Source organism: Sturnira hondurensis, unplaced genomic scaffold, assembly GCF_014824575.4.
Source record: "Sturnira hondurensis isolate 20B ecotype Veracruz unplaced genomic scaffold, ASM1482457v3 Scaffold0011253, whole genome shotgun sequence".
NCBI lineage: Eukaryota > Metazoa > Chordata > Mammalia > Chiroptera > Phyllostomidae > Sturnira > Sturnira hondurensis.
In genome coordinates, this window is record NW_028083884.1 from 3674133 (window position 1) to 3796028 (window position 121896).

General features: G+C 44.5%; 2 protein-coding genes and 1 non-coding gene across 3 annotated transcripts; 2 read left to right on the forward strand and 1 right to left on the reverse strand.

Moving 5' to 3' along the window:
- The first annotated feature begins 14718 nt into the window (after positions 1 to 14718).
- On the forward strand, positions 14719 to 14881 carry LOC118996323 (U1 spliceosomal RNA). Its single transcript, XR_005068466.1, has one exon. It is a non-coding gene; the product is annotated as a U1 spliceosomal RNA (small nuclear RNA).
- An 8550-nt stretch (positions 14882 to 23431) lies between these two features.
- Positions 23432 to 89247, forward strand: PDZD8 (PDZ domain containing 8). Its single transcript, XM_037059673.1, has 5 exons — positions 23432 to 25404; positions 44926 to 45051; positions 51610 to 51712; positions 80595 to 80757; positions 84204 to 89247. The coding sequence occupies exons 1-5, from the start codon at positions 24539 to 24541 to the stop codon at positions 86405 to 86407; spliced, it is 3462 nt and encodes a 1153-aa protein (XP_036915568.1). The 5' UTR covers positions 23432 to 24538; the 3' UTR covers positions 86408 to 89247.
- Positions 89248 to 91710: 2463 nt separating this feature from the next.
- Positions 91711 to 121380, reverse strand: SLC18A2 (solute carrier family 18 member A2). Its single transcript, XM_037059674.1, has 16 exons — positions 121298 to 121380; positions 120708 to 120841; positions 118661 to 119021; positions 109077 to 109135; positions 108720 to 108803; positions 108312 to 108404; positions 107448 to 107537; positions 107315 to 107358; positions 107185 to 107245; positions 104514 to 104609; positions 100880 to 100958; positions 100653 to 100704; positions 99951 to 100014; positions 97994 to 98113; positions 97719 to 97852; positions 91711 to 92073 (listed from the first exon to the last, which is right to left on the reverse strand). Exons 2-16 carry the CDS (start codon positions 120826 to 120828, stop codon positions 91972 to 91974), a joined length of 1560 nt encoding a protein of 519 aa, XP_036915569.1. The 5' UTR covers positions 120829 to 120841; positions 121298 to 121380; the 3' UTR covers positions 91711 to 91971.
- Between the last annotated feature and the right edge of the window lie 516 nt (positions 121381 to 121896).

Genomic DNA, 121896 nt, shown 5'->3' on the forward strand with positions numbered 1-121896 from the left:
GAAAGGGAGAATAGAAAGAACTTTTAAAGACCTCTCAAGCCTCCAGGTATTGCTGCTTCCCTCTCAGGATACCAAGAAGTCACTGGGGAGAGGTTTGGGGGGAGGGAAGGAAACAGCACCATGGTGACAAGTCCATGCGCATCAGACTAGAATTCCCAGGACTACAAGGTGCTGACGATCCTGGGAATCACGTACCCTCGTGTGGACTTCCTTAGAAAGAAGAAGAGAAGGTCCTTGAGGCCAGTGGTTTTCCAAGGCAATCTTACACACAAGTTTAGTTCATCAAACAGGTTATAAAGGAGCCAGGTTATCGGGAGGGAGGGGTGGAGGGGTACTGGAGCCTCAGCCATCCCCCCTGAGTGCCCCCACCCATCCACCCGTCCCATGTCACCCAGTCCATGAGGCCCTTCTTTTGATCTCTCTACTTAAAAAGGAGACACAGCTCGGAAGCCTTGGAATATTCAACTGGCCCACCCCGTGGAGAACAGAGAAGCTGATGGTGGAGAAGTGGGGAGGATGCTGTTTCTAAGTAATCGGGAAATATATTTTTGCTAAAAGTCTGTTTCCATTTAAATAGCTCTACCAGCTCTGTTTTAGAAACTAGCAATGAGGATGTTTTTTACCAAACAAACATGTCCTCTGGGAAGAGTATGCAATTTGATTTGCGACTCCATTTATGTCTTTGACTTATCTAGAGGCTATGTGGACCCTACAATTTATGAGATTGAGTAAAATTGTGATTGCTAGCAGTTGATTCAGGCTTACGATACATTATTCGTCCCTAGTGCTTGGCTTCCAAGTTTGGAAGTTGGGGAAGGGAATGCTTTTGAGATTTGTTTTTATCCAATTGTCTTCTGGAAGAACAGACTGCTATGGGCTGGGCCGGGGAGGGGGGGGGTGTTGGTTTGTTTTTCTGTTCTTTTTAATAAGTGTGGGTGTGTGTATTTTTAGAACTCGTTTGCAAATATGATCTAAAATTTTAAAAGTGTATCTTTTCTGCATTTTGATGATTTGTCTCAGCACCTCTCTGAGGTCTGGATGCTGGGGCATGGGAAGGTCTCAGCAGCCTTCAAACATGTCTGCTGTTTACTGGGTCCAGCCAGCCACAGGGGCTGTTTCCTTTCTTCTGGCTTTAAAGGCCAGCAGCCAGGGGCATCAGGAAGCCTTCAGAGACATATTGGTATGAATGAGTGTGTATGGGGCCAGAGGGCCTCCATGGGTCACTGTGAGTGCATTTGGGCACTGACGTGCACCGTGGGGGCCCAGCTAAGAGGAGTGGAAATGGTCTGTAGAGGTGCCAGGCTTTCCTGTTTCCCACAGGCTACATACAGCTCTGCTTGAACCCTCACTGGGGCCAAGGGCAGAGGCTAAGAAGTGAAAGGCTCTGAAGGAAGACTGCCTGCTCCACCAGCTACTAGCTGGGCAACCTTGGGCAAGATTTTGAGCCTCCTTGAGGCTTTGTGCCCACTTGGAAAACAAAGACAACCCTAGCAGCTTCTTACAAAGACATTTTACATAATCCCACTGGCACCATGACGATGCAAGAAAAAAATGCCCATAACTGTTAGAGATACTTACAAAGTATGTAGAGATGTAATAACCTGAGATGTGGGGCTTGCTTTAAAATAAGTAAGCAGAAATAAAGTGGGATGATTTCACTTACATCAGGTTCAAGAACAGGCAACACTAATCTATGGTGATAACACTGAGAATGAAAACTGAAATGAAATTTAAATGAAATGAATGAATGAAAAGAAATAAAAATGAGAAGTGGGAATTTTCTGGAGTACTAAATGTTCTATAACTTGATTTGAGTGATGAGTACACGGGCATAGATATTCAGCAAAACTCATTGGCCTAAGGATGGTTCAGAAAAATAATTAATGTGTGTGTGTGTGTGTGTGTGTGTGTAATGCATGATAAAGCAGATATGGTAAGTTGTTAGTATTTGATGAATCTCACTGAACAGTACATGGGGCTTTTTGTATTATTTTCACATCTTCTGCACATATGAAATTATTTCAAAATGAAAGTTAAAAAACTCATCAAACTTTATAAGATCTATGCATTTTACTGTATGGAAATTATATGCCAAAGTTAAAGTTAAAAGGGGCAAGTGTTTAGGAAGCATATGGAGCAAAGGAGTGATTGGTGTATAGAGGCTCCTAAACTATTCTTTCTACTTTTGTATATGTTTGTCAATTTTTATAATGCAAAACAAAGTTAAAAAATGTTAAAGCTACCAAAATATTTGTTAAGGTTCTGGCCTAGCACAGGGTGGCTTTCGGCCTCTGAGAATGGCCCCGTTAGGGCCAACCTGCACTTTCTCTTGGGCGACCAGGGAATTACACATACGTCAGACATCAGTGCTGGCACTGCCTGTGACCACACTTGACAAATCTGCACACCAAGCTGGTTTTCTTTGCCCTTCAACTACAAACATCCAGACAACGGCGGGGGCGTGGGGGGTGGGGAGACACTTGTCCTTCCTAAACACCCACTCAGGTGCCTGGATGTCTTCCACTGGCAGAACCTTCACTCAAAGCAGCTACAGCCACAGAAGGCCACCAGGTAAAGTCACAAAGACACAGACAGATATGTAAATACTGTGTGAGACAAGCAGGAAGCACTCTGGATCTAATTTCACTTTTGCAATGGAAACATTTGCCTTGGCGTAAACAAAGGGAAAAGGTGAGGGCTGATGACCTTTGAGGTGAATCAAATACATCTCCTAAGAAAATCTCCACTTTTATGAGGATGATGGCCACTCATTCCCAAGGGCTGAATGGGAGCCCTGACCCAGGAGGATGCAGGCCTGGGTGCTTTTCCCACCTGCATCTCTAATGATCCCAGTGACCTTGGGGAGTCACCCCCCCACCTCCATCCCCCACTCACCAACGAGAGTGTGAACCAAAGGAACCCTCCAGCTTTGTAATTCTTTAAAACAAATATTGAGCCTTAGGTGGGAAGGACTCCCGGTCAGGGATAGCCTTCCTGCTTCCTGAGCCCAGGCAGGAGGCAAGTGAGGACACAGGTGAAAGGCAGACAGCAGGAAAGATGCCTGGTGCGGCCAGATCGTCCAAATTTCCCAGGAAGGTGAAAAATCTTGATTTCTGTGTCTTATCTCCTGATTTCCAAATGATAGTAATTCATTCAAAAATTTTATAAATGCTATGTGAGTCTAACAAAAATACTTTTCTGTTCTTTTTGTTTTTAAAGACTATACTTTATGATTATGCTATTTATAAACAGAATTAAGTCCCTGAGCTGCCAGAATGTGCCTTTTGTGTGACGTATGGGCTCCTGACTGGGGGTAGATTGGAGGTCTCTGGTCTCTCAGCAACAGGGCTTTGTGACTCCCTAAGTCCCAGAGATCGCCAACTCAAGGCTGAAGGTAAATCTAATAACAAATATTTTTTCAAACATTTTTACCATAACTGATAGTAAAATAATCTGTTTTACAGTGGTGCACATACATTTGTGAAACTGAAAGAAAAGATTCACAAAATAAAACTTGCCCCTACTACAAGAGATGCCCTCTGATATTTTCTATTCTATTTTATCCTACTTTGTTTTTTGATGTTGATGGCAACCCATTGAACTGATTTCATAGGTTATGTTGGAGAAACGTTACTCTAGAGTTCACATTTCCTTAATTCTCATTTAATTCCCCCTCAAACCTTATGAGGTGGGAATTATTATCATTTCCATTTTTACAGACAAGAAAAATGAGTCTCAAGCTTCATACAAAAGATCTGATATTCTTTCTTTTACTCTTTTAATCAAGAAAAGCAAGAATGAGAGGAATTAGAGGACTCCAAAGGTCAAAGCCAGGGAGGAAAAGTCCCAGAGGCAAAGCAACCCGAGGACCTTGGGGAGAACAGACAAATGAAGCAGAGGGTCTGAGGCTGTGGGACAGGTACTAACTAGTCTCCCCTTGACCTCTCTCATGAAATTTGCAGTGAAATCTGCATGGCTCCCCATGCCATGGGTGTGTGGCTTCTTTAAGGAGAAGCCACATTTGTCATTCAGGTGACCCACTGCAGACTCAAAGGAAGTGATGAGGTTGCTAATGTCTAAGGTCACATTCATGAACTCGAAGTTCCAGCTCCAAACTGGTAGGAGTGGGTGACTGGCAGGCACAGGGGAGAATGAGCAGAATCCAAATCCAGATCTGTTTGACCATCAAGGCTGGCCTGCGAAACCTCATCACTCAACTCTACAACCTCCCAGTTCGTTATGCACGCACTGACAAAAACCCCACGTCTTCTCCATCAGCAATGATCACAGAGCACAGGGGACAGAAGGCTAGCCTAGCGATGCCAGTGGGGAAGGCTTAGTTAGATCGATGAACCAGCAGCTAAGCCTCATGGTACTCTTTCTAGTCAAGCTTTGCAGCTGTCCGGGGTGGGGCAGAGAGCCTGGCAACACCCTAACACAGCCCAGCACAATTCAGCGTGGCCCAGCATAGCCCAGTCTTCCCTTGTAGTACATCTGGCAGTATTCCAGGATGGTTGAATCTGTCTGCATCTCTCTGCCTTTTCTCCCTGTCTCTTCCACCTCCAGATTCCTAAAGAGAACCAATGGAGTTGAGTGTCTGTTTACAAAGCCCAGAGGCAACGATTCCAAGCATGTGCATTGGGCGGCTTTCTGCTTTCTCTAAAGTGTGCGGCACAAGGCACAGTTGCTAGGTAATGCTTAAAGCCAATGAGTCTTAGATTAGCATCGCCAAAGTCAATTAACAAGGCAATTTCTTCCCTTGGTTTGTATTTGTACATTATTAATGAATTACGAGGCCTCCTGCTGCAGTGAATTAGCCTAGGTAACTGGGGAGCAGAGTACAAACATTTTTTCCCCTTAATGGCCCCAAACGTTTATCTCATACAGAGAAAACGCTATAAAAGCGCAGGGAGGTTTCCTGGTTCCAGCAGCCAAGGAAGCAGCTCTGATAAATATTGATGTTTGTTTATCCAAAGGCCACAGACAGGCCGTGCTGGCAAGCTGCCTCCTCTGCCGCCCTGTGCAACCTTAACTAGCAGGACTCACTATGCAAGGAGGAGATAGATACAGGAGCCTCCATTGCCTTTGCCAAATGGCATTCAGCTTTTGTTTCCTGAACACACACAGTCACCCGCGCACTCAATAGGGGAACCAGTTGTCCTGACCTACAAGGGTCAGGGATAGGACCAAAACACCTATGTGCGTCTTTAATCAAAGGGCAGAAGTATATAGTCCTTCATACAAAGAGAATGGTAATAGGAAGATCTCTGCCTCACTGGAACGACCAGCGCAGCGATGTGTGCATACTGCTCCACCACGCTGCTTTGTTACAAGATCGATGCCATTCAGAATGAATTGTGCTACATACAAATGCCGGAGCATTAACTGGAGATATTTACAAGCACCCATTTGATAAGTCACAACTGAGCACTTTCTAGTGTACAAGGCAATGTGAACAATACCCTTCATTTATTCTCATTCATCCAGTTCTAAGCACCATGAATTCAGCCTCAAAATGTTTGGGACTAAAGCAGAGTATAAATTAATAAGGTCCATGTATTTGTTCCTTTAATAAATCTATAGTGAATGCTTATTATGTAAATGCCAGGTGCTAGGCACACAACAATAGCTGAAAAAGATACAGTCCCCTGAGTAGCCCAGCAACCAGCTGGGGAGGCGGAGAGGTTGGCAAAGCATTATAAAGCAGACCGTGAGAAAGAGGGGCACCGGCTCCTGGGACACGCAAGAAGGAGGGGGACACCAGGAACAGCCAAGAAATCATGGCCTCTACATTTCCACGTGGTGACTCATGCCCCTGGGGTGGTAAACTCACTCTCCCAGGTGGCCTTCACAGGAGGACTGGCAGACCTCAGGTGGGCAGCCCTCACAAGGGCATATCTCAGGTGGGAAAATCTCAGGGAGCCATCTCCCCATGCCCCAAGAACCCCATCTTCTCCCTTTAGAGACCCAAGGGAAGAAACCCAAATAGCTTATCTTCTTACAATTCATTTCCTTTCTGACAAGAGCTATTATCTTCTGTTGGCCTAGGATCCTATAGACTGAGAGCACCCTGAAACCCCCTGACGCTGACTCAGAGAGCCCTGAGGACTCTCAGCAAGGCCAGGGATTTCGGGAGCCTCTTACCACACCCCAGGGACAGTGACAGGGGGTCACGCAGCCTCCCCCATCTACAGAGGGCAGAAAAGCCCAGCACAACAGCCTGACATCTCATCCCCCCCCGAGTCTGAGGGCCTGCGTGTAAATGTGTCTCTAATTCACATTTTATGGGCTTCCACCTGGCCGGCACCATGAATGCCCACATGAAATATTTCCCTTGCCTCCCCACTCCTTCCAGCTTCGTATAATTAAACACCCACTCACCCTTCAGATCACAGGGGTGAGCCGCCTTCCCCAGAGGAGCCCGCCTAGACCCAGTGGGCTAACTGTTGACTCGCTCACTCTCCCTGTGCCAGGCACCTCTCCCCCTCACCCGTTGTTATAGTTGCACGTTCCACGCAGGACTCACAGCATCCAACTTAGTGCCCTCAGTTACCCAGCTCTAGCCCAATGCCCAGCATTTAGTGTGCACTCAACAAATTCTCCTAGATTGTAGAATAAAATTCAAGGAATGGACACTCCCCAGAACCCGTTTCTCTCGTTCTACCACAGCCTTGCCTGGCTCGGATTTGCTTTGCTCTGCTGATCAAAGGCATTACATTCAGAGTCCCCCCTCCCCCCTCCAAACATCTCTTGTGCCACGTGGCCTAAAGGAGCCTTTTAAACGCAGCATGAAAAAGAGTAAAAATAAACAGGTATTTTAAAAAAAACCTAAGATCTAAGTCCAAAAAAGCCAAATATTTTACCAAGAGTAGCACAGATTTGGTTGTTTCGTTAGACTATAATAGACAAAAATCAATAATGTTTTTGTTCCGGTAGATGAACTTCACATTTGGAACAGGAAGAGAACTTTTCTCCCTCAGTAACATGATGCGGTTACACCGGAGAGGTGTTCGAGGAGACAGAGGGTAGGAGGCCAAGGCCATTGCCTATCATAGGAAGGAAGTTGGGAAAGGTCAGACTCTCCCTGACTTGTCAAGTTGGTGGACAGAGGAACGCCGTGTGCCCTTCCAACGATCTTTGGTGTTCTGGTAGACCCCTTCGAGGATCTATGCCAGCAGCCTCCTCACCCCCAAACTGAGGCCACAGGCACAAGGTTCACCCCTGGGCAAGAGCTGAATCTGCCAAGGCCGAGGGGTTCTGTCCCTGCAATTTGGAGTCAGACCCCAGAGCCATTTGCTGGTCTGTCATGCACATGAAGTGCGATGCAAAGAGAGGCCGGGTCGGCCACGTGCATGACGAACCACAGAGGGCCAGTGTGCGGACAGGACAAGACGAATGACCGAAGGGGAGAGGTCCAATGTCCACGAATGGGAGAGCCACCTTATTCTCAACTCTCTAGGCCTCATCCTTGCTCCACGTGAGGCCAGCCCAAATTTGCTGTCTAGGGAATCCACGACATCGCCCCCTGTCCTTCTCAAGAATGCCCTTTCCACCTATCTTGTTGCCAAAGTCAATCTGAGTACATGTCTGTCCCTCATGTATCAGATTCCTCAGCCTGCTGTAACAAATTGCCACACACGGGTGGGGGGGAGGTGTTCAGAACACCGGAAACTTACCCTGTCACAGGTCCGTGAAGCAGCAGCCTGAAGCCACGGTGTCGCCGGTCCGCGCTTCCACAGATCTCTAGGGAAAACCCTCCTTCTCTTCTCACAGCTTCTGGCAGCTCCCAGCATTCCTTGGCCTGTGTCTGTTTTTCTTCTGTCTCTTCTAAGGATACTAGTTATTTGATTTAGAGCCCACTTGGTTAATTCGGGATAATGTGAGGTCAATGTCATTAACTGAATTATATCGGCAAAGACTTCTTTTCCAAATGGGGTCACTTTTATAGTGGGGGTTAGGATTTTGGGGGGCCACCATTCAATTCACCATACCTCGCAGTCCACTGAACTCTGAGACAAGTTGACTGAGTGTACCTGATTAGCCTTGCAGAGTATGGTGACCAGATGATACACAGCCTACAGCCCAAACTATTTATAGATTCCAAAGGGTGGGTGAATAAATAAAGCACGTTGCATTTGTAGGAAAAATGTTTCGCGGCATTTTGTTTCTTAATATTCTGGGATGGAGTCAAGCCTGGTCTTCCATACCTGAAGTAACGGTCTCCTCTAGTCTCCTTTGAATTTATATTCATGATAATACAGTTAAATGGCTAGTGTGGTGTATGGACCACTTGCTAGAGACCAGATGCTGGACGTGGTGCTTTAGCATACCACATTGTTTCTTTTGAGGCCAGGATTACGGTCTTCAGGACTCACACCCAAGTTGATTTGGTACCAACTTGGTGCTTTTCACCACTAGGATGACCTTTTTGATGATCTGGTATATTTGAGGGCTATGAATGTTAGAAGAAAGAAGAAGACCTACCATGAGTAGCACCTACTATGTGCCAAGCACTGCACTTGGTGCTTCACATTTGTTACCTCATTTAATCTCCCCATGACAGAGTAGGTGCACCCATTAGTGAAAAGTGATCACATTAGTCAGGGCTTCTCATGGGCATGACCTGCTCAGCTCAGTGGGACAAAGTCCCAGTTGTTCCTGCCATGAGGGCCAATGCGGGGCGGGGCCAGCCCCTGCAGATTTACTCATAGCGACTCAAGGAAACAGGGTGCAGGCAGACACTGGTGTATGACACAGTGGCCCTTGTAAACCGAGAATGAGAAAGCACTTCCTGATTAGGATACTCGTGCTTGAGAAGCTGCCAATGTTGCCTCCCAAATTATGGGCCTGGATGGGGACTGAATGGGGCGGCTTCCAAGGGGAGCCCCCAAAGCAAAGGCTTCTCTCAGCACATGTTCATTCTTAATGATTTTCTACCCCAGCCCTGGGAAAGCCTCACTCTGGTCTCATACCTTCCCTCTTCCTCCCAATTGTCAATGCTACCTTCTCCTCCTCTACCCTTGAGAGTTGAGGAGACACAGCCCACATAAAGATCACAACTGATCTTCCCCCTTTATTCCTCTTCACATGGCTCTGTTCACAGTCACGCAGGCCAGAGGCCAGGACATCATCCTTCACTCCCCTCTGTCCAAGTCCATCAGTCATCAGGTCCTGTCTACCAACCCACCCCCTGCATGGCTTCCTCTCTTCCCTAACCGTCGTTTCCCCAGATCACATCCCCAGTGTCTTTTTCCGGGACTCAATCAGGTCTCCCTGCCTCCAGCAGCTCTTGATTTGATCTTGTTCCTTTGCTTTCAACTCTGTGATGCCCACAAACCCTCTGTTAACCTACAGTAGTGGTTTTCAAAATGTATCTGGAGGACCCCCAGTTTAATGGGCCCTGCTGGGGTTTTAATGGGCCCAGTAAAAAATTCTGCTGACTTTTGAACTAATTGACAGACACAGGATTCCAATAGATGGAAATTAAAATACCCCCCTTATTACTGATAAGTGATATTGGAGGACAGGGCTTAGCTCTGGCCAAGTAGCAGGGCAACACTTCCCTGAACTAAACCACAGATGCCCCATGCTCTACAAATATTCCTTCTTTTTGAGAAGTAATTATTCTTTGAAAGGAGGGTTTTCAGGTATGAATAAAGGAGAGTGAATTTATGTGCAAACCCACAGGTTAGACCCTTGTGAAAGTTGTTAGGCAGCATTTCCCAAAGTGTGTGTTCCATGGAGCGCTAACCTGGAAAGAGATGTCCAGTGCCTTTAGAGAAAACTACGTATCACGTTCTCCCTTTAGAATCATAACACGCACGAGCACATTAGAAACTCTGTGGTCTGCAGTAAGGACTGACTTTGCTTATCAGAGTTAGCCCGCTGTTTCCCAAAGTTATTTGACTTTAAAAAAAAACCTTTGGGAATGGTGAATCCCTTCATATTTCCGTATGAAGGAAACTCCATCAGAGTAAGGTTGCTGGCCTCACTTTGGGACCACCCCACCACCACCACCAGTGGAGGAGGGGGAGAGCGTTCTGCTCAAGCCCTCCTTATGCCTCTCTTCAACTTGGGTTTTCCTAAGTGGACCTTTGTTGTCCATTTTTGTTGCTTCTGATAGATTGTAGCTCTAATGACTCTTCTGAAATTTTGCTGTTTTGATAGAAGAATAAGCAGTTAGGAATGCTTTAATAAAAAAATTTAGGACTCAAGTAGAGGGTAAGAGAATTATTGATTTCACAAACGAAGAGCAATTCATTCAAGCTTTACATATGACCTCTGAACTCTAAAACAAACAAAGGTAAAGCCATTTGTAGTGGCTTTGTGTTTAAAGGTAACATGAAGTCCTTTGAAGGATCCTTGCCATGGTTCAGACATTTGGAGCAGTGTTAAAGAGAAGATTCCTAACCTTCATTTACATTGGAAACATGTGTCCCTTTTGTTGATTAGAATGCATGAATGGAGTAGTGAATGTGGGGTAGAAAACTGTCTCTGGCCAAAGACAATTTGGCTCCTCTTGAAGAAAGGGATCCACCCCAACCCCACCCTCAGAGACCTTTGAAGTAACTGGGGAACATGGAAGAAGAAAGGTTTGCCTACCTAAGCAATGTTGTGGAAAGGACCGTACACTCATTGGTCTAGAGTCTTAATTACACTCTCTCTGACGGAGTGACTATAAAAAGTCATGGGCTCTAAACAGGGCAGGATCAATAGTCGTAGCCAGCTCTTGAATTGTCTTCAGTCCAAAGACATTTTGACCTGAGCCAGGAAGTAAGACAGTGAGGGTAAAAACATCTGAAACACATGAGCATCTTCTACCTGTTGATCCACAGGTGTCGGAAGGTGTAATAAACCCAAATATGGTTTGAAGAAAGTAGCCTTAGCAGAAATGAGAACAGAATTTGCTAGGGGTTGGATGAGCTCCTAGCCCAATTTATATCGAGTTCCAGAGAAAGAAAAGTTTGACAACCATTGGTTTATTTGACCAATGCATTCAAATCCTCAAATGAATTTGTTTCAAATGTATATGCATAAAGCCTGACAAGGTTCTTAATAAACCAAACCTTCCAATAAATTCAAGAATCATCAAAACTCCTCTTCAATTTATACAAAAATATGCCCACAGATGTGCTTTCCAGGGTTAATAGTTGCAAAATTTTAGTTACTCTTCTACCCATTGTTGACATATACCAAATATATCCAAGTCATTCATTCAACACACTTCAACACCCAATTCCTGGGCCTGGAGTGATAAGATGTAGTCTCTGCCTTCGAGAAGCACTGTGCAATTGGAGTAATAGGCAATTAGTAAACTTAAGTGCTTTGCAGAGTGATGGGGCTGAGGAGAGAAGCCTGTACCAAGAATAATGAGGTCCCAGGAAGGGGTGTCATAGTGCCTGGGAGAGAGGATAGAGCCTTTAAGAATAAAGGGGCACTCTGGCAGGATGGCGAGGGAACTTCATTTCAAAAGAATTCTTTATGCAAAGGCCCTGAGGTCTTGAACTGAGAGTTCAGCAATGAACTCTCACATTTATGGTCAACTGATATTTTGAAAAGGGTACAAGGCAATTCAATGAGGGAAAGAATAATCTTTCCAACAAATGATCTGGGACTACTGGATATCTACATGGAAACGAATGAAGTTGGACCCCTACCTCACACCATACACAAAATTAATTCAGGACCCATTAGGCCAAAATGTAAACATTTAAGCTATAAAGTTCCTAGAAAAAAACTAGGTAAATTTGACTTCATCAAAATCTTAACACTTTCTGCTTCAAAGGACATGATCAAGATAGTGAAAAGACAATTTACAGTGTGGGAGAAGATATTTGCAAATCATACATTTGAGAATAGACTTGTATCCAAAAAATATAAAGAACTCTCACAACCTAATAATAAAAGACAAGTAACCCAATTTAAAAATGGGCAAAGAATTTGAACAGCTATTTCAACAAAGATCATTAGACATTAGGGAAAGACACATCAAAACCACAGTGAGACACGACCCTGCACCCACCAGGATGGCTGACGTGAAGACGTCCAGTGACGGTGAACAAATGGCGAAACTGGAAGCCTCACACACTGACATTGGGAACGTGAAATGGTGCACCTGCTTTGAAAGACAGTCTAGCAGGCTCCTCAAAAGGTTAGATAGAGAGCTACCCCATGATCTGGCAATTGTGCTCACAGATAGGTCCCTGAGAGAGATAAAAACATATGTCCACACAAAAACCTGTACACAAATTTTCATAGCAACATTATTCATCATAGCCAAAAAGTGGAAAAATGTAAATGCCTAACAATGGATAAATGCATAAATACATTGTATATCCATACAATAGGATATTATTTGGACATAAAAAGAATGAAATGCTGATATATGCCATAACATGAATGACCCTTGAAAGCATTATGCAAGTACAAGAAGCCAGTAACAAAGAAAAAAGCGAGTGAAGTCAGTGACCCAAAAAATCACGTATTATATGATTCCTTTTACATGAAATACCTAAATTCAGTAGACGCCCAGAGACAGAGAGGGATTCACGGTTGCCGGGGTGAGGGTGGGAGGAAGCAGGGAGTGACTACTAACAGGTACAGGGTTTCCTTTTAGGGTGCCGAAAATGTTCTGAAATTAGATTGTGGTGGTGGCAACACAACTCTGAATATATTAAAAATCTAGCCAACTGCACGCTTTAAATGGGTGAATGTTATGGTATGTGAAAAATATCTCAATAAAGCTGTTAAAAATCTAATTAATCATAAAGATAATGCCAAAACATAAAGATGCTGTCAATATCTTAATGGCGTTTCATGTTCCCCCATCTTTTCCACAGCTGATCCTTGAACAAACAGGGCGTTAGAGAGGCCAATCCCCACATAGGCATCGAAAACTTAACTATGAATAGTCAGTCTACTGTCAACCAGAAGCCTTAATAGATAACATAACAATGAACATATTTTATTTGTTATATACATTACATACTGTATTCTTGCAACAAAATAAGCTGGAGAAGAGAAACGATTATTAAGGAAATCACAAAGAAGAGAAAACACATTTGCCGTGCTGTGCATACTTATGGAACAAAAATCCCCATATTAGTGGACCCATGCCATCCAAAACCCATGTTGTTCAAGGGTCAATGATACTGAAGGCCCAGGAGGCACTTTTCCAACTTGTAGAAACCCTGTCAAGTCTGTTGACCTTTGAAAGTCAAATGAAGCAAGTCAGCTTTTGGGAATGAGAGGAAAGACATGCTTCAAAATGCAGTGGTCAGATTTTCACCCAATAGGAAAGAGCAGCCAGTAAATGTTGCTTTACCACATCTTAGGACCTAACACATGTTTATTAACTATTTTCAGTGCTAATAAGACTCCTTTTCTTGGGGGGGGGGCTCGAAGGGTAAGTAGAAGAAAGACGCTCAGCCAGGGGCCCCACTGAAGTTCTGCTAATGTGGAGGTGCCGCGGTGGTCACCAGGTCAGGGTCTGGACGCAGACACACCTCGCTTGGAGTACCGTCCTGTCTCCGCCACTGAGGAGCTGAATCTCACACAAGCTGCTCAGCCCCTCTGTGCTCCCTTCTCCTCTTTGTAAAATGGGAATTCCATCCATACCGCCATCTTTATTTGAGGGCTTATCCCGTAGTAGGGTGCCCACTAACAGTGCCTGTATTTTAGAAGGGCTTTTAGTAGGCACTAACGAACAATATGTCTTGGTAATTTTTTCCTGATTAAAAAAAATCATGTTGGCATATTCTGCACATGTCTCATTGGTTCTGTTTTGATGTGTTTATTCTTCAGTTACTTGTCAAAGTACTTCCCTGAAACTCTGCTGTCAATCAAGAAAGAATCAAAACATGTACCTGCTAAGTATTTTCTTACTTAATTGTGGCTGCACTGTTGTTTAGCAAAAATGTGTAGAGTCGGGAGGAGTATGCTTAGCTGAAGGGCGCCCTTTCTTCTGATGTGTGGTGGGGCAGTTAGGAACAGTGAGGGCACAGGCGCTGCACGTATCCTTGGCTCAGAATTGCCTTCTAAGGCCCCATTCACCCCAGAAATTCTTTCAGGGTTAAGCAAATGCCCTAAATGGCTTATCAGTCCAGGATCCAGGCAATTCCTTTTCATACTGTTCTAACACCTGGGCAGAGAAGAGAGGTCCCTGCCCTAGAGGATCCCAATTTTCTCTCTCTCTCTCTCTCACACACACACACACACGTGCACACACACAGACACACACAAACCCATTAAAGAACTTGTGTATGCTTCCGTCACCTGGGACCTGGGGCTTAGAACTGGCACAGCACTACCCTAATCCTAAACTAAATATCCACTCTTGGGACCAACACAATCAGGCCCCAGGGAAAACTTTTCCACAGTTTGCCTTTCGGCCTCAAAACCAAGGCCAATACCACAAAGGTTTGTGAGTTGCTGCTGCTAACATCTCAGATGGATGTTGTTTCAGAGGACAGAGGGGACTGAAGTGATAGGAGCCTTTCACAGCAGAAAAGGCAAACTAACTCACTTGTCAATTCCTCAGACAGCATGAATTAAAGAGATTTTTTTGTCTGGTACAGTATCATTCCTGCCAATGCTGAGCATCTTTTTCTTCCTTTTATTTGTGTTCCACTTGTAGTTTCTAAAGTAATGATGAGTTAGCACAATCACAAAACAGTGCACATGGGCATTTGAGAAACACACTCTAATATCGAACAATTCATACTCACCTGGTTGGGGAGATACCATGATCACGAAGGTTGTTTTCCCAGGGGACGCTCACCCATCACATTCTGGGTGTGCTGACCGCTGGGTTTTCCCTGAATGTGGGAAGCTCAGCTGCATGATTTGTGCTGATGAGGGACTGCGTTCATGCTTTCCCCTAAAAAATATTGATATTACTCTTAAATATAAGTATTTGCAAGTCTAGGGATACCATGAGGGAAGCATGATACTGATTATTTATATTGGCAACTAAGTTAAAAGAATGAGTCTAGAATTGTCAATAGTTTTATTTGTTTATTTATTTACTTATTTTTATTCTCACCTGAGGACATGCTTATTGATGTCAGAGAGAGGGGAAGGGAGGGAGAGAGAGGAACAGAAACATTGATGTGAGGGAAACATTGATTGGTTGCCTCTTGTACACACCCTGACTGGTGGTGGAACCCACAACCCAGGCACGTGCCCTGGCCGGGAGTCGAACTTGTGACCCTTCAAAAGCTCTACAGGGAGATGCTCCAACCAACTGAGCCACACCGGCCAGGGCATAAATAATTTTATTTTTGTAAAAATATTTATTAAGAGTTAATTCCATTTTTAATATATCAAATAAAAACTTCAGATTTAAATAATTGTATTCATAGTTTTTATTATTATGAGATTTTATGCTTTAAAAATAAACTTTCTTCTAAAGTATTCAATTCTTAATTTTTATTTTTACTTTCATTTACATTTTGATGGAAATATATTCAAATTTGATACTCTTTGAAGATAATTACATGTTAATTTTAATCCTTCAGGTCTTTGTCAGTGGCACATAAATTATGTATACATTTTGATTATAATTATATAACCAGTGTTTTTTCTTGACATGAAAGCAAAGAAAATAAATTATAGAGAATATATAAATCATAAAATATGCCTCTATTTTACCACTCATTTAAATATTTCTGGGCCATCAGTAGCATGTGTGCAATAAAAATTAAATTCAGTTATTTCTGATATTTTGGCAACTTTCAGTCATCTAAAACTATAGTTTTCCAGTTTCTAAAATAACTTTGCCATTATGAAGCCATATTTGTCAATGTAGAAGAAAAATTCAATTCATATCTTGACTTATAATTTTTAAACATTTAGACTGTTTGATGCCACATATTTTAAGGATGGGCCAGATTGCATCAATAAGATAATCAGATGGTTCTTTTTCTAAAAATTAGCTATTAACTAATGGACACTAAGCATGCCAGACTTTAAATGAAGAGATGTCTAAATATTATCTCATTAAACCCTCTCAAAAACCCTGTCATGGGTAATTTTATTCCCCTCACTTTGCAGCGAGGAAACTGAACTTTGGTGTGTTTCAGTGACTTGCTGAAGGTCATATAACCTTGACCAGGAAATCCTGGAGCTGGGATCTGAGCCCAGAAGATCTGAGTGACTTTGGGAAAGGGCACTTTGAGAGAGCTGAACTTGATGGACAACCTCATGGAGAACTTGGGCACACGGAGGGCAGTGTGGAAGGGTCAGGATGGTGGGGAAAAGAACTACAAAAAAAAGTCCCCAGTTCCACAGTCAAGCCCAAGATCTGATGTCACCTCCAGGGAATGTCCCCAGGCACCAAAGGCTACCAAACGTCTGAATGGACAAGAAGGACTGCCAAGTCCTCATGTTCTACTGGTTACAGCAATGGGCAGATAAGAAAAATACCCCCCCTTTTTTTTTGTTCTTGAATGCTCAGTCAGATTCAGAGGACTGATTCCTTCATTCGTCCTTCCATCTTTCTCTCTCCTCTCCCATCCTCCCTCCCTTTCCCCCTTCTTTTCTTTTAAAAGTAAGTGTATGCTGTTACCACAATGCACTAAGCACTATCCTAGGCACTGAACCAAACAGGCAGTGCCTTGTACATATGGAAATCATTATCCAGTGGGGAGACAGACAGAAAATCACCACGAAACCCTGAAAAATCACAACTACCACACAAACAACACAAAGGAGAGAGAGCGTGCCTCAGGAGAGGACACCAGGGCAGTCTGGCCTGGGCTCAGGGTATCAGGGAAGCTCCCTAGGAAAGCGACATCTGATCAGTGATTGGGGTGGTGGCGGGGGTTAAGCATTCAAGGGTTTGGGAGAATGTGCCAGGCTGAGAGCCACGCGAGCAAAGGGAGCCTGTGGGGTGGAGCATGAAGAGGCCGACTGCAGGCCAGTGGGGCTGGATATATGCATGGAGGGCGAGGTTCCAGGCCTTCCAGACCAGGAAGTGGGTCCACTGCCTGTTTTCCTGAATCAAGTTTTATTGGAGCTTAGCCACACTCATTTGTGTACTTACTGCCTGCGGCTGCTTTTGGCTACCATGGCAGAGTTGAGTCATTAAGATAGAGACCTTATGACCCACAGAGCCTAAAATATTTACTCTTTGCCCTTGACAGAAAAAAAAAAATGGACAGACTCTTGATCCAGACCATGGAGGTGGGGCCTTGTAGGCCAGTTAAGGGCTGTGACCTTTAACCTCACATCTGTGGGAAGCCATTGAAGTGTTTTAAAAGGGAAAGGGGATAACAAATAATAGGATCTAATAATCTTCATGAGGATCACTCGAGAGCCAAATATATTCTTACATTTTGGGATGTCCCAAGCCAGGCTCTCCAAAGACCCCTTTGAGGAAGCTGCCATTAATCTCTGCAGCAATGGGGTCTAAGTCCTCTCTTGCCTGTGGCAGGGGTTCCTATCAGTTTCTCCCTACCTAAGCCCCTTGTGTTAGCCAGACTTTGGGAACAAGTGGCAGAAACACAATCTAAGCCTTCTATGCAGCGGGAAGGGAATGAATGCCATCGGCTCACAAAGCTGGGAAGGTCAGTGGGGAGGCTCGGAGAATGCAAGAACACCAGAACACAGAGTCTGCAGCGCTTGAATCGGGGACTCACCATCTAAAGGACTATCTCTTCATTCACTTTGCATCTTTGCATGACTCTATTTAGCTTCTTGTACAAACAAGCATTTCTTCCCCACTGGGCACCTCCGGAATCACATTCTCCCAAGGTTAGCCACCCCAGCAGGAGTGAGTCTACTTCCTATGGTCTGGATATTGTTCTTGGGTTTGGATTCTGATGGGCTCTGTTTGAGTCCCTTATCCACCTTCTCTAGAACAGTGTTGAGAGGGATTGGGTCCTGTAAATTGGCCCAACATGGATCATATGCCTTTCCTTGAGGCCGAGAGGGAGTGGGGGGGGGGTGGCTGCTGGAAATGAGGACCCTGAGAGCACAGCCTAGAAGGAGAAGTTTCCAAAGGAAAGGAATGCTACACAGACAAAAAAAAAAAAGTTTAAACAACACAATGGGCCTGCTTATAGCTGCCAAGCTGGTACCCACAAGCTCTGTAGGGAAGGCCACCTCTGCTCTTGTGACCAGAGCTGACCAAACCAGAGATCAGTCCTGGAACAGCCTGCAACACCTTCCGGCTGGACACAGGGAGGTGGATCAGCTTCGAAGTGACTCAGCACAACTGTCCAGTGGCCGCCCTCCTCTGAGTGGCTGCAAGCTTACAAATCAAACCTTCTCATTAGGAACCAGAAACGCCAGGTCAGCGAAACGGAGGGCTGTTTGCACTCGAACCGGTACTGCCAGCAATGCTCAGGACTGTGTCCAGGTTTCCGTGTGGCTCACTCTACGTCCCAGGGTATAAATAGCAACCCACACGGCAAAGCCTCCTCGGCTGAAGGAAGGCTGGGCCCGTCATTTCTCCTAAGAAATTTGCCCGTCTTGGCCAGTGAAATCCAATGCTCTGGAAATTTCATTCTCTGTCTTTTGAAAGAACTGTTTCCATCACTGAATTTCATGTAGAAAGAAATGAACTATTCTCCTGGCAAAGAATATGACAGTCAACGTAAAGATTCCCTCATTGGAAGGGAATTCAAACACTTCACCAGGTGGCCAAGATAGATTGAATCACATGAGTTTCCAGGGGAAGAAGCTGAAGGGAGAGCTAAGTACAATAGAAATAATAACTGTCTGGTCATTGGGCAAGAGTCCTGGGTTCAGGTCCTTGCTGGGGATTGTGGGCAAGTCACTTTTCCTCTCCTTCTTCCAGAAAATGAAGTTTCAAAATCATGCATTCATTCTACAGAGCCATGTGGCTGGAGCAAGAGGCCACTGTGGCTGAAGAGTGAATGACGTGGAGGGATTGGCCAAAGAACATATATGACTAGCCCGCGGACACAGACAATAAAGTGGCGAAGGCCAGGGAAAGGGAGGGGCTGGACGGAAGTGGGCAAAGTCGGGGGAAATGGGGTCCATCTGTAATAATGTCAGTGATAAGTAAGTACACACACATACATACATACGTAACATATTTTTGAAACAGTGTGAATGAGGTAGGTGGCAGGTGAGGGCCCAGGGGTCACAGGGGACAGGTCACTTGGCTTTTACCTTATTTGAGAGTGGGAATTGTATTCACTTCTTGTAGCTGCTACAACAAAGTACCACACACTGAGGGGCTTAAACAACAAGGATTTCACTGTGCGAAAGTTCTGGAAGTCAAAAGCCCAACCTCCAGCAGATTTCACTGAACTGAAATCAGGGTGTCATCAGGCCTGCCTTCCTTTCGGGGGGTGCTCTGGGGATCCACTTCTTTGCCTCTCACCTTCTGAGCTCCTAGTCCCCTTCCATCTTCAAAGCTGGCAATGCTGGGTTGAGTCTTTCTCACATTCTGATCTTCCCTTCCCTTCCCCTTTTAAGGACTCTTGTGATGACATTGGACACCACTGGTTAATCCAGGATAATCACCCTATTTTAAGGTCGGCTGATTAGCAACCTTTAATTAGCAACAATCCGCAACATTAATTCCCCTTTGTCAGGTAACATAACATAGTCACAGGGATTCGGGCATCTTTGGGGGAGGGAGGGCATTATTTTGCCCATCACAGGCCCCACCGGTGCTTTTGATCAGATGAATGCCTTGATGGAACTTGTGCTGACCGTGGTCACTTTGGCTTCTGTGTTTGAACAGACATCGGGGTGTTAGGGACAGTTAAGTGACTAGTCCAGCAATCCAGGCTCAAGATGCTGGTGCTGGAACCAGGAGAGTGCATGTGGAAGTGGTGAAATCCCAAGTGTGTTTTGAAGGTAGAGCCAATGGGCTGTGTTGACAGAGTGCGTTCAAGAGGGAGGCTGAAGTGTAAGCAAAGACCAGAGCACAAAGAGAGTGGTTTCCCGTGCTGATGAGTGTGGACTGTACCCTAAAATGGGAGACTTTGGGGTTAGACAGAGCTTACCCAAATCTCTGCTCCTCCACTTACTAACTTAGTGGCCTTTATCAGGTTTTTTAATCTATATTATGTGTGTTTCCTGACCTACAAAATGGAGATGATGCTACCTACCCCCAAAGGCAGTTGCGAGAATGAAAATACTTCTGAAGTGCTGATCACACTTCCCAGTGACTGTGCTCTTGATGTATGATAGCCATCGTTATTATTAATAGGGTTGTGGGGAGCCGCTGATGAATTTTTAGCCATGAAGTGACAAGATCAGATTTGTACTGGACAAATAGCACTCTAGCAACAGTGCTGCTTGGGTGGTGGAAGGAAAAGGGTTAAAGCCATGCTCTTGCTTAAAAACCTTTGGCAACTTCTCAAAAAGTATAGAATAGAAGCCACACTTGCCCTGACATTCAAACCCTACATAATTTGGCTCAATCCTACTTTACTTTTTTAAAAATCTCTATCTATCTTCCTCCTGTGTTGACCACTTTCAAATTACCCTCCAGCCATCCTGGTCTCAATTTCCCTAAACTCTGTTGGGTTTCCAACTTCTGAACTTTGGCCTCCTCCTGATTAGACTGTCCTTCTAATCATCAAAGGCCAATGTGAATTCCACTTGCCCCAAGAAACTCCCCACCTCCCCCAGCCAGAATTATCATTTCATCTCTCATTGACCTAGAATTGCCCATCTATGCTCATTCTCAATCCTCTCCCCCTCTTTGGAGAAATCGCTCCACCCACCAGCAGCCCAGAAGAGGCAAGACCCTTGTGCATAAACAATAGGATCAGGAAAGCCCATCTGGGCTTTCTCCTCCAGCGCTTGAAATTGAAATAGCATCGTTTCACATTAGGCACCAAAAACACAGCCCCTCAAGATTTGGGTGTTGAGCTGGTGTCTTTCAAAGCTGCCTGTATGTTGAGGCTATAAGGACAAATCAAGAGTCTTATGGAGGAATACGGTACAGACATGCAGAGAGATGTAGAAACAAGATATTGGGTGGGGGTGGGGCCAGAAGGAATGGGAGAGAGTGGGGGGGGAGAGAGAGAGAGAGAGAGACCTCTCCCAGGTTTCTGAAAATGTTGCAGCTGAGTTTTTGGAGATTCTCCAGTCTCTTTAATCTTTAACATAAATCCAATTTCAGAAGGCTCTGTTCCCACAACACACTGGGTACTATCTCTTACCGTCGGTTATGTAGGGGTGTGTCTGCATCCACCTGGACATGGCACCCCCAAAGGCAGGGGTTCTGTCTATCCATTAAGCACCCCCAGAATCTGGCACATGCTGGATGCTCAAAAATGGTTGAAATTGAATCCCGACAGTTCACAAAATGGCTTAATGTATGTTTTTAAGCAATCACTCTAAACCTCTGCTTTTCACCGTATGTTGCTATATCTGCATGATATTACGTCACTATATCATTTTTATTAGTTTGGTTTTCAGCCTACTTCCAAACTCTCCATATTCACAGGCTTTGGCTTTCTCATCCTATCTGCTGCTCACCAGGAAGGATTCAGAGTTTAGTAACAGAAGTGATCCCTGCCTCTCTCTAGTTGGTGAGAATGCTTGTCTTACATTTTCCAGTATTCAACCGCCTTTACCCTTGAAATGAATACTTCCCATGAAGGCTGTTGGGGCAGCTTAATTTCAATGATGTCATTTAAAACTCATTAAAAGGTCACCAGGCAAGCTAAGTAGCTTCCTCCTTCAAATACCTATTCAGAATCATAGATTTTCAGATCTGGAGCCAAAGGTTCTCAGACTCTTGAGTTTCTATGAACCAGCATTAATATTAAAGGGAAAGAAAAGGTTGCTGACTTTATATTCTTCCAGGGAATGCCATGAAAATTAATAAGCTTCTATTAACACAGCATTACCTCCTGCAATGCACGGGACAGCCCCAACAATAAAGAATTTTCCAGCTGCAAATGGCAACAGTACTGAGGTTAAGAAACCCTGGGTTAGCTGACAACCTGGTGAAAGGGAAAAGAAGCAAAGCCCCCTTCTCCCCCCCGCCTCCCCCCCCCACCCCCGACGCCCAGATGGCAGACATTTGCAGGCTCAAAACCATGGAAGGGCCTGCCCAGCTGGGCTGTGATAGGATGGGTCAGCTGGGGGCTGGATCAGCTAGCCCCAGGCCTGGGTGGGGTGGCGGGGCCGGGCCAACACTCGCTGACATTCTGCTTCTTAAATGGCATAAGGCACATAAAATGCTTAACGCTGTGCCTGGCACACAGTCAATTCTCCAGATACATTTCCATTATTATTGTAAATGTTCAACTGATGTTACTATTTTTAACACAAGGGGAAAATATTTTTCTTTTATCTTACCAAAAGGTGTGCTGAGCTCCTTCATGGCTTTGAAGTGCTCCCCTCAGGAGACAAGTTTTGCTGGGGAGTCAAATGACTCTAATGGATTTCAAAGATTTGGGATTCCCAGAGGTCATCAGAGAAGAAAGAAAGAGTGGGGAGGAGGCAAGGAGAGGGAGGAGGCTGCGGGATGGAGTGTGACCAGAGGACTCACTCTCACGAGGAACAGCAGTTTGCCCTGTGGGTGAAGAGGTGGTTGAAGAGTATTTTAAAATGCAGGAAGGGTCAGTATACAGTTTGAGGACTTTGTGTCTCAGCAACACGAGGACCTAATCTTTTGCCTCACCCCATCTCCAGCTTCTGTGACATTTTCTACAGTGGTGCATACATTTTATAAACAAGGTTTTGGGTGGAAACCGAGGAAGAGTCTGCAATTTTCATTTGGGTTGAAACAGTGTAGGACTGAGGCATCAGTCCAGAAGCAGAGGCCAGGAGCCAGAGGTGACCACAAGAACAGAGGTGGCCTTGAGCTCCCAGAAATCCCAGTAGGGCCTTTGACTTTCTTAAGATGCGAAATGGGGGGGTTGAGCCTCGTTCCTCAGTGGACACCTGTCTTGCATTTTTTGTAGTAAAAGAGCCATCTGGTCTTACACCTGGGCATGAGTAAGACAAGATGGGCCTGGTTCCAAAGTTCCGTGCCTGCTCCAGCTGGGTCAGAAGGTGGCCAAACTCTGTTCTTTGTTCTAGAATCACCCAGAATCCAGACAAATACTGCCTTGAAGATATTGGAGGGCCAGAGAGGAGCTCCGCCCCAGCTCCTACGGGCCAACCAGAACGGGTCTGAGTGTTGGGTGTGTAATACCTAATCCTCCTAAGAATAGAGGTACAAGTGTTGCGGTGTCCTTGTGATTGAAGCCACATAGGCATTGTAACAACCAGGTAGCCAGAGGGCATGAGAAGTAACAGGTTGTTGGCAACCTGGCTTAATTACCTCTATGACTTTGGTCAAGGTGCTACCCTGTGCAAAATTTCCAGAAGTCTTTCTGACCCCGCCTCCCAAACTCCCTCTTCCTCTGCATCAGGGAATCAATAAGCCCCCTCCCAACGCTAGTAATCTCGGTGTCATGGTACAGAGAAGTGACCAAGGGCTTGGGGTTTATTTAGTGTTGGACAAACCAGGCTGCACTGCGTCACCCCAGGCAACTTTGCCTCTGAGCGGCAGTGTTGGTATCTGTAAAACGAGTGGGGCTAACCAAAATTGCCTCATGGGTGGACTAAAGGTGGTAATACACAGGGGGCATATCCCACTGCAGGGGCTTGACAGAGAACCACTATCCATCTTCCAATCATCTGGCAAATTCATCTCACTCACCCTCCCTGTCCCAGCTCTTTTACTTCTTTCCTTCTTGTTTAAATCTTAACTGTTTTTCTCTGTCCCTCCCTCCCAGGGCCCACCCTCGCAGACGCAGAGCGTCTGCTGGTGGGATGGTTGGTCAGCGACAGCGGTCTATGAGGCAGTAAGTCTTCTCTTGTCCTGGGTTTAGGAAGTCTCCGAATAGCCAGTTCTGAGTCTCTGTGGCACTGCCCTGCAGGGAGATACCCGCCAGCATACATCTCAGGGACGCGAGTGGAAGAATCACACTGCAGCAGAGGTAACCGCCAGGAACCGCGGCCAAAGACGGGGGGATGGGCGCAGTAGAATATAACGGGATGACCAGGATCGACCAGGCGCCACGCCATCTCCTCCGGGCCTTCTTATCCTCCAACCGGTGGCCCCAGTTATCCTTTCTGATTTCGACAGTGGCTTCAGAAGTGACAGCCACGTGGATCGCGGGGGAAAGGAATGTTGGTGTGGGGGGCGGGGCTCGAAGGGCGAAGGAGGAGGAAAGGGCCCACGTACGCGCGCCCCGGCGCCTGCTGCCAGGCGACACCGCCGGGAGCGAGTACGCTCTCAACGTCACGCGTCATTCATCCAATGAGCAAAGGCCGAGGAGACGCGCCGTCCCGCCCCTCCCGCCCCCGCGGCAGTCCTGGCCAAAGCTGCCGCCTCCCGGAGCGTCTGGGGACCCGCGGGCCGTCTCAGGCTCGGGCGTCGCAAGACGCGGACCCGAACCGTGGGACGCGGCCCAGGGAGCTTCTCGCCCCGTCCCCGCCGCCCGATGTCCTCAAGATGGAGGCAGCGGGGGCGGCGGCGTGAAGAAAGCCGCGCTGTGCGCGCGGGAGCAGCTGCCGGGGCCGTCCGGGCGGAGACGGTGGCGGGATGGGGCTGCTGCTCATGATCCTGGCCTCGGCAGTGCTGGGCTCCTTCCTCACGCTCCTCACCCAGTTCCTGCTGCTTTACCGCAGACAGCCCGAGCCGCCGCCGGACGAGGCCGCCCGCGCGCGCGACGGCTTCCGCTACCTCAGGCCGGTGCCGGGCCTGGCCCTGCGGGAGTACCTCTATGGCGGTGGCGGGGCCGAGGAGCCCTCCGGCGGGCCCCCCGAGGGCGGCGCCACCCCGACCCCGGAGACCCCGGCCCCGCCGACGCGGGAAACCTGCTACTTCCTTAACGCCATCATCCTGTTCCTGTTCCGGGAGCTGCGGGACACCGCACTGGCCCGCCGCTGGGTCACCAAGAAGATCAAGGTGGAGTTCGAGGAGCTGCTGCAGACCAAGACGGCCGGGCGCCTGCTGGAGGGGCTGAGCCTGCGGGACGTGTTCCTGGGCGAGACCGTGCCCTTCATTAAGACCATCCGGCTCCTCCGGCCCGTGGTGCCCTCCGCCACCGGGGAGCCCGACGGCCCCGAGGGAGAGGCGCTGCCCGCCACCTCCCCGGAGGAGCTGGCCTTCGAGGCGGAGGTGGAATACAACGGGGGTTTCCACCTGGCCATCGACGTGGACTTGGTCTTCGGCAAGTCCGCGTACCTGTTCGTCAAGCTGTCCCGCGTGGTGGGGAGGCTGCGCTTCGTCCTCACCCGCGTGCCGTTCACCCACTGGTTCTTCTCCTTCGTGGAGGACCCGCTAATCGACTTCGAGGTGCGCTCCCAGTTTGAAGGGCGGCCCATGCCCCAGCTCACCTCCATCATCGTTAATCAGCTCAAGAAAGTCATCAAGCGCAAGCACACCCTCCCCAGCTATAAGATCAGGTGAGAGGCTGGCGAGGGGGGAAGGTATCCCACAGGTGCGGGGGCCTAGCTGCCGGGCATCCGGGTTTGGGCTGGAGGCTGCTGCTTGCGTGGGGTTGGGAGTCCCCCCCTTTCCAGGGATCTTCCCAGGCGTGCACAGGGTCTTAGATAAAGGCCAGTGGCGCACACCTTTTCTTCCGAAGGGCATCGAATGGAGCCAGGAACCTTTTCGCGTGTTTTGAGCACCTAAGGCGCTTCGGTGTGGGCAGAAGCAGCACACTGAAAGGGGGAGGGAAGCCCGCCCTAATGCCCAGGAGTCGGCTCTGGGGTGTTGAGAAACTCTGTGGTTGCCGCATCAAGGGCACTTTGCAGCATCACCTTAGCCACGTTGAGAAATTGTTCCTGAACGCTTCGCGTGCAGGAAGAATGCGCTGGTAGCCCCGGGCTGTTGGATTTTGCAACTGCAGGCCACTTTTGCTGTGACAGCTGTTGTAAAGGAATACTTCTCTTCGGCCAGTTGTAAACGAGTTGGAAAACTTACTGTCCTTCTCTGTCCATTTTGTGTTAATGACACCTGCCCTTCTGGGGTGGGTTCCGTGGCACGGACCCGCACCGTGCCCCTCCTGGTCAGCTCCCTGTGCCTGTGAGCTTCTCTCTGAGGTTACCCTGCAGAGGGTATCTTAAGGATAGGTAGTGATTTCAACTTTGGAAAGCCCTCCTGTATCTGGTGGCTTAATTTTATGTAGTATACTGATTTGATTAATGTACAAGGTTTTTTGTTTTGTTTGTTTGTTTGTTTGTTTTGTGTGTGCATGTGTTTCGTAGAAGTGGAAGGGAAAAGGAAGTTTTGTGGGACCAGACTTTGGTCTGGGAAGGATCGTTGGAGTAGAAAGGGTTGAACATAGCTGTTTCTTCTAAAATGCCTGAATATTTGATTTCACTTTCTGCCCTTTAATTTTGTGTTCATTAAGATATTTGACTCTTTTGGGTTTTGTCCTTTATTATAAAATTATGTCAATCTGGTGTTTGCCTTGCCTAGTGCTCATTAGTGGAAGTTGCCTCTTTCCGTGGAGATCACTAATTTTCTGTCAGTCTCAAGCATCAGTGACCCAGATAATCCAGAAATAGTTGAGGTTTGGGGTGGATTATTGACTTGTGTATGTAGCAGGTTGACCTTACCAGTTATGCTTTGTTTAGGCTAACAGCCCAGAGTAACAGCTTAAAACTAAAACTGCGAGGTGGCAGGAGAGGTTTACTTTATAATGGAAATATTTCCGTAGGTTTTTAGGGGATGGTGGTTCACAGTTTGCTTTCATGCTCTGTGCAGTAGAATGTGGTTTATGGAACCTGCTCTCTGGGCTTTGGAACACACATAAGTGACTAAATTATGAGTGATTTCTAGTGTTCGTTCAGTAAGAGGTTTATAGCTGTGTGTTGCTAAGAAAGTCATGAGAAAAGTTAGAGATTTGGATATTCTGTCACAACTTCGATTCTGATATTTCCTGGGTAACTTCCAGATAATAAAATTTGATTTATTATTTGGAGAATATTCACAGAATAGTCACAGTGGCAGTGAAATTACATGCCATTATGAGGGTCTTTAAAAACTCAGACTCAGAATTCAGTTAAATCTGAAGGAAACTATGAATGGGAGTTAGGAAGCCATCAGTAGTCTATTGCTTTGAAGGAACTTTATCATCTGTCATTGAACATGATCACCATTTAAAATACAACTAAATTGCTTTCACTTACATTATCTGGATGGATTTAAAAAACAGCGTGCATTTGGTTATGTATATTTCAATTTTTAAACCTTAAACATCAAATGATCACATCCAGAAATGTAGACACATGTGTTCTTTATATTAGAAGGCATTTCAATGGTCAATTAGTAAATACTGCACAAAATATGTATCACTCAATCTGTAAATATTGTATACCTACTATGTGCTTATTGTTCTAGGTGTTGGGGCTTCAATACTGAACAGCCTCAACCTTTGTGGGAGCTCAGAGCTTAGTAAGATTTGAATTAGCTTTACTTAATAAGATTTAAACTAGAACGTGATTGATGGGGTTGAAGTAACTAGAAAGCTAATTTTAGTTTAGTAAAAGAAAATGACAGAAGTGTGCAGATGAAAAGGACTGTCAGAAAGTGTTGCGTTCTCTTGTCTGTGTAGCTGTTCTACCAGAAGTGGGTTTTTTAAAAGATTTTATTTATTTATTTTTAGAGAGAGGGGAAGGGAGGGAGATTAGAGAGGGAAAGAAGAAACATCAGTGTATGGTTGCCTTTTGCACACCCTGCAACGTGGACCTGTCCTGCAGCCCAGGCATGTGTAGTGACTCGGAATCGACCCTTTGATTCACAGGCTGATACTCAATCCACAGAGCCACACCAGCCAGGTCAAACCAGAAGTGTTTTGAACTACTGATATTGTGGAGCAGATTCAAGTTTCAGCTAAGAGAATGAATTAAAACATTTAAGATATATCACAATTCTCATAATGAGAATTAAAGTAGTGTTTATCCTTTTTTTAAAAAAAGATGAGGGAATAGTGTTCAGAGTAGTTAAATAATTTGCTTGAAGTCACACAGCTGTCTGGTGGTGAGATCCTGCTCTGTTAAAGCCAGGCTACCTTTCTGTTGAACTAAACCACGTTGTTCTTAAGGGGTTAAATCTTTGGGTGCTGCCCCACATAGCATCTCTTTTTAATCCAACAGATTTTGTTCCCAGACAGAAGGTCTCGCTAGTTTATTCCTCTTAGCCACCTAATTTATGTAGTAGAGCTAAAGTAGTAAAGAAAATTGTATCAAGTCCTAGGATCCTTTGACACTGTTACTATATAATAGAAATATCTTGCCAATTAACATGGTTGTCACCTCTTCCCTCCTTCATTTGGCTTTCCACCTTCGTGTTACTAAGGTGAAGGTGGCCATCAGGATGCCGGTTCCTGGTGTCCCATATAGAGATGTGAAGGGGCTCAAGTGGTCGCTTTCTAAGGACCCAGCTGATTGACACTCGTTTTAACCAACCAACCAACACAGTTCATAAAACATTGTATTTTTTTAAAAAGAATTTTAGTATGTATAAATTTTCTAGATATTATAATACGAATGTTACTAATATAATTCTAAATGTAGCCACCTTCGTATTGTTTTGATTTCTTCTTTTGAATGTATGTTTTAAAATAGTAAATTACAATAGTATTTTAACTGCAACTCTTGTCTAATAACCTTTTTCCCAAACCCTGTATGTACCCTTTCTTCTCCTTGTAAAAAGGTCAGCTTGAGATGAGATGTTAAGATGGTGTTTAAAAATCACATAACCCACCATGTGAATAAAGTGTCCATAAAGATTCAAGGGAAAAAAGGTAGTATTTTTTAAAAATTAACCCCAAAATTAGTCTTCAAGAGAGAAAGATACCACTAATGTTCTTGACTACATGGAGAATCCATCTTTAACATGAAATCTGAGTATAATAGTCCTGGGGTGGTCAAGGTCTGGGACACAGATACTTGAGATTCTTACTGAGGTTTCTTGTCCTAGAATATTATTGCTGTGCACCTGGCCTTACATATTATAAGGCCAAATCCAGTTTGCAGGCACATTTTATTTGGCCTGCATTGTGTTTTATTATTGATTTGTTTCTTAATTGCCGACATTTAAACATGGAAGACTTTGCGTGGGTTAGCTCTCTGGATTCTCTTAGGGAAAAATTGGAAGGTCTTGGGGCACTAGGGTTGCATTCCTCATAGCAGTAACAGGATGGGGAGATGGAGTCTAGTAACAGCTGCAGGAAGCTTTTACTCATAGTTTATGGTTACACTTCCTGATGCTACTTGCCTGGCCCGTCTTCCTGTGAACTTGAGACCCTCACTAAATGCTCGCCATTTAAACAGGAGGAAAATTAGGTGAGTTAGTAGCAATAGTAGAGGGTGATAATTTTTACCTGTCTTCAAACATTATATTTTCAAAGAGACTTCCACCGAACAATTTATTTTATAAAAGACATTATCAGTATAATGTTAAATTTTTTAAAATTACTCTGCCAGAAATATTTTTAGATACCTTGAAACATTTTCCATTTCTCTGCAGTACGTACGGTATGTAGATAATGACTGCTTTTCATTTACTTCTCTGATCTACAAATAAGGTGGGGAGGGGTACATCTACTATTGACAGTATTTGAATTTAATGAATGAGTATAGAACAAATATTTGGGGAAAACACCAGTTTTCAGGCTCATGGAATGTCTTCTGAAAATGACTCTTGTTTTCAGTATTTTATTACTCCTAAAAATAGTCTGCTAAGTATTTGTGGAACTTTAAAATATGCTTCATGATTAAAAATGGAGGAGGACCACTGTCCTGACTAAGGTAAGGTCAAGGCTTTTAGTATTTAATTAGATAGAGCTTTTTTCATATTTATATTTAAATCTCTAAATATAGCATTTATTTCAGAGAACTAAATTAGGTGTGGTCTGGAAAGCCGCGTATTCTATAATGTGACTTGCAATTGGATTATGTCTTCTTTGGTCTTCTGAGATGGGGAGATACAACATTTTTTCTTAATTATCGCTTTTCTATTTTACTAATTACTTAAGATAAAGATGGTTTTGAGTAATCCATATTTTCTTAAAAACTTTCCAAGTAAATTTGCTGGGAGCTGACAAAGTCATTTGTAAAGTGTAATATATGTATACTATATTTATTCACTTACTCTTTCATACTTTTCTTTCTATATATGGGCAACCTTAAAAGGTGTCTTAGGCTGGAAACTACTTTAAAATAGCTGCTACAATTTTTTGCTTATTGTAGGAATTGTGGTTTTACTTTCCAGTATTAAGAACTATTTGGGAGAGTCACACAAAGACATAGTGTGTCATTCTCGCTGTTCTGTAGCAAGGATGCAATGCAGTAGTAGCTAATTTTTATCTGTTATGGTTTTTCTTATACTACTGCTCAGATGAATATCTGTATGAAAAGAATGGAAAGATCATTGTCTTAGAGCTGAATAAGTTGTTTTAAAAAGTCACTTATTTTCGTTAGTTACTTCCTGAAGACTACCAGTACCTGGTGTGGTGGTGGGTCTGGTGAAGGAGATAAAAATGGTTATAACCAGTTCATGCTCTCAAGATGGTCAGTCTTTGTGGAGAAAACAAACAATAATTAAAGCTCATTAAATGGGCATTTGGATGAAGATATATATATATATATATATGTATGTATGTATCTAAAGATTTTATTTATTTATTTTTAGAGAAAGGGGAAGGGATTGAGAAAAAGGGGGAAAGAAACATTGATTTGCAAGAGAAACATAGATTAGTTGCCTGTCACATGCCCGCAACAGGAGACCTGGCCCCACACCCACACGTGTGCCCTGACCAGAAACCAATGGCCGTCTAGTTTGCAGGCTGAGCCACACCAGTCAGGGCACATTTGGATATACTTAAGATCTTCAGTTTTGTGAGAAACGGGAAGAGGAGGGACAGTGTCTCTGTGAAGGCAGCCACGTCATTACCATGTGTTGTATATTTTGAGGTCTTAGGTTCCTCAGTACACCTAAACACATTCCGACTTATTTGCTGGTTTTACTTACTGCAAGTTGTTTTTGTTTTTTTTTAACCTTCACCTGAGGATGTGATAGGGAGGAAAAGAGAGAAAGAGGGAGGAAGAGACGCAGAGAGAGGAAGGGGGTTGGTGAGAGAAACATCCATTTGTTGCATCCCCTTTGCCCCCTGACTGGGATTGAACCCGAAACCTAGGTGTGTGCCCTGACCAGGGATTGAACCTGCAACCTTTTGGTGTACTGGATGGTACCCCAACCGGCTGAGCCTCCAGGCCAGGGTGCAAGTTAGGTTTTCTTAAAGCTGCTTTCAATTATTATGATTTAGGCATTTAAAACATTTAGATGGTAAATAATGAATTGATCAATTAATTCTTTGCTTCAGAAATTTGACTTACTTGTTGAAGGGTAAAGAGTAATTCTCACCATTGTTAAGTATAATATTATTTTCTGTAAAATTTAGGCGAGGTGATGTCTGGTCTATTTTAATATTTGAAAAGCTTATTCTTAGTATTTAACTTTAGATTTGAATCAGGACTAGAATTACAAACTCTTGACATGGAAGAATTTAAAATATGTTTGTAGCAAAATGTGTCTTTTTTTAAAACTAATGCTAGAGTAGTAGATAAAACAGATTGAATTTAGTTCAGATCTTTTTGAGGTTAAGGAAGTATAAGGAGAAAATTTGTAACAGTTTTGGTCTGTAATAAAGCCTACGAACACAATTTATGTAAATTATAAGCTGTTGGTTTAGTAAATTGCTTACTTAAAATATTTGGATAAATTGCTCAAAATATTTGACTTTTTTAGTACTAGAGAGTTAGAATTTGGACTCAGTTATTCCAAGATTTGTGTCAGTCAACAAGTTTATTAGACTGGACTGTGGTGTAATTGCTGGAGCCTGGTGGATGCTCTGCTCTTCAGGTTCCTCTTGAAAGTAGCCCAGCCTCTTGTCCTGAAACAGTAGGACTGCATCATTAGGAGTTTATATTTTATTTCTGGGGTTACTGTTGATGTGTTGCTTTAGTGTATCCTTGGGCAACTCATGCAACTTGTTATTTTTGAGACTGAATCTAAAATCTAAAGTTATTAAAGTTCTTGGAGAAAAGAATTATGTAAATGTAAGGTAGCATTAGGTACTTCTGTGTTAGTTTTGCATAGGTTTAATGCAAGGATTTTTCTCAAATATGCGGTACAAATCATTTTTTAAATATTTTCATGTAAAAAATTCTGATATTAGGTAACTATAAACTAAGAGAAGCAGAATACAGATAAAGTAAAAATCATTTATACTTTAAAAGAAGCATTGCTGCTTTTATTTGGATAGAAAAAAATGAGAAGCTGGATAGTTAAGTATTAACGTTTCTCAGTTCTCTCGTTCAGGTATTGTACTGTTCCTTACTTCATACCTGGAATGGAGTTTTTGTCCATACATCTAACTGGCTTTAGAAGGTCAGACCTCTGTATTATAAACTTTATTATTCGTTGTCATTACCATAATAGAGAAGTAATAATTTTGACTTAAGATGTTTTCTCTTCCCTCATTCACTAGACTTCAAAAGGCATTTAATGTACTCAGTAAGCGTTTGATACCAATTTTGTCCAGGGCACCGTGCACTGCAAAGACAGTGCTAAGGGGGAATCAATAAGACAGCCCTTCCTTCGGGGTTTGTTTTTAATCTAGCAGTGAAAAATGGGTTACATCTTAGAATTCAGGAATTGCCGTCGCTCCAGCTCAGTGGTTTTCGAAGTGTGACTTGGTGACTCTACTGGACCTCCAAGACCCTTAGGCTCAGGGTGTCTACCAGTCAGAACTGTTCTCGTACTAATGTAACAATGTCACTTGCCTCTTTCCCTCTCGTTCTCTCACACGTGTACCACGGAGCTCTCCAGGAGTTTCGTGATGCAGTGGCGACGTTATCACCCCAGTGGCTACGGAATGCGAGCTTGAGTTACTCTTACATTTAAAAGTGTCGTCATTTTTAATTTCTAATGTAGTATAAATATCAGTAGATATAACCCATATAAAGAACAGGTCTTTGGAGTCCTTACTAATTTCTAAAAATACGGGGATTCTGTGAGCAAAACATTTGAGAACTGCTAGTCTGACCTGAAGATGACTTGTTTTTACCGTATGGAAAGCAGGTGCTCCTGTTGCCTCACTTGCTAAGTCAGCTTTTGTAGATATTAGACACAGTCTTTCTAACTGATTTACAGTATTGCTTTTGTAAGGCGCACAGGCATTGTTGCAGTTTTGACGTTACCATTTACTGTGTGATTGTGGAAAGCCACTTGAAAATCCTCATTTTTAGTTTCTTCCTATGTAATGTAAGACAAGTCTGTACATTGTTATGAATCATGAGACTCAAGGATGTATGGGAAGGTTCAATTGACAGGTATGCTGGAAACATATAAAGTGGTACTTTTTATATTCTCTCGTTTAAAGGCATGTGTTGGGGAAGCTGGTAAGGAGGAATAGGAGTTTCAATTTGAGGACATTTCTCATGCTTTCGTCCCCACCTACCATTTATTTTTAAGCTTTGCAAAAACTGGGAATTTTAATTCATCATAGGCTATGGTAAGGGACCCTCTTATTATGGGTCCTGATGATCATAAAATGATAGGAGATTTATCAGACATGGTCAAGAGGATTACTTTGGTTCCTTGAGCAACTCATTTGATACTTTATCTCTGGTGCGTTGGGTATCAGTTAACATGCACTCACCGTTGAGCCACCAGCTATTGAGTTCTATTATGAGGCACCTGCGACCTCTATTATCACTCTTTTGTTCTGTGTACATCTAAAACCACTTCAGAAAACTGTGGGGCATTTTAGATATTGGTTATTTTGTGCAGAATCAGGAGTTTGGATGAAAGTGAACATTTCTTGTTAGGTAGAGGCTGTATGGAAGAGTGGGGGTAAAGCTTTTTGTAAGGCTTTCTGTTATCCTTGTTCTTAGTTTTATAAGTATTCCAGAGCACTTTTTTTCTCCGTAGGAGTACAGAAATTAAAGTAATCTTCCCAAGTATGGACTTTGTCAGTCTATTGAGCACCAAGAAATTCCATAAATAGAACATTTCTCCATTGGTTTCTGTAAGTCAGTTTCTTAATATATTCTGCTTAACGTAAGCCTTGGTTATAAAGCTCAATGACGCAGAAGCAGAAAGCTGATACTTAGGGTAGGGAGGCACACTGCCTATTGTTAATTTGATATCCTTACAAAGGACACAATTTTGAAAAAAACCAATTAGTATGGTGGCTGAAATTATGGCCATGTGGAGGCTGAAATCTGAGGAAGACAAACAGCTATGACCTTGAACATCATGTGTGGGGAATGCTGAGTTCTGAAATGATTCTTACGGAAGGGAAGACATTTGCCGTCCAACATGTGTCTAGCAGATGAGCCTTAAATAGATAAATAGAAAGTGTGATAGGAAATGTTTCTAGAGCACCTCACTGTGCCAAACGCTTACATGAACTTTCTCATCAATCCTTACAATAACTGTCTTCTACTGATGAAGACCCTGGGGCTTTCCAAGTTACAGTCGATTGCCCAGGGTCTCAAGATAGTAGGTGTCAGAACCAAAATGCAAAACCATGTACTGACTCTAAAACCTATGTGCTTGACACTTCTTTAAATTGCCTTATCAGAAAGAAACTGAGAAGAGAAGGCTGCTAAGGGCTTTTTTATTCTTTTCTGTAACCCTGATAATGGTCCTGTGAGGTGGAGGTGCAATTATTATCCTCATTTTGCATATGAGGAAACTGAGACTTACAGTCAAGGGTTTGCTCAGGGTCACATTGCTGGCATGTGGCAGAGTAGGATTCCAAGCCCAGCTGCCTGGCTCCTGGGGCCTGCCTTTCACTGCTGTTCTGCACTGCCTGTCATGTGTTTCCTCGGGCGTCTCACAGTTTAGTGGGGGGGGGGGGTGGTCTGGGGAGAGCTAGAGAGAGACAGACAGACATGTAAACAGGGCGGTTTGTGGCATAATAGAAATGTACATAAAGTGCTTTTAGAACCCAGAAGAGGAAGTAATTACCACATTGGTAGAGGGAGGAGACAGGTTACAGAGATGAGGTGACTTTGAAATAGAACTTGAATTAGTGGAAAGGAGCTTACCACGTGGGGCTAGTCATGGGATCAGAGTGGTTAGCAGGTAGTCTCAGGAGAAATAGTGGGGCAGTACTGACTTTAGTAATCGTGGAGCAGCTTGGTATAAATTGTCTGTCTAGTGTGATGCTGATTGAAAATCGTCTAATTTGTCTTCAGTAAAATTGAAGATTTGAAATTTAGGCTCGTGGTTTACCAGTACATGCAGAAAGTTAAGAGCACTTTGAACCACTTGCACGTTGTTTTCAGTCTAGGTTCTACCTTGTTTCATATTAGTGTGCCGTCCTGGACATACAATGGGCACCATAAAATACGGCTAATTGAGGTTTTGTTTTTATATTTAAATGCAACAGGGGACACATTATTTTAAAGAATACTGAGGTGCCTCTGAAACACAATAAATGAAGAAACATTTTGAAAATGATCCCCTGATTTATCTAGTTTCTCTAGTTGGTGTAGGAGAATTTGGAGCACACTTAGGTTTGCTAGTTTCTTACATGAGACTAAAAGGCAGAAACCACACAAACTCCTAATGGCCTGTTTGTAGCTGCTTGTTCTACTTTGCTTCCTAGGCAGGAGGTAGTGCTTGTATTCCTGGGCCTGTAGAAATAAGACTGCAGTGTCTGAGTGGCTCACTGTGATTGGTCCCTACTCCCAAGTAGGTGTAGTTCATGAAGAGAGGAAATGTCATCTGAGCGCTCTGTTCAAGGACAGTTTAGCTTTAGACACAGGGAGATGGGCTGGAAATACAGTGCAGGGGGAAGAAATAGCAAAGGGACAGAGTCAGGTTATTGTGCAGTGTCTTCAGAAATTCAGTGAGGACATTGGTTTGATAAAAGCTGGGCATTGAGAACGAAGAACATCACGATTTGTGTGCCATCATGTGCCAAGAGCTCTACTAGGTGCTTGACACCTGTGAACTCTCTAAATCTTGGTGACAGTCATGTAGGGTAGCTTTTTATTAAAGAAAAAGTAAAGAGGCTTTTGGTTTGGGTTTAAAACATACTCTTTTTAAGGAGAGGAAACAGAATTTCAGAAATCACAACATTCTGACTAATCATGAAAACCTGAACCAGGCCAATGGGGAACACAGAAGAACAGGAGAAGGGACATTTTAGCAACATTATCATAAGGGGATGGTGGTAGAACTCATTGGTTGTGCGGACGAGCAAAAAGGCGACTGCGGGTTTCCTAGTGGTTATGAAATTGGTGGTGCCAGTAAAAGAAAACAGGAGTGGAGGAACAAGTTTGAAGAAAAATTGTTTAATTTACTTTTAAGCATCAATATATGGAACTTATAGAAACAGTAAGAGCAAATGATGTTGCTCAGGAAAGTGTAGAAGAGAAACAGGAAGAGAGAACCCAGGTGGTTTTAGCATATAGAACAAACCTCTTCTAATTCTTCATTATGGAATGTTTCACACTTACTCCGAGGTTAGAATAGTTCAGTGAACTCCCATTATCCATAGGCAGATAATTAACTTGTGGCTACTTTTGATCATCTGTCTCTCCCCACACCCCCCTCCCGGATTATTTTGAAACACATCTCTGCGAATTGGAACCGTACTCTATATTTGTATAATTTTAAATTTTGCATTCTTTTCACAACACCTTTCCTCCTTGACAAAGCCTCATCCAGCCTCTGCCTGAATATTTCTAGAGATAGAAGGCGTGTGGTGCAATGAGATAGCTGTGTTCTTTTTTGACTAGCTCTGATTGTTAGAGAGTTTTCCCTTTTACTGAGCCGAAAACTCTAGCAGATTTAATACTTGGCCCATCCCGAAGTCAAGAGTAGATTTAGACCTCTGGCTATTTTTATATTGGGTTTGTAGTAAACCTTCTTTCCTAGAGATCACACTGTTTGCAAACCGTTTTTCTGCTGCCATGTGATGGAATTGTCACCAGCTGGCATTCAGGGTGCTTATAGAGCAGTCTTGAAAAAACATCTTGGAACAAAAATGTATTTTAGATGTTACAAAGAAGATTCTGGTGCCGGACTCCAGTCAAGATGGAGGCATAGGTAATTACGCAGCTCACCTCCTCACACAACCACAGCAAAAATTGCAGCTAAACTAAAAACTGACTTTCTCCCAGAATCATCAGATAATCGAACTGTGTGGAAGTCTGACAACCAAGGAATTGAAGAAGTCACATTAATCCAGATGGGTAGGAGGGGTAGAGTCATGGAATGGTCAGTCTCACATCCACGTGTGATGGATAAAAATTGGGAGAAGTAAACAACTAAAAGTTGGGGGGATACCTTGGAAGCAAGGGATCCCAGCCCCATACCAGACCACCCAGCCTAGGGATCCTCCACCAGGAAGATAAATCCCCATAACTTCTGGTTGTAAAAATCAGTAGGAGTTGGGACACTGTAAGAAACTGCAGGATTCCCAGGCATCTCCTCTTAAAGGGCCTGCAATGGACTTAGGACCTACACAGACTCACTCCCTCTGGGCTCCAGCACCAGAGCAGCAGCTGGAAGTGCACCGGTGGCGTACGGGGAGATACTGAAGTGTCTGGCATCCGGGCGAGTGCCGGGCGACAGCTTCCTTCTAAACAAAACTCCAGAGGCCAGGCAGTGGCATTGTTCATTTCTGAGACCTACCCCACACAGAGCCACAGAGCAGCCACACAATATCAGAAACTCCATCAACCTAGTTCACACAGATTGCCCCACCTTGGCTATTACCTACGGCTCTGCTCTATCCAACTTACCAGTACGCTTTTCTACAATAGGCCACACTAAGCCAGGGAATCAAAGCAGCTCTGCCTAATACATAGAAACAAACACAGGGAGGCTGCCAAAATGAGGAGACAAAGAAATATGGCCCAAATGAAAGAACAGAGCAAAACTCCAGAAAAAGAACTTAACAAAGGGGAGATGAGCAGTCTATCAAATGCAGAGGTAAAACACTGCTTATTAGCATGCTCAGAGAACTCATTTGGTATACAAGAGCATTCAAAAGACGCAGGCAGAAATGAAGGTTAGTTACATTAAGTGAAATAAGAAAAATTTACAGGGAGCCAACAGTCTACTGTTACTGTAGGTGAAGCCGAGAATCAGATCAATTATTTGAAACATAAGGAAGAAAAAATTCAATCACAACAGCAAAAAGAAAAAATAATTTAAAAAAACAAGGGTAGGCTAAGAAGCTTCTAGGACAACTTCAAATGTGCCAAAATTCAAATCATAGGGGAGACAGGGAGAAGGGAAAGAGCAAGAAATTGAAAACTTATTTCAAAACATAATGGAAGAAAATGTCTCTAATTTGGTGAAAGAAATAGACATGCAAGTCCAGGAAGCACAAAAAGTCCCAAACAAGAGAGACCCAAAGAGGCCCACACCAAGACACATCATAATTAAAATGCCAAAGGTTAAAGGTAAAGAGAGAATCTTAAAAGCAGCAGGAGAAAAGCAGCAAGTTACCTGCAAAGGAGTTCTGGTAAGACTGTCAGCTGATTTCTCAAAAGAAACTTTGTAGGCAAGAAGGGACTGGCAAGAAGTATTCAAAGTAATGAAAAGCAAGGACCTTCAACCTAGATTACTCTGTCCAGCAAAGCTTTGGGGTTTTTTCCTTTTTTTTTTTTTTTTTTTTTGCCTCTTTTCGAGCTTTAGACAAATTGAGTGTTACAGTGTGTACCATTGTTTTTCTAGCTTCTTTAGTTAATAATATATTTGTGAGACCCATGTGTACTGTGTGTAGATGCAGTTGATAAATTCATTGTGTATAGATATGGTTTATGATATTTGCTGTAGAGTATTTCCATGTGAATGTACCTCAGTTTATTCCACCTGTTATTGATGGGCAGTTGGATTAGTGCAGTTAGGAATGTTCTTTATTGGGGTGGCACTAGTTAACAAAATTACGCAGGTTTCAGGCAGGGCTATTCTTACACAAACCTTTTCATGAGCATTTGTCCACATTTCTGTCGGGTATGTCTAGGAGTAGGATTGTTGGATCGTTGGTTATGCATCTGCTCAGGTTTACTAGATACTTCAGCGGAGTTTTCAAAGTAGTTGTAATAGCTGCACTAGCAGCTTCACATCCTCTTTAATTTGGTATAGTCTCTCTTTTCATTTTAGTTAATAATGCACATAATTTAAAAATCAGATTTAAAAATCAAATATTACAGAAGGACTTAAAATGAAAATCAGCAGTTATTTTTAAACCCTCTGCTTTCCTCCCCTAAATCACAGTCTTTAAAAGCAACCATTTGTATGATAACTATTTCTATTTCAAACAGCTTTTCAGAGGCAGCGACTAAGAACACAGATTCTGGACCCACACTGCCATTCTTACTGTGGCTCTCCCATGTACAGCTGTGTAACCTGGAGCAAATTATGTAACCTCCGTGTGTCTCAGTTTCTGCATCTACACAATGGGGGTTCATTAGAATACGTATATCGCAGAATTATTGTGAGAATGAATAAATGTAAAGCCTTTCACATGGAAAGTACTCAAAGAATGTTAACTATTCTAATTAATCATGGTGTTACCTCTGTATTGTTCAACAATGTCATCCAGCTGTTCTTGATACAACAGCTTTGGACATTGTCTCTTGGTGGACTTCCTCCCAAGACAGATGAGGATTTACCTTAGTGACACTTTCTCACCTCCACTTCTGCCTTTTCCCAATCCAGCTGTATCACTGTTTTCATTTCATTCATTGAACTACATCCTTACTTATAAATAATTGATAACATTTATGTTCTGTTTAGAGTTAAGTCTTCCCTGATTGATCTGTTATTTACATTGTAATGAAGTCTGTATCATTCTTAATTGCAGATCTGTCTAACATGCAGATTCATGTTTTCTTCTCTATTTCTGTTTCAAAATATTTGTGCCATTTAAAGAAGTACATTCCTAGAGTCAAGCTTGAATTTTTTTAACTCTCTTACCTAATTGCCTTAACTAAATTTGCAGGATGTAATTGGAAAATGAACCTCTTTTTCCATCTGCCCATCGTACCTATTCCCTTTATTTCCTGGAGAGCGTCCCGGAGCTTTCAGCACCTGCCCCAAACTGCACTTTCCTCTTGGCTGCCACACACCTGTCATCTGGGTTTAGAAGTCACTGCTGTCTTGACTTGGGGCCACTGTTATCTGGATTATTCTTCTTTCTTGCTGTATGCCTTCATTTTGCTGGCATGTATCGTGCATATCTTGTAACTTTTTAATGAAGGATGCAGTCTCCAGCAGGCTCTTTGTTCTCTCCGAACCTGTGTCCTTATCCTTGTGAAATGAGATGATCTGCAACCATGCATCACCGAGTTACTGTGAGGGTCGAGTGCCACAATGTGTGTGAAACCCTGAGTGTCCTTGTCAGGGACCTTCGTGCTGGGTGTGGAGTGTGTGTTCCAGCAGAAACCAGGGTGGTAATCAAATCAGCCTCAGGGTCTGGAGTTACATTTGAGTTCTGTTGTGGACTGAATTTTGTCCTCCAAAATTCACATCTTGAAGCCCTAACCCTTAATGTAGTTGTATTTGAGAGGGCCTTTAAGAAGGTAATTAAGGTCAAATGAGGTCATAAGGAAGGAATCCTAATTCATTAGGACTGGTGTCTGGAAGAAGAAAGGCATCAAGAATGTGTGTGTAGAGAAAAGGTCATGAGAGGACACAGCAAGAATGTGGCTGTCTACAGGGTAAGGAGCGAGGCCTTGCTAGAAACCAGCTTTCCCAGCACCTTGATCTTGGACTTCTAGCCTCTGAAACTGTAGGAAAATCAGTTTCTGTTCTTTAAGCCACGCCATCTGTGGTACTCTGTAATGGTAGGGCCAGGAGGATAATGTGGTTTCCAATTTTGGCTTCAGTGTCTAATATTTGTGAGGCCTCTCAGACTGTTTCCTATGTACAGTGTACCCATAGTTTGGGGGGTTTGTAAGGATTACAGTCAGTGAGCAAACACAGTGGTCCCCCAGCCAGGGATGCATGAAACTGCAGATCGCACCAAACACCGTATATACTGTTTTTCCCCTGTACATACACACCTGTGATAAAGTGTAATGTCTTCTCTATCTTAACTAAATACTTACCATGCACTGTGGCCGTAACTTGCGGTTTGAGATGTGACTGAAAAACTGGTATAAATTTCTTTTCCTTCTAAACAATTTTCTACATAGAAAATTTGTTCTTATATAGATCTTAGCAACCTCAGCATATGATTTTTTTCTTCCTTTATTAAGTCAATAACTTTAACCTTTTGACCTGCAGGAAGCACTTTATGGCTTCCTTTTGGCATACTCAATTTGCCAGCATCACTGCTCCCTTCCTTTGGGACCATTACTGAGTAGAATAAGGGTCACTTGAACGCAAGCACTGCAGGACCTCCACAGTGTAGCTGATAACCAAGACAGGGAGCACATGCGAAGCGGACATGCGGGGCGAAGGGGCGACCCACATCCCTGGCAAGACAGGGCAAGGCAGCACAAGATTTTATCACACTAGTCAGAACAGTGCACAACTTAAAACTTGCAAATTGTTTATTTCTGGAATTTTGCATTTAATATTTTTAGACCAGTGTTGACCATAGGTAACTGAAACTGTGGGAAGCGAAACCACGGATAAGGGGGACTGCTACCTGTAAGTGCATTAACAGCCAGTGTGGGTTATGGCAGCCACTTTTAACTTTATTTTTCACAGCCTTAACAGGGTCTGTAAGTCATTTTAATGGAGCTATGTTATTTTTTCTTTTGTTTCTTACTTAATCGGATAGTTTAACCAAACATTTACAAGTCAAAGCAATGGCAAGGAAAATTATTTCTGGGCAGCTGGGTTGGGTCTTTTTTTTAATGGCTTTATGGAGATATTATTCATATTCCACACAATGCACCTGTTTAAAGCTTACAATACAGTGTTTTCAGTATATTCACAGATGCGTGCAGCCATTGTCACATTTTAGAACATTTTCATCACCTCAAAAGGAAACACCATACCTTTCAGGTGGCATCCTCCTAACCCACATACTACCCCCAACCCTAAGCAACCACTGGTAAGCTGTCTCTATTCTGGATTTTCATGTAAGTGAAATCATATAATTTGTGGCTTCAAGGCTTACTGGCTACCTATGTTATTTCTTCGAATATTTTTTCTGCTCCTCCCCTTTCCTTCCCCTACCCCTGGCATGCCTGTTATGTGTAGGTCAGAGTGCTTACCGGTCTCCTACATTTCTCTGAAGCTCATTTCTTCATTCTTTTTTTCCTCATTATTCTTTGATTTGCGTAGCCACTGTTGAGCTGAGGATCTTGAAATTCACTAATTTCTTTCTTCTGTCAGTTTGTATCTACCATTGAAAGCCCTTTTGGTGAATTTTTTTATTCTGTTATTGTACTCCCAGAATTACCACTTAGTTCATTTCTTTAAATTAAATTTTATTAAAACTTTTGTGAACATATTCATAATAGCTATATTGGAGTCTTTATATGCATTCTGAGGCTGGAGCACTCACACTGGCTGTTTGTGTTGCCTGGTTTTTTCCTGCCTTCTTGGTCGTGCTTTCTGTTCTTTTGCGTGCCTCGTAATTTTTGTTGGGAACCAAATAGTTTATCTAATATATTACAGCAACTCCGGGTGCTGGTCCCTCTCTCTGGGCTTTATTGTTTGTTTTTAGTGATTGCCTGCACTATTTTAGAGAAGTCCACCCTGCCATGTTAGGTCTGAGAGGGTGTGAATGTGTGGGTTTTCTTCGTCTGCTTGCTGAGCAAATAGCTTTAGCCCACTGCTTATTGTATTATTTTACAGTGGAATACAGGCTTCTGATCTTATAAACACTCAGAGCAAATGCCCCCCAAAGCATTAATAAACCCATATTAGACTGCACTCCCTACAACATTGAAGTCACACACCTGTGTGAAATTTTACTGAATTTTAACTTTATACTTGACGAGAAAAGTTGATGCATAAAATAGCTGTGATTTAGCAAACTTGGACTATTTTATTCAGAGTTGCTAGTGTATTTAGTAACATTTTAAATTTTTTGCAGAGTGACAGAGTAAAATGCTCTCCAGAAGCCAAGAGGCTTATATGTTTTTTTTAAATATTTTATTTATTTATCTTTAGAGGGGAAGGGAAGGAGAGAAGAAGGAAACATCAATGTATGGTTGCTTCTCGTGCATCCCCTGCAGAGAACTGGCCCCTGCTGGAAACTGGCCTGCAACCCAAGCATGTGCCCTGACTGGGAATCGAACCGCGATCGTCTGGTTCGCAGGCCCGCGCTCAATCCACTGAGCTACACCAGCCAGGGCTGAGGCTTATATGTTAAAAGCACACAGCAGCAATGTTGTATTAATCTGATTTATTTAGTTCCTAATTTTCTTCCTTTCAAAATTTGGTGCGAGTCTTTCTGAATCAGATGACTTCAAATGCGGAAACAGTGGGGCTTTCTGTTTTTCATCTAGTTCTGAAACAAGAAAACCACTGAGCATTTGTTTATAAACCTATTTATTTTTTCCTAAAAAGTTTTTTCTCTGATCCTGTTGTTTGGGAAACCATAAAACGGCATTTCTCCTCCTCTGTCAATACACAGTATTTTAGTGTGAATTGTAGGGTGCTGATAATATTTCCCAAATGTTTATTTCATTTTTTGGTGTTGGATTTTTATTTGTCAGCTCAGCAAATGCTTGAGTCCTGAGTGGGTGTGTGGGCGGTGCAGAGAGTTGTGAGACCAGGTCACCTTTGAGGTTTCAAGGCGTAAAGGCACAGTGGTGACTGACTGCACGATGACAGCAGTGCTGTGGCCTGCTACGACCCGCCCACCACAGCCCACTACGGCAAGTGTCCGGGTTGGATGGGCTCGGAGGGGTAGGTGCACCTCCAGCTGGTGCTGTCAAGGAACGGTTAGATCTCTACCAGCTACGTGGGGAGATCTCATTGGCTCTATTCATGAATCTGCAGTGCCCACTCTCTCAGATAGAGGAATTGTACAAAATGGAAGGTTTATATAGGGGGAAAAGTGTTACAGCAAGGATGTTTAGAGTGGGATATTTCAGGCAAGGACACCTCTTAGGGAGGCAGGGGGTCTTACCAGACAGATTACCTCACTAATGTTCACCAGGAAATTACGGATTGACTGGATTAAAATTCCACTCATAGGAGAGGCCTAAACCACAGTTGAAACGTTAGGAATTAAGTCTTGGTGGGGCCCAGCAAAGTGACCCCACTGAGGGCCTGTGGGTTCTTTTTAACGGTGGGAATATGCATGATGTGGTATGTGAAGGAACTAGTCACTATCAATTATATGTGTGTGTGTATAATTGTGTTAAAGATTTTATTTATTTATTTTTAGAGGAGGGGAAGGAAGGGAGAAAGAGAGGGAGAGAAACATCCATGTGTGGTTGCCTCTTGTGTTCCGCCTGCTGGGGGCCTGGCTCCACAGCCCAGGCATGTGCCCCGACCGGGACTTTATTGAAGCAGGATTGAAGCTAAGACCCTTTGGTTTAAGGGCCAATACTCAAGTCCACTGAGCCACACCAGCCAGGGTGACATCAATTATTTTGTTTCCATAGACGAGTGCATTCTGAATTGTGGGCATGTAGTGTAGGAACACTCTTCCATCTAGCCCAGAAAGAATTTCTGTTCTGCCCCACCTAAGTTTCAGGGCCACCTGGCGACCCCCTAGATCTTCTTTTTCTTTGTTCCAGGTGTGGCCTGCCTTGTCAGTGAGGGTGTGCCCCAAACCAGGAGCTGTGGTGCCACCGAGAAGACACCGTTTGCTGCCGGTTATGGGGCACGCAGCAAGCATTGGTTTTGCTGGGTGCCTGCAGTATTAGGGGTTTTGTTTTGTGTTTTCCTGTAGGTAGGCTTTGCTACTGTGCTTTAAACGGTGGTATTTACTATTCGGAAATTTAGATTTCGCTTTCCTTTTTCAGGTTTAAGCCGTTCTTTCCATTCCAAACCTTGCAAGGATTTGAAGAAGATGAAGAAGAGCACATCCACATACAACAATGGGCACTTACTGAAGGCCGCCTTAAAGTTACATTGTTAGAATGTAGCAGGTAAGTTCTGTTTCCTCCTTACCGAATTATGGGAAGGAAAGTACAGCGAAATGCATTTAAGCAGTACAGTGTATTATCAGGAAAATCTTTAATCATAAACTTCATAAAAATAGGCCTTTCCAGCTTGCAAAAAAATATAAACCATACATTGGAAAGCCGTCTAGCGTGGGGAGAGGAGGTTATTTGTTCTCCAGTAATTCCCTGAGTTTTCATAGGCGTGATGCTTGCTTGGCATCTCTGACCTCCTACCTGTAGGGGAGCTGTTCATAGCATAACAGTTTTGAGAAATGTGTGATAATTGAAAATACCCTGGAAAGTTGAAAAATCAGACTTGATTCTTAAAATTTCAGAGCTTTCTGAAGGGATCTCAGATATAATCTCGCTCAGCCTTCTTACCGTATTTGACCAGCCCCGTAGTCCAAGTTGTGTTCGTATTCTGAATTACTTACTACGCTAGTCTTTTTACGGATGTTGACATAAGAACGTCCAAACCTGTATGTCCAAAATATTTTATAAGTGTTTATTTGAGCCAAACTAACGACATACCAGAAGCAAGGTCTGATGCTCCAGAGAATGAGAGTGTTGCATTGTCTTTTATATGCTGGAATTAGGGAGGGAACTAAGGAAGATTCCATGAAGGTGGCAGAAAACAATGTTCCAGGTAGTTAAAGAGATTATGCTGTGTACTTGGATGCCCCTCAAAGGTGGCTGTGCCTCTGAGGGGTCTAAAAAAGGGGATTACTCTTGCCTTCACAGGTGTGCTAACCTAGACGTACAAGAACAAGGAACAGGGCTGCGTAAGGCAAAGATAAACCTTTTTATAGGCAAGGTCATGACTGCCCACTGTGACATGGGAAGTTACTTTGGTTAGATTCCCACGGAGTCCCTTCTTCATCCACACTTGTTTCCTAAGACTGGCTACTAGTATAACAACCAAAATGAGCTCTTCAAAATGCCTATCTAAGGTCACTCTCTTACCTAGTGGTCTTTCATGTCTTCCCCATTCTCTAAAACGCAGACCCAAACCTCTGCCGGGGCCTACATGCCCTCTTACCTTCCTAGCTCCTTTCTCTGCCCAGCCCTCACTCACACAACTTGAGCCACATAGGTCTTTCTGAGGCAAGACGTTGGCAACCTCTTTCTCTGAAGGGCCAGACTCTAAATATTTCAGGCTTTGTGGTTCGCACGGTCTCTGTGGCAACCAGTCACCTCTGCCTTGTAGTGTGAAAGCACTCAGAGGTGGACAGTAGGACAGCTGGACATGGCATGGCCATGTGTGGTAAAACTTTACATAATAGATTTCATAGTTCTTGTGTGTCGTGAAGTTCTTTTTTTCCAGTCATTTGAAAATGTAAAGAGTACTGGTATGGCCTCCCACAGGCCATACAAAAACAAGCAGTGAGCTGGACTGAGCCCGCAGAGGAGCACGGTTCACCCTCCCTGCTCAGGTACTTTAAAGCACCACGCCCTTGTGTGGGCCCCGCTGTTTCTCTGCTGAGGTCCGACCCCATTTCCTGCTCTTGGAAACCAGCCTTCTTGGTTCACCTCAAAAGCTACATCCTTAATGTGTCCCCTAATCATTCCAACTGCAAGTACACTGTCCTTGTGCTACATTTCTGTGACACTTGGTTGTACCACTTGTTTGATACTTACTGCTTCTATTTTGATTTCCAACTCATAATAAAAACAAGTGCTTGAGTACAGAGGTTATATTTTTGTACCTAATATATTTGTGTCCTTAATAATAATTAGGTTAATTTTGAATATCTTAATAATGTGCTAAACATTTTTTTTATTTGTCTTGAGTGACTCATTAGTTTGCACCGTTATGTCAGAAAGCTGGTTGAAAAGGAATTCGCTTACCAAAGGCTAAGTGTACAGTAAATTTCATCAAAGGGAACTTCAGCGTGTACCGAAATGAGGTGTACAACGAAACGTGGCTCCACACAAGTCTGGATTTGAAGTTGCTGAGCCAGTGTGCTGTAGTAAGCCTACATACTAAACATGTAATTATGATTTGGGCTAGTTATGTTAATATTTAGAGCCTTTTTCAAGGGACCTGAGTCAAGGGAAATTTTGAACTGATGCTCGCTTTCTTTTACTGGATTTCTTGTAGATCCACAAGCGTCAGAATTATACTTACTGGATTACCTTTTCCAAAATAACTATAGCAACTCCTAACCATTTGCAGGGCAGTTTTGCACAAAATTTTTTGACTTACTTATCCACCCATCCCCAAACTGGTAAAGATAGCCTTGACTGAGATTCATTCATTCATTCATTCATCCATGTGTCCATCCATTTATTCATCTATCTGTCCATCCATCCGTCCATCCATCCGTCCATCCATCCGTCCATCCATCCGACTTAACCTGTTGTAAAGCTTTGAAAGTTAACTTTCCCAATGAGGAAAAAATTAGAAATATTCATAGAAAACAAACTTTATTGAAAATAGGGGAGTTGTTGTACCACTGGGGACTTTTGCTGCCGGAGGCAACATGAAGTGGAAATAAGACTGACTTTTGAACTGGAAAGTGTCTCTACGACACAGCTATGCACCCTTCCTGCTTGTTTATGTTCTTAGGCACAGTCGGGTCAGAGATAGGAAAGTGAACTACACTGCCTACCGCCACATGGTTAGCCTTCAGTAAATGGAGTTTCTACAATGTTATTATGCCCAAATGGAATCATTATCATTTTTATCACAAAGAAAAATCTTTAAACCCATTCTTTTTTGTATATTTCATTGTGAGAACAGGAATTTGACTTTTATTAATTTAAAAGGGCCTCAAACTGTAAAGGGAGGTTCTTTCCTAATTATTTGAAATAGAATTTTGAACTTCCCAAATACAAGGTTGGGGATCAACCCTGGCTGGTGTGGCTCAGTGGGTCAAGTGCCATCCATCAAAAGGAAAGGTCACTGGTTTGATTCCCAAACAGAGCACAGGCCCGGGTCGCAGGCCCGGGTCCCCAGTGGGGGTCTTGTGAGGGGCGACTGGTTGATGTATCTCTCTCACATTGGTGTTTCTCTCCCTCTTTTTTTCTCTCTTCCCCTCTCTGTAAAAAGAAATAAATAAAATTATTTTTTTTTAAAGTTTAGGAATGGAAACACAATTTTATTTTAAAAATTAGTTGTAGCATTGTCTTTTGTGTGGAACTAACATTGATTTTTTTGAGTCACTGATGAACTCAGTTGTTATGTTTGTAGTGCTGCGAGGAAACTAAATTACTGCACTTTGGTGTTACAGTCGTATTATTAAGACTTTTTAATTTTTAATTTATAGTCTTAAAGGATTTGAAGTATTTTACAAAGAAAACACATGCCATATGCAGTTACATTGAAGATAAATTAGATTAAAAACAACCATATAGAGAAGATCAATTTTCTGGCAGCAAAGGAAACTTAATGGACTATTTAATTTTCATTGTCGGATAAACTGAGTGTGTTCTTCAGGGGATAAGGAATTTGGCACCAAATTCTAGCTCCATTTGTCACGTACATCTTTATGTGACATTTTATGTATCCATTTGCATAATGGATACATTTGCTTTGCTTTGCTTTGCTTTGGCCGGTTTTGTCAGCCAGTTTTATTTTTTAAAACAAACTAAAATTCTAGTTAGTGAAAGCAAAGTCTGTAATGTTTTGTTGTGTGAGAGTTCTGTACTCCAAAGTGGTATATTTAGGCTATAATCTGTCCTAATTATAGATAGAAGATTCTAATTAAGGTCAGTTCTTTACTGAGTCACTTGTACACTGCTCTAAAGCCTGTCGTTTCTCAGCAGCTTTTAGGTTATTGTTTTGTTTAACTGGGTTCCAAAAATAAATCACTTAAAAATTTTTTAAGGTTAACACAAGTATAGAAAATTACAGAAGTTGACATTCTACTCTATTACCAAGAGTCCTATCTTACTGCCCAGTTATCTGTTAGCAGCACAGATTCATGGATTTCTGTGTTTTCAATGGTCATAATTCGTTACTATTCTTAATTATTTTTTGTGTGAATTTTCCCTGAGTTGGCTACTGGGAATCCTTCAAACTGACTCTGTATGCTTTGTATGCTTATGTATGTTTTGTACTCCTTCCTTCCTTCCTTCCTTCCTTCCTTCCTTCCTTCCTTCCTTCCTTCTTGTTTCTTTCTCCTTTCTTTGTTCTTTCATCTTCATTACTTTCTGCTGTAATAAGCTATTTCAGGTTCATTTTGTACCTTCTCTGCCACAGTCCTAGAATCACCTATTTTACCAAAAGGCCCTGATTCCTTTTAATAGAGAATAATATTAGAAATTAAGATTTGGGTGTTGGGTTGTTCTTTGCTACTTCGTGTATGCACAAATCCCTTCAATGGACAGTTGTGCTAATACGTGTATGTATAGACACTCACACATATATGCACACATCTACACAATTTAGAAATCCTGAGTTCACCTGATACTCCCAACTCCAGTTCATCCTAGGGTTGGTCCCCACCTTGCTTCTTTCTTCTTTTATAGGTAGTTTCATGTCCCTTGAACCCTGGCTCCAGTAACATCAGCACTTTGACTCATTTGCTCAGTTCTGGAATACATCTCAAATAGTTTCAGAATTGCTGTCTGTGTTCATACAAATTCAGAAAACATACTGACTGGAAGGAATTCGGGGTTTATTTGCAGTCTTCTCCATATTACCCAGGATCGAGGGTGTATGGTCAAGTACTACACTAGTCACGTGCTGCATAACGATGTTCCGATCAGCAGTGGACCGCACAGGTGATAGCGGTCCCATAACATTATGACGGGGCTCAGTATCATGTAAGAAGTATCATGTACATGGTTCAGGAGCAGTTTTTTCTCCAATGGGAACAGTATCTGTGAGGCTCAGCGGTAGATTCCCTCTCAGTCACNCATATTACCCAGGATCGAGGGTGTATGGTCAAGTACTACACTAGTCACGTGCTGCATAACGATGTTCCGATCAGCAGTGGACCGCACAGGTGATAGCGGTCCCATAACATTATGACGGGGCTCAGTATCATGTAAGAAGTATCATGTACGTGGTTCAGGGGCAGTTTTTTCTCCAATGGGAACAGTATCTGTGAGGCTCAGCGGTAGATTCCCTCTCAGTCACAGCACCTCAATTTTGAGGGCACAGATCACACCCCAGTCAGTCAGCCACTGACCTCCTTTAGCACGGAGGAGCCTGTCCCACCACTGTGTGTTAGAGGACTAGATCCCTCCCAGATCCAGGCTGGTGGTCGCCAGGGCACTTTCTGTATGTACTTTGTGGAGACCGAAGATCCCTAACAAGGACACAGGTCCACATGATTTGCAAGTATCTTCTCCCATTCTGTGGACTGTCTTTTCGCTTACTTGGTGGTGTCCTTTGAAGCACAAAAATTGTAATTTCAGTGAAGTCCCGTTTATCTATTTTTCTTTTGCTACTTGTGCTTTTGGTGTCCTATCTTAAGAAAACATGGCCTAATCCAAAGTTACAAAGATTTACATTTTCTCTTACATTTAGGTCTGTGACTCATTTTGAGTTAACTTTTTTGTTAGATTTTGTTATTCTTTTTAAAAAATATAAGTAGTGATATGAAAAATATGGGCTAACGGACAATTTCAAGGGAGGATTCGAAGAATTGTGCTTTCTCATTCCTGAGTCCTGGAGAGTAATCTCTTTCGGGAATTTGGGGGCCCTGGCCTGCGCCCCGCCTTCTCCGCACAGTAGGGAAGGCCCTTCAGTAGTTTGCCCTTTTGGACAGATGGTGGCAGCAAAGCTTTGCTAAATGAAAATTCTCATTCCGAACTTTTTTATGATGGTGAATCTTAGTATTTTTGACAATAGGTTATTAAGCACTGTTTAACAAGTGCGTGTATGTGTGTATGTGTTCATAAGCACTTATGAACACAGTACACCTATGAACTGTTTTATACCTGTTTAACTTTTATAGAAACGCTAATACATTACAGCAGCAATTTTCAACCTTTTTTTATCTCATGGCACACCTGAACTAATTACTAAAATTCTGCAGCACACCAAAAACACATGGTTTTTTTGCAAATCTAACAAGAAAAATAGGTATAATTTTGGTTAATGCACAAGGGGTGGCTGTTGTCTTTTTTTTACTGGACAGTCTCGGAAAGAGGTTGGTACTCCTGACTAGTCAGGTGTTGCGTGTTTTAAAAATTCTTATGGCACAACTATTGCAAATCACTACTAGAGGCATCATCCTACAACTTTTTAAATCCAACAGACTGATTTGAAGATCTATAGCTCTTGCTCTATACAGCTCTTGTACAGATATCCGGTCCATTTGTTTACTTTGTTAACAGGTAACGAGTTAACAGCTACTTTATGTTCGATTTAGCTGCGGAAAAACAGCCTGTCCTGGAATTTCACCTAATTTTAGCTTTACTTCACTTTTCCACTAGAGGGTGTACCAAGTATTTGATTTAGTCTTTCCTGTTATCAAAATTATAATAGTAATGGAAGAATTCATTACTTTGTGGTTTAATGGTCTGAAAGAAACACTCTAATGCACATCACTGGTATAACAGTCTCCTTGTCGTGTTTTTACACTGCAGGCTGCTCATTTTTGGGTCCTATGACCGAGAGGCAAACATTCATTGCACACTCGAGCTGAGCAGCGGTGTTTGGGAAGAGAAACAGAGGAGTTCTATTAAGACGGTAAGGTTGATTTGTGCAGTTTCGTGTCTGTCTAAAGCGGGTGTTCTGTAAGCATGCTTTTATTAATATTTCTATATTCCTAGTTATGTTGGTTATGTGCAAATAATTATAAACGACTTTTAGTTATTTGTCTTGTTACAGTACAGTAACAGTAATGAAATTACTCACATAAAACTATATTATTCAAATTGTTTACTTGCATAAGAAACTTAGTCTGACTGATTTGTCTTCCAGAACTTTGAAACTGTTTCACAGGTACAGAATTAGAAATAATTGTAAACACCTTAGAAAGCGTATAAATTCGGAGTATTCATTCATTCATCAGATATTTGGGAGTGCTTACTTTGTACTAGGTGTTGTGTTATGTGCTAGGGAAACAGTTCAAGGTGAGACAGGACCCTGTTTTGTGCTGCTGACACAGGACAGAGGTTTGGTCTGGGGGTCGATGAGCAGGGCGGTGACCTACACGTGATAGGGTGGGGGGGACGTAGCGCTGAATGAGTAAATCAGAGAAGTGAGCAAAGAACTTTCCAGAGATTAAAAGGGCGATGAAGAAAGTAGGGTTATGGTGAAGGAGTGATGAGTTATGACAGAGGAGATATGGTGACGATTGGGAAATTCTCAATCACCAATATGGTGATGATGGGGAAACTCTCTAAAAGGGGACGCTGCAGTAGGCCTGCCAGCCAATGACCTGGCGCAGAGGCTCAGTTAAATTTGAATTTGAGATGAACAATGGATCAGTTTTTTTAGTATAAGTCCCCTGCTTTTATTCTCTAAATCTGAAACCTTGCACCAGAGATGAGGCCCGAATCATCTCTGAGCCGTGTGCAGCGTTTCAGGGGCAAGAGGCTTTTCAAGCAGAGGGATCGGCAGAGGGGAAGGCAGGGGTGTTTGCGGAACAGGAAGGAGGCTGGTGTGGCTGGAGCACAGTAAGTGGGGTGGGGCCACGTTTCGTCGTGTAGGGCAAGGCCCAGTTGTACAGGGCATCCCAGTTGTGGTGGGGTCGTTTTAAGATAAAGAGTGACAAGATCTCGTGTAGATTTTGTAAAAAATTGTCTGCATGTGTAAACAAAGGATTGTAGGAGGTAAGAGTAAACCAAAAGAGAGATCAGTTAGGCATTCAGGTAAGGTGTTAATTACGTCAGGTGATAGCCAAGGAAACGGAAAGGGGAGAACAGATTTGGGGTATACTAGGTCTGTTCAGAAGGTATCCAGTCTGTAATATGAAAACTAGACATTTATTGAACAAAATACAAGAAACATTGTGCACAGGACAGTGACACCTCAGTCCCCTTCCAAGTAGGCACCTCACACAGTTCTCCCAGTCCCCATCAGCTGCCCCATCATATTTTCCTGAATCTCATCGACAGTCTGAAATCTCTTCCCTTTCAAAGGTGATTTGAGTTTTGGGAAAACGCAGAAGTCGCAGGGTGCCAAATCTGGGCTATAGGGAAGCTGAGTCACCTGGGTGATGGGATGTTTTGCCGAAAAAATCTACATGAAACATGATACGTAAGCAGATGTGTTGTTGTGATGAAGCTGCCAATAACCAGTTGCCCATAGATGTGGCCTTCTGAATCATCCGAGTAGTTTCTGCAAAGGAATATTCAAGCTTAATGCAAAATTTGATGCAGATTTGTTGCTCAACTTGGCCATTTTCAATGTGACGGCCACACAGCCCACATGCTCACTCAGTGGCATCTACCGATCCCACTGACTAGTACGGTAGTGTTGTCATTGTTCACGCATGTGCATTCCAGTCCCCTTGGCTGCCACGTTACATCAATGTGACACAAACTGTTCTCATTATATTAACAATGGCCGGACTTTTTCCAGACCTCTTACTTTTGGTGTGTGAAGGACTTCGCATTCTGGCTTCTTTTTTGATATCTCAGAAGAGACTGTCTCCTAAATTGCAAGACTTCTAAAGGCTTTTAAAATATTTTAAGAAGCTAGAATTAATAATAAATAAAAACTACTTTATTCTCAACATGTTTCAATTGGACTTGGGTTTGGGGTTCTTAAACAAATAAAAATTGTCACTAAATATTAGTTAATTTTTTCCCAAAGTTGAGTTGAGATTTTCTGAATGTTCTACATAGAAATTTTAATAGGAATTATGATATGATTCTGGTAATTTGCATAAATCTAGTAGACTATTAAAGATTCAGAGCATTTATCAAACTGTTGTCTACAGAATTTCTTTTATTTTGCATTGGTAGTTAAATCCCAGAATTTTATGTCTGAAGTAGAAAAAAAAGTCTATGCCATAAAGGCACCTGCAGCCTATTTATATTTTTAAGAAGATTTGTTGTATATAATAAGCATATACTGGAGATGTTATGGGTTTGGTAATAATAAAACTCCAGGAGTGCTTTTGGAATCCCCAAACCTCTTTGGGGTTACTTCTCGTCTTTTTAAAGATAAGGTCAATTTAGCACGTCAGTAGTTTTTTGCAGGAGTAAATTATAGTGATATTCTTGAAAGATATATTTAGTTACTGAAGTATTTTGCTGTTTCTATCACACTTAGCTCTTGATGGCAGTATAGCAGTTATATGATTATTATTTATAGCCAATATTTAGGAAAACTGTATCTCTTTTATGTCTTCAGTATGCTGGTGAATAGGTACTTTTGAACTGTATTGACCTAGCTGTTTTAAGTAGTAGTAATGTGCCTTTTGGTATTTCTAGTGTATTTTATTCTTCATTCGCATTTTAAAAAATCACAAATGTCAATTTTTTAAATAGGCCATAAGCATATTGTCAAGCTCTTGCAGAACATGACTTTTAATGGTTATGTGGTATTTTTCTATAGGTGTCCCCTTGACTTTTAAGTTGTTTCCAGTTTCTTTATGCAATAACTGTTGTGAACATAAAGCTGAGCAGTGTGAAATTCTTTTGGAATAAGTAATGGTGGTCAGGGTGGGAACAAGGGGAGAAGTAAAGCTAGAAAGGGAGGAAGGGCTGGCCCACAGTGCGAATTTGTGGAGTATTAGGGAGCTATTGAAGATTTTGAACATGGGAACGGCATGGTTGACATAGCGGCTTTTAGGAAATTCTTCCCCTTTTTGGTGGTTGTTCATGCCTTAAGTTTCTTTTAAGTTACATCTCAGCCAATTTGAAGCAACTTCTCAGAGGAATAAAATAACCAGCTTTAACCTTTGTTTCTAAAATACATAAACGCATGAAAAACATTGTTTTGTTGGGGTGTGAAATAGTCATAACTTGCCATTGCTGTTGGCATTTTCTGTTTCCCTTATTATATGAGATTAGACAGTTTTAATATTTTGTAGCAAAGGTTAGGAAGATTTTAATCTTGCCGTAATTTCAGATCTTAGCATGTGTCATACGTAGTTTTAGAAGAACAGCTCTAGTTACTGATTATGTCTGGTGTCAAAATGTCAGCAGCAATTAACCGTCTTCAGACATTAGATTACGTATGTCCGAATTTAATAACTAGGGAGGAGAGTTAGAGTGTTCTTCAGGAGTACATAAAACATTGCAGAATAGGATTGGGAAATTTGGAATATATTGTAAATTTGGATAGGAAAAAAGAGCATCATTAAGAAGTAAGTATGCTAAAGTATTTGGGCAGTTTGGGAGCTATCTTTTTATACACATAATCTTCAGGTTTAAATTAGTTCTTTAAGTGTTGAAAGTTACTCAGTCACTGATTTCAGTGAATACGCAGAAAGAAAGAAACTTGATTCCTTCCATATTTTAAATATCCCTTTTTTTTAAAGCACCTTATCATGCCATTCATAGGCAAAGACCAGTAATGGATGGAAAGTTTTAGATTTGTATTACTTGCACAAATGTTGAGGGTGGGGGTGGAGCAGTTGTAATGCATTGGCTGTGTGTATTAGCAACATCTGATGAATGTGGCTTAATCAGAAAAGAAACTTGTCTTGTGTGATGAGTCTTGGGTTAGTGTGTAATCAAGGAGCCTGACTCTTACTGGCTTTCTCCTCCATCATCCTTAGCATGGAGGTTTTGTTCTCTTGGTGGTAAAACTTCTAACGCCCTAGGTGTCCACCTTTCAAGAAAAGGGTGGGGCGTAAGACATGCCAGAGGCATGAATCAGCAGCTTTTGTCATTTCTACATTCTTTCCTGGAAGCTCCACCCACAATTTCCACTTAAATTTCATTGGTTCGAACTGAGTCCTACGGCCTCCCTCAGCAGCAAGGAAGTGTGGAGAATCACTGTAGTTTTTCAGCCTTTGTAGAAGTGGAAGGTAAGAGAAAAAAAGGGTTATGAATGCCTTTTAGGTGGTCATTCTACAGTCTTGCCACAAGGAAAGATTTAAACCTATTTGATGACTTTTTATTTTTAAGGGAATTTTCCTTAAATTGGGGTATCGGGGAATAATTGAAAAGAATTAATTTAAACAGCTTACATAAAGCTTACTTTCTCCCTTGTTAGAAATCCACTTAGGTCACTGCCCCGTTAGGGCACATAGGCTACATGATGCACCTTGTGTTTGTTCTTTAAAAATAATAGAGAAAGATTCCTCATGAGAATCCCATTAAATATGACAGCTGAGTTGCAAGTAAATTGGATATTAGGCTTACAGAAAAATTAGAGGACTATCTTATAAGAGATGACATAGTCAATACTGAAAATATGTTGACCTGCACCGAAACAGACAGGGCAGTGCTTTCCATCCTGTCACCATAGGCGGGCAGGCTTGGCGGTGGTGATTTGCTTCCCTTTCACTAATGAACAGATTCAGACTTTTAAAAAGTTTCAGTTCATGGTTGATATTTCAGTAGGAAAATTCTAAAAAACAACTATGTATCTTTAGAACTTTTACAGTGTTATCAAGTAAAATCCGCAATAAAAGTCACCTGACATATTAAACATGTTTAAAGCATAATCATTATTGTGTGTGTGTTAAGACAAACAGATCGTATAAATATCACATAAAAACACAGTGTTAAAGAGAGAGATCCTGAGCGTTACTCTCCCAGAATTGGACTTCCCTCACCACTGACCACCCACTTGCTAATTTACCCTTAGTTCCAGACATGAAAATTGGCAATAAATAAATTACCTTCCCTTACCTTCCCTCTGCCTGTTTCAGCCATCCTGCCTGTACCATCTGTATCATCTTTTCTGTCTTTATCCACATTGTCTCTTCATTCTTCAAACTGATTGTTCTTTGTGCAATCCGAAGTGCATGAGGCCATTTGGGGAGAAGACAAGATATCATGAAAATGAGCTGTGGGACCTCTGAACATGGAGTTCTGGGGTAGAGGAGAAGGCAGTGGGGCCAGCTGGCACCCAGCTGTTCTGTCTAGTTCTTTCTTTGGGCTTCATTTTGAATAAAAGGATGAAATGAGGTTCAGTTTTAAAAACAGGCTTTTCAATGTGTGTTTCTGATCCTGACCCTGCTCTCTTCTTCCAGCCTGTACCATACTCTGCTCTCAGTTGTTCTCTGTAAGAGACCAAGTGTCCTTCTGTGGTTAGAGACAGAATGTTAAAAATCTACGTAACTATTAAGTCAGTACAATCGCATAAATACGTCACTATCAAAGAGGAAGGAAGAATATGGATTTCCTCCTGTTTGGAAGTGGAGATGGAAGGAGGAGCCCTTTGGGTCCCTTGGGTGGTATACACAGTAGAAGGGCAGAAGAAAGCCCCTGAAGAGCCATGTGCTCCGTGTAAACAGCAGCAGGAGCACTTCATGTCTCACGTAGCCTAATGTGCAGGAACCGGAGGGAACTGTGGTGTGAAAAGCATGAGATGTCACGGTACTTCAGACCTGCCTGAAAAATAAGTGAAAAGTCCCTAAAGCACATTCAGCTAACAGTTGGGGAGAACCTATAATCATTTGGAACCCTTAATCAGATGGGTATATTCCTTTCAGAGAGTGATAGGGTATCAGTTGGTGGTTTCCTATCCGCAACTGCTGAGAGCTTTAGATAGCAACTCTGTACCCAGAATGATGAATTCAGAAGGATTCACCTCCTAGGTTCTGGACTTATCTTTCTGTTTGACTCAAGTGGCACTTTTCTTTCTCTTCAGTGTTGCTTCCCTCATTTTCAGAAGGATCTGATTCTGAGAGGTGAATAATCTGTATCAGGCTCCCTTCATTTTTTAAAAAACATACTCTTACAATTAAAAAGATATTTGAGGAGATGGTGCCTAGAGTTCGTGAAATGCTTTTGCCATATACAAAGAGCCATTGTCTTCTGCCTGTAGAATCTATACTTACTTGTTCCATTAAATCCCATACTTCTAACAAAAACTGGACTGTGAATGGTATTCTGATAATTAGGAGACATTTGAGGAGTGGTCATAGTGAAGTCATTTTAGAACAGACACCAGGAGAGCTCTGAAACTGGGTAGCTAGGATCTGACCTGAAGGGCCTTCATAATAAGATGAGCCGTGTCCAGTTGCCCAAGACTGAGCCTGATTCCGAGGCAGTCTGCTTTATTCCAGCATCCAGCGAGTCTCCCTTTACATACAGAGCAAAGCTTGGGGCAGCTGGTTGAGGGAAAATTGGTAGAGAAAAGGTAATCAGTTGGGAAAATATATATTGGGTTGGCCAAAAAGTTCGTTTGGTTTTTTTCTATACGATGGCTGTAGTGGTACTTAGTTGTCTTTAACTTCATTTAAAACAAGTTTGTTAGATTGTATTATGACAGCTGTCATATCAGCATACCTTAAAAATTACCAAAATTGGTGAATTTTGTGTATCCATTTTAATATTGAAGGTGGAAGAAAATACACAACATTTTTGGCATGTTATGCTTTATCATTTCAAGAAAGGTAAAAACACAAGTGAAATGCAAAAGACAGATTAGTGGGTGGAGAAGGTGCATGACGGACTGAACGTTGAAAGCGGTTGCGAAGTTTGGTGCCGAAGCTCTCTCGGTGGGTGAGGCTCCCCGGTCGGGCGGGCCGGGTCGGGGTGTCAGCAGCCAAGACGCTAATTGAGAACAGTCACCGCTAAACTGCACCGGAGGCAGCCGATGTGCCCCATATCCAAATCGGTGAAGTTGCTGGTGAAAGTAGAAATGTGTTTTTCATATTATGACAGAAACCATATGGACTTTTTGGCCAACCCAGTAATGTAGGAAAATCGTTCCTGTCTAGTATGAAGATGCTAAACAATCGTGTGGAAGGAATGGAAACAGCACAGCTTCCCAAATCACCTGATACCTCTCTTAAGAATTTGTGAAACAGTGAATTTGGCCCAGTGTGATGTCCTCAGTTATTCAACATTTCATGAAAGTAGGTTCATAAAATGAATACACTTATTTGAAAACCATGAAATTCTTCTCAGAGAGCATTATTTGTGGATTTCAGGTTTCTACAGTACAGGAAACTTGTAACAGCTGGATAGGGTGAGGAGAAATAACTAAAATTAACATGGACGTGAGATAGCCATATAAAGGTAAGTTGCTGGGAAAAAATTAGTAATCTTCAGCTGAAGAGACAAAGGTGGGCAAATGATTAATGGAAGCTATAAATACAAAAAGTAAACAGTAGGATAATCAACAGATTTACTGAGCGGGGAACTAAGTATATGAGGCTATGAAGATAAATCTCACGTTTCTGATGATATCAGATGATACATGCAAAAAGGAGGGTACTTAAAAGCTCTTCAGTAATGCCGCACACTGCAGACTTGCTGGTAGACCTCTCAGGGGCACAAATATGCTCTATTCGTACATGAATGTCCTGGGGAGGCGGGGGAGGGCAAGTGATTGTTTTGAAATATAAATCTGACCCTATCAACTGCTTCCTTGAATCTCAGTGGTTACTTACAGCTCCTAGAATAAGGTCAAATTCCTGATACGGCCTAGAGAGCCTCCTCTGGCCTCGTCTCTATTTCTTCAGCCCCACCATCTACCCTCCCATTCTGCTTTAGCTATGCTGGCCATCTAACTCCTTCGTACTTGGCATGCTCTCCACTACACAGCCTTTGTACGTGTGCCTCCTGCCCACAGCCCAGGTCTCCACATGCGTACCTATACCTACCCCGTTCTTCAAGTCTCTGCTTGTGCCAGGCCTTAGCTTGCTTGCCCTCAAAAATCCTGGGCCCTTCCCCTGCACTGGGTCATGAGAAGGCTTACCTCTACTGACTGCGTGTCCAGAGCTTCACTGCCAGCTGACTTGCAGCTGGGTTTGACCACGTGCGGCTCTGGTGGGAAGTAGGAGTGGGCTGGAGAGGCCAGGGTACTCTTCTTCTCCTCCGCCTTGGACAACAAGTCTGGCAGCCTCTTTTTCTCTTCCATGACTCCATGCTTCTCACAGGACAGGCCCACCCTGCTTCTAGCTTCTGCCTGATGCACCAGCCCCTGGCCTCACAAATACACACCCTCCCTCTGTCCTTCCAGCCCGAGGTTCGTGTGAGTTCTGACTGTGGCTGATATTTGAGTTGCCTCATGGTCCCCTGTTTGATTCTCAGTTCTTCCATCACTGAATAGACGTTTCCCTGTTTCAAGTTCCTCTGTTTTCTGTTTCATCAGATCCTGACACAGCAACCAGTCATTGTTCTTCTGGGAAACTTTCCCTAAAGAAAATAAACCTCTTTGGTAATACTTATCACAGTCAGGAATTGGCATTTATATTTGTGTGAACGTCTGATCAGTGTTGTTTCCACCAGTATCTTCCTTTACAGCATATATGATGATTGCTTTGGCTCACAGCACTTGGCATTTAGTGGGTATTTAATAAATGTTTCTGGGAAGACAGACTGGATGCCTGGCCATGAACCTACATTTACCCTCAGTTCTTTTTCTTTTACACATTCAGGTTTCAGCGTGACTTACTCACACTGCTCTCCTTTTCTACCTTCAAGCTGTCTCTGATGTATGTCTTAACCAAGTAAAAATGTTTAGGTTGAGGAAGTCCAGAGGATGAGATTTACTATGCAATATTCCCATTGTTAAAAAAAATACTTTAAAACCTTGTTTTTAAAGTAAGGATTTTAGCCCTGGCTGGTATGGTTAAGTGGATTGAGCGCTGGCCTGCAAACCAAAGGGTCCCTGTTCAATTCCCAGTCAGAGCACATGCCTGGGTTACTGGACAGTTCCCCAGTAGGGGGCGCAAGAGACAACCACACATTTGATATTTCTCTCCCTCTCTTTCTCCCTCTAAAAGTAAGTAAATAAAATCTTTAAAAATGTAAAGTAAGGATTTTTAGTTTATAGATATGATACATAAATAATTATTGTGATAATTATTTTAGTAATTCTTTTGATGTCAGCGATAATGCTATTTATTATTACAGACATCAAAAGAACCTCTAACCCTATGTGTATAGTTTAAATAAAATGACTGTGTGAGCTACATTGTACTTACTTCCCTTTCAGTTTTGGAGAGTTGTCAAAGCCTCACTGAGCATCTATTTAGATCTATCTACGAATTGTTGAATATATGTACCAAGAGTCTAAAAAACTCTAAAAGAGCTCCCTAAAGAACTTTGAGTTCAAGTAAGAACATCCGAGACACGCAGATTTCTAAGTACATTAGGCACGATGCTTCCAAGTTGGCATTTCGGTGTTTGTTTAAGGCCAGATGCCTTGCAGAGAGCATAGTGGTGCTCCTATTTAATCATTTGCCATTTACAGTCTTAATCTTAGCAAAGGAAGAGAAAGATTAAAGCAAATAAAGCTTTTTTGAAAATGTCAGTCTTTATGAAAACTCTGGTTTAGTTCAATTTCATAATATTTGTGAATACAGTAGGGACTCGATCAATTTTAACCACAGATACTGTTCTATAATTTGGCTTCTTAAATACGCTAAATGTTTGGAGCTTTAGTAGTAAATCTTGTGAGGTATTTCCACCCTTAAAGTTTATCTTGGTTGAAAATGAAGAGTGAGGTTCTCGGTCTCATATTTTCTAAGTGTATTTATTATGAATTTGAAATTCTATGTAAAGAGTGGGAACTTTGGTTAAAATGTAGAATAGCAATGCTCCAAATTAAACAAGTGTAAGGCACTGCGAGTATGAGAAAGAAGAAGTGAGTGTGAGGGTAAGGCAGTGTGTAGTGGTCCTTTCCGCCGGGAAATGAGCTGTGAGGAGGTAAGACTGGCAGTCCAGTGAGCCTCTGTATCGCTGTTAGCATGGGAATGCTCTGAGTTTCGGAGTGGCCTGCTGTGAGGTTCCAGTGATGGGGCCAGCACTCCTTTGGGAAGATCAGGAAAGAATATATTAAGGAGCCAAGGCTCACCGTGTACCAGGTCTGTCCAGAAGGCATCCAGCCATGTGGAAAATAGAGACATTTACTGAACAAGACACAAGAAACATTGCACATAGGACAATGACACCCCAGTCCCCCTCCACGTAGGCACCTGGGGACCTCACACAGTGCTCCCAGTCACCATCATCTGCCCCATCATATTTTCCTGAATCTTGTGGACAGTCTGAAATCTCTTCCCTTTCAAAGGTGATTTGAGTTGTGGGAAAAGCCTGAAGTCGCAGGGTGCCAAATCTGGGCTTTAGAGGGGCTGAGTCACCTGGGGGATTCGATGTTTTGCCAAAAAACTCTGCATGAGACATATGTAAGCGGATGTGTTGTTGTGATGAAGCTGCCAATCACCAGTTGCCCATAGCTGTGGCCTTCTGAATCATCCGAGTAGTCTCTGCAGAGGAATATTCAAGCTTAACACAAAATCTGATGCAGATTCGTTATTCAATTCACTCAGTTGTTTTGAATGTGGCAGCTACAGAGTCCACATGCTCACTCAGTGGTGTTTACCACCTGCACTGAAGTTGTCATTGTTCACACATGCACATTACAGTCCACTCTCCTTACATTGAAGACCAGTTACATTGTGTTGTGCAAACCATTCTCATTATATTAACAATGGTTGGACTTTTTCCAGACAGACCTTGTATGTAGGGTTTTGAGATGGTAGGGAGGACATTTCAAAGCAGAAGACATGGGGAAAACCCAAATAAATAGGGAGAATATTTGAGTATGTTTAGGATACAGTGTGTTGTCCGAGTTGGCTAAAGAATACTGCAGTATAGGAAGATCATGCAAACAAAAATAAAAGCACTGGACCATGTTATAGAAGTACTTTAAGTAGCAGGCTAAGAAGTTGGCTTTTACTCCAAGACAGTAGAAATAATGGGGGCTTTTAGAATGAAAGCGATCTCATCGTAATTTGTCTTTAGACAGACTTGGCTCTGGAGTTTTAGTCTTGGGTCACTTCTTGGCAGTGTGATCTTAGTAAAAGTCCTCAAGCCCATCTCATTCATAAGTACAGTCCTTTATTCCTCTTAAAAATGGAACCAGTAATACTTCACATGGGTGTATGAGGAACAAGTGAGATTCTGTATGTAAAAATATCTAGCACAGTACCTGGCATATGGTAGGTAATAAATGTTTACCAAGTCTGATAGCAGATGGGTGAAATCAAGACAGATTTGACAAAGGGAAGGCTTGAAATAGTAGAGATGAGGGGCAGTGGAAGTCTGAACCAGAATGGTGGCAATGGAAATGGACAATAGAACCGGTGTGGCTTGGACAACTGGAAGTGAAGGGGTTTGGGGTAGAATGAGAGAAGAAACCAGAACTACTGGAGCCGTGAGGAGGGAGGAAGAAGCGGAGAACAATCTCATTCTGGACATGCTGGGTTGGAGGTGGGGTGATTCTCAAGGTCAGTTCAGAGATGGACTTTTTCTGTGCTGCCTTGATCTAGGATTTTTCATTTTTGTTGTTGTATTTTCAGTGTTGTTACTTCTAGTAAGTTGAACACTTTATATGGGGTATATGCTTTATTTTTTTGAGATAGAAGAAAAACAATAGTTTTATGATGACGTAGTAAGATTCTAAGTATTCTTTTAAAAGAGCTTTTGAGAACAAGGAAATGACATTAATAAAACTTAAACATTGTTTTGGATTTACTGAGCGCCCTCCCGGATTCTGCAGTCCAAATAAAACTGATTGACTCAGGCCATCATCTGTCATGAACTAAAACATCCTATTCAAGGCATAGTAGCACCTTCCCATCGACACCCACTTAGCCAAAAAGCTCATTTCATGAGTCACACACTCAGACACAGGATGCAGAACTAGGAAATAAACAGTTAGGAAACTGTCAGAGAGCTATTATCAGAGATCCTGCAGTCGTGTGCAAATCCCCACTCACCTGTACTCAGGCCAGCTGAAGTTAGGAGCATAACAAGATAGCAATTTCTCTGTGCCAGTCATGATTTTAAAACTTTACATGCATTAACCATTTAATCCTCAAAACAGCCCCAGGAGAACAGGCACAGCAGCCCCCATCATCATCTCCATTTTATATCTTAGGAAACTGAGACACAAAGAGAGTAAGTAACTTACCCAGATCACCCACCTAGCAGGTGGTAAAGACAGTCTGCAAACCCAGACAGTGTGACTACAGAGCGGATGTTCTTAAATTACTAAATCATCTCCATGAATGGCAGGTTCTTCCACTGTAGTTCTATGCCTATGAGCAAGTTATTTTATAATCTCTAAAATAAAGATAGTACTAACAGCATAAGGGTTAAATGCCTATAAAATAGTGAGCACAGTACTTGGCATATAGCAACTGTAATAGTAACTGTTATCATTGAAAGTGACCTAATTGCCACACTCCTAATGTTTTGTATATTCTCTTAACCCCCTGCCCCTTTTAAGTCCTTCCTGTAACAAGGTGAGGAGGACAGAGGAATAGCTTTCTCAATCATGAGATGGTGGTATTTTGTTTGTTTTTAAAGACAGGAGGTTTTAAGGATAGTGGCTTCTAAATACATCGGCAAGTCTTACTGAGGGCTTTTATAAGAAGGATGGAGATTAATTAATTGGCCGCTGCTCATCTCAACTGAGAGTAAAGCGTGAACATACATTTAAATTTCAGAAAGGTTTAAGATTAATTAAGAACTTCTTAGGAATAAAGGGTGTTAATGTGGCATACAAAAAATCTAGATACTTGTAATTAATACCATAGAACATTCGGGAAGGAGTAGTTCATGGTACTAGGCAGTTTGAGATCTCTAGCACTCGCCTTTGTACTTTACTGTAAATGTGAAGTGATTGAAGGTACTTTAAAATGAACAGGCTAAAGTAAAACAAGGTGGAGTTTTTTGTTATTATCTTCAAAAAGGCCAGTGGAAAGGGTGGCAGCGGCACTTAATTCATATGTCCTATGAAATCAGCCTTTTCCCATAAGGTGTTGGGTATTTCTTTACATAAATATTGAACATGGCAGGGTTTAAAGTGGGTTTGGGGACAGCTGTGTCTCCCATTTCTAAGCATGTTGATTTACATTGATATTGGATTATACTAGGCAAGTAGGTGGTTATATTTGAAAGCTGTTTTATACAAACAGTGCTGTATACTGGAGGAGATAAGGTTTTATTACTCATTGTAAATAAGACTACCTCTGTGTAATTCATTATTATTTCTTCAAAGGTCATCAAGTGATTTTCAGAGGGTGGACAGATGGCTTGTTTTCTAAATAAATGATATGTGAATTTTCTTTCATAGATTGAGCAACACTAAAAATGTTAGAAGTTGAAGTAGGAAACCATTGAGCATAAGGCAGTGGGTATCATGAAGCAGAGTTTTAATTTTGGTGATGATATTTCATATGTGAAATTAGGGGCAACTTGCATATTCTAACAAAATATGCAGTTTCTCTAAGATAAAAAGGATACATTTGGAAATTGACATGAGCTATATATTTTTTACCCAGTTAAAGAAAACTTCAGAAAGCTGTGGTGAGAATTGCCGAAGTCAACCATAATCTCACTCCTCAGAGACCACTGTTAACCGTATAGAAGAACTTTATAAACACAAGCACACACACTGTCTGTGGTTCGATCCCCACACACGTGCCCTTGTCTTTGTGTCTGCATCACATTCCACTGTGCACCATAACTTCCTTCACCAGTTTTTATGTTTATGGAAATCCATAGTGTCAGTGTGTGTGTATTTATGCACATTTATTCAGCAAGTCATGGTTTAGCACACTTTTTATCTATATACGTATTTAGTACACTTTTTATACTCAGTATTTTAGACTTTGAGGGCCAAACAGCCGCTGTCACAATCACTTGGCTCTGCTGTGTTAGCGTCTAAAGCAGCTCGACACAACAGATCAACAAACGGGTGTTGATCGGGTGTTTTCCAAAGAACGTCTTTAGTTTGCTGACCCCTGATGTAAGTGATTCTTTGGTCAAAGATTTTGCAAAAACAATTGGTACACATTTTAGAGTTGCATTCCAGCTAGAATAAAGTCTTTAGAGTAGCTAATAGTACTGTATCCACGTGAATTTTCTGACTTTGTGCCGTAGTTGTATAAACAAATGTCCTTTTTAGGAAATCTCACTTAAGTACTTAGGGGTAAGGTAGCATCATGTCTGAAACTTATTTTCAGATGGTTCAGAGCACAATGCAGAGAGAGAGGAAGATAAACAAATGTAGCAAAATGTTAAACAATTGAGAAATCTGGATTCAAGATAAATGGAAATCCTTTGTACTATTTTTGCAACTTTTCTATGTGTTTGAAATTATTTCAGGATAAAATGCTATAAAAAACAAATACACAGCCTGTCCCTAAGGCCCTCACACTTCCTTGGTAGGATGTAAATCACCGTGCAGAAGTACGGTGGTACTGTGTGAGGCTGAGGGTGGGCTCGATGATTCAGAATCCGAGCTGTTTCTGTCTGACAAAGGAATTAAAAAGGGGGAGCGCTCCACTCTCTTGTTTCCCTAACAACTTCAGATTCTTCGTATTTTTTCAGAGCTTTTTATTTCACTAGAGTGGTTGTATAAAATTTAAATAGTTTCAAATCAAAACATTAGAGACTTCAATCAGATTTAAAAAGAGAGGGAGAAGAAGATACCTAAGTGTATTACAAGGTAATCATTTGGATGAGATTACCTTCCTAATAGCGTTTGAACCCAGGCAGAGGATCATTTTTATTTTTTAGACCTCTCAGGTCAGCTGTATTTGTCTAATGGACTTTACTGTTTCCGCATATTTCTGTGCCTTTGTCGGTCTCTGGTGAGGCAACCAGAAGATGCAGTCCTGATTTACTACCCAGCTGCTTTAGAGACCCGGCAATCGGATGGCCACGCAGGCATTCGGTTTCGAAGACCGAGGGGCCTCAGTTGTGTCTTCACCCCCAGCGGACTCTTCCTAACCCACCCGAGGAGAGAGAATGGGAGTGCCTGGGTTGTGCTTAGACGTTCATGCCCACGGTTGTGTTTAACGTGACGGCAACCCAGCATGGTAGATGGTAGTATCTCCTTCTCACAGAAGAGACTCAGAGGCCGACTCATCTGCCTGAGACTGTGTACAAAACCAGTCAACGTTAGAGCCAGAATTCAAACCCCGCACTCCCGTATGTAGGTCATCCCAGACACTGCACCTTTTCTGCAAAGGAGAATGTCCAACCCGCTGTGATGCGGAGGAGGGACTGACTGCAGTGTTGTGTTTCGTTTTCTCACTGTGCTCTGAGAGGTAATTGCTGAAAATTGAGGCATTCTGCTGACAAAATGTTTACGTGTAAAATTCATGTAAAGAACTCAGGATTTATTTAACATGTGCCCTTTAAATATGTCCCTGTAAGACCTCTTTTTAAAAAATGTCACTCTTTTCATCATTTGGGACGGGTGTGAAAATTTACTTCTATAAATTTACTTCTCTTTGTCTGGCAGATTCTCTTCATTTATCTGGCGTACGAGTTTAAGGACTGTTCTTATTTAAACCTTTAGGAACCAAAATTTACTGACAAGTCTTTGAAAAGTTCTGTAGGAGCTGACAGTAATTTCTACACCAAAGAATATACCATATGTCTGTTTCAAGAGCTGTACTTTCGGGGGGGGGGGATGGTATGGTTGTGGGCATCCAAATGATGAGTCCTCTTTGCCGATAAGAGAGTTTCAAAGAAGAGAACTAATAAATCTAGTGCTGTATTTCCTTTTTTCTGTTAGAGTGATGGGCCTATGTGGAAGATGAGTGAGAACGTAGCTGAGTCTGTGGAAGCAAAAGTGTGTACTCATTTCAGTTTGCATCTTCTGTGCTGTTACAGCTGCTTGTACTTAAAAGGAGGTGGAATTGATACAGAATGACCCCTCAGAGACTCAGTTTTTCTTTTTTTCATAAGTGTTCAGTTTTTCATTCTAGAACTTAGAAATTGTTTTAACATTTCATAATTACAATGTTTTGAATTTTTATGAGTTTATTTTAGCCAAACTGATACGCTAGGAAGCAAGATCTTAAATGCTCTCAGAATTATCATTTATTGAAATGTGTTTAATTATCAGAAATTGAGTAATAATAGTACTTACTCTAGTTCTAACTCATTCCCTTCGGAATTGAGCTAAGCGTTACTTCACACTCAAGTGTGTCTGTGGGGGGGGGGGCGGGAAGAGAGGAAGGAAGAGAGCAGCAGGGAGGAAAATGAATATGCGCAAGAACTCACGCTTCCTTGTCAGTGTTAGCATGCCACTGATGGAGTTAGTAGGACCGTCAGTTGTGGTTCTGATTTTTAAAGGTGAGGGATGGTGGCCCTGGCTGGGTAGCTCAGATGGTTAGAGCATCATCCCGATGTGCCAAGGTTGCAGGTTCAATTCCTGATCAGGGCACATGCAAGAATCAACCAATGGATGCACAAACAAGTGGAACTACAAATTAATGTCTCTTTTTCTTTCTGTCTCTCTATCAAAATCAATCAATCAATAAAATTATTTTAAAAAACTAAAGGCAACAGATGGTAGTATGTGAAATTGGCCCTAGATCCTCAATGACAGCCTTGTCGCTGCTTCCAACTGAGATGGACAGTGAGTGGTTGGCCCCCAGCCTGGCCTTAACCTGAGCCCCGCACCCGTAATCAGATGGACCCAGCGTCTGGTGTTCAGGGAGATGAGCAGACAGTTACCTCTGCTAACACGTCTGCGCCGAGCACGCCGCTCACGGAAGTTCCCCTTGCAGCAGCTCAGTAACGTGTTTAATATAAAAGTGCTGGTTTTAGAGATCTTGGCCTCTCAGTGGCAATTCGGAGTTTGGGGATAAATCTTTAATGCCCCAGTCCAGCAATTTTCAACCTTCCTCATCTCATGGCACATAAACTGATCACTAAAATTCTGTGAGCCACCAAAATATGTTTTGCTTATTTGACAAAAAATAAGTATAAAAAATAAGTGTAACAATAGCCACACTGGATGGCTATTGTTGTGTTGGCTGTTTTCATGTTTTTATTTGACCATCTTAGGGAGAAGAGGTCAGAGCCCCTGACTAGATGGTCAGGTTTTGCACGTTTTAAAAATTCTCGCAGCAGACCGGCTGAAAACCACTGCCCTGGTCATGATTGCCTGGGACTTTAGTGTTCAGAATTTAATTCCACATCCCAAACCAAGCCCAAGTAAAGGTGATTTGTACAATGGCCCATCAAAAACGATGATTTTTAGTCACCTTCTAAAAATCCTTAGCATGTACAGGTCTGGTTACTTTGACAAGTGAAACTGTATTATGTTTGCATGAACACGGCAACCAAATTTTGTTAAACCCAAGTGGCCTTCTGACAGAAATATTTGGATGGTGAATTAATAAAATGGTTTTTGAAGACCATTTTGTAAATTTGAATAATCCCAGAATATCCAGGGATTTGGTGGGCATAAACAAATAGGGCTACTTTCAGGTATGTATTTTGAAAACTTCAATTTATGAGCTAATTGTTTTTACAACCTCTTTACTAGTCACTCTCATCCGGCGCCTGCAGAGGACCTTTACCCAGCCAGAGCGCCCTTCAACAGGAATGTCCAGCTTTTCTGGGGTGGTAAGAATGAGGAAACCAGGACAAACCCTAGGTGCTTGGTGGCAGTTTTTGAAAAGGAGGGGAAAGCAGGCCAGCTCTCTGTGACCTGAGAGTAGGTGAAGCCAGAGCTGGTCCTGACAAGAGACCTGGAGGAGGAGGGGAGGGGACAGGCGGTGGCGGGAACGTGGAGTCCCTGGGCAGACTGTGCCTGTACGGGCTCCTTAGCCACCCCACAGAAACCTCTGTCACAGCTGAAAGAGTACAGGTTTTCAGTGTTTTGAAAACATTGTCGTTGTTGTCTGAGTCTGGGTTGTACACTTATGTTCTTTGCCTGATCCTTTTACCTTCATTCATCCCGTCCTGCCCCCGCCCTTTTTAATGGAGACAGTGCAAGCACTGGAGATTCAGTGCAGTAGTCCCTCAGCAATGTGTGTAGGAAGTGCCCTGCCAAAAATGGCTAATGATGGGGGTTGAACTTCAGGGCAGACAGCCAGGCCAGCCGAGCCTGCCCAGGAGTGTGGAGCCAGTACTTGTGCTGTCCGGGTCAGACCTGTTTCTGTGCTTCTCACCGTTTTCCCACGATGTTTAGGCATTCCGAAGTGGGGCGCTGTATCTCTTATAACTCCCCGTTTGGGGCCAGTTGGAGCAAATGAATGTATCCATGGGTAATGTCTATTTGCAGACCCCCGGGTGTGTGCTTTACGGACATGGGTTGTAAGTGTAGGGTACTTGGGCTTTAGGCATGGGGAGAACATGGCGTGGCCTGGAAAAGAGCAGTGCCTAATGGTTCATGGATACCTGTGTCTTTGTGAAACGTCTTTATAAGTGCTATGCTAAGTATCAAACTTTGAAATAATTTGAAACATTTTATTTTGTTTAGGTTTTTTTTTCAGGGAAAAATTCTTTTTCTACTAATATTCATGAAGTTGTGTGTTTTTTTAAAAGGAGACTTGAATGGATCAATGTAGATTAAATATTAGCATTAATTGACAAATTATACATACCTCCCCTTCCCCACTGCTCTACCAAAGTAGTCTTCACGATGTCTTTTTCAGAAACTTACTTAATGAGAGAATACTCCAAAGTGTACCTGGTCTCAGTAGTTTCAGGTCTTTTACTTAGTGATCCTTTTACTCTTTGTTGCATTGTTGGTTTTTTGCTCAATGCTGTAAGCTTGTGTCAAAGAGAACAGTTTGTAAAAGAGTTACATTGATGTGTTATTAAAATATATCCTTTTTGTCCATTGTGTAAAATTATATCCATGTTAGGAAGGGATTTAAAAATCAATGTTGCTTTTCCCCCAGGTGAAAATAAGGATCCCCGCTGGGTCCAAGAAAGGGACGTCAGAGTGTGCGCGCTCTCAGAGGCTCTCTCGGTGCTTTTGCTAAACCGCTCTCCACAAGACAGATGCAGATACTAAGCTGGAAGTTTTTGCCCTGCGCCTGACATAGTGGGGAAGTTAAATGCAGGCTGTTCAAAACCTTGTGTGTATTGACTGTGGCTCAGGCCCTGCAATTGCTATTTAGTTAGTATGTGTCAGAAATTCTTCATGATTGATTACTTCTTATGTATGTTGTATTTAAAAAGTACTAGAAATAAATTTTAAAAAAAAGCCCTGGCTGGTGCAGCTCAGTGGATTGAGCGCGGGCCTGCGATTCAGACGATCGCGGTTCGATTCCCAGTCAGGGCACATGCCTCGGTTGCAGGCCAGTTCCCTGCAGGCCAACTCCCAGCAGGGGACCCTCGAAAGGCAACCATACATTGATGGTTCTCTCCCTCTCTCCTTCCCTCCCCCTCTAAAGATAAATAAATAAAATCTAAAAAAATAAAATAATAAAATAAAAAAAAATAAAAAGTACTAGAAATAGTATTTCAATTTTGGTTTCAACAGAATTCAGGCCAGTTGACACCAGCTAAGCCACAAAGAAAACACTTTACATCCTTTGTAATGAATTCTACATTTATCATGTATTTGTAGCTTTCTGATTTGATAAACACAGCACTTTGAGTGTAGTGAGATATTGTATGTAACAGTCTCTAACACATGCCTGGTGAGCTAGAACCTGTTCAAAACAGGACCCAAAGAAGGGGTACTTATTCTGTAGGTGGTAGTTTCCTGGTCAGGGTAGTTGCCCAACAGGGTGGGCATCAGGGCCACTGTTCATGGTAGCATGGGTTGGCACTGTGTAGCCGTTGTTAGCAGGATTGCAGCCAGGCCTTAGAAACAAACTGGAATCAAAGACAAAACCCCTGCCAGGCCTCTCTCCCCTATCTGCACCTGGCTGTTTCTGTACTTTGTTCTTCACTCTGCAGACTGCCTTTCTCCACTCTCCAGTTTGTGAGAAGATACCCGGCTGCCTACAGCTCCGTTTATCTTTATTCCATTTAAGGAATCCAGTCCAGATCTCTACCATGTAGGAAGGAAGTCTGATCGGTCCAGCTTGGGTCAGGCATACGTCCCTGGCCCATCTAATGAGGCAGAGCACTGGAACCATGTTCCATGGCAAGGCCGTTCCCCCGTAACCATGCCGAGGATGGGAGGGGGAGACCTTGGCAAACATTAGTGTAGGTACTGAGTAAGTATTACCAGTTTCATTTCTTTTATAAAATATCAGCATGTCACAAAGTACAAGTTTAAAGAATATGCTACTGCAGAGAGATGTTAATAGATGTTTGCAAACTCTATACATTTATTGCAGGATTACATATTATAGGACTTTTCCCCTATTAGATAATCAGAATAGGTAGGATTCTGGTAAGTTTTGTGACATGCTTCTCTCCTAATTGTGATAGGAAGTTTCTCTCCTGTTAGATTTCAACTGATGTCATCATGATGGTTTTAATTTTTAGGTGAGCCCTGAACTCTTGTCTCCGTCTCTTTGCTTTGACAATGTTACCATGGCCTGGGCATGATAGTCTCCTACCCCATCCCACTCCCATTTCCCTAGTCCCAAGAATACCTGTTCCAAGTCGTCTCATGCTTCAATACGTAACCTGAGTGTCACCCCTGTGGATGAAGCCTGCCCCACGCTCACCCAGAGACAGTCTTCACTCCCCCGCACTCCCAACACCTCGTATCGTACGTGTCTGGGTCAGGTCAAGCTTCAGTCTCAGTATGTAGTTTAGATACACTCTGAAACAGCACTAACTAGTATTTAGATACTGCCCTCGATGCTTTCAGCCCTCTGATGAGAGTAGGATCTTTGAACAGTCTCAGGGTCCTGGAGTTTCTATAGCTTATATAGCCACCTATTTGGATTTGAAGGACTTGGCCTAGAACTTCCAGGCCAGTTCCATGGATGTAGCCAGGTGACTATTTCAAAGGGGATGGGTGTTGTGACCCCGTTTATTAGCTTTCCTGTGACAGAAATCTTAATCCTCTTTTGGGACACCGAGGAACCAGGCTTTCCTTATTCTCTAACAGAAACGCAGAAGGCAGATGTTCACCATCTACACAGAGTTCAAGTGGAAAGTTCTGTAGACATTAACATTTCCTTAATCGTAGCTTACCTTTTAGAGCAGGGGAGCATTCGGGTTTTGGTAGAACCTAAAAATACCCAGTTGGCTTCTTAAGAGAAAGGAAGTTACTGCGTGATTGTTGGGATTGACCGAGAGCCCCCCATCCACTGTCTGTACCTATATTTGTTATCAAATTTTGCCACTGCTTTTATCCCCCGGCCCTGTTTCTTTTTAAATAAAGATTTCATGGTCAGCACCCCAAAGGACAACATCATATCTCATGTTCATTTTTTCATTACTGTGCTTTTATTTGTCTAAGAAATAGTGTTTCTCTTCCCGCTGTTCCTTTTATGGCCCCTTCTTTTTCCCTTCATTTGATAGGTCTTTAGTCTGCTGCACAGGGGAAGCTTTCTAAAGGGATGAACATTTACAATTTTGTGAAAAGGTAGATAGTTACCCCCATCAGTGTAATCTCTGCTCTTTGGAGCTAAAGCCCACGCTCGAGCTCATTATTCTTCTAGGGGGTTTTGAACCGGCTGTTTTTCTGTCACTAAATATTGACATTATTACCATCTTTGTCTTTTCTAATAAGACAGTTATTTTTTAGCTTCTCAATCTTGATCCAATGAAAGTAAATTAATATTTGACATAAGATAGCTTAAATATTCTCTTTAATTGGTGTTTGTTTCAAGTTCGCCTCATTTCTTTAGCTGTACGTTGAGTTCACTCCGAGCAGTCTGGGTTTTACCCTTGGTTTGCACCCTTGGCTTTGACTGGCAGTGTGCCCAGTCATTCACACTGATAATAGTCGTAAATACGAGCCTTTTCACAGCTCCACGTCTGAGATAGATCTTACTGTTGCCGATTACTTTCAGAGAAGTTAACATTTGCCTAAAATTATAGGCAAGGATTGTTGTAGAAATCATATTTCACCCCTAAATATTTCAGTATGAATCTTCTAAAAATAGGACTTGTGTACAGTCATTGTCACATAACAAAATTAATATTTCCATAATTTCACCTCATTCTCAGTTGGTATTAAAATGCTCCCAATGTCCCATAAATGTTTTTCTGTAGCTTTTTCCCTAAACTAGGATCTCATCAAGATTCATACATTATAGCCCTGGCTGGTGTAGCTCAGTGGATTGAGCGTGGGCCTGCGAACCAGAGGATCGCGGTTCAATTCCCAGTCAGGGCACATGCCTGGGTTGCAGGCCAGTTCCCTGCAGGCCAGTTTCCAGCAGGGGATGTGCCAAAGGCAACCGTACATTGATGTTTCTCTCCCTCTCTCTTTCCCCTCTAAAAATAAATGAAAAAATAAAATCTTAAAAAAAATAGACATTTGTTTTAAAAAAAAAGATTCATACATTATTACAATGGGTTGACTTCATCTGTTTTAAAAATCTAAAATAGTCGCCCTGGGTGGTGTAGCTCAGTGGATTGAGCTCGGGCCTGCGAACCAAAGGATCGAGGTTTGATTCCCAGTCAGGGCACATGCCTGGGTTGCAGGCCAGTTCCCGGCAGGGGACTAACGAGAGGCAACCATACATTGATATTTCTCTCCTCTCTCCTTCCCTTCCCCTCTAAAGATAAATAAATAAAATCTTAAGAAAAAAGAAAGAAAATGTCCCAATTAAAAAAAAAAAGAAAATCTAACATAGTCCAACTTTGAGTGGAGGTTATAAAAGGGTGATTTTTGTTTATTTGTTTGTTTGTTTTAATCTTCACCAAAGGATTTTTTCTCATTGATTTTAGAGAGGGAGGGAGGGAAAGAGAGAGAGAAGCATCAATCTGTTGCCTCCCGTGTGGACCCAGACCAGGAGTTGAACTTGCAACTTTGTGGTATACCAGACGATGCTCCAGCCGAGTGGGCCACCCAGCCAGGGCATAAATGAGTGATTTTTCTAATATGATCATTCATTCCTTCTACATTTATTAACTAGGTTATTTTTGGCAAAAGTGGAGATAGAGGTTAAAGAAAAATTTCTTTTCTAGTGGGTGCTAAATAAATAATTTAATATGTAAACAAGTGGATAGATAAATTTAAGAGCTAACTGCAGAAACAGGCCTTCTATAAATCCTACATTTAAAGTGAAAGCTGTGTTATTGAAAGAAAACTAAAACATCCAAGAAGAATAAAAGGCTGTATAAGACAAGATGTAATGATGCCCAGATTTGCAACAAATAATGTTTATGTAGTCATAATATAAACACTGCTCATTCTTTAGCCTTTAGAATCAGTCAACCTGGACAGCTTACTTAGAGCATAAATATAATGGTTATCAGCCTCAGTGGCAGAGGTTAGAAGGTCGAGTGTGCAGAGAGGAGAGGGGATGGGAAGGACAGAAGTCCTGCTCTCAGAGGGAAATTGTAGTTGATGAGATCCGAAATAGGGGTATATGGGTATTAATTAAAGTTGTAAAGAGACTGGTAGAGGAACTAAAAACAGTGATGTAACTCCACTGTAATTTGGGGGAAGGAGAATGAACTAACACCCTTGTCTGCTATAGTAAGTCAGCAGACTGTCTAAAATTCGGAGTATTAAGAAATGATGCGTTATGCAGAGAGGACAAAAGGTAACCCCACAGCCGCTCAGAACAGGAGGCGTGAAAAGCGGTTGCTGTGTCCTCTGGAGGCTCGGAGCCCCAGACGACTGTTGGCCTTGTTTGCACGCTCTTTGGTGCATTTTCTTTTATAATTACATGAAAGCATTTGATGAGAATTTAAAGGTGTATCTTCATGTTTTATTTAACAGCAAAATAAAAATGTGGGTTATGTTTCATCTGTCTTTTTTTCTTTCAAACACACTGTTCTTACTTCCTGTCATTATTGTCTGATGTGTCCTGTATCTAGAGTCTATCAATTCCTGTTATCTGTAGTTGAGAGTCTGTGTGCAATTGGTTGACGTAAGTCAAATGGAAAAACTGTCTAAATGTTGCTCTGCTCTTCTTTCTGATTGACTTAAGGACCATTTGGATACATCCCAAGTTGTTTTATTAAGTATAGTAGAAAACTAAGGGCTATCTGAATGAATTACCAGTGATCTGTATATTTAAGTTTCTTAAGAAAAAATGGCATATTCGAGGTTTTGTTTTCGCTGTAATAGTTTTATAAGGTATCATTTAAATACAGTAAATTTACCAACTACATTTGGTGAACTTTGCTAATTGTAGACAGTCCTGTAACCTTCACCCCAATCAAGTTACAGGAGATTTCTTCGCCTTGACAATTTTACTTGTGCTACTTGCCCTCAATATTCAGCCCCAACCCCTAGTCCTTGGCAAGTCCTAATCTGCTTCCTGTCACTATAATTTTGCCTTTTCTAGAATTTCATACAAATTGAATCAGAGTATATTGTGTTTTGTGTTTGATTCCTTTCACTCAGCATAACTTTGAGATTTATCTGTGTTGTGTGCATTAGAATTTTGTTTCTGTTGCTGAGTAGTATTAATAGTTCAATTATCAATTCACCAGCTGACCAATTGTTGATTGACCCAATTAATTTATGAATGATGTTTCATGAATATTTGCGTACAAGTCTTTGGACATATTTTTATTTCCCTCTGATAAAATACCTAAAAATAAGATTATTAGGTCATATGGTAAGTGTCTGCTTAACTTACTAAGAAGGTGTCAGACCTTTGTGAAGTAGCTGCACCATTTTATATTCCCACCAGCAATGAGTGAGAGTTCCCTTGGCTGTGTTTACCTCATCAGCGCTCGATACCATCGGTCTTTAATTCCAACCATCTGGTGTTACTGCTGTCCATTAGTAGTAGCAGTGTCTCACTGTGGGTTTAATGTGTTTTCTGTAATGACTAATTAAATGTTTTTAATGTGCTTATTGGCCATTCATATGTATCTTTTTTTGTGAGGTGCCCATTCAAATATTATATTTTGCACATTTCTAAACCTTGTTGTTAGTTTTTTTGTTTTTTAGTTTTAGGAGTTCTTTATATCCTCATGGGTATTTTGAATCTATATTTGAACATTAGAATAATCTGTAATTCTGCTTTCCTGTTTTGTGTTTGTCTGGGTTTGGGCATTAGGGTAACATTGACCATAATTTCAGAAGTGTCCCTTCCGTCTCTATTTCTCAAAGATTCCAGGTAAGATGGTATTTCTTCCTTAAGAATTCACCAATGAAGCAAGCAATCTAGACCTGGAGGAGTTTTTTTGGTTTTGGTTTTGTTTTTTTGTTTTCTGGGAAGGTTCGTGAATTTGATACATTTAATTGCTCTATGGGTATTCAAAATTTCTGTCTTTTGGGGTTTGTTTTCATTTGTATCTTTCAAGGAAATGTTTACATTTCATCTAGGTTGTCAAATGTAGCGGCATAAAGTTGTCCATGTATTTTTCTAATGTCTGTAGATTCCGTAGTAATACTGCCCTCTGATTTTGGAAATATGTATCCTTTTTTTTCTTCAGTCTGTCTTAGTGGTGTGTCCGTGTTGTTGAATCATCTTCTCAGGCTTATCAATTCACCGAATCAGCCTTCGTGACTTTTCTATTGTATTTCTATTTCATTGATCTCTGCTCTTCATTCTTTCCTTCTACTTTGGGGTTTCTAATTTTTAAAGGTAGGAACAAAGATCACTAATTTTTAAAAAGATTTTATTTGTTTAGAGACAGGGGAGCAGGAGAAAGAGCGCAAGAGAAACATCAATGTGAGAGAGAGACATTGATTAGTTGCCTCTCCTAAGCGTCCCAACTGTGGACCGAACCAGCAATTCAGGCACGTGACCTTACGCTTTGTAGGACAACACCCCACCGAGCCACACACTGGTCAGGGCCAAAGATAACTAATTTTAGATACTTTTTCCAAACATCAGCATTTAAACCTATAGATTTCTCTTTTGACTACTTCTTTGACCATGAATGATTTAGAAGTGTGTTTTTCTTTGCAAGTATTTGATAGGGGTTTTTATCATTATCTTATTGTTAATTGATTTCTAATTTAATTTCATTCAGAGAACGTATGTTGAATTTCAGTCTTTTAAAATTTATTGACTCTTGTTTTATGACCTAGCACATCTAGGGAAGTGACCAAGTGCACTTGAGAAGATTGCGTATTCTGCCGTTGTTAGGCCTGGTGTTGTGCAGATGGCATTGAGGTTGAGGTTAATAATGTTCAGATAGTCTATGTCTTTGCTTATCTTTTCTAGTTGTATTGGTTGTTGGAAGAAATATAGAAACAGGTTACATCTTTAATGGCAGGTTTGGTAAATTAATAGTTGCAAAGTGATGTACATACAGGAGTAGTTGCAATTTGTCGTCACAGGGTTCACTTTACCTATTACCTTTGCTTTTGTATATATTTAAAATTTTCCAGGATAAAATCTTAAAAGCCACAGTCTCTTGGGTAATGATGTTATATTTCAGGAAGTTAATGCCACTTGCTCCACTAGAAATAGAAAAAGTGTTTAAAATTTCTATTAATTTCTACGTCATGACTTAAAAGGTTCTAGTTTGGTACATGTGTTATAGTGCATGGTATAGCCAGTAGTCTGGAATATAATTTTAAAATATAGGTCCAAGTATATGGGGGAGAATTGTGTAACATGATATACTTTTAGCCTCTTTTTGTTTTTAAATAGTTTTACTCCAACGAGAGATGTCAGTTTTGCTCCAAAAGTCACAGTATCATGTGGACGGTCTTGTAAACTGTATCTTAAATTTTACATTAAAATAACAAAATTTTTGCAATACTCATTTTTAAAAGCTTTGTTTTGTCAGAGTTTTTATTAAATGGTGTTTTTATATTCTAACAAATAAAAGAGGTAAAATGGTGTCTTAAGTTCTATTCCCTGTATAAGTATGAAATAAAGGGCATTTACTAATAATCAGTAGTACAAATCAGGGAGGAAGGGAAATAATTTTATATTTTCCATTACTCATTAATCCTATTGAAAACCTCTCTCTTCCATCAGAAATGTTTACCTCAAGGATCATATGAAATTAGAAAAGCAAAGGGAATAGTATGATTGGCAGGCAGAACATAAATAGGAAACTGCATCGCACCAAACCCTGTACCAGCCTCAGTTCGAGTCTCAGTCCCACCCCCACCTCCGTTCTGCTTTAAGGACAAAGTAAATCACACACGTTCCAAATCTGAGTGTTAGCTTTTAAAATGTGTATCCGTGCAGTTTAGTTCTCTATCCATTCGCTGCCATTAGCCCTCTGATACAATGGTTTACATTCTCAGTATCTGCCTTGGTACTTTGTATTAAGAATATATTATGTTTGCGAATTTGAGAGAATGTTCTTAGTGGCCTTTGTTAACTGGAAACACTTTTAACATTATAAAGTGGTTATTTAGACAAATGTTGTAGCGATTAAAGCACATAATGTTTTTTGGAAGGGTTTTTGTTTTTTATAAACTTTTAGGTAATCAAAAACTTGACTGCATTTTCCTGTTTCTTGAGCATAATATGATTAAGATTTTCCTTAATATAAAAACAAATTTACAAATTCTATGAACACTTACATTAAAGAACAACTTCCAGTAAGGACTTTTGCACTCACCATCACTAGCTGGGAGAATTGAATCTCTGGCCTATACACGGGGTTCTTATATTGAAGCAATATCGACAGTGACGTATCTGGATATTAGCAGGTTATTTGGCAGAGTTCCTCATGAGGAACATGATGATCTCTTGAAGAACAGAACCAAGAAACTTAAGCTGACCAATAATACAATTAGACTGATTTGTAATTTAGCTCAATAAACACAGATTGCATTCTTGCCATCTAGAGGGATGTGGCCCTCTCTCCTTTGATTCGAATGCCGACAGATGGCATGTATTGTTTCTTAAAGTCACAGATAATGTGAACATGGGATACATACTCCTGATAAATTAGGTGGCATTCATTTAGACAACAAAATTATCTGTATGAGTTAGAATAGGGTATCTCGTTAACAAGATAACTCTTAATAAAACATAAATGAAATGCTTTTCCCTTGCCCCCTCTCTACAAAAAGAATATTTAACAATACACCATAAGAAATGGAGGTTCCAAAGTATATCTGACCTTGGCCGGGTAGGTCAGTGGGTTGGAGCATTGTCCTGTACACCCAGAAGTTTGCAGATTTGACCCCCAGTTGGGGTGCCTGTGGGAGGCAACTGATTGATGTTTCTCTCTCACATCAATGTCTCTGCCTCTCAAAAAAAAATCAATAAATGTGTCCTTGGATGAGGATTAAAAAACAATTAAAAGTGTATCTAATGACGTAAAAGATTTTTCCCCTTGTGTTTCCAAAAAAGCAAGATTCAGAATTACATTCATAATGGGATCTCGGTTTTGTGTTAAAATATATACATTAGAAAGTACAAAATATTGACAGTTATGTTCTAGACTGCCCACAGTATGATTAGGAGTAGTTTTCATTTTGCCTTTCTGTTTGTTTCCAAGTTTTCCACAGTGAGCATGTACACGACACAGAGAAGATAAAGAAGTGATTTTTTAATGGCTTAGATTTGCAGTCAGAGCACATGTTAATTTATAGTCATAGTACAGATTTCTTTCCTCCTGTATTTGTTTATAATGCTAGTCACCGTGGTACAAAAGTCTGCATCAACTGTAGCATTCTCGGTGTGTTAATGTTTTCTCACTCCACTGCAGTGGACCCACTGAATGCCTTCATTTTTTTCTCTTTATCAAAGGTTGAATTAATTAAGGGGAATTTACAAAGTGTCGGGCTTACACTTCGCCTTGTCCACTCAACTGATGGTTACGCTGGGCACGTCATCATTGAGACTGTGGCCCCGAACTCGCCTGCTGCGCTTGCCGACCTCCAGCGAGGGGACCGACTGATCGCTATCGGAGGTAAGCTCGCCGCTGTGCAGTGTGCTGTGTGGTCGCAGGGAATGCGGAGGGCAGGCGTGGGGTCGTCCTCTTCGTTCATTTCTGTAAGACGTGTTACTTCTGTAGTGGAAAGAAAGCAGTAACTTTATTACAAATAAAAATCTGGAGGAAACCTTAAAACTTAATTTAAAACACATGTGCCGTAGACACTTAGGATAGCAAAGCCATAAAATAAACCTCATCTGTTAACTGTGAAACATAAATATGGCAGTTACTCTTTCTCATCTAAAAACTGCAATTCAGTGTAAACTTTTTTTATATTCACACATACTATTTTGGTTTTACCTACAGGATAAAGTTAATTTTTTTTATGCACTTTTTTGAAAGGGTTTTGTTCTTAGTTACACAAGCGGTAAATATCTGTTACCAAAAATTAACCAACCTAAGCAGTATAAATGCATGCAGAATGGAGAATATGTCTAACATATGTAAAAAATGTTTATTGATTATTGAAATAAGGGACGGGTTTGATATGCGTTAATTTTTACAGCTACAATTCATTTATATGGGTCTATAATAATTTCGTAATATTTAATAATGGGATTGATGACAGTTGAAATAAGATTAACAAAATATTTGTTATATTTGAAATTTAGTAATAGAGTTTATTTTACTATTTCATTTCATCTACTTTTGCATATATTTGAAATGTTCCAAAAGAAAAGGAATTCCTATTTGGCCAACCAGTCCTAGGGGGCACAGCGGCCCTCTCCAAAGAGCTCCCGATGGTTGGGGGAGCCGTGAGATACGGGGAGGTATTAAATCACGAGAGTGGGTTTAGACTGAGTCAAAGTTTTCACCTGCTACAGGTTGTTAGACGGGCTTATTTTTCATTTACGCACATGTCAAACTACAACTTTGCTGGGACATACTGTAGGTAAAGGGAAGTAGAAGTTAAGGCTGGATGAATTATGAAGAGTCATGTTAGAAAGCTCTGGATTTTAGTGTGGTGAGTTTGTAGGCTGAAGATTTTTGAGCGATACGTTGGATGATTCAGATAGGGAAGGTGTGAGTGAGGGGTCACAGTGAAGGGCCATGTGTTACTGCAGCTGAAGCCGGGGATCTGGAGGAGATGGAGGGGAGGTGAAAATGGACTGGAACTTTGACACCTGGCGGTTGAGTAGGGCGTCAGCTGTCTCCGGGACTTGTAGCAGGTTAACTGAGGGTGCAAGCTGATCCACATAATCGTGAGGACAGGAGTAGGAGAAGGTCAAAGAGGGTTTTTAACTACACTGAATTTGCAGTGTTGGAGAAACATCTGGGTGGTGACATCCAGAGGAGTTGGGAATGTAGGAAAGAGGGGAGAGACCGAAGGAAAACTACTAGGTAGTTGAAGCCACTGAAGTGGATGTGATCCAGGAAGAGAGCGAAAGGCAGAGAAAACTAGTGACGGCCTAAACCAGGGGAACATCTGCATGCAAAGGGAAGATGTAGGTGAAGAAAAAGTAGAGAAGAGATGCTCTGGACCTAATTAGTACAGTGTCATGAAAATGGTTTTAAAGCAGGAGGAGGAAGGGACTAAAAATATGGGGGTAATGAACGGAGCAAAGTGCTGAAGGAGGCAGTTAGGGGAGAGTGGGATCCGAAGCACGAAGAAGCGTGATCCCCCTTCTCGGAGGCGGGCGAGCACTGAACCTGAACGTTATCGGCAGGGAGGAAAGGTGGCTTCTGGTTGATCTTTTCAGTATATTGGGTGATGTCTTCTACAGAACAAAGGAGCAGGAAGGGTGGGCTAGGGACTAGGAGAGGTTTGAAGCTGGTGTTTTAGAGACTCAGTTATTTAGAGACTATTCAACAAAATGCTAAGGCAGCACTGAACGCCTTGCTGAAGATGGAGAGTAACTTGGTGCTGGATCAGGTGGGAATATCAGGAGTGGAGAGGGAGACCGTGGGGCTAGCAGGCCTGGAGCTCGGAAAGACAGATAGGTGTAGAAGAGGAGAGGGCCAGGGGAAAAGAATAGAAAATCTTGATGTGAACATCACGGAAATCTTGAGACTGAGGTCAGAGAGAAATCAAGTGATATCAGGAGAACCAGATGGACCATGAACGCAAAGGAGGAATGATGAAATCTGGAAGTGACCTCAGAGCAGATTCAGTTCACAGAGTGGATTGTCCGAGGTGGAAAATAGGAGATTTCGGGCAGGGATTAATTTCCAAGTGGAAGACCTTTGCTGTGGGCAGGTGCCGAGTGATGGCCAGGTCTACAGCATGGTCTCCCCAGGGCAGCCGAAGTGACAGGGAAGATAGGCTGAGGAACCCAAAAGTCAGGCTATTAGATGGGGCTCATGTTACTTGGATTTATTTAGGATGACCCTAAGACCTTTGGGGAGCAAAGGCCTGTCACGCCTTTCTCTTAAGTCCTACAGAAAGTGATAGCTTGGGTCAGTCCTGTTTCGGGGAGGGCAGTGACAGAGCAGGGAACAGCCGGGCCTGAAGAGGATGCGCCCCTGGAAGCTCTCCAGAAGAATGTACGAGAAGATGTGGGCTCTGATCGCCTCGGGGAAGGAAGAGTATTGCTAGGAGACAGGTGGAAGGGCGAGTTTCCAGTATACATCTTCGAACCTTTGGGATTTTGACCTATGTAAGGTAGCACCTGTTGGAAAATAATAAAAGGAAAACTTAAGATAGATGTTATCAGTATACATGCAGATAGTAACCAACTTGTTTAACTTTAAAGCAACTTATGCCTTCCTTATTCTTTCTGGTTCTCAAAAGGATTAGTTAATGGGTAAGGCTGATAAAAAGAATCTATAAAAGAGCACATTATGTATAAGATAGTATTTTGCTAAGTTTATTTTAAGCACCTATCTCTTAATTTGAACCAATTGCTTGTAATATGTGGTATAAATTGGGATTCCCTGCAGTAGAATCAGTTTCCCATCATTCAAAGTCTGGTTTAACCATTAATACTCTTTTTTCCTAATTTTTAAAAATTTATTGATTTTAGAGGGGGAAAGAGAAACACCAATTTGTTCTACTTTATATATGCATTCTTTGGTTGAGTCTTATGTGTGCCCTAACCAGGGATTGAACCCACAGCCTTGGTGCATTGGGACACTGCTCTAACCAACTGAGCTATCCAGGCAGGGCCACTAATAAAATCCTTTCATAAGGTCTCAGCCAGCTCCCGTAAACTGCTATACAATGTCATTCAAACCTAGGAAGGAATGGGAAGCAGTTAGGAGTTACCAGCTTGGCACCTTCTAAGGATTTTCGTGTCATCCTTTGGTTTCAAAAGGTAAATATTTCTAGGACATCAGCATATTCAGGGTTTGAGAATCAGTACACAGGTGCATCAGAAAGCTAATCATGTATTTTGGAAGTTTACGTATTACTTTTTCAGTTGTTAAATAATCATGATGATTTATGATTGCGGTGAGTTATGTTTTCCCTTTTAAATTCTTAGGTGTGAAAATCACATCTACACTGCAAGTGTTGAAGCTCATCAAGCAGGCCGGCGACCGAGTCCTGGTGTACTATGAGAGGCCCGTTGGCCAGAGTAACCAAGGCGCGGTCCTGCAAGATAACTTTGGACAGTTGGAGGAGAACTTTCTGTCAAGCTCATGCCAACCAAGTTATGAAGAAGACGCAGGTGGGCTGGCAGTGGACTCTGAGAACAGAGATCTGGACTTAGAGTTCGAAGACTTGGCAAGTGATGTCAGAGCTCAAGCTGAGTTCAAAGAAGAGGCACAGTCGGCAAGTCACAGTCCCAAACGTACCCCAACGTCACTTTCAGTTAGACCCCTTGGGACGGTGTCGCCAGTTTTAAACCGTAAAATGGTTGTAGGGACTCACCCACCACCCCCAAAACTCCCATCCAAAGAAGGAAACAGACCCTCAGCCCTAAAGCCCCCCGAGATCGCAGACGCAGCACAAGTGTCAAAACCCACCCAGGGAGCCGCTTTCAAACCGCCCGTGCCGCCGCGCCCGCAGGTGAAAGTTCCTTTGCCTTCCGCCGACGCCCCCAGTCAGGTGGAACCCGACGTCCCTGTCGAAAAGCCCGAAAAGGCGCTGCCCCCTCTGCCTGCAGAAAAACCTACGGAGAAGCAAGCGAGGACGCTGGACCACCCAGAGGACGCAGCTGTGTCGAAGCAGTTTCAAACAAAGCAGGAGGTGGCAAAAGACTTGACATCAGAAGGCCCCTGCCCCCCTAAGGACGGTTCGGACGACCCTCAAATGTGGGAATCTTCAGAAATTCCCTATCGTAATAAGCTAGGAAAATGGACAAGAACCAGAGCAACCTGTGTCTTCGACATAGAGGCCTGCCACAGGTACTTAAACATTGCACTGTGGTGCAAGGACCCTTTCAAGGTGGGGGGGCTCATCTGTTTGGGGCATGTGAGCCTGAAACTTGAAGAGCTGGCTCTAGGGTGCCTGGCTACATCAAACATGGAGCACCTTTCCAAGTTCCGACTGGAAGCCCCGTCCCCTAAGGCTGCGGTCACAAGAACCGCACTGCGCAATCTGAGTGTGCAAAAGGGCTTCAATGACAAATTTTGCTTTGGTGACATTACTGTTCACTTCAAGTATCTAAAAGAAGGAGAACCAGACCACCATATAGTTACAAACTTGGAGAAAGAGAAAGAATTGCATTTGGTGGAGGAGGTTTCTGCCTTCCCAAAAGAGGAGCACTTTGCCGGACAGATGGGTTTAACAGAAAATAAACACAGCTTTCAGGACACTCAGTTCCAGAACCCAACCTGGTGTGATTACTGCAAGAAGAAAGTGTGGACTAAAGCTGCTTCCCAGTGTTTGTTCTGTGCCTACGTTTGCCATAAAAAATGCCAGGAAAAGTGTCTGACCGAGACTCCCCTGTGTGGAGCCGCTGATAGGCGGCTAGACCGCACCCTGAAAAACCTCAGGCTGGAAGGACAAGAGACCCTTCCGGGCCTGCCTGTGCGTGCTGACGCCGACGCCGGCAAGTCCGCCAACAAAACAACGGGCTTGACCAGGCACATCATCAACACGAGCTCCCGTTTGTTAAATCTGCGCCAGGTGTCTAAAACCCGCCTCTCCGAACCGGGAGCTGATCTCGTGGAACCTTCCCCCAAACACACCCCCAACACGTCGGACAACGAGGGCAGTGACACGGAGGTGTGTGGCCCAAACAGTCCCTCCAAACGGGTCAGCAGCTCGGGGATAAAGCTCGTGAGGAAGGAGGGCGGTCTGGATGACAGCGTCTTCATCGCGGTGAAAGAGATCGGTCGTGACCTGTATAGGGGCCTGCCTACAGAGGAGAGGATCCAGAAACTGGAGTTCATGCTGGATAAACTGCAAAACGAGATCGACCAGGAGTTGGAACATAATAATTCCCTCGTTAGAGAAGAGAGAGAGACCACCGATACAAGGAAAAAATCTCTGCTTTCCGCCGCTTTGGCCAAGTCAGGTGAAAGACTGCAAGCTCTGACGCTGCTCATGATCCACTACCGAGCAGGCATTGAGGATATCGAGTCTCTAGAGAGCCTGTCCCTAGACCAGCCCTCCAAAAAACTAAGCAAGTACACAGACGATACAGAAGAAGATCTGGATAGTGAAATAACCCAGCTAATAGACTCTCAGCCGTTCAGCAGCATATCGGACGACTTATTTGGCCCATCTGAGTCCGTGTAACTCTGTTTAAACTTTCAAGTGATTGGGGGGAAGTCGCATTTAAAGTACCGGGGGCATAACCGCGCCGAAACCCTCTTCTAGTGCGCTCTGGTCTGCTTCTCCGGTTATTTGCTTCTGTTAAGAACCAGAGTGAAAAGGTTGTTTTCCAGCAAAAATAATGACCAGCTCACTGCATTGGTTATTTCAGATTGCATTTACAGCTACGCTTTTTGGGTTTATACTTGGGATTTATTTTTACTAATTTATTTTTAACTTTTCTAATTATGAGATCATGTAAGCTGACCTTTCACATTAGTGTATGTGATGTCTCGTTGTGCTATTTCCCTTCCTCTTAGTTTTGAATCAGTGTTAAATAGGATACTGTCCAGCTTCATGTAATGTTTGTGTTTCCATCACCGTTACAACAGAGCAACGCGCGCCCGAATTGACAGCAGCAGTCATTGAGGGAACAGGTTTTGCATCTTACTTTGTGTTAGGATGTTTGTCATTTCTACTTGCTTGAGATTTTTATTATTTTGGGGTTTGGGGGTGCTTTTTGTCTTGCTTTTGCCAAATGAAACATGAAAGCAGATACTGGCTTTAGTCAGTTATACCGATTTCGTAAAAAAATTTTTTTTTACATATATTGCTTGCTTTATATGCCTCTGTGAAATTTTTTTCTAAACGTTTTGTGCAGTTGAGGTATAGTGAGGATATAGTGATTGATTTGAAGAGCTTGCACCGAAAAACAAAATGTAATAAGGAGTAAACATAGAACAGAGTTGGTAAAGGATTTTGTAGCCAGATGATGAGGTTACTGAAAAATTTTAGCAACCAGTGGGATTTTGAAACATAGTCTTTCAAATGTTGCTTTCCCTTTAAATGGAAGTTCTAAACATTTAATTATTTTTCATCTTCAGTTCTCCCATAGGAAATCAAACATGCAAGGATATTGAAAGTTTCAGAGGACTGTTCTTAAAATGACCACGCTGATAACTGGTTTGGGCTGTTTTGTTCTAGAAACATTTTCATGTAGGAAAATGCAAAGGAGAGGAGTCGTGCCCAGTAGACGTACTGCTCTGCCTGACATCCTACAGGCTCCAAGGAACGGTGAGCATTCCGAATGCTTCTGTAGTTCGCACTGTCTTCGTACGTGAGGGAAGAAAAGAAAATTAAGTAGAAAACATAGTCTGAATAACATAGGAACTGAGGCCAGTTCTCTGAAAATGAAGATCTGCTGTGACCTGGGCCATCACGTGGGTACCAGTGACACGCAACTAAGGGTGACCTGAGCATGGCCTCGGTTGGTGCACCATTGCGGCTGTGGCCTTTCGTGTGCCTCTACAAAGATCCCTGTGTTTTTCCATTTTGTTGGTAACTACTATGATAATATATATACATATAAAATATATATGTACAAGCTGTCCCATCTAGTTTTATATATATAAAGCTTGTATGGCTGGCAGAAAAAGGCATGGTATAATAGTACGGATTCTGGCCCAAATCTGTAGCCCAGGACACCACACTAGAGTTTTAAGTTCACGCTCTTCCATTGGCTGTAAGTGAACTGTATAACCATAAGCCACAAAAGGGCTTCATGCTCCAGCTCCAAGTAGGAATAAACAAGATTCTCTCTACCTCACGAGACTGTTGTGAGGGAAGCAATAGCATAACTAAGTGCTCTGAATAGTAAAGTTATTCCAATAAAGGCAGGACTTAACATGGGCGATAAAAACATTTTTGAGGGTAGAAAAGTTATTCCACTTTTAAAATCAATAGCCAATTCTCATTTCTGCTATTAAGTGAAATATTAGGAAACAATACTTTCTTGGCCAAGTTAACAAAAATATAGCTGTGTATACCCCATTTTGTTTATTTAATAAGCATGCTCGTGTTTTCAAAGAACACTGCTATAGAAGTTCTTTATACACAAAATTCTCCGAACTCTAAAATGTTCTGTAACACATGCTTGAAACAATCTGCCCAATATGATAACCAACGTTCGTCTTATACAAATAACTTACCGTCGACAACCTGGAAGGTGGAGCATACGGTGGAGGCCGTAGTGGCGACACCCAAGCACTGTGCTGCAACGGATGCGTTTGAAGAGCGGTAGAAATATGGTGAAACTTGGGTTTCCTAAAAATCCACTCGTGCTTTACACGTGTTTAACGGCGTCATGGGAAGCACAGCCATGGGAAGCTCAGGAGCGCTGCCCGTGCTGTTGGTAAAAGAGCCCTTCGGGGAGTGCGGTGCTTGGTGCGGGCGCCGGGAGGAGCAGCGGAGGCAACATGGCTGTGCTTTAGTGCAGCGGCAGCGCGCCCAGTAGCGTAAGGGGGTCGCAAGGGATGAGGTTTCGATGAAAACAGTTGTATTACATTCCTGATGTGATCTTGCTGCCATGCTATGTTATCAATAGCTTAAAAACAATAAAGAGAAACTACCACAGAAAACGAGCATATCTTCCGTTGATGGCATCTGGGAAAGGCGGTCACTGCATCTTCGCAACGAGAGCCTGGGGCAACCGGCCCCGCAGACACGCGCGGCCGCCCGTGGCCGCCCCACGGAAGCGCCGTTCCGAACTCTGCCTAAAAGCATTCAGTTCGGGTTTTGCTCGCTTCTTTACGCTTCAAAATGCTCGGTTTATGGATTTGCCTCTGCTACCTAGTTATTAGCAGTTAGACTATTTAGAGTGTATTTTCTACATTGGTATTTCATGATTGGGTTAGATAATCAAGCTGAGCAACACTTCACTGTTTTGGAATCAGAATTAATACGCTACATGTCTTAATGTCCAGCCTTAAATATAAGCCTTTAATGTCAGAACTAGTTGAATACTATGTGACCATGTGTGATTTGGAGAAAACAGCTGAAAATGTGAGGGGATTGTCACTTTCTAAAAGTGTATCTGAATTTTTTGAAAGGCAATTGGAAGATATTTGGCTCTTACAAATAATAAGATAATAAAGATCATGAAATTTTAAGTCCACTAAAAGTGAATAAATCTATAATCTCTTTAATTTAAAAATGTATTGTGTTTTTATAAATGGAGATAAGTTTTCCTTTTAGGGGGGGAGGGTCCCCTTTGAAGATCTGATTAAAACTAGACCCTCACCCCTGCAAGGCACACCCGTGCGAGGCGTAAGTTTTACGGAACCTCAGGGCCCAGTCTCAAATGTCTGCATAGTTTCGTTTTATCACATACGTTTGTTTATAGCAATCAGGAAATACCGTTTTTAGAGATACAGGGATGACTTACTGAGTTTTTCCACACTGACGACGTGACTAGTTACCTACTTCATTTTAAAACATTTTTCAAACTAACGTGGAATGGATTTTACCTGATACCTGCAAGCAGAAAAGGACAATTTTTAATTAAATGTCAACAGTCCATTATACCCTCTTATGTATTTGGTTCCAATGATAGTGTCTGGTGTATAAAGGAATACAAATAGGCACAGTGGTGTTCAGGAGGTTTATTAAGTGAACAGCTAAAACATGACTAGGTACACTCAGCAACCAAAAGAAAAGTGAATGGTCATTGTTACCTCGTTAAGGCTTTTCTGCCTGTCTGCCTGGCCCAAACAGAAGAAGACATACTCAGAGAGCTGTATGACATTTTTCCCCCTAAAGTTTTGGCTAATCCCAGAATATTAGCCACGTAAAAGACCCTACAATTCCTTTTTCCCTCTCAGATAGTTGATAACTTTTGCTCCTAAAACAGTCCTGAAAGACTCCACTGATCTTTCATGGTATTTCTAGGAATCAATAGCAGGCATTCTTGAAGACACTGAAGTCTTAAAGGCCAAACTAAAGCAGGAATCAATGATACGGTATTGGGGCAGGGAGAACCGTAAACCCTCCGGGAGAGCCGACTTGTCACACATCCATTTTTGAGGCTCCAGAGCTGCCTGCACAGAAGCCCCGCGAGTGCCTGCAGACCGCGACCCAGAGCATCGGGCTGCTGTCCCGTTGCTGGTGCAAGTGGACGAGTAGGAAGCTCCTTAGTTCCCACCACCCTGCACCTGACAGCAGGCTTCAGGTCATTCAAAGCCTCACTGAAAAGCTCCCTAAAGCAAATGGGAAGGGAGGATTAGCTCACTTCTCTAGAGAATTAAAGGGCCGAAGGGTCCTTGTGCTAAAAAGTCCTTCGCTCCTCATCCAAGTTAACACAGTTTTAGCTTTTAACGTCAAAGAAGCGCCCCTGGGTGATTTTTGTTTGCACAGACAGAACTACAGAAGCAACAGGTATTATTGGAGACATTCCACATTAGGGTCACACGGCAATCATCTCATACAAAACCTGATGTAAACTCGACGATGTTCACTGACACAGTATTTGTCGTTACACTGGAAAGGCATTACGGCCACGTCATGCTTAGAAAAACCACGTCACACGGCAGCAGACGACAAGGTAACACACAGACATTTCTAGATGTTTGGCTTTTTTCCTGCCTGCGAAAGGGGATGTGTCTTGACCACCCTATTACGTTGACCTGTTTTCCTAACATGATTCAAGACATAATTTTTCATCCCTTCATCTTGAAACATTTTTCACATCAATGTGAACATCTTTCAGGGTCTAGAAAAGAGTCGTTTCAGACAACTCAAAATGAATAGATGCCTAGGAAACACTTGGATGACCCCCACCCAGATCTGAGACGGCACAGTCTGATTTGTTTTCATGTCATGGCAGCTATTCACCCTGTATTGTAAACAACCGTGACAGTATGAGGTACGTCTGCCCTGTTTTCTTTCATCCAGCGAGATAATCAAGTATATATCTTAAAGGGAAAGGTTCAAGTTGTTCAAAACTGTTAACTTGGGTGCTCTTCTCTGCTTTCAGAACATTCACTATTTCTTCCCCTCACTGAGTTTAATGTTTTTGCTTCCAACCACATGACATGTAAACATAAATTATAACCAGCTGTTCTGTTTCCCGGTAGGTGATTACAGAGATGACCAGTGCCAGCTAAGATTTATGCATAAACCCAAAAGTTAACTGACAAGTTCTTGTCCTCTGGACTTGAGAGAACTAATCTCTAACTTCTATGAGTACACTGGTAACAAGTTCAAGTTGAATAACTAACTACACACTCAGTGTCACTACATAACCATGTGCTGTCTTACTTGATTCTGTTGTGCAGACTTCCTTCTAGTTTCTTATTGTTGGAAGCGTTTCGGAGATAATGTGTGCTTTAGTTTTAAACACTCATTACCAATATTCAGAAAAAATATAAGATTTTTTTTGCCCAAGTGTTTGTGAATGTAAGTTAAAAAATTATACCTGATTTGGATTCAAATATTTATAGATTTACACTATATTTCGTCAAAATATATTGTATAGTATTTAATAAAACCAAATACATAAAATAAAGTTTTCAACACTTTATACAAACCCCTAGAAAAGCTGCTTTTTCTTTATAAGGCTATTGGCAATCGATCACAACCACGGAAAAGAAATGACGGCCTCCGGAGTTGACTCTTTCACCAGGGACAAATGGGGCGACTAAGACGGTTCTGGACGAGTCATGTCACTGGAAACACTTCTACACAATTAAATACTTTGACGACTTTTGAGGAGCTCAGTCACTTTCACACTCTTCGTCACCTAGCGGGTACGACTGCACATTATTCTGAGTGTACATTTTTGTTTTAATGGGGCAGTTGTGATCCATGAGGATAGCCTATAAGAGAACACAGTGCAGATATATTAACTTCCTCTTTCATAAAGACAAGGTGGTTTTAACCTGTTTTTAAGGATCACATGTGTAGATGAAAGAAGGGAGGGAGGGAGCAAGAGAGGGAGGGAAGGAAAGAAGAAAGGAAGGGGAAGGAAAGAGGGAGGAAGGGAGAGAGAGAAAGAACCACCCACTGCTGACCAGTCACTGGGCGCAACTGCCAGCTGCCTGGCCCGGAAAACCTGTAATTCCACACTCGGTGAAAATTTCAGGCAGTAGGATATAGCAGAAGCAATCTCCAGTATTTTCATTACACTGCCAGGGGCCATTAGTCATTTGGGGGGAGCCTGTAAGCTATGAAGAAATGGGGTATGCAGGTTAGGTTTAGGAAGAGCTACACTTAGAATCCTGGAACTGGGGAACGGGGGGGGGTCCCTGGAGATCACCTAATCCAACTTCTGTTTATAGACCTCATTGTGGCAACCTGCTCTCTCCTTCATGAGGTGGGCTCCGACGTTAGAAACGTACCTGAGGCTGGACCTGTCTCCGTTGTTTTGTGGATCAGGTTCTGATTCCAGCCGTCTTCACGGACTGCCCTTGCGATACTTTAAGACCATTGCTATAGCGCCTTAGGTGTCCCTAGACTAAACGTCACATGGCCCTTTTCATAAATGGCACTTAAGAGCACCTCTCCCCGATTCCTGGCTGCCCACCTCTTGCTTAAATGCATGACTTTTTAAAAAATACATTCCTCTTGTGACCATAAATATCTTGTGCCTTCCCTTGTTATTGAAAAGCAAGCAAAAAAAAAAGGGTCAATTGACATTCAAATGATCAGCACCTGAATCATTATTCCTCCCTAAAGTACGGCAGGCCCAGCCGGGGCTGATAACGCAGCTGACATTCATCGGCCAGGCCCGTGCTAAGCTTTTTCCATAAAATCCCTCAACAGGAGTCCCACGTGGTGGGCTGATAACCCTTCCCGTCAGCACCGAGGTTAAAGAACTTGATCGGGAGACATCCAGCTAGGGTGGGGGAAACGTGAGGCCACACAGTCTAGGCCAAAGCCAACTCAGTGCCCTGGTCCCATCAGGAGCGCAGAGGACGGACAGCAGGGAGACGCTGGGTGCAACTAAAGTGAATTCTTCCACCAGGTTCTGTCTTCCGGAGCTTTCTTCCACGTAAGCTATTCTCCTACCTCTCCGTGCTGTCTGAACATCTGTTTACCTGGCATAAACGTGTCCTACACTGGCCTGCTGCAGCCTCTCAGTGCTTGTCTGCTGCTCCTCCCAGTCTCGTTCCTCGGACCTGAGATGCTTCTCTGGCTCCACTTAGCACATAACCCCCTTCTCATTGCCCAAGAATGGATTAGGGTTAAAATGAGGACTTCCTGGACCCTCCACATTAGGCTGCCAGCTCTAACTGTCAGCTGCAAACTTAGCTCCATTTTTTTTTATCATACGTCTTGCCAAGTGAACTGATACATGTGTTTAATCAAGGGATCAGTTTATAAAAATAAGTAACTGGGGCCACTGACGTGGTTTGTGCCAGGACTATCCTCCCCTTGTGGCACAAAAGGCTTAATTAACCCTCAAAGAGCTCAAGGTCTCGTCTCCCTACATTGATGGTCCTCAAAGAAATGTGTCCAAGAATCGCTTTGTGGGGGCACACAGGATGAAAATGAATTTCAGGTCCCTACTCTCAAACATGAGAGTGGTGTCGATGTGCCACAAGACTCACGGCCCTAGTGCGTGAGGTCATCTGGGCTACAGCAGAGTCGTACAGCTGACAGCAGCTTCAGGGGCTCCTGCTGGCCTGTGGGTCAGGGCCCTGAAGGTCCTACACCAGCACCTTAGCTACCTCGCTGCACGGGGCAGGGCACTCACCGCAGGTCCAGTGCTTGGGAGGCCACCTGGGACAGATGGGGGTGGCGCTGAGCCCAGAATGATGGAAAGAATTGGCACCGTGAGGCCGGTGGGGATGAGCACAGCACAGGTTGTTTACCCAAGGGAACTATAAGTCAAACAGGGACACCAGAAGCCAGCCTCGCCCCCACGGAGATCCAATGATTAGGAACAGAGGGACAGTGATAGAAAAGCCTGATTGGAACCAGACTGCAGGGCCCTGAATCAAGGGCCCAGGTCAAGGCTCAGGGACTTGACCCTTGGCCCAAGGCAGCAGGGTGGCCTTGGAAAGGACGGCCATCGCTCTTCCATTAGACCTGACTGTACATCTGTGTGCACTTCTCACGGACCCCCAGATCCAAGCACTGGGCACATAATACAGACACCAACCGCATGGCAAGGAAACCAGTTCCATCAGACCAACCGACACCAGACAGATTTAAATGGAGAATTCACTAGTTCAACTGAACCACACAGCCTGTTCCAGGTAAAGACGTTTTCTTCCTTGAAATATTGTTCTTTAGTTTTTAAAACCTAGCCTACTGGCTTCTGAACCTCTTTTGAAAGATGTATTGTACGACAGGCTTTTTTTTTTTAAGTTATACATGATTAAATAAGCTAGGTGGCATGTAGCATTCCCAAAGTGCCCTGAAAAGCGAGGCATGACCAGGGAGGGTCAGGTGGGTAAAGTCAAGTGCATGAGGGTCACCACAGAGTGGCCGTGAGCAGCTCAATAATTTCAGCCAGCACTCAGCACCCTGCAGGAGGGAGAAAGGGGTGTTTGACTCACCACGGAAGAGGAAATAAAAGGAGGAGCTCACCCTTTGAATTCAGACCTTCAAAGTGGTGAAAACACGTCGAACCAAATGAGATATAAAGATAACGCAAATAGGAAGCCAGGAGAGTAACAGTAAAAGCATTAAATGCCAGAGTTCCAGGATGTAAGACCTGGAAAAATACCAGGCCTGCATGCTACAAGAGTTTTATCTACCACATAAAAAAAGGGGGTGGTTTTGCATCCACTGTGTAAGTGTCCTACAAAGGGACGCATTTCTTTAAACAGACAGCAATATGGGGTCTGCTTGGCTTCTGGTGACCCCATCCTTGCCCAACCCATGGTATCCAGGAAATAGCTGGAAGGAGGAGAGCTCACAGCCTCCCAGAAAAACAAAGCTACAATCCCCACACCACCTCCTTTCCTGTCTGGGCAACCATGAGAAACTCCACGAGTAAGACGTAAGAAATGTGCCCTCTCTTGAAAGCTAATTCTTCAACCTGCAACACAAATCCATGCCGAACACAGTGACTCTAGCTGGGTATTCTGCAAGTTGCACCTGCGTGTTAACTGTCGCATGACAACTAGAATACAGTTTCCCTCCAATGCCCGTGCTGGTATTTCTTATGCTTGCTGAGGGGCTGGCCCTGAACGCTGACACTCAAATGGACAGTAATCGATTATTTCTCTGCGTAGCACCCACTGTCTCGCCCTCGGTCCCCTTGATCATTAGGTGCTATCAGTCGGCACAGTGAGTAGGCAGCAACGGCCGGCCACTGCCCTCAAGTGTTGCCAACGTGCCTTTAAATGGCGTCTGATGTGATGCCTTCGATGGTGGGATCAATTATGGGCAGCGAGACGCACTTTTTCACTTTTTCTCCAGTTTTTAAATGATTCATCTTGCTAGGCACTTTTAAAGAGTCTGACATTTCGTGGTGAGAGCGGCTTTCTGGAAGCCTGTAATGATTGTTGCTTTGCCTTTCAGGGTTGTCTCCCCCACTTCCTTCAGCACTTTCCTTTTCAAAAGAACGAAAGCATTGGTTTAGGTGTGGGAGGAGCAGCAGCAATGCCGGGACCAGCTTCTGCCATCACGTTGCAGATCTCTGAGCCGTAGCTGGCTGGGCCGGCTTAACCCCCAGCCCTGCCCTGCACCCTCCCTCGTCCTCTGAGGTCACCATTTCCTCCGGTCCCTCTGATAAGCCATCACGCTGCCAAACGACAGATAACACCACAGCCTCTGGCGAACATCCGTCAGCTGCCTTGGCTAGGGGAACCCATGCAGCAGTTCTGGGGTCCGAAGAGCAAAAGGAAGCTCTCACCTCACAGAGGGAAGAAGGGGGGGGATGAGACAGGGGACTGCTCATCAGCTGGGCTGACAGAGTAAGTCAGGTATTTAGGGAAGAGCAAGAAGTCTTGAGCACCTACTGGGTGCCAGACATGGGCTGAACTCTCTGTTGGGATTCTTTCTTTCATCTAACCCTCCCAGCAACACTACACAATAGCCGTTGCCTCTCCCGTGCAGCAGTCCTGCTTCAGGGCCCATGCAGGCCCTGCACCATCTCTCAACGGTTAAACAGTCTCCTGGGTGACAGAGGCGTTTGTAGGGAATTAGCCTTTAATCAAATTGATGTCGTGGCAACAGAATGAGTTTCCAGTTGTTGCCCTGAGCTGATTTCCTCACTCTGATTTGGGCAAGGTACTGGGCTGGTGTCCAACAAAGATGGAAAGGAACGTAGACAAACGGGCCGGGAACAAGGTAAGCCCCTGAGAGACGTACAGTGATGTGCAACGGAGAGGCAGCTCCCTAAGCAAGGGGCAGGGAGAATGGGGTAACCTCCATCGGGACGTTCCCAGTCTCTTCTCAAACGGGTCATGAGTGACTCAAAACCATCTTGTTAAATCCCGCGGGATAAAGGCCACAGTGCTGGATATAGTTTCAACCATATTGAACAGATTAATAAATGCAAAAAAGGCCCCAAACAAATAAAGGCTGCAGGTAACCTAATTTCAGGGGCTGTGTCTGTCTTCGAAGCTTCTGTTTGGAGGGGAATCCTAAAAGGGCAGTGGAAGAAATACCACAGCATCGAGACCCATTCGGTGAGATGGTCAGAACGTGGGCGGCACTCCAGGAGAGCATCACGAGGGAGCCTGGTGTCCACTGATGAGCCACAAACGCCGCCTCCCTCCACCGTGTGCTTCTCAGCCACTCCTAATGGAAAGCCCTCTTCTAGCTGGATGGTGTGCATCTATCACCATGCGATGTTTAAAAAAAAATCAGCAACACCCACCACCTCCACCTATGAGTGCTTATCAGAAAGGTTACAGTGGCGGAGGCATTTCCAAATTCAGATTTAGAATTGATAAGCCTGCACGCATTCAAAAGAGGAGCATTTTATATTCTACCCTGCCTCAGGCTATGATTGTGGTCATGAAATTATGCATGTCCAGGTCATGCAGGCTCAGGTGTGTGCCCACAGGTGCATATACAATATTCTTCCAGAAGGCTCTATTACCTACACTGAAACCACCTCCACAGTTCTGTGCAGTGAGGATTGGGACACTATCACCAAGAGCCGGAAGGGTCTGGAGAAAAACAAACGGCACCAAACAATGGCTAACCTTCAGAGTAAGCCCGGGAGGAGATGTATATACACACTTTGAGTCACAATTTCCAGGGACCACTGAAAATTAAGCTATCCCATGTATATATTTCATTGACAAAATAATGACTGCTAATCTACACACACAAATAATGTTATTCTTCGAATTTATAAACACTGTGCTTGATATAATAAAAGAAGTAGCTGCCCTATGTGCTATAAACTAAAAGGAAACCCTTGCCATTTATGTCCGGAGAGCTCTGCCCAAAAGGAGCAGAAATAGATTTCAGAATTAAGCCATGAGTGAAACTATCCAAAAGACCACGCTAAAATGATCGAGAAACACTTCAAAACACCCTAAAGTTTTCTTACCATTTTTTCTTCCTTGGCAGGTGGACTTCGAAGGAAAAAGCAGAGAGGAGCAAAAAGAATATCAATTATTCCGATAATTGTCATGAGCCACGGAAATCCAATTGCCTTGGCGATCGCCCCACCAGCGGAAGGACCTTTCAGGAAACGGAGAATTAGATCAAGCTCTCGGGGGATGTCTCGCACGTAGAAAGATACAAAGGTTTAAATCATTCTCGGTGGGCATTCTCTGTGGCGCATTCCCATAAAAGGTGGTTCTGTAAAGCCAACATCCTCACCTATAGCGTATCCCATACAGAAGGCCACGTCCGCGATGGCGTACACACTCCCGTAGACAGACACGTGCCGCAGGTCTACCAGGTAGCCCATGATGGGCATCATTGATGAATCCACCATGCCTGTGGGGTCAGGGAACACAGTCTGTAGAGAGCCACCGTCAACTGAGGACGGGAGGAATGTCAGGACTGTGACCGAACCGCACAGCCCAGGTGCCTCTCTGTCTTCCCCACCTGCAATTCTTGAGGCAGACTCACTAGAGCAGCGGTCCCCAACCTTTCTGGCACCAGGGACCAGTTTTGTGTAAGGCAGTTTTTCCAAGGATGGGTTGGGGGCGGGGGGTGGAGGACAGAAGGCAGGACTCAGGCGGTAATTCGAGCAAAGCTTTGCTTGCTCACCCACCACTCACCCCCTGCTGTGTGGCCCACACTGGTCCAGGGTTGGGGACCCCTGCCCTAGAGCACACCATCCACTGAAGACCGACTGTAGGTGACTGGGACTGGAACCTGGGCCACCATCTGCCTACTCTCCGCCTCTCCTTGCCTTGGCCTCCGTCTGGAAGGTCTGCCCTGGTGGAGGGAGGTCCTCCACCCAGTCCTCTGCTGAGCCGCCTGCCTTCTTCTGACCCAGCGGGTTGCTGGTTACTGGTCACGCCGCCCCCTCGCCTGCTTCCTGTTGCCACTAGTTTCTGGTGCACCTGTCCCTTGCCCTCAGAAATAGACACACCTGCAGGCCTCACACAGTCTCCTCCCCATCCACACCTTGGCCTCACACAGTTGGGAGGATCACAAGGAACCAGAGCAGGAGGGAGTCTGAAGGACCAACCAACCCTATTCAGGAAACCCAAAGAGGTTTGATCACTGTTGGGGGAACAAAAAGCCACCACCTCTAAGACCAGGATTATGGATTCAGGTCTCTTGAATAGTCAGGGACAGGAAGCATAAAGGGAGAGCGTGTGTGTTCAGAGTTCTGGGTCCAAATGCCTGGCTGGGTGAGCCCAGTCACACCTTCTCTCTCAGAACATCGGTTTCCCACCTGTTAGACGGGGATGCAAATGACTGGCTACAATGAGACCGCGTCTGCGAACACACCCTGTAAGGCCCTCAAATGTGACTTCTGTCCCCTCCCCCAGTCCTAGGGGCAGGAGCAAGAGGGAGATGTCTTTCATTCACCGAGTAGTTGCTGATCACGCGATATGTGCCAGATGTGGGAACACAGGGGAGAACAGAAGAGGTGGGTGTTAAGCAAGGAGTTGAAAATGAGTAACAGTCGTGACTGGTGCTTCGAAGGTGTGAGAGAGGACAGGTATGTGCCAGAGGGTCCTAACCTGGCCCAGGGGGTCAGCGAAGGCTCTGCTCTTTCTTTCTGCCTCACCAAAGGCTAAATTCCTGCCTTGGCCTGTGACAGACTCAGTGTTTGCTTGTACCATAATCCACCTGTGTGTTCTAAACGAGAAACAAACGTGTACTATTTATCCAAAATACCAGCAGGATTTTCCCTAACCTATTCTTGTTCCTCACGTTACGCAGACCCATTTCCTCTGCCCGTGAACATTCCTGCAGCACAGCTGGGCATTGCTACATCAGCCCACCTTTTCTGTACCAAACTCGATAAACACTACACGCGGAGTCCCGGTCCCTTGACCTCCTCTGCGGAGGTCTGTTTGCGGATCTGAGCCCAGACAAGGTGCTCTGCGAGGGGACTCTCGTTTGCCCACGCCTCAGCGGCGGAGCATCTGTCTGCTTCTGCAAATATCAGGCTTTTCAAAATGCTGGTTTTCAGGAAACATGACTAGTACGTGGAAGCAAGTGTCTTTCTGTGCACAGCCTCCAGGCTCTCCTGGAGCCTGGCTGCCCACGGCCTCCTCTCAAAGTTCCAGAAGTTCTGCCCGAGTAAGAGGGAATCTTTCGTAATGGGAAAACAGTTTTACATGGGAGGCACAAGGCTCACGTGGCTTACCAATCGCAAAACCGACTCCGAAGTTGGGAGCTATGAGTCCGTAAATGTTTTTGGCAAAAGGAATCTGTAAGAGGAAGTAAACATTAAACTACAATAACATGATATCCAACTCTAAAACATCTGGGAAAGTCTGAAAAAATGTGTTCTCTCGAGCCAGGCATGCGTGTTCCCTTCAGAAGGAAACAGGAAGGAGAACGAGCCTGGGGAGAGCTGGACCCTCCATCGCTCTCGAGCTGAAGCTGAAACAGGGTTTGCGTGGGCAGCACGAGAAACTGCTCAGCTCCTGGATGTGGAAGATCAGCCTCCACTTCCGACAAGGGCCCCAAGACCTTTTTCGGGGTAGACACTGGCCATCGGTAGAAGATGTTTTATTGTAGCCAAACATCTTGCTGTTGTTTCAGGGGCGTCACCTACAGTGTTAGGACTTTGTAATGTTTAAGATCGCAGGGGCGGGGATGGGTGAAATACACCTGAGAACACTGCAAATACCTTCCCACTGACATGAAATGAAAACAAAGCTCTTGGAGAGCCTTGTTCAAAATGTGTAAGAGGATAAAAAGTGAGAAGAAAAATAGAAGATGTAACAAAACTCGGCATCAACAAGCTTCGAACTGCTAAAAGGGATTTCTTGGGGATTCACGCCCAGGGCACAAGTGTGGTCTCCTGACCATTTGCGCTGGTTCGAGGCTGCCTTTTACTCACACATAAAATGCTGATTCCAACGATCACCATTCCTAGGAGGGCACAAAGCCACCTACCAAAAAACAAAACAGCACCATCAGTAAATGACTGTCCCTTTCTTCCCCCAGTCCGAATTTTCAATGGAAATCGAAACAATGACTGGTGACAGCCAGAGCAGAAACTCAGAATTTTTTTTTTAAGACTGACATTATTGTAAGAGAGTGAAAGTTGTTTTCCTTTCATCTTACCTCCCCATTTTGTGTGCGAGGATCCCAAAAATATTGGTTCCAATGAGATAAGAGACACTAGCTGGCAAGAAAGCAACGCCTGTAAATTTATGAAAAGGACACCATATCAGGACTGATATCAGTCAAGTGTTAGGAAAACTAATAATCGCAGGCACCGCAGCAGCGATTAGAGCAGATGAAACCCAGCCCAGCGGCCGGCACCCAAGCAGCTAATATCCGGCAGCTGCCCGAGCCAGGCTGGCCTGCTCGGCTCATCCGTCGCACGAGGCTGCGGAGACACTCCAGACATGAAATTCATTTCTCTATCAGCAGCTCCATCTCGCCCCCGTCTCCGCCCGGTGGTAAGCTGTCCACACGCACGGACGTCAGAGCAGGGCACCTTTCAGGCTGCACGCCTGCCCTCTCCCACTTCGTTATTTGCAGGACAGGGGACAACAGGAGCAGAAAAACTAGGGAACATTAAGGACAAAGAAAAAAAGCAAAAACGAAGCCCAAACCCTATCACTCGGATAATCACCACAGGGGTTTATAAGAGAAAACCCCTTATTTTCTCTTATAAGGGAAGTAACACGTGTGTGCAAAGGATTTTGTTTGTTTTTTTCTAAAAGATGGGATTATACCTAGTCTTCTACACCCTGCGTTTTTCTTTTTTTAAAAAAATATTTTATTTATTTTTAGAGAGGGGAAGGGAAGGAGAAAGAGAGGGAGAGAAACGTCAATGTATGGTTGCCTCTCACATGCCCCAAATCAAAGACCTGGCCTGCAACCCAGGTATGTGCCCTGACTGGGAATTGAACCAGCGACCCTTTGGTTCACAGGCCTACACTCAATCCACTGACCTATACCAGCCAGGGCTGCTTTTTTCAAATAGCTTTAGAAACACCTTCCATGTCAAAAAATAAATGTCTATGTGGTCATTTTTGTGGCCGAGTCACAGGTGACGGAAATTTTCATGTCCAAGATGGAGTGCTCTCCCAGGAGAGGGACCTCGCATCCCCACTGGCACGGAGGTGATGTCCAGCTGCTGGCGGCTGAGGTGGCCTTGCCCGTGACCTCTGCAGTGGACAGAGGTCTGTTCAAGGCAGCCACGCCCTGGCTGCCAGGGGACTTGTCCACGTCAGCTCTCTCTGGGCCCTATTTGTTATTAGGACAACAAGACCCTCTCTTTCTAAAAAATGGCCTTCCAAACTCTTTGTGTTCAAAATCCCAGCGTTGTTTTTTTCTCGAAATCAGACATACCAGCTGTGATTCTGAGCCTTGCCCACAAACAGCTACAGCTGCTTTGTTATCCATCATCTGAGCGCATAAATCAGACACACGTGGTCAGTGCTTGATGGTCGCCAGGTGCTCCCTGCCCTCGAAACGTGCAGGACTGGGGGTCTGTCTTGTCCAGACAGCTCTCAGCATACACACACACACACACACACACACACACACACACACACACACGGTGTCAATGCCTCTCCCGGAGTGCAATGGCCTGTCACTGCACCTCCGTAAGCAAGGAAAGCCATCAAACCTCCAGAAGAAGGCTGAGCCTCCCAGCACAGTCCGGCTTCAAGATGGCTGGTTCTAGGAGCATCGGCGGGAGCTGTGAGGGGTCATGCGTGCAGCTCGTGAGACAGTTCTGCTCTGACTCCCCATCGTAGGGAAGCAACTGGGCAAACAGGCTTCCCAAGGGCTCACACAGGACCCTGACCGGGGAGGGGCTGAGCCTCAGGGGCCTCAGAGGCAGGGCTGTGCCGCTTGGCCCCGGGTCCTTGACTCAGGGGAATGGTCCTCGAATCGTGTCACCCAGAGCACCCTCCTCACCAAGGCTCAGAGGGGCCTGAGAGGTGCCGGCAGGGGTGGGCCACAAGCTACAAACAGCACATGAGGTGACATGCTTCCCTGTGCAGAGGACACAGGACAAGTAGAGAAAAGTGACTCTCTTGAAGAGACCCAAGAGGCAAGAACGAGGTGATTTCACTGGTGGAAAGGGGACCATCTGGCTTGGGTGACAAGCCCCGCCAGAGGAAGTTGAGGCGGCCCACAGCCTGCCACCCAGTCCAGATGACCCAGGAGCTAGGACTGACTTTAAAGATTTTATAAAGAAAGCTTCAGGCTGTGTCTGGAGAGGAAGAGAACAAAGCAGCTTAAGTGCCCCACACAGGGCCTGATACATCAAAAGGTCAGCAGGGCATCTCAGCCCAAGAGCACTGCAAAGGCAGTGTGGGACCCTCTCGCCTTGGGCCACCAAAAATGGGGTGCCTGCTGGAAATACTCGGAGGCCCAGACCACCACAGGGACCAGAGAGAGAAGAAACCTGAAGAAACACCTTCAGTAGGGTCAGGAATAAGACAGGGAGGGCGTCTCATCGCTCTTTGCTAACTCAGGGTTAGAACAAGTCCATCCCTTCTGCAAAGTGACATGTGCTCTCTCTTGGAGCTTCTGGGTTTCCTCCGCCTCCACAGCCAGGAAGGTCAGAGTCAAGTTTTCTGTCTAAGAACCAGCCTTAGCTTCGCTCCAGGAATCTTTTCTCCTTCGCTGAGGGACTGCTGTTGTCGGGGGCTCGTTTTTGTGTTTGTTTTGTGACACACCATAATTACCCCACACCATAAAGTCCACCTTCTTAAAATGGACAGGTCGTTGGTTTTTAGGGCATCCACAGGGCTGTGCAGCCATCACCACTATCTAATTCCAGAACCTCGCCCTCACTCCGAAAAGAAACCTCACATCCATCAGCAGTGCCCCCTCCTCCAGGCTCTTGGGGCTTTGTAATGACTATCTGATGAAAGAACACAGCAATTCCACGCACAACCCCAAAGGTGGGTGCTCAGGCCGGGCCAGCCGTCCTGAGGCAGAAAGGACAGGGACAAGTGGGAACCTGGGGGCAGCGTCTGGCAAGGCGCCACTGCAGAGGGCTGATGCCGGAGGAGAAATACGGCTGCCAGAAGGAGGCTGGGGACACTTCACTCAGAACTGAGAGCCTCCATGTGAAGATACTGGTATTTACATGGAAAGAACTACGAAAAATAATAAACCTCTAGGAAGAATAATCAACATTCTTAAAGGAAAGGGTGCGTGTACAGGGACAAGCCTTCCCGAGAGTAAACAATATGCTAAAGGTACAGTAATTAAATAGGAAAGTGTGGACGCAGGAGTCCTATCAGACCAATGATACAGAAGAGACCACCCGGAAATGGACCCAGGAACACATGTCATTTTGCACCCGAGAGAGGTGCCAGCAATCAGACAAAGAAACACGAGGGGCACTGGGACAACTGGCTGCCCATGCAGGGAACAGCAGAGCAGAGGCGTGTCACGTGGCCACGTGCATTTAATATAACTGGTGCGGTTCGGATACATGGGGAGAGGCTACATGAATGTTCCCTCTCCGATTTCTGCCCAGGTCTGATGTCTCCATATGAATTCTGCATCCGTCAAGGGTGGCACCGAAGATACAGAAACTAGAGCCCAAAGAGGATCCCAAAGCCCACTGCAACCCTAAGCAGTGACGCCGTTAAGTGTCAAACAGAAACAGTCACCGTTTTATCATCATCCTGGTACCCACCGTTGAGCAGGGCTACAATGGTGAGGCCCACCCTGGGGCCCAAAGTTCTGGGATCGGAAGAGCCCCCCCCCCACTCCTTACCCAGCTGCCACTTTGGGGAGCACATGGTCTCCATCATCCAGATGGGCAGGGCTGGCTCCAGCATGGCGATCCCCATGTTTGCAAAGCAGATGGACCCTGTAAGGGGAGCAGGAGGGTTAGTGTGCTTCGGGTTCGGGTCTCCAGGGTTCCCTACCGTTTTCAAGCACAGACAGACCCCACGTGCCCACCGCCAGAACTATCCATTTGGATACCCAGAACTTCTCCCACTACTTTGGTAAGAAAAAAAATACCAGATCAAAGGGATAGTGAAGAGGGTGCGTTTATTATTGCTATTATTTAAACAACTAGCTTCCCAGAGTCATAGAGTTTGGAATTGGAGGGAGCCTTGGAGATAATTTGGTTTAACTGTCCTGATGGATTAACAGAGAAAGGGAGTTCCAGTTCATTGATGAGGAACTTGCTTGAGGTCAGTGGCACAGACATCCCAGCCCACACCAGATGTGGGCAGGGCGGTTGGGGGGGGGGGGGCTCCCGCTCTCAGGTTTTCCTGTGCAATGAACGCAGATATTTCTAATAATTCCTGGGAGAGCCCCAAATCCAGTGCACTCAATACAGCTGTGCTGTTTTGGGATATTTTCTTAAAATCAACAATGCATATAGGGTCTCTTTGCAAATGTCCGTTATCACCCTGCTAACCAGAACCCTTCGTCAATGTAGAACCATCTAGAAAAAGACACAGGGCACTGTTCCCAACATTCTGAGAGCTCCCTGTGCTGTGCCCTCTGGAACCTCTAATTTGCTAAAATCTTGATTGAAGGAATAATTGTGAGGAAGGTGCAATCATGCAATTGTGATGAAGGTGCTCCCATAATGAAGAAAGACTTTTTTGCTTTCTTTGTGACTTTTAAAGGCAGAACACAGAGATGATGTGAAAATGACTGGACCCCCTCACCCACCTGTTCTGTGTTTTCTTAGATTCTGTGACTGTCTGTTTCACTTATATTAATTCTAGAGCCAAACTAACTGCCGGCACGGTTTACAGTCCCCTGTGGTCCAGCGCCCACAGGTGAACCCCTCATTATCTAGTTCCGATACACGGAACCATTACCCCTCTCCCCTAAATCCACTCAGGGCAGAATCAGGCAACCAGACAGCCCCCAGGCCCCAAAGGCTGCTGGGATTACTTAAACTAGCCAACACTAAGCTGTTTCCCCTGCCCTGCCTTGCATTTTCCAGGAAAACTCCAGTAAAGGGTCTGGCCTAGACCTCCCCCTGCCCCTTTCTGCCTCCTGACTAACCTGGGGCTTCCCCTCATGGCCCCAAGTGACGTGGCGTGCTGCCCCCTTTCCTTGGGAAAGGTAAGGAAGGAAATCTTCTTCCAATGGTATTGACCTCTGGATGTCATCAGTCACCTCCATAAGCTGAAATCCCACTGGTAGGAATGAGACACCACCCGGCCCCCAGCTGTCCCCACCGAGGCTGCCTGGGCCTGCTGGGGGGCTGCCGCTCGGTGCTGGCTGGATCTCAGCCACCCCCTCAAACAGGGGCGCAACAGTGAGGGCCAAAGAAAGGCGGAGGCAGGAGGGGCCCAGGCGGCTCGGCCTGCCCGGGTGTCTGCCCCGTGGGGTGGACAGTCACATCTCTGTGCCCCTGTTTCTCACCGCACCGTGGGGCCAGGTCTCCAGGGACATCTGGGCTGCGGAATGCCCCTGTCAGGGACACAGGGAGCTTCCCTCATGTGAAGAGGTCACCACACCAGGTTTACAACCCTTCGGCCACCAGGCAGGACGACCAGGGCCTACACCAGGGTCACAGCGGGGCCACCCTGACCAAACCCTGCAGAGGAAGCTGAAACAAAACCAGCCTGGGCTTGGGGAAAAGGCTGAACTTGAACACCCTCAGGCAGGGCGTGTACCACTTCGCCTGGCTCCCCCAGCCGCCTCGTGTTCTTGCCTTTCCGCTTGGACAAACCTAACCCCGACTGGAGAGAAGCTGCCCTCACCTGGCCTGACCCCAAGGCCGCTGCTGACCACAGTGTCCAGGCCCCAGCAGCATAAGGCTGGGCCCTCATTAGGTGGTCCCAGTCCTGTGTCACTGGGCTGGTCTTAAGGGGACAGTCACTTGGATGAGTGCTGCCATAATGCTCTCCAAGAGCCACAGGACCAAGGCTTCCTTTGAGCCCATCCGGTGAAGAACCAAAAGCCTGAGCTTTCTTAGCCAAAGGGCATTCCCCAGCCCAACCTCTCTGCAGCTGAACAGGACGCCCTTTCTGCAGAAAGGGAGGTGCCCTCGTGGCCCTCTGGGCTATGCTGTTGCAGTCCAATCATGCATGTCAAGGTGAATCAGACCCCCAGCTAAGACGCCTGCAGGGAGGCCATGAATTCCTTCCAGAAGTCCAAGGCCAAACAGGAATGGTCTTTGCCAAAGACACAGGGACGAGGTTGATCCCAAACAAACCGCTGCTGCAGGGCATCTCCGTGACTCAGACACCTCTGCTCACAAGGAAAAACGACACAGGAACTTGGCTGCGTGTCCGAAACCAACGACAGAAGAAAACCACTTCTTTCAATGGAGACCCTCTCTGCGCCTCGTACACTTTTCCACAGCCCAGCACTTCCAGCAGCAAAACAAACACGTGTCCTCGCCATCCAACCCACCCCGACCCACCCCTGGGCTGAAAGGACCAGGGAGGGGCTGGCGGGAGCCCCACCTGCAGCGATGAGGATGTAGGGGTCCCTCAGCAGGGTGGTCAGTGGCGTCCCCTTCTGGCTCTGTCGAGAAAACAGGGGTTAGAAGCGCCAGCGTGGCCCTTGCAGCGCCCTCCTCTCCCGTTGGCTTACCTCTGGCTGCACCCGGGATGGCTGGAGCACGAAGAGCTGAATAGCTACAATGAGAGAAAAACAAAAGGCGTGGCCCGGAACCCCCATCAGTATATATGCCCAGGTCAAGGCCAAGGTCCCCACGCGGACTCACCTCCATCCAAGAGCACCAGGGCAGCCAGTACCAGGAACGGAGCCGCCTTCCCCACAAACTCATAGAGCACACTCCCAAAGGGGGGACCCACTGCGAGGAAGAGAAAGAGAACCATGCCAGGCCCTAGGGCCAGTGCCCCGCCCACCCCGCCAGGACCACCCATTTGTTTCTTGTGTTCCGCTCTTTTTTGTTCCAAAAGCTATTTGAGGTGGCCACGCTATGTTATATCCAGTGGTGTAAGTTGACCTGGCAACTTCCTGCAAGCGGCTGCACGTCTAGCACATGGGCAAGAGACTCGAGGGTCACCGCAAAGCAAAGATCAGAGGGACACAAGGTCTCGGCCACTGAAGGCACCCAGGACACTGGTCATGAGGACTTCTTCCCTTGAGCACAGACAGGGACCATGGGCTCCCATAGGAGGGCCAGGGGTGCAACAGAGAAGAGTGAGAGCACCCAGATCTCTTAAGCAAGATCCTGGCCCCTGGTCTGGGAGGCCCGTCTGGGAGGTGGCAGGGCAGACTCGGGAGGCGGGGAGGCCCTCTCAAACAGAAACTCAGAGAATGTGCGAGAGGAGAGGAAGGATCTGGGAAGACCAGCCTGTTTGAACCTTCATTTCCCATCTGGCCCTGGGAGGTCTAAGGTTGGCTTCCCAAGTTCCCCAGAGTAAGTTTGGGAGAGACAGTGGAGCAGAGACAGGTTCCCCCATGTCAGGAAGGCCCCACCGTCTTTCAAAGGCTCCGTGAAAGTAGGCGATGAGAGAGGACAGTGAGGGTATCTGTCAGCGTGCACGTGGAATGGGGGAGGACTGTCACTGTCTAGCGGCAGACGGGCTCCCAGCGTGCCTTTGCCGCGGGCCTCACCCACCTAAGACCCCCATGGCCAGGCCGCCCAGGGCGATCCCCATGGCGTTGCCTCTCTCTTCGTCATCTGTGTACACGCTGGCAAGCATGCCCATCCCTACACAGAGAAAGAAATGTCAGCCGACAGCCAAGCTCTGGGAGCACCGACAGAATGGCCTGTGACTCGATTCCCTCCCCAATCCAGACCTGCAAGCTTCCCAAACCCGTCAGATTAATGAAAATGTGAGACCAAGCAGGGTCCCACGTGGAGGTGGATACCTTCTCCGACAGCTCACCACGGGCCACCAGCACCGAATTCCCTAAGTGACCCAGCTAGTGGATCATGGGGCAGGCCAGCGGGACAGCGCCCGGTGGTCCCTTGCAAGACAGAAGAGCCCCGGGCACTGACTCACGCAGGCATTTCCACACCTACCAGCCACCGAGGAGCAGGAGGAGCCGACTCCCTGGAGCGACCTGGCGATCAGCAGGAAGGCGTAACTGCTGGAGAAGGCGAACACTGTGGGGGAAGGGGCCAGGCCTTGTCAGGGCAGGCCAGCTGACACTGAGATCCAGCCAATGGGGGCACCTCTGGGACCCGTAACCCGAGGCTTCTTCATTTCCTTATTAGCCACACGGTGTTTCTGCCCACCAAGACCCCTCCCTGTCCAGCTCTTTCTGCAGTTCCTACCAACACTCCTGCCCCCGCCCCAGCTGGGTTCTCGACTCCCCACTTGTGGCCATCAGAGCCCATCCCGGGACCCAGACTCCAATGTAAACACGAGATACTTACTGACTGTGGAGAGAAACATGATGCAGAAACCCGCAAACATGGGGATTGGGTAGCCGATTCTGCAAGACAAAACCATAAAGAAAATCTGGCCACTGCTCTGTGTTTTCTTAAGGCTTTGTACGGAGTCTCTCCCGCTTTCCCTGTGGGATCGGGTGGATTAGGTGTTTGGTCAACTTCTCCGAAAATTCATACAGTTGGTGCTTCCTGCGTGACCTTTCTGTGTTTGACGGTCTTAGAATGAGAATACGTTTACAGGCTGCCGCTCTGGACAGAAATTTCTCTAGGACAAATGTTAACACAGTATTGACAAGTACCCCAGGACACGGCCAAAATACACGTACAGCCCTGTTCCCATCGTTTTCCAAAATTATTTCCTTAATTATTGTCTTTGCTGGAGCTTCACCAAAGAGGCAACTGCAATCAAATGATTCTACAAAAAGGACATCAAGTGATTTGACCGGCCACAGAGACGACTGCGCTACGTCTGGGCAGCAGAGGGAACAGGGTGTCTGTACATACCTACATACATACATGCTTACATACAAATGGAAATGTGGATGTACACTTCTACCAGGGCACCTAGAACAGAGACGGTGCTTCAGAAGTTTCATTTTCTTCCTCATTCTTCCTTCTTTTCCCTCTGTTTCTGCTGAATAAGCAGGCAGCTTGGTCCCCGCCATGTGGGTGGGGCACGAGGGTGAAGGCAGCTTCCTAGGCCCCCTGCCCAGAAAAGGAGTGCAGAGCTGGCTGGGCCCCTGCCCTCTGCGAGGGGTGCGTCCACCCAGAAGAGCCCTGAGCAGCTCCAGGCCCTGTCTCCCCCTAGCCCTGGATCCGAGACCAAGAAAGTCCTGAATCCCGGTCACTCAGCCTTGAAGAAAAAAATCATAGTATCAATCACTTAATTCTCCAAGTGTGTCCACCCGTCAGCTCAGTGATTTGCTAAGGATAGCTGACCGCCCCCCATTGCACGTGTGAGCAAATGCAGGCACAAAAAGGGACATATTGGCCTTCTCAGGCTAATTTCATTCGGGCCATTCCATCCAATCCGGGGCTTTTCCTTGCAAACTCTCCCACTTCCTCAAGTAGCCAGAGAGCATCTCTGGTTTTGAACATAACCTTTCCAACCGCTCTCCTGGCTATGCTCTGATCTGTCATCCAGATGGCCATCAGATGGCTGCTTCTATCGTCTCTATTAGCCTGCAGCTAACGGCTCTGTGCTCTTTATTCACGTAGCAAAAGGCACCCATGCACAAGCTCAGGTCTGCACCGTACTGCGGGATACCAAATAAGGAGATGTCCAAGGGGCTCGGCGAGATGAGCTGGCAGGCAGTTTATACCAGTGGCTACTGTACTTCTGGGGAAAGAACTGACATATGACAATACTTGCAGCTGCCCTGGAATAAACACAGTCTCCTCACTTCCCACACACAACTTGGAAACCCATGCATATGTCAAAGCTGTCGTAACACCAGTGATACCTACACCTGAGGCAGGAGACAGTCAGGAGGGAAACAAGGAACAGGATATCAGTCACCACCTCGCCTGCGCTGGGACTTCCTTCTGTAGGCTCCTCATCAGGCCCACACAGTCTTTTTTGCTCGTCCTCCTCAGCTGACTTTTGGCCTTTACACCTGTGCCTGCACCCCACTTGCCTGTTATGTAGGAAAGGTTCCTACTGTGTTCGTACCCAGAATATCTATTTCGGGGTCACTAATGCTCCCCTTGCTAAGTATAGTTGCAGGAATGAGCCACTCCTGACTTTAGCTTGTATCTACTAGCATTGCAAACAGCAACATTGGCCAGAGCCACTGAACAGGTGCCTGCTGGTCATTTGTTACCAGAAATGGCCACGTGAAGCCACTGTTACCCAATGAATCAAATTTAAAATTCTAAAGTGGTTTACTTGTTTTTCTAGGGGTATTTTAACGTCTCCTCTCGGGTCACCATCCCACTATGAGATCCACCTCCAGTATGAAGGGGCGGCCTTCAGACACCTCTTGAGGTCCCTTCTGGGGAAATTTCAGACTCAGGTACAATTTCTTAAAGCTCTAGAAAAATCAGATAAAAGAATACCCGAGTGTCCCCTTGATGACTTAGAAAGAACCATTTTATAATAAGCTCATCTTGGAGCCCCTCTTGGTGGCTTACGGGGTCAGAAACTATTTTGCTAGTAAGACACTTAAGGCTTACAGGAAGATGAGGGTCTGCGTAGATGGAGATGATAGGAATGGAAACATACCCAGGCTACCTGGGTAGACCAGAGGGTCTGGGGTCTCTGGGATGATCGAGTACGAGGATGCTGGAGTGGTCCCTCCCTACAGTGCTTTGCAGGCTGGACACTCACTAGGACCATGAATTACACAAACAGTGTCCAGGGAACTCGGACCCTCCAAACTGAACATCGGGAAAGAAGTGAAACTAGACTGTGGTGATCCTCTCAAGACTTTCAAATTTCTGTCAGCTGACACTTCCTAGGATTTCTTTCACCAGAAACATGGCCCGTAGGCCGCGTGCAGCCCAAGATGGTTATGAATGCAGCCCAACACAAAATCATAAATCTACTTAAAATCGTTTTCTTGCTCATCTGTTTTCATTAGTGTTTATGTATTTAATGCGTGGCCCAAGACAACTCTTCTTCTTCCGGTGTGGCCCAAAGATGCCAAAAGGTTGGACACCTCTGCTCTAGACAGAACAGGGCAAGAGTTCCATGGTTCTCAACAGGCAGGGACCACCGCCCATCTAAGCCAGAAGAAGTGACAGAAGAATGATCTCTGCCCTTCAACAACCCCAGCAAGATTTTTGAGAACCATGTCTCTCGGGGGAAAGTTGAGGCAGGAGGTAGTCGAGCGGGAGGAAACTCGGGAGGTGGGCCAGGGTTAAGACAAAGGATACCGATACAGGGCAGAGATTCTGTTCTAAGATCCACTGTCCCACTCCCTGGAAAAGTGCCGAGTCATGGTGAATCGTGAATGCACCTGCGCAGAAGATGCTGCCAGACCCCTGCTTCATTATAATAGTGTCATAATAAATTAGCATTGTGGGACCCCTTCCCCAGTGGTCAATCAAGGAAAATCATGGGAGACTGCATGTGCAGTAGCTTGAAGGTAATGTAACTATGTCTATGCGCACAGTAAAACCCCACCAGAACCAGGCAGGAAATAGCCGCCCTATAAGAATAGACTCGTCCAGCCCCTGAGGTCCATCTCTGCTCAGAGTTGCCAGCTCCCATGTTCTGTGGAGTGTGCTATCGCTTAATCAGTCTGCTCTCTCTTTCTCTCTCTCTCTACGATAATCTTTCTGTGTGTTCTGTTCAATTCACTGTTTGTGATCACTAAAAACCTGGTTGGTTACCTGTGGCCACCTGTGACATGCCCAATCTGCCACCTGACCACTGTCCCAAATCACCTGGCAGGACATGGCTGGGTTGGGCTCCTTCTCACCAGGAGGCCCCAGCGTTCCCTGAGACTATCGGTAGTGGACAGTGTCATCTGTGATTCTTACTGCAATCGTGAGCAGTTAGGTGGCGTTGTTCTCATTCTCCAGATGGCTACATTGAGGCTCAGCCACTTTAAGCAACTTGCCCCAAACTCAGGGCAACAGGCACAACTCCAGCATCTAGGTTGTGCCAGGTCCTGCTTTTGTATCCTTTGGTGGGGATGCCAGTCACAGGAACACAGACTCACATGAAGTGAGTGGGACGGCGGAAGGTCCGCCGTTTCGCTGACAACCCCATGGCTCTGAACCTGCAGGGCTCTGTACCCACGGAGGATTCTTTCTACCAGGCCCGGGCTCTGTGTTTTCTTAAAGCACACTGGAGCTACTGTCTTTAAAATTCCTTTGCAACTTTATTAAAGCACGTATGGGATAACCAAATGGCAGATTTGGAAGGACACTCAAAGGCTGGCCAGTCTAAACCCTCGTCTGGGGTGAGAAAGCGAGGTTCAGAGATGGGGCGGCTCACCCACGGTCGCAGAGCAAGCCGGCAGCTTCCGATACCAAGGCTGACGCTGCTTCCTTCTCATCGCCAGACACCCGCGCCCTATACCTTGCATGCTGGCCAAGCCGCTGGCAGGGCTGCCCCGGGGAAAGTGCCGGGCAACCTCCCCCTGGAGCTCAGCCCCAACACAAGACACCACTCCAGGGTCTCCACCCTCAACCTCTTTTAGCCCCCTGAGCTCTCACTTCAGCAGGAGGGTCATCCAAGGCCCCAGGGTCACTGAGCGATGGGCAGATCTCCAATGCCCTTTCTCCTTCCTCATGATGTCTCCTAAATGGACAGAACCTCAACTGCCGTGAGTCATAAACGTTTGAGTTGGCCTCTTGTCTCAATTCAATGCCATCTCAATTCAAGTATTGCTAAGCAGAGCTAGACCTGATGTGGCAAACCCGTAACCAAACCTCCCACTGTCACCCCTGGTGAGTCATCCCAGCCCACAACCATCCTCCTCAGAGCATCAGGGAACAGTGGATCCAATTGGATAAGACTAAAAATCATATTTTGAATCCCTAGAAAAAAAGTGCACAGCAATAAAAGGTGTAGTCACTATACATACACCTCTAGGGTCAGTGGAGAAGCCTCATGTTCCCCAATTCATCACTGACCAGCAATACTTTTTCTTCATGTTACAAACCAGTTCACCTTTGCCATAGAGAGTACCCATGCTCCACTCTCAGGCTTGTTAGATCTCAGATCCCCACTGCGTGCTAAGTGACAAAAGCAGGACACATAGTAGGGCACAAACTATCACCAGAAGGGACAAGAGGTGCCCCTTCGAAGATCCCAACGCACTCCTAAAAGGTGAGTGAACACCTTCAGGAAACAGAACAAACTCACAGGATACATGGGGAAGTTTGTTGTCAATCATTTTGTAAACAGAATAAAATCCTCCAATTTGGCCCACGGCTCTATCTTTTCCAGCAAGGATACATGTGCAGGGGGTTACGTGAGTCATGGGCTTCTCACTTCCCTAGTTGTCCCCCGTGTTCCCTGACACACAGCTCAAGTGAGGGCTTGACTCCCATGACAAATGCCCACTGCTAAGGCCAGCTTCTTCTGAGCTCAGAAGCGAAGGCTCCGCCACACCCTCCTAACAGCATCTAGGGCAGGAGCTCACTTTCAAACAGCTGGTTTCCCTGCCCACGGAGAAGCTGAAAAGGTCACTGCTTATTCCTACAAAGCCCACTTTAGACCAAGTGGCTGAAGCAAGAGGAAAAAAAATAGCCACTCGTAGATCTCACGGAGATTTTGTGCCCCGTGGCTTCCTTCTTGTCATTCAGATGTTAGCTATGATTTGTGAGAGAAAATAACCGGCTTTCAAATATACTAGGTAACTATGGAAATAAATTAAGCCACTGTCGCTGGCTTGAGAAAAAGCAGACCACTGACACAATGACAGGCTAAGGAGGGTGTTAACCCTTTCCCTCGCCACCCAGTATGCTTGGAATAACTCTCAGTTCTGAAGATGCGAATACTACGCAATCCTTATGCTAAGCAAGTGAAGACCAGGACCGCTCCGTTCTTAACCTGATTTGTGGACAGAGACATGTAAAGGTGTCTTCACACTGACCCTGCCTGGGCATTCCTTTTATGTGCATGGATGTCCAAAAACTGCTTGCTGAGCCAAAGGAGAGCAGGCATTGCTCCCAGCAGGTCTTCTAACCCCCTTTCACACCCGAGGCCATCATGAAATAAACTGGAATTATAAAGTAAGTCGCAGGAGCCTCGAAAACGGAACTCAAGTCAACCAAGGTGGCAGCAGACTTTAGAACATCTTACTGGGTATGTGATACTACATCGGGCCAAGGTCGAAGGTCCTCTGCTCCCATCTGGTCACATATTTTTCAGTAAAACTATGGTCCCAGAAGAGGAAGTGAAGGAGAAATTACGTCTATTATATTAGTGGCCAGAGGAACACTTGCATGCTTCCCCAAAACTGCCTTTTTGTATTTTCAGGGTTTGTCACGCGGTCTTATCTGACATATAAAACAACAGAAAGACAGCCTGCCTCCTGTACCATCCACCCTCAAAGGTCACTCAAGCGGCAGCATCACGCCCGTGAATACGGGGGTCTGGGGTGTAATGTGGAAGACTGGGTTGTGACGTGTGTAATGTTGGGGGTCTCACTACAGAGAGGGGCCTGCTTACATCAAGAGGCTTTGGTCAGGAGCGGCTCCCAGCAGCCTGTCTCTAGGTAACTCCCCCACGACTTTGGGGGTGCCGGGAGACTCCCTTTTCCCCACTGTCGAAAGCACTGCAGAGATGCTAGGAAGCTGGACCAACAAACACCAGCGGCTGGAATCAGAGATCATTTTAGGGCCATGAGGTAAGGCAAGGCCCCCAAAACCAGGATGATTATTTTCTGAACGCCCTGTCCATTGGTACAAACAGCAATCAACAACTCACTGTGTAGGCCTTTACTAGCTCAGCCCGGTGCTACCAGAAAGCCCAAGGCCATGCCAGAAAGACAGATTTTGACCTGCATGATTGATTTTTTTGTAGCCAGACATTCAAACGATATGACAGGAAGCAGGTAAGAAAAACAGGGAGAGAGGAAGATGCCCAGACAGGGAGTCTGGGCCCCGCAGCTATGGGGCACTTTCTCCTCCCGAACGGCAAACCCCTTTGCCCAGAAAATCCTAGGCCTGGACCAAAGGCTTCGCTGAAGTCTCTTCAGGCTCTTGTGCTTTGCGTTTTTAACTACTCTTTAATCACAAACATATTAAACCCATGGCAAAATGCTGTTTTAAACACACTTGTTTACAACACTGAAAAGGTGAATCCTATGTCTTGTGGGTAATTGAAGATGTGATTGGCACAAATTACCTCAAAGGCTACTTGCAAAGGCTTACAAAGGAAGATTCTGTAAATGAAAACGGAGCGTATTTATCACTTCTCTGAGCAGAACCAGCGAGTGCCCCGAAACACTGTAAGTCCCCAGACTACTCAGGTCCACCGGGCTCAGAAAGTATTAGAAAAATTACACACCGTGATCATCTTTGGAGGGATAGAGTTCACTCTGTTATTCTGCCACCATGCATATTAAAATGCATCTGCATTTCCCACATTACAAGGCAAGGCTAAAAGATGAAGGTTATTTTGAAATTTGCTGGAGGAAGCAGTTAGGGTTTAAAATTTTGCTCTAGATAAATTCCAAAATGGATGGCTCACCCTAAGAATAGACTAAATTTCACAGGTCAGAAAACAAAATCAGGTTTCTCTTGGAAGACATTTTTTTTTCAGAGCCCCAGACAGGAGTCTTGGGTGGCTATGATGTCAAAGCACTTGGAGTATTTAATACAGAGAAAAGGTCTCACTGGTCATAAGCAAGCTTTTCCCCATGGAATAAACAAAGCATTAAAAACAAAAATGGGGCTTTTTTAAAGCTTTTCACTTGCCACTTGCATTTGGAAGATTGGCCCACTCACGCCATTTCAGCCTAGTTTTCAATCATTACACTCCATGGCTAGCGACATTGGCACCCAGGGTAACAGCAAGGCAGTATTACAAGAATGTCCTCTATCTTCCCATATAGAACTCGAGCTGCCTGCTTTCTGAGAGCACAAAGCCCTGAGCCGTTTTCTCTAATTATACCAGACGCATTTGAAGAAGCGCTCCTAGTCTTGAGAAGAGAAAGAAAACCACCCTGCCCCCAGTGAGGACAGTTTGGTTTTCTCTCTCAAGAACAGAGGAGCCCGGTGATGTTACCTCCCCGATGGTGCTTCTTGGCGGGCGCCCTCGGGCTGTCCTGGCTGAGTTCATTTGCTCAGCTGATTTGATGTAGCAGCTTCGCAGCACTGCTACGCATGGACTGGATGGCTGGACACGACTTGGGATTGTTCAAATTGTGTCGGTCCAGAAAATTAAATTGCAAAAGTTTAAAATGGGCTTTTTGCCCTGGCTGATGTGGCTCAGTGGATTGAGTGCCAGCTTGCAAAGCGAAGGGTCGCTGGTTCACTTCCCAGTCAGGGCACATGCCTGGGTTGCTGGCCAGGTCCCTGATAGGGGGCACACAAGAGGCAACCATACATTGATGTGTCTCCCCCTCTCTTTCTCCTTCCCTTCCCCGTCTCTAAAAATAAATAAATAAAATCTTTTCAAAAAACAAAATGTGCTTCTGTCCAATTCACCGTGGGTACATCACCTGCAACCTCCGTGAGTCTGAGGACAGCTTGTGCTGGGGGAAGGTAGACCTTCCAGCCTCTGTCACCCACCCCCAGGCCTCATCTCTCATTGACCTCCAGGTCACACACAACCCCATTCTATGAAGGCCCCAGGCTCGATTTAACACTTGCTGTCACCCTCTTGAGATGTCAGTGATAACTTAAACAAAGGACCGTTCTGGTCCTGCCCACCGCCTGCTTCCCTAGGCCCGCGCCTGGGCAGATGTAAAGACCTCCCTATTCCCCACCTGTACCGGGTGTTGGACGGACCCACTTAAAATTGGGCTTGGCTTGCTGTCTCTTCAACTGGGCACTGGAACCCCCAATGCCTTCCAAGCAGCCCCACAGCAAAACCCCACTCCTTTCTCAGCCTCCCAATTAAGGCCTTTAATAGACCAGCCCAGCCTGTTTCCCTTGCTCGGCCTTCTCCCCTCCCCAACCCTCACCACGATGGCCCTTCTTTTCCATCTCTGGTCTTTGTCTTGGTTCACGTTTCTGGGCCTGGTTCACGGGGAGGACTCTGGGCACTTCCTCCTCTATTTTTGGTTCTTCGGCCTTTGGGGCCACACTGTTGAGATGGCAGCCCCCCCACCACCACCACTTACACTGTTCTGTCTCCTTCTCCTTGCGGCTGACGCCCCCTCCCCTCCACTGCAAACCCTGGTCCTACCCTTAGGTCCCACGGGCCAGGCAGAGCTGGGCCACCTCTGCTGTGGAACAAAGACTTGCTGCAAGGCCACCCACCAACAACGGAGATGTGGACAACATAACGGGGGTCCGGAAATGTCCAGAACATCTAGGGTAGCATAGAGCGAGCTGGGGAATTATGTGGGGCATCAGCAGCTGGTGTGAATCATGCAGAAAACAGCTTCACTTCTCTGCCCTGTGCGCATGTGGACACAGGTCAGGGACTGGCGGGGGACGGACCTGTCACACTGCCCAGGACCTCCACATCAACTACGACTTTCTTCTCTGCAGCAAGACCACTCATCTTCTCCCACACCCTCCACCCGACCAGCTACTTGACCTTCACCCAGCCAGCTCTAAAGAAGCCACCTTGGCCTTCTGTGAGGAACTGCACGACCAGGGGTGGAAGAGAAGAGAAAACTGCATGGTACGGAGAATCCGACTATGAAAGGAGGCATGTAGACAGAATCAAAGTCCTCCCACGCAGGGAGGGCCTCTACTCTGCTTCAGCATCCTCTTCCTTTTTAAGCAACAGGGGTAGCAATGAAAGTTGAAGCAAATGGGAAATTGTAATTAACTACGGACAGAAACATAAGGGGAAGGGATTAGATTTTTCCCCAGCTCACCCTGCAATGGTTCCCAGATTCGGGTAAATGCATGAGAAACAGAACCCCAGGGGGTAATGAGCTTGGGGTAATGCATATACAAAACTCTTTGGCCAAAATAACAGAGCTTACCTGTTGGTCAACAGTCCTATGAACGGGTTGGTGAGGAACTGGACCATGGCTTTGGAGGCAAACAACAGGCCAACCTGTACGTTTTCATTCAGGAGGTCCTCGTCTTCCCTGGGGCAGTTGGAAGGGCTGACAGAGGTGTTAGTCACCATGTGCTGTGTGCTGGTGGCGGCCTTCGGCAGCGGACTCCCCTGAAGGTCCCTGGTGGTGTTGCTGGTGACCATGGTGGAGTTGTCATAATAAGAGAAGATGCTCTGGAAACTGCCCGAGGCTGTGGAGGCTGTGAGCACTGGCCTGGCAGTCTGGATTTCCGTCACATTTTTCTCATGCGTAATGCTGTACAAGTAACTTGGGATGATGGGGACTGGGGACAAGAGCAGAAGAGGAAGGTGGTGACTGCGTTGAAGCCCTCCCTGGGACGAATGCCAGAAAAACCTGTGGTCACGTCAAATGCCAAAGGGGACTGGGAGAGGTGGGATATCTAAACCAGGAACACCCCCTCCCGTGCCGACCTTGGATCCATTCCACACTACTCAGCTCCCTAGAGAGAAGAGCAAAGCCCCGGGAGGCTGAGAAAGTTCCATGTGCTCTCAGAGCCAGTTATTGCGCAGAAGTGACCGGCCAGCCCCGGAGAACCCTGTCCTGCACAGGGTCTCTCAGTACCGGGGCTCTCAGTACAGGGTTCCTACACAGGGTTCCCGCACAGGAACGCACTCGAGGAACGCAGACTCTGGTTTGGGTTTGAGTCAGGGCTGACCCAGCGTCAGCCAGGGTTTCTCAGAATGAGTCTCCAAAGACCTTCAGTTGAATGAATGAAGCAAACAGAAACCTAAATTTCACTGTGTGTCTTAGAAAAAAATAAACCCACCAGAAGTGATCATCTGGACATTCCGCAACAGGACCACTTCCTCTCTCTATTCTTACAAGTGGGAATTGGCAAAGTTTCAGCCTATCTGGAAAATGTAAGACTTTCTGGGAACCCTGGTAGCGTGGCTCAGTTGGTAGAGTGCCACCCTGATACGCCAAGGTCGCAGGTCCGATCCCTGGTCAGGGTATATACAAGAATCAACCAACGAAGAAATAAAGGAGTGGGACAACAAATCGATGTTTCTCTCTCTCTCCCCTTTCTCTCTTTAGAAATAGATAAAGAAATAAAACTGTTTTTTAAAAAGAATTTCTAAGACTTGTATAAAGAAGAAGAAAAACCTTTCCATGTAATAGAAGCTTCCAGCAGCTGTGTAACGACAGAGCATGGAACACAAAGGAGACGAGAGACCCTCCTCACTGAGCTCAGATGGGCTTCACGTCTCTGCCAATCCTTGAGGTGAGAACCTGACTATGTGAGGCTATAAAAACTGTCTCAGAAGAACCCGCAAATGCAGAAAGAGGAGATAACCCACTCCTGAGAGTTGACATTTTTTAAAAAAACACCTTTTAAAAATTCATTAAAAATTTGGATATTTTTTTCAGGAAAAACATGCCAAATGTTTTGCTGTTAATGGGGCTAATTAAGAGACCTGGGTTTAAATTATTTAGTTTCTTAAAAATCCATTATAGAAAAAAGACTAAAATGAACCTGTTCAAATTGCTCTCCAAACGGTCTTGAAATGTTCCCACTTCGAGTCACTCACGGATACAATCTACTGAGATGTCACTTCTCTCTTTGGAGGGAGGGATGTTTACTGTTCCACCAAATTATGAACACTTCTTTGGGGTAGCATAATCATTATTTATAACATTACTTTGAACTCTGAGAATTGCTAGTCCTGAACAGAAATCTTCCTCACTGTGGTGAAAGCGGGCAGGGGGAAGCTTTAAATTATCAGGAGGAAACACAAGTTCTGGGTTTGATCGATGTCACATTTTTGACCTGACCGCCAGGAAAACGAAGCCACAACGCGCTCTCACTAGACCCGTGGCGGTCTTGGGGGATGTGTTTCTGCAAAGTGCGTTCTCCAACTTTCCCAGGACGCGCAGAGCTCCAGGACCGCGCTCGGGTAAGTGGGGCGCCCAGGGAAGGGGCGCCCGGGGAGGGCCAGCCCGTACGTACCCACGACGGTCAGCAGCATGTTGTCCAGCAGCAGCGCGAGAAACACGATGAACAGGATGAGCTTCCTGGAGTGGCGGCTGTCCACCAGCCAGCGGAGCAGCGCCCAGTCGCTCAGGGCCATGGCTTGGGGCTCGCTGCGGGCGCGGTGGGAGGTGAGTAGCCGCGGAGGGCCAGCGACTCCCGCCAACCCCGGTGCTCAGACTCCCCGGGCCGTAGAAGGGGCTAGACCTGAAGGTCCCCCGCGTCCTACCCTTGGCTCACCTGCGGCAACCGTCCTCACACACACCTTTGCTCCTTGCTAATAACGCCCAGAGGCGCCGTCGGGGCGCGCACCGGGGTCCCGCTGCCACCACTGAGCGCTGGGAAAGCGCCGCGAGACAAAGCGCTCTGTGCGTCCCGAGCGCGGGCTCGCCCCTGCCTTCCGGAGCCTGGCGAGCAGCGCCTGGGGGCTTCCCCAGCTCCCCCGCCCCCCTCCCCCCCACCCCGACACACACCCGGTCCCATGCCGCTCTCCCTTGCTCTCGCCTGCGCCCGGGCGGCGCTCTGCCCCGGCACAGAGCACTGCAGGCAGGGAGCGGGATCTGCGTTACCTCGCGGTCCCTGGCGGCTGTCTGCTCCGGCAGCTGTGAGCTCGGTCCGTGCGGGCGCCTCGGGGTCGTAGTCTCCACTCCAGCGCCCCGCGGCCGCCGCTGCTCAGTTTAGCGGGTCCGACTCTGACGTCACGGCCGGCGCCTAGCTGGGGGCGGAGGGCTGGGGCGCGGGAGGGGCCGCGGTCGCGGTGCCGGAGGGGCCTCCACCCCTGCTCCCGCCTAGACAAGTGCAGTCCTCCCCGGCTCGGAGTCCTACCCCAGCTTGCCAGGTCCCAAGCCGCCCGGAGCGCAGAAGCTCATCAGCCCCTGCACTTGGCCTAATTTCCTAGGGTCCTGGGCTAGGGAGTCGGGGGAAAGCGGCTAGGGCGCACAGGGAAGACATTACAGCTCCTGGGCGAGGGGTCAGGGGTCCCTGGGTGAAGAGTCAGGAGCCAAGGTGACAAGGTAGGGATCAGTGCTTTCATCTGGCCCCAGGTAGGAGTTTAAGCTGCCCTTTGATCCCCTCTGTCCCTGAAATCAGCCATGAGGTCATGGAGACTACAGTCTGACTGTGGCCAGAAAGGGGCCCTAGAGTGTTGGGAGCCAGAGACAGATCTCTC

Coding starts and splice junctions, on each gene's coding strand:
- SLC18A2 (XM_037059674.1), bottom strand. CDS start 120,828: ATGGCCCTGAGCGACTGGGCGCTGCTCCGCTGGCTGGTGGACAGCCGC. Junction 98,114..99,950: donor CGGAGTCGGTTTTGCGATTG/GTAAGCCACGTG, acceptor CTGACCCCACAG/GCATGGTGGATTCATCAATG. Junction 92,074..97,718: donor CTGCCAAGGAAGAAAAAATG/GTAAGAAAACTT, acceptor GTTCTCTTATAG/GCTATCCTCATGGATCACAA.
- PDZD8 (XM_037059673.1), top strand. CDS start 24,539: ATGGGGCTGCTGCTCATGATCCTGGCCTCGGCAGTGCTGGGCTCCTTC. Junction 25,405..44,925: donor CTCCCCAGCTATAAGATCAG/GTGAGAGGCTGG, acceptor TTCCTTTTTCAG/GTTTAAGCCGTTCTTTCCAT. Junction 80,758..84,203: donor CCGACTGATCGCTATCGGAG/GTAAGCTCGCCG, acceptor TTAAATTCTTAG/GTGTGAAAATCACATCTACA.